At 36.1% G+C, this 121,896-nt stretch overlaps 3 protein-coding genes across 4 annotated transcripts; 1 reads left to right on the top strand and 2 right to left on the bottom strand.

Annotated features, from left to right (window-relative positions):
* Positions 1 to 719: 719 nt before the first annotated feature.
* Positions 720 to 85,193, bottom strand: arhgap10 (Rho GTPase activating protein 10). 2 transcript variants are annotated; one of them, XM_066718451.1, is made up of 24 exons: positions 85,104 to 85,193; positions 84,777 to 84,997; positions 59,000 to 59,095; positions 56,834 to 56,895; positions 53,952 to 54,023; positions 53,415 to 53,516; positions 51,892 to 52,002; positions 51,504 to 51,608; positions 48,014 to 48,143; positions 47,623 to 47,729; positions 43,313 to 43,407; positions 42,860 to 42,941; positions 42,476 to 42,515; positions 41,553 to 41,621; positions 40,341 to 40,415; positions 31,726 to 31,813; positions 26,278 to 26,336; positions 21,593 to 21,698; positions 20,313 to 20,472; positions 18,276 to 18,414; positions 13,001 to 13,160; positions 6,110 to 6,208; positions 4,931 to 5,022; positions 720 to 1,905 (listed from the first exon to the last, which is right to left on the bottom strand). In XM_066718451.1, the coding sequence occupies exons 2-24, from the start codon at positions 84,928 to 84,930 to the stop codon at positions 1,817 to 1,819; spliced, it is 2,292 nt and encodes a 763-aa protein (XP_066574548.1). In that variant the 5' UTR covers positions 84,931 to 84,997; positions 85,104 to 85,193; the 3' UTR covers positions 720 to 1,816. The 2 variants fall into 2 exon arrangements, with proteins under 2 accessions (XP_066574548.1, XP_066574546.1); XM_066718449.1 differs by having other exon boundaries at positions 84,777 to 85,170.
* An 842-nt stretch (positions 85,194 to 86,035) lies between these two features.
* On the top strand, positions 86,036 to 98,622 carry prmt9 (protein arginine methyltransferase 9). Its single transcript, XM_066718447.1, has 13 exons — positions 86,036 to 86,266; positions 86,897 to 87,096; positions 87,521 to 87,669; positions 88,384 to 88,620; positions 90,682 to 90,849; positions 91,551 to 91,653; positions 92,903 to 93,012; positions 93,200 to 93,392; positions 93,695 to 93,878; positions 94,809 to 95,520; positions 96,010 to 96,163; positions 97,032 to 97,154; positions 97,426 to 98,622. Exons 1-13 carry the CDS (start codon positions 86,179 to 86,181, stop codon positions 97,672 to 97,674), a joined length of 2,670 nt encoding a protein of 889 aa, XP_066574544.1. The 5' UTR covers positions 86,036 to 86,178; the 3' UTR covers positions 97,675 to 98,622.
* Positions 98,570 to 109,052, bottom strand: tmem184c (transmembrane protein 184C). Its single transcript, XM_066718448.1, has 10 exons — positions 108,538 to 109,052; positions 107,984 to 108,114; positions 107,581 to 107,617; positions 104,261 to 104,466; positions 103,427 to 103,501; positions 103,165 to 103,258; positions 102,579 to 102,691; positions 102,186 to 102,285; positions 101,564 to 101,735; positions 98,570 to 100,591 (listed from the first exon to the last, which is right to left on the bottom strand). The coding sequence occupies exons 1-10, from the start codon at positions 108,652 to 108,654 to the stop codon at positions 100,296 to 100,298; spliced, it is 1,341 nt and encodes a 446-aa protein (XP_066574545.1). The 5' UTR covers positions 108,655 to 109,052; the 3' UTR covers positions 98,570 to 100,295.
* Between the last annotated feature and the right edge of the window lie 12,844 nt (positions 109,053 to 121,896).

Raw genomic sequence — 121,896 nt, 5'->3', positions numbered from 1 at the left:
ATAAGTACATTTGAAGATGCTTTTATATTTATTCAATACTGCACAACCCTACTGGCCAATTTCCTCAGTTTTGTTTTCGTTGTTTTGGCTTGTAGTTGTGAAGAGCTTCTAGACAGGTGCGCTCCTAGCAAAACTGATGATATTTCCAAAATAACATTCTGGGGATTTTTATATACGTGTTTATAAGCTGGGTTAATTTTGAAAACAACGTTGTTTTGAGAATTAAAATGGTGTCTGTATGACTTATTTCTTAGCTAATGCACATTTCTGTATTCATTACAAAAATAAACTAATTATAGAAACAATGAAAAACTTAAATGTCTTACGTTTCTTGTGATATATAGGTTTCATATGATCATTATATTTATTTATGTAAAATTAAGTAATTTGCTGTGCTATACCAAGCATTGTGATTTATGTGAGAGCGCTGTAGTCCTGATGCATAGAGCGGTCGCTGTGAGCTTAGTAGGGTTAAGTTAACATTATATTTCATCACAAATATCCACAAATCAAACACTGAAAACATTATTCCAATAAATTAGAATCAGGGAGAATAAAGAAAAAATATAAAAATATATGCAACGATATATCTGTCTTAATCTAGACTTTAATCTATCTGTATAACTTAATAATATCTGTCTTTAATCTAGACTGATTAAACTAAATATTTCAAAGTTTTAAAGTGTGGTACCCAGTTTTAAACAGACACAACTACAGAGTTATTTTAATGTAAGACCTTTATAGATTTCAGAAATCCATATTTTAATTAAACTACATTTCAAAACAAAAACAAAAATTAGGGCACAATAGCTTACACAAATGCTCAAAGTGCATCTTTCATTCTGTGAAATTTAGTGACCCGTGTACATTGACAAATTCAAAATAATGCCAGATGCAAACAGAAGTCTCTTAACACTTAAACAATACGCATTTACATTTATATTTTCAAAGAAAGAATATATCAGTAAGATCCCTTAAAATCATTTATTTTATGGTTATCTAAAAAAAGAACTATAGCTTCAAAAAATATGAACAGATAAAGTAAGAATCCAGAACTTCCTATTCATCTTAGGTGGAAAGTCAGACTAAGCACAATATTGTGTTTCTGCTCTTTGTAGATTTCACATCAAGTTCAGATGAGTACATTGTGGAAGACTGAAACAAACATTTTCTATATAAACTTGCTTTGGAGTTTGAGGTTAATCCCTGAACAATATAAAACTCAACATTTTAATATGTGCAATGAAGAAGATATAGTTTTTTCAGAAATTATATCAATCAACAGTTCTTTAAATTACATATTATAATGGATCTGAGAAACTTTGCCAAAAAAAAACATTAAAAAAGTATTAATCCTAAAAGTTTTTATTAATAAATGCATTTTCATTGTTTACCAAATACATTTGATGCATTATGATCTTTGAAAACATTGCAAGAAAATCAACAAAGTATTGTCATGCATGAATCACAAACTTAAAATTCCTTACCTTATAAAATTAACATTCTCTAACAATAATGTCTTAAATTGAACTAATGTCACATTGTATATAAATATTTAACATTGTATATATATTTCAGTGTCCCTACCTTATCGTCTACTCTTTAAGACTCTACAGATGGCATCTATATTGGACTGTAAGACGACATGGTATTATTTTTGGCAGTTTTCAGGTACTTAAACTGGCAGATAAATATTTATATGACTGTTTGAAAGCATAACAATATATGCAAAAGCAAGTCCAAAAAAAAAAAAAAAAAAGTGATCAATACTGAAGATCATGGATACCATGTATAACTCAATATCTTAAATCTTTAGCTATAGAATCTCAACATAATTTTGTGGGATAAGTCCTCTCTTTCCTTCAAGCTCTCCTTCCAGCCAGCCTGGTTCCCTTGAGGGAGTCACTAAAAAAGAAATAAAAAAACATTATGACTTACATTAAAATCAGAAATCTGACCTTAACATATTTCTTTATTATTATTATTATTATTATTATTATTATTATTATTATTATTATTATTATTATTATGTGTGTGAGTACACCGTCTTCATTCAGGATATGGCTTGCTACTTCATACTTTAAAAGGGAACATGCACATTGTGTTTTTGTGGTTTTTCCTCTATACAAAAAGTTATGTTAAAAGTTAACACATCCACAAACCCTGAAAGAGCATACATTCTGCTATTATTTGGTAGGTTTTAAATGTTAAGTTGCTTATATGGTATAATCAATCTGGAAGAGTGGTATACACCTTACTTATACACTATAACAAGATGCATAAAACCATCATTGTAAGTACTGTTCTTGATACACTTATTAAAACTTGCACAGACATGTAGACAGACATGTAGGACTTGAACCAACTTGAAATTTTGATGCATTTAAATGGAATTCTTCCCCCCTTTGATTTACACAACCTACTGAACACTTTCAATATGGTAAAAAATGTGTGCGTGTGTGTGTGGGGGGGTACAAAAAAATGTAATTTAAAATTAAAACCTGAAAAGTGTTCAGTAGTGTTCAAGTGTTGATATTCATTCCCTTGCTATGACGCTGCTAAATAAGCTCAGGTGTAACCAATTGCCTTAAGAATGTACACAATAAGTTGAATGGAGTCCATCTGTGTGTAAAAAAAGTCCTTCACATAGTTTCAGATTAAATACACCAGTCTCTGTACGGTCCCACAGTTGGGTTGTGCATTCCAACCAAAGATACTATCATGAAAACCAAGGAGCTTTCAAAACAAATGGAACAAAGGCATTGAATATTCCTTGAAACTTGATCAACAGTCAAGTTGATCATTAAGGTCGACGGTATATGGCATAACCTTCTGCTAAGAGTAGGCCGTCTTCCCAAACTGAGCAACCGTGTAAGAAGGGCATTGGTCAGGAAACGACAAGGTCAACTCTTAAAGACCAACAGTGTTTCATAGCTGAGATGGGAGAAACTGTCCATGTGTCAACAATAGCTCAGGTACTCCACATGGCCTGTATGGAAGAGTGGGAAGAGTGGCAAGAGGGGAGCCATTTCTGAAAAAAGACCATGTGAAGTTCCCCTTGGAATTTGCAAAAAGATGTGGAATAAGATTCTGTGCTCCAATGAAAAAAAAAATGAACTATTTGGTCTAAATGTAAAGAGTTATGTCTGGCGCAAACCCAACAATACAGGTAAGACCATCCCTACTGTCAAGCATGATTGTGGCAGTATCATGTTCTGTAGATGATTTGCAGTGGTGGGGACTGGGAAGCTTGCCAAGGTAGAGGGCAATATGGATGGAGCTAAATTCAGGCAAACCCTTGAGGATAACTTGCTTCAGTCTGCAACAAACCTAAGACTGGGACAGAGACTCACCTTTCAGCAGGACAATGACCCCAAGAATACAGGTAGTGACATTGGAGTGGCTTAAAAACTAGAAAGTGAATGTCCTAGAATGGCCCAGTCAAAACCCAGACTTTAATCCAATTGTGATTATCTGACAAGACTTGAAGATTGCTTTCCACCAATGATCCACCAATCCAGATGTGCAAACTTGGTGGAGACTCACAGTTGAGAAAAGGTGATTCTACCAAGTATTGAAATCAAAGAGACAAAACAATCCCATTTAATTGCATCAAAATTCCAGGTGTAACATAACAATTACACCTGGGGGTGAATACTTCCTACATTCATCTACAAGGAGTCAAAGGGCAGACCACACTCTCATAGTAAAAACAGCAACTTTCATTGTGATTTTCATGATGTTTCTAATAACAACAACAAACAACATTTCCCCCTCTGAATTCTGGACAATGATACCACACATACCTGGAGCCAAATAGGTCACAATGGATAAAGGAACATTACTCTAACGTCAAATTACATGGTTCCATAAAGAAGAAAATGCACCCTATTTAATCCTTTTCAGAATATATTTGTGCTTGTGTGTTTTTGTTTTGTTATTTTGTATTATTAACATTACTTTTACACAGATGCCACACAATTATTCTGTGGAGGATTTTTGAAATACATCAGATGCCATCTTGATAATTACAGAAAGAAAAACAAGATTTATCTTTCATTCACTACACTGTGCCTCTGAGGAATTTGCACACCGATGAGACAAATTAGCTGGCACCAAATCAACCTACATTGCTACTCATTCCAACCATATTTTTCAAACGAAGGCCAAAAGACATAAATGTTGATTTTGTTCTCATTTCTCTTCAGAGGATATTTTATTACCCTATTTCTTTGTGTTGTTTTACTATCTGCTATATCTGATTGACTCAGCACCTTTTGCCACTACTATATATTATTTCATGAAATACTATTTTATAGGCCTGCCACTGAATCAACCTGAGCTCAGAGCTGGTAAAAACAGCAGACAAGCTAACTTCTATATTATTAGAACACGTGACACTAAAATGTGTTACAAATATAGTTGTGTTCTGAATAAAGCTTGCTAAAAAACACAACTTTTACAAAAGAGGAGGTGTCAAAGAAAAAAAAAATGCTTTCACATTTTCTCCCATCATTTCATCAACACTTTATTAGATTTGTATCTATGTGGATCCAACCAATTCTAGGTTTCACCGAGGAAAATAAGATCACTTGTGTAACACGGTGACCTAGGCTATAATACATTTTTTCTATAAAACAAAATAAATGTAAATAAGTTTAAATCAAGATAATCCTTTCCATGTACTCAAGTAAAAGTAAAATGTCCTCACAATCTACACAAGTGCAGAAAGTCAACCACTTATAAAGGAAACCACTCATTTCCCTCAGCATAACATTAGCAGTATGTCAAAGCTTGTTCAAGGCTTAAAATTAAATCTGTGGTCCAATTCATTCAGCCCTCTCCTGATTATAGATCTGATTTCCCATTCAGCCACAATCCAATATCCCTGTGGTTCCAATGAGTGACTAGCAATGGTGATAACACTTACCATCTTCAAATATAGCGCCAGCCTGGAATGATAACTCAGAGGCGTGCTCAGCTTCACATGGGTACACTGCTTTGGCTTTCCTGTTTGTGACACTGAAAAATGAAGGTAATCAGTAGTCACAGGCTTTAGAGGATTGCGCTACAGTTCAATTTAGGCTATGTTATGCCTGAAATGGCATGAGATTAGAAATAACAAATGTGAGCAGTACAACATCCCAACTAACTCAATCAAGCTCTGTATGGCCATATCTCTCCTTGTTCCTATGGTGCTTTATTTAATATATTTCTACCAGCATATAAGCCAAAATAACTGAATTTTAAATCGGACAAATGCCTAGATTGTGGAGAGAGGTTGTTGCTATCGCTGCTTAGGATATGTAGGATAATAGGAAAGCCAAACAGACAAACATCCTCCCACCACACATTTGGCAGACCAAAACAAATAAACAAAATGTTTAAGAAATACTGATATGCTTTTATTATTCCACTATATTCCACTACTCATCACAGAATCAAATTAATCCTTTGATTTAACTTTATGGAGATTTTTAGATATGGCAAATTTAAAAATAATAACAACATACACATATCCACTTATTATCAACATTTGAACAACTGCATCTTTAGCAGCCTTAAAAATGAATTAGTTTAAATAGGGCACAGTTATTCTTGCATGAAGAGATAATTTAATAGGTGAGGCTTCTGTCAGTACGATTGGCTCTTCAAATATTTATTTGAGTTTGCAAATTCTCCAGACAGAGACGGTAGCTTCCGGATAACATCCTCTGATAGAACATTAGACCATTTCTCATAGCAATAACATCACATTTTCATTAAATGGAGTGACAATTGTATTGAGATAATGATCAGTGAACTCAAGATCTTAGGTTAGCTTATAGAATTGTCTGTTTCTGTATACATTAGAACAAGTTTTACCCTTCGAAGACCAGAAGTAAATTGGTGTTTATATAGCCAATTGATACTAATGGCAGTACTGCTGAGGTTCTTTCCCAAATGCTTTTCAATAAATCATTTTCAGTAAATCTCTAATCTACTACAACAACAAGACTCTTAGGAAAGAATGAATTTTGAGATCTGTGGGGCTGCCTGAGGTTTCCGTTTATGATCGATTTCAGACCGATATTTGCTTTGGGAAGCATTGCTTGCAAAACTTCCTTACCCATCTTGTTTGTCATCCTGAGCCCCTGAGAGTTTGGATTGGGGGGTGGAGGTCAGAGGTCCTGAATTCATCCATGAAACCATTGATGATCGGGGTGGTCTGAAAAACATGAGAACATGAAAGCATTAATATAATATTGTATATATATATATATATATATATATATATATATATATATATATATATATATATATATATATATATAAGCCTGTTCAGCATTGGTTTGCATAGGTGTTGCTACATGGGTTTATTCACATGCCTCTGTGGCTCTTTGTGTCCAGTGGAAATACTTGCTCATTGCTTACAGTAACCGCAATAAAGGTGTACAATGCACATAACAAATGAGATGCTGCGCCCAACATCCAACTTCCTATTATGTTGATATGAATGTAATTTTACTTTGTTATTGTTCAGCAATGTGTCAGTGTTTGTTTCGGTTCTGTTTTTACTTAGCTTGTTCATTTTACTAATTTGTTTAATTGATTCATTCATTTATCCTACTCTTGCTTTTGTTTGTTGTTCTTAAAACTCTTACGGCTTTTAAATGGATTCCTTCTTAACAGATTTTTCATGGGAGAGCAGTATACAAAGTGGAAGTGATAACTTTATAGTTTCCACTCAACTGTTCTGCACTGTTACATTGACACACACAAGCACAATACATCAAAGCAGGCTCTATGGGCCGTCGCATCAGCACCCAGCAAACACCCCCCCTCCCCCAGGTTTTATCTTGAATAACAAACACAAAATAAGGCACATCATTCATACCTTTTCTATAAATATATTTTTAAGAAGCACATTTGTTCTCAAACAAAAATATTAATCAGAATCAAATGTCACTTTAATGTTTAGGTTATGTAAATGCAGTTTAATTTCAGTGGAAAATTGTTGATCTTTTCTGCTTCCTGCCATTCCTTCCTCCATGCCTCTACTCAGCTGGGTTACAACTGTATACAGGATGCTCCAGCTTGGAAACTGCTTAGCACTGAGCTTGGATAAGGCTGCTATCTTCTTATATACTTGTTTCAAACCTAGTAAAGAGCAAACTTAAATATCTTTTCTTGTACACTGATGTATAGTTTGGTTAAAATTCAAAAATAAAGAAAAAAGGAATAACCCTTGGGAGAGAGAGTCATGAATATGTCCTGTGTTCCTGTAAACATTTTTCTTTTTGGCTTAGAAGACGCAACTGAAAGCAAATGGTTATGTATTTAACAATCAGCCAAAAGTATAAACAGTGTTGTCACCAAGGCTTTAATGGCACACACCTTTAACCCATTATTAAAACAAAATAGATCAATTAAATGGAAAACATGATTTTACAAATAGTGGCACAGTAATCGCATTCAGATATCCCCAACATTTTTCCCCACTTATTGTATTGTTCTAATTAAGAGCAAGAGGTCTACTTTTATATCCATTCGTAAGTCATTGAAATGTGCAATATTCTTTCAGCGCTGCATGCTTATTCCAGTGGAGCTACTAATGCAGAAAATAATCTGTAAATTACTCCCACCAATTGCTCCTATTGGGAAGATAATACGAGCAATTAAACCAAGCAGCTGAGGAAGAGCCGCAGGACATTATAAAAGGTGAACACGCAGTTCTGCTGCCTTCCAGTCGAGTCACATTGGCTGTGATTTATGACTGCAGTCATTCAGCGGTGCTCAGCTGCTTCACATCAGCATGGGGGACAACATGCAGCGGTGCAGCAAATTCACTCATTAACCTCATATTGTCTGGGTGGACCATTGCCAAGTCAGTAACAGCCACCTGGCCACAGTACCAGGCTTCCATTGCTTGTGCCTCTCATGACAGATAATACCATAATTGACCTGTAAACTGTATAAAACTAATATTTATACATTTCATTAACTGTTTTTTTTTTTTACGACCATACATTCATGACATAATGCAGGTATACCACAACAATGTTAATAAAGATCACAGTTGTTTGCTCAGGCTGTACTGGTTTGTGTGTAAATTAAATCACAAAAAATACAATTAAAGAATAAAATTTTGTTATGTGCCACAACCTCCTATACTGCAAACATAGCTTAAGAATGGACAGAATTAGACTTTCTGTGTTATTGTTGAGAACAGCGTACTGCGAGCAATTATGGCGAGTGCTATTAAATCTACCAACATGATAATGCCATATCACAATGCTGGAAGTGTAACAAAGTGGTTCAAGGACAAATGCTTTGAACATTTAATCACCTGATCAGTCAAGCTTCAATCCCACAGAGCAGTTCTGGGATGCAAAACAGGTGGAATTGGAAATTAAGGTGGAAAGGCAAAATCAGGTAAAGTGACCACCTTCTTTCATTGCACTAAAAAATGGTACAGTCTTCTTATAAAAGTGTTTTAGCAGTAATTAAGGTGAGCCTACACTATACTCAATGTAATGTGAACATCTGTTGTTATTTTGTCTGGCATCACAATATAGAACATATAGAACTATAAAGTGACTCATTAAATAATTGATAATTATTGTCAAGATTTATATTCTTATATGACTCAATCTGCTACACAACCTTCCATTCCATTGTTTTCAGTCTGTCACCAATTTAAGTGGTGTATTTTTATGTATTCGTATTTTAAAGCCATAAAACGGTTCTGTTTTGCATTAGTCCTCAGAATTTCCACCGAGAGCCTTTGAAGCCAACATATTTGATATGAACGAACACAGGGAGTAGCGAGCTCTTAGCTCTTGCTCTTTCCATATCTCAACTAAGCAAGCAGGAAGGCATGCCATAATTTTGGGTGGGCAGGAAATTACTGCAGATCCTGCACTGCAAATCCCCATAGCTGGTTGCTTTGAGACAGTGAAAGGCCGCAGAACAAGGCTGTAGAAGGCTACTACCAATTCTCTCACTCCATGTATAACCGTTTTAGTTACAGCAGAAAGGATTCAAAATTCTACAGAACCATCACAAATGTACAAAATAACTGCAAGGAGATCCAAATTCTTTGATGTGTGTAGCTATCGGAAAATTAGGAAAATATAATTTAAAGCATTGGTTAAGTGGATCTGTGCTCTGTTTCTTCTTTCTGTATTTAGTGGTAAAGCATGCAGCATTCAAATATTCCACTACAGACAGAGAAATACTAAATGTAATATGAACTACATAAATGGCAAATTTGAAATGTATAAAAAGAAATAAGTACTATGAATGCAAGCGAGACCAGAAAAAAACAAAAAAAACAAGGGATAGAAGAATGTAAAAACTACCCACATGGTTAACTCCTGCCTGCAACTCCAGCACTTGTCATTGTGGTCTGGAAGGTTATATCTAATGTCAATCAATTCACTGTACACTTCACAAAAGAGGTTATGGCAAAACCTACAGCAAAACTACTAAAAATATATATGTCACTAACACTACCGTATAGCTCAAAACAAAATTACAACCTGTGTGTAAAAGGCAAACAATGAATGTGGCACTCTTAGCATGGAGGCAAAGAAAAACAATTGTTAAATCATACCAAAAGAGTTCTAATAATACATCTAATTTATTTTTAATAGGCTTCAGCAGGAATAACATTTCTCAGATTATGGAATATTTGCATACACTTTAACACCATGAAATCTGAAATAAATTTCAAGGTGATTTTAATTATATAACACACTGCATAATACAATATTATAACTGCATAACAACTATTAACTGCTACATTAGCATTCACAAAACATTAAACTAAGTTAAATTGTGCAGTGGCTCAGAAAAAGTCTCATTCAGAGTTAATTTCTTTAAGTGTTTGTGGTTTTAAAGAGATATAACAAAATAATTATGTTGCTGAATGATTTAAAATGTAAGGAAATTACTTCTGATTTTGTTTATTATTGCTGTAAGCTGCCATTATTGGCATGGGTAATTTGGGAAGTAACACCTCAATATCGTGTGGAATAGTCCACCTTACTTGGAATAATTTCTGATATTTTGTGGAAACCGGACACAGTATATTGTACTGGGTTCATGCACTTATTCTTATGAAAAATTCGAGGACATTTCAAAGACCATCAAGTAGTGCTATAACAATTTTCAAGACTATAATTCAAGGAGTTTAAAAAGTAATTAAAGGCAATGCAGGCAATGCAATTAAAGGTGTATCTTTGAACAAGGCATTTTATTAACACTTCATTAACTATCAAAATCCATTTTGACTTAGATTGGCTAGAAATCTGATTGACTTTAGCCATACACTTTCTACAATTGCTGTGCTATTTCTTCTATAGTTATTGTATTAACCATGTTCACAATATTAATGCTTTGGAGCTGAAATGATTAATTCTACAAACTGTCCTTTAAAATGAATTTAAAGTATTATATTATTTGCCGTTCAGATGTATACATTTTATTCATACATGTAAATACTGTGGGAACAATATGTTGTTCATGCATATAAAATCATGAAAACGTTTAATCTAGGTTTTATACTGTACCCTGCTTTCAGAGTACCTCAGTTACCAACAAGTTGATATTGTAAACTAGGGTTGTCACAATACAATTTTGAACTTCAATATGATACCAGTTCAATTTCACAATACTCGATACCACGCAAAAAAAAAATCTGCACACACAACATACATTAGCATTCCTTTAATAAAAATACAAAATCTTCATTGCAGAGCAGTAAACACAAGTATTATAGTATTAAGAAAACTTTTTCCAGAATTCAGCAACAATTCAAACATTTTCTTCAGAACAATAGAGTGCAGGTAGGTAATAACACTCATGTATATTTTGGCAATTTCTTTGGCCAACATAACACAGAGCATTCTGTGACTGGTTTAATCTGGTTTGTTGTTGTAGTAACAGTCAATAGGCAACATTCATGTTTTACATTTAACTGCATTATTACTGCATAGATGAATAATATATTGAAAATGTGTTCCATATGGGAATTTAATGTAGTTTTATTTTGATACACAGAACATGCATGTAACACACACCAGTCATTATACATACCAAAAAATAATACAGTAAATAACAGGCAAATATATCATCCTGTGCTGTCTCTTGAGACATAGTTGATCCGTTAAACAATTTTAATACTGGGTAGAGTAAAGGTAAGTTAAGTTTTAATAGATGTCAGTTAAGAATCTTAAAGGCAGATAGCTAAAAAATTAAAAATTAAATCGAGCAGCATTACCTAGGCCTATATTATGAACATGCATTTAGATATAGCTGAATCAATAATATTTGTTTTGTAAATACACGTGTTATTTTTAAATTGTTATGAATCAGTGAATACTAGAACCGCATAGGTGCATATTTTGGGCAGCTTTTGCAATACAAACATACATATCTCTGCGTATGTGAATTTATCCCACTCATCTGTTCTTATATGTTACTAAAAATGTGAATTAAATACCTATACGGCGTTTGGCGTAATAAGTTATAAATACTTTCTTCAGTCGCCGGACCGCAGTTTATGCTGTAGGCTTGAAAACAAAGCCAACAATCTGGGCTTTGTAATGAACTCAGTCATTGTGAAATAATTTGTATCATGTTGAGAGCTGAAACACGTAAATGTCTACACATATACTCATATATTATTATAATTATTTATTTTATTAGCAGATGACACAATACACACAATTGAAGAATCACACCTGATCTAGCTCTCATGATTGATGACTGCTTATAGATGAAAAAGTTTGTATTGATTAAGAAGGGTAGTGGTGTAGATCTATGGGTCTCTAACAAACCACCAGATCCAACTGTTTTCCTGTTTATTTATTGGGCACAGTTTAAAACTAATTTTCAACCTCTCCTGGACATCTCAGCACTCCTGCTTTTATACACTATCTTATTGAAATATTATGCTCTCTTGGTGCTCCTGATTGCTTTAGTATTCTAGCACTTTTAACCATTTTACTGTACCTACTTCAGTGCCTATGCCTAACCAACCCTTGGCACACACCAGGGATGTTACCTATTATGTTTTGCAGTTGTTTTAGTTCATTAATGGGCTGTATGCTTATCATATTTTGCATTTTGTAATGTTTTGAAAAAGTTTGTGAAAACTATGTCATCCAGGGTAAGGGCATCAGCTAATAAATAATACATTAATCAGCCAAATATCGGACAATAGTTTTCAGAATTATCTGATAAGAAATGTACAGCCCAAATGTTTTAAAAGCAAAAATATAAATGCAATTCTGCATGATAAGTCTGTGATCCAGTAAACAGTCAGTAACTATAACTTGATATATTCAAGTTCTTTTAAACACAATTTTTGCTAGCAGTCTACACTCCATTCAGACCCTTTTAACCGGTCATGGCTGATGGCTAGTTGCTGCTGCGCTGCCTGTGCATGTGCATAACATGTTGAGGCATTGCATTCCTGAGCGCACACAGCCTTTATTAAACAGATGGATAAATGCAGTTCTATGGGAGGAGCCACATTGTTGTGCCACGTGAGTGGGGGAAATGTAACGCATGTCACACAGAATGTGGTGAGCACAATTGATTTATAAAAATACTGTGGGTTTGGTGAAAAGCGAACACTGTTAACCAGTTGCCTCTGCATCAAACATAAAATGGTCAAAGAAAGTAATATTGACAAATTTCCCTTGCTCCAGCTCTGGGCAATAACCTGCTTCTCCACTGCTCCTCGCTACAAAGCTCTGGGTGTAACACGTACAACTGAAGCCAAAATATACATCTGCACCAATTAAAGGACCAGGCTTATTAAGAAAATAAGCAACAAAGTAAGCGTGGTGTGATTTCCCACCCCATGATTGCCTAATATGACTTCTGGGTCACATTTGAGGAACTCAAGTCAAGGCACATTTATCCTACCCTGACTATGTCACTGTTGACCGCCCTCTTTTCTAGTCCCACTTTAGCCAACAAAGAACATCTGTAATAGCTTTCTCACCCAGAGCAGTCCATGAGGTTCCCACCATTAGTACTTAGGTGATTCCTGGCCTTCTCTGGAGGGCTGCCAGAGGTAGATGTGGTAGCATCAGAAGACTGGGAGGAGACAGATTCTGTACTGCCCAATGAAGTGTCATCTTTCACAGAGTTTGAACAATCGGCTAGGGGGACAAACAGAAAATGAAAGAGAATGGTAAGATTTTTTAAATCTACGTTTTCACAACAAGGTATAGCAGAATCAGCACCTAGAAAAAAACAGAAGTAACACTGAGGTTGGAAAACGGTCAGAAAATAATGGACATTTCCTTTCTTTTACAGACAGTAGTAATGATTCACATTATGTCCACCGATTAAAGTTTAAAAGAGATGCATCTTGGCTCAGATGTTGACAATCTCTCTTCTAGAGAAGCATACATCAAAGCCAACTAATTATTCTTGTCTTGTAATATGAAGTGAATGATGTTTAAATGGGTCTTTGGATTCTATTCAAAAGCTCTGTGTTTATTTGCCAAGGGGTCTGAATTCCAGTTAAGTCTGAGCTCAGGCTTCAGGGGCACAAACAATCCTATACCACATGACCGGAGACTCCTGGACCTAATCAGCACAGTGTGGATCAATATCACAGCTAGGACTATGATAGCCATGCAGACCATGAGGCAGAAGCTTTTGTGGCACCCTTGGATTTCATAACCCCACAGCCACCTTCAGGAACGCCTCAGTGTTCCCTACATCAAACCCCATTTCAATTTATTTACTCACTCATGCCTGTTTTCTCATTATTTCAAGTTACCATGGTAATGGCTTACACTCCCAAGTAGCTGTTTTAGGCACAGACTCCTCCACAAAAAACACAGCTCTGTGACCTGAGTAGATACGGTATTCAACTATGCATTTTAGAAGGAAAGACTGGACAGCAGATTTGTTTTCTTTCAAGTACAGGGAATACACAGCAACAACTTTTAAAAATATTTCCCCTCATGTTCAAAGACAGACGAAAACATCACATACATTTCTGGATTAGTATATTTGCTACCCCATGGGATTTTTGCTCCATGTTCAAAATCAACAATTTGAAAAAAAAAAAAGAAAAAAAAAAAGTCTTATTTCTGAGTGAAAACAAATAAGGAGGGAAGTGAAGTCAACGTTCTGGATTCAAGAGCTTTCAGTTGTTCCATTTCTATATTCCCATTTTAGTTTTTCAAAAGTTGCAGTTTCCAGATCCTGGTTATGATAATACAAATTAACACATTTCCCTATCTGATAATAAAACATCATCCCTGATAAATAAAGATCCTCCCCTCCCCAATTCATTCAATTACTACTATAATATAAAAGGGACCAAAATAAATAAATGCTCAAAGATGAATGGAACAATTCACCCTTCTTTGCTTCCTTGCACAGGTCCATAGTGCAAAAGTAAGACTAGATTTAGGTGTCTGAAAATAAAACTGTTTTTTTTTTTTTTTTGTAACAAGACAGCACTATCAACTAGATTATTCATATGCCAATTCTCACTAAGGACTGGTGATTCAAAGAGGTGTGGTGATGTAACAGGGCTCAAGGTCTGTGAAATTATCTTTCCCACTAGACTTGGTAGAGCACTCAAACCTCCCACATCAAGGGCACAGTCTTTTGGTGTAGCACAGTAGGGTTTGTTGCTCTGTTGGGGCTGTGTGTTGATTCGCTACAGTGTTACTTCTCTTGTGAGAAAAGTTTTAGACCATGAGTGATTGTGTGGTTTTCTCAATATAAAGATGTTTTACATTACAGTGATTATTGAACATGAATTATCCAAATGATGACATGGTTTATGTGAAATCTGCAAAATTGTAAAATTCAGAAAATACAGTACCCTAAAAAAGTCTTAGTCATTGTTTCCTTCTGAAGACCTCATTTAAAACCCTGCATTTTTCACAAAAACAAGTCATTGTTGACATTGTAGGCTGGATGCAAAACATGGTTTGCAGTGTTGTCAGTTATGTAAAAATATATTATTAAAAAATACCTTTTCTCATTTCCTTCAAATGCAAAATACAGATTTAAAAATAAACTTTGTGAAAGTGACAGATCAGTGTTTTCAGATTAAACTGGGTTCATTCATTTATACCAGTCACTTTTAGTGAATATTAATATGTTTCTGCTGCTGCTGGCAGTCAATGGTCAGTATGTTAACTATTATACCTTATTATATATCCATCTATCTATTTACTTGTCATCAACCTCGTGTAATAAAATATTCCTAATAGTACACAAAATTATAATCTAGTTAAATATCACACATTACCATATATTAGACAATGTGTGTATGCAAACAGGCAATCAGCTTCCAGATCTAGCAGGCATTATAAAACAATAATGCCCACTGGAAAGGTGAAATGCTCCACTGTATATTAAATAGATTTAAGCAAATAAATAAATATGCACATATACTTGCATGTTGTTTTTTTTGCATTCAAATTACATTGGGAACTGTTTTTCTCAGTGGAAGGTTACTGGACAAAATATTACAATATCAAGGTAAATATAGGTTTTTACGTGTTTAAAATAAACACAGAAAATTGTTTTCTAATAGCAATAGCCAATGTGGTCTCTAACATTTGACCTTGACTTTCATTAGCACCCTAGTAAAATTGTAAATTTGTATTACAAATATTCATGTTAAAGCATATAAGCAGCAGCACTATCCTGGAGTATATCTCAAACACATTTGCACACAGCTGAGAAACTCGCCAAAATCCCCTCCTCACTTCTCCTCTCAGTTACTCTGTGATTAAGCTAGGGTGTTCTGTGATTACTCTGTGATTAAGCTAGGGTGGAAACTAGGGTGTTGTCCTTTTATTATTATTATTTATTTATTAGTAGACGCCCTTGTCCAGGGCGACTTACAAAATAAGAGCAATACAAAGTGCAATAATACAGTGCAATTCAAGGCAGAATAAATTTTACAAATTCCAATTTACACAAGTGTATACAGTGAATACTTATTTCCCTCATTAACATGCAAATCAATTTATAACTTTCTTGAAATGCGTTTTTCTGGATTTTTTCTCTCACAGTTAAAATACACATACCATTAAAATTATAGACTGATCATTTCTTTGTCAGTGGGCAAACGTACAAAATCAGCAGGGGATCAAATACTTTTTCCCCTCACTGTATGAGATATACAGTAAACCATATATAAGGTCTTACATCCTGGATTGTAAAAGCTGATAAGTGCAGACAAGATGTTAAGTCACAGTCAAGGGCCAGGGGAAAGGGAGCATAGGGGAAATCAAAATAAACAATACGAGTACTAGTAAAGCAAAGCAAGAAATACGACAAAACGTTGTATAAAGGCTATCTTACAGGACAGTAAATTACTAAATTACAAGTACTGTCTGAAGGGCGTCCTCTCTCTTTTTGACCACAGGTGTGTATCTTCTCCCTCTAGCACTACACCTCTGTCACAGTACATATGGTCGCATAGAAAGTAATAACCCACATTGAAAAACACTAATTCCCACAGAAAAAAAAATATTTTCAGGGCAATGAGCTTGGAGTTAAAAGATCTTTTAAGAGAAATAAAAGGCCTAATAAAGATTTGAAGAGACATGGGTCTATAACATTATTAATAAATGCTAATATAAAATTGAAATAAAAATAGAATAGTTTGACAAAGGAATTATGCATATCCATGATATTTTTCTGAACAGCGGTGGCAGTTCAACCCCCTGTCCCCATCCTACACCTTACAATGCTGCCAGAATTAGGTAAGGATGAAACATTTCCTTCCCATGACATCATCCGTTTCACATACGTATTTTACATTATGGGGAGGTCTGGGTGATATGCATGGAAATATTGCTTATGCCTTCATTTTTCATAGATCCCATGTTTATTTTCTTTTTTTATTGTTTGTAGTATTAGGCTATGTATAACATTTCGCTACCTCACTGATACAAAAACTAGACCATTACACGCATCCACGTGTTCACAGTAAATAAAAGATTCCCTCCTAAGAAAAAATACACTTAAAACAATACAAGTCAAGCACACGAAAACAAGATCACAGCTGGGATTACACCACCTGCGAATAAAGCCTAATACTTTTCAGGACATCTGTATTTTCCTGCCTGCATTGATTAAACAAGATTTCCAGTGACTGCTCTATGATTTTATATTTCTCAGTTATTAAAAACTTTTTGGGAAATATACAACACCCATGCAACTTGTTTGAGGGTAAATTCAATAGCCACAGAATGGAGCCCGGGATACTTGAATATCAGACTTGATTATACAATTTTACCAATTCCACAGCCTAAACAGAACAAAAAATAATATCCATGTTATATTAATGACATAATTAACATAAACATTAAAATCCATTGTCCCAAAAATGAAACCGAAATAGTGCTTTTCTCATTACCAGTATATCTTTTAATGCAGTGCCAACATATTGTTAACAGATTTGCACTGCACTTTTGGTTGGCAAATTCATTAATCTCCATCTTTGAATAATTTTAAGAAATACAATATCTTTATTATTATTTTTAAACACTGAACTCAGTCTTGAATTATCAAGCGTGAAAATCTGATATTTTTGGCAGGCTGAATTACACTGTCCTTGAAATTAATACCTGCTGGAAAAGTGCATATGTAAAATGTGTTAATATACTTCTCTTTCAAGAAACAAAGATCCATAGTTGTAGTGAGTGGCCACACACTTAATGGCAATCTTTTGGATTCTATGAACTGAAGAAACTTATATTAATCATTCTCCTTGGGCAAGTGAAGTTGAAGGAAAAAGAAAGGATTCAAAATATTGTATCCTAAATTTTATATACTAGCTCATAAAAGTCTGGCATAATACAGAGAGAGAAAATCTGGTAAGCAGATTGAGGTTCTTTTAGTATTCCCGAAAACAGGGAACTGACAAATACTTGGCAGAAGGCATTACAGGGCCAAGCTCCAGATTATTCAGCTCACCTGTCACAATGTTAGGGCAGATTCAGTAAAATATAGACAATCATTTCCCCCCCCCCTCACAAAATCAATAGCAAAGGCAAGAATGAACTAAATTATGCAATACGCTTACAAATATCCAAGCAGCTGCAATTTTTCCCCGAAAAGGAAAGTGAAGTTAGTACTTGACAGACTACAAATAAGTTGTGAAATAACGATAACTATAGAAAACTGCTGATGAGTTACAGTGTAATTTTTGTTCCTCCTCCACTTTGTTCCTGACTCCTCAATCACCTTATGAAGGGTTATTTAGGAGACAGATCACATTTTACCTGCTTGAAGCTCCACAACCTGAGGGTTGTATACAGCAAGCGGCCTGTTTTGGCGATTCTGTTTCTTGGATGCCCTGGTTGGGGCATTGGGAGAAACTATGGCTGTGGGTAGAGATGCATCAGGAGGACCTCTGAAAATCTGCAATTAGATATTAAAGAATCAATAGCAGAGAAGAAACTTGTGGTTGAGGCAACAAGCAGAATTGGTTTTGGAATGTGTTTGAGACCCAAGGGGAGCCAAGACCTTCCTGCATGGTGCTATGGGACTAAGCCACAGTGAAATAAATTAATGTTTTCTGTAAACACCAGCAGTGACTACACATGAACCACTCTGTAATATAAAACAACTGTACATTAAGGTGTTTTGTGGTTAGGAAAATGCAATAAAACACACATAGGTACATTTCAATGTCTATACAAATGTATACAAAGAAACATGCCACCACTAGCATGGCAAAGTACCAGGCACATTCAAAGAGTCATGTTTATTCCTTTGCTCTCTGGGAAACTGAAAAAAACGAGTCTGTTAACTCATTTATTTAAAATAATTATATTTAATGTCTTTAGAGGCATAAAAAAAAAGTTACTCAGGCTGTATATGGGATATTAACAGAGTGAGGGGGGAAATACTTAAATAGAATATATCAATATAGGGCGACGTATATATGCAGGCATGTATTTTTGTATTATTGTAAGTGATAAATCATAAGCAAGAATAGCCTTCAGAATGGTGTTACTGTCATATTCTTTGCATGTTATGTTTCAAGCTACTACATTTATGGAGAAACTACGTTATTACATTGATTCCAAATAATGAATGGCTCTATGTAACAATAATCTTGTGAAACTCAGAGATATCCTATTACAATTTTATTCATGCATTTTATTAGTCTAAAGGCATTACACCAGAAATATACAAAACTGTAGAATATTGCTAAGCGGTGTTCACTATAATTTCACAGTTCATTGATCATAAATAATTAAACTCAATTAAGCCAGTAGTCAGTAAGAATAAATTAAGTAAAAATAATTAACAAAAAAAAAAATATATATATTTTTTCCATCACATATCTACTTGTCTAAAGAAACTATAGGGAATTTCTACAAACTATACCTATACCATTTTGTAACAACAATTACATGTATGTGTCTCTATTTTTAATTTGTAATATTCACAGTATTTTCTTAGACTTCCAAGCTTTAAGTCTAATGCAATAATTTTCATGATATAAGCTTGCATTCTTAAATCTGTGTGTCCCCTCAAGTCTGCTGTCTAGCAAATATTACTGGGAAATGTCTCAAAACTGTGATATGAAACAAGCACCTGTAGTTTCTGCAGCTGCAATTAACATCAGTAACACCACTATGTTCTTTATTAGTATTCAGAATTAACTGTCTACCTTGTGTTCATTCTTTCATATTCTATCAAACATAATTTACTGAATATTAGTATAATAAATTGGCGCCCTCTCCTGGACAAGAACATTTTAGATTTAAATCACTGATTTATGTCCCCATTAGAATCACTGTGAATAATGAATTCTAAAAATCCAGTTTTTGTCTCTGAAGGCACACTTCAAAGTTTGGGCAGAAAAGCACATGTGTTAATTGCCTTTCCAGACAAAAAACAGTGATCCTATGTGTGTTTAATGTACATACTAAAGTTAAGAATTAAAAGTATATTGTGTATCAAGATAAAGCACAAGCTAGACTTCTTTTGAGGATTCTTTAAAAAATCCAAGAAGAACTATGAAGAAAATTGAGAAATGAATAGAACATGATGTCACCAAAAAACTTGGAGGGATTCTGCCTCAAAAGCTTTTAGCTTTAAAAGAGAACAAATTGAATTAAAACAGACATATCAAAGCCTTGTTTGTATGTGAAAAAAATCTATTCAGTTATCATTCTTTTTTGAGAGACTTTTCATCATAGTCAGTTTAATGTCCAGTCATTTAAAATTAATGTAAAAAAAAATAGGTTTCATATATCTGTGTGTACAATATTCTGATTATAAACATTTGAATATATTGAATGTACCTTCTCATGTTGTTCTATGAGAATCTCTACCACAATGTTTTGAAACTTGAGGTCCATAATAGCAGCCACCGTCTCCTCCTGAGGTCTCATGAGTGTGGGACCAAACACGACACCCAAGTTTGCCACAGTCATTAGATTCTGTTTGCAGTTATCAGCAACACTGGGAAATAAAAAACAAAACAAAAACATGAAAAGTCTAAGAAAATACAAAAGCACATTCCAGAGAAAATCTTATTAAATTTGAATGTAGATGAATGTAAGGATGTAGTTAAAGCAAACTAACACAATACAGATGCTAGATAGCAAAGAAATACAGTAAAAGTTAAAAACTGATAGCTTGCTAGCTCAGTGATAATCACATTCCCACAATGAGTAGTGTGTGCTTATTGCTGCACTTGGACTGATGTACTGTCTTTGGCTTCTTTGTCATCTGATCTTTGCAAACAATTATGTTGTTGTTGCCTTCTGACACAGGACTTTACTCTTAAAACATTATCCCTGTAATTTTGTTTATTTTTAATTTCCTCTTGTGATCTTGCAGGTCCTGTCCAAACCAAAGTACAGCCTGCGCTTCCAAAATCCCTTAGTCAATGGATGTAAACCACTTAGAATGGGAAAGGGGATTTATTTTAAGAAAATTCCACTTCTGCTCATTCTCCAACTGAAGACATAAATGGCATGTTTTTCAAAAGGGCAAGATTAGAAGTTTATCACAAAGTGATTGTTATAGTATGATTTAACTTACCCAATTACTTCATTTATATTTTTAGAAGGTGCAAAAAGTAAATACGCAAGACATTATATTAATATAATTTGTAATGGGGTTTGTTTGTTAAGTGACACATATAAGGTTTTAGAAATTACTTTATACAAAATGGAAAACCAAATTAATTGTAATTAACCAATTTGTTCTTAAACTACTTAAAACCCTTATCCTGAATATGGTTCCCTAAATCTTGATTCTTCTGAAGTTTGGCAACATTTAGGGAATGTCCCTTCTCAACTTTGTAACTATAATTTTTACAATTTATTTTGCATACACAATAATTTCTTACTTGCAAAAGACATTTCATTACCTGGCCAAATGTTTGTAGATTTCCAACCCAAAGAAAGCCAGTGATTAAATACTATGGATGCATTTATTCAGATATTAGTGCCCAAAAAACAACAGGAAATAAAACCCATACGGGTGTTAGACTCCATTGAGAATCCTGTAAAAATCTCAAACAGCTGTAAAGAGCAAAATGGAGGCACAACAGTACACTATAAAGTACACTTACTTGGCTAAATGTTTCATCAGGATACACAACATCTCACGGTTCTTCTCTGGAAGTTTATAAACCAAATAATGAATTGCATGTGTCCGGGACTCTGGACTTCCACACTCTGTTCAAGAAACATAAATAAAGATGCATAAAATTTCAACAAAAACAAACAAAAGAAATAGAAACACTTTGAGAAAGTAGTGGACCATTTAAAAAGTAATAAGTCATTTGAATTATTTGTATAAAATCTGGGCAACAAACTAGAATTTGTTCCAAAATACAAAGAAGTGATTGGAAATAAGATACATATACTTTTTTTTCCCCTCCACCCAAATCAATTTCATATACATATTTTGTTCCAAAATGTACTAGACTGGGGGGGGGGGTGACTTACTGCTTAACACAATGATACAATTTTCAACAGTTGCAACATTTGATTGATTAAGGAAAGTAACATTACTAATCTATAGATTTGTGATTGATTGTGTGTGTGTATTGGTGCATGGGCATTTACAGTGCATCCGGAAAGTATTCACAGCACTTCACTTTTTCCACATTTTGTTATATTACAGCTTTATTCCAAAATTGATTAAATTCATTATTTTCCCCAAAATTCTACAAACAATACCCCATAATGACAACGTGAAAGAAGTTTGTTTGAAATCTTTGCAAATTTATGAAAAATAAAAAACAAAAAAGCACATGTACATAAGTATTCACAGCCTTTGCCATGACACTCAAAATTTAGCTCAGGTGCATCCTGTTTCCACTGATCATCCTTGAGATGTTTCTACAACTTGATTGGAGTCCACCTGTGGTAAATTCAGTTGATTGGACAGGATCTGGAAAGGCACACACCTGTCTATATAAGGTCCCACAGTTAACAGTGCATGTCAAAGCACAAACCAAGCCATGAAGTCCAAGGAATGTCTGTAGACCTCTGAGACAGGATTGTATCGAGGCACAGATCTGGGGAAGGGTACAGAAACATTTCTGCAGCATTGGAGGTCCCAATGAGCACAGTGGCCTCCATCATCCGTAAATGGAAGATGCTTGGAACCACCAGGACTCTTCCTAGAGCTGGCCGCCCGGCCAAACTGAGCGATCGGGGGAGAAGGGCCTTAGTCAGGGAGGTGACCAAGAACCCGATGGTCACTCTGACAGAGCTCCTGCGCGTCTCTGTGAAGACAGGAGAACCTTCCAGAAGAACAACCATCTCTGCAGCACTCCTCCAATCAGGCCTGTATGGTAGAGTGGCCAGACTGAAGCCACTCCTCAGTAAAAGGCACATGACAGCCCACCTGGAGTTTTTCAAAAGGCACCTGAAGGACTCAGACCATGAGAAACAAAATTCTCTGGTCTGATGAAACAAAGATTGAAACCAGGCACCACTCATCACCTGGCCAATACCATGCCTACACTGAAGCATGGTGGTGGCAGCATCATGCTGTGGGGATGTTTTTCAACGGCAGGAACTGGGAGACTAGTCGGGATCGAAGGAAAGATGAATGCAGCAATGTATAGAGACATCCTCGATGAAAACCTGCTCCAGAGCGCTCTGGACCTCAGACTGGGGCGAAGGTTCATCTTCTAACAGGACAACGACCCTAAGCACACAGCCAAGATAACAAAGGAGTGGCTACAGGACAACTCTGAATGTCCTTGAGTGGCCCAGCCAGAGCCCAGACTTGAACCCGATTGAACATCTCTGGAGAGATCTGAAAATGGCTGTGCACCGACGCTCCCCATCCAACCTGATGGCACTTGAGAGGTCCTGCAAAGAAGAATGGGAGAAACTGCCCAAAAATAGGTGTGCCAAGCTTGTAGCATCATACTCAAAAAGACTTGAGGTTGTAATTGGTGCCAAAGGTGCTTCAACAAAGTATTGAGCAAAGGCTGTGAATACTTATGTACATGTGCTTTTTTTTTTTTTTTAATAAATTTGAAAAGATTTCAAACACACTTCTTTCACGTTGTCATTATGGGGTATTGTTTGTAGAATTTTGAGGAAAATAATGAATTTAATCCATTTTGGAATAAGGCTGTAACATAACAAAATGTGGAAAAAGTGAAGCGCTGTGAATAATTTCCGGATGTTTACTGTGCAGTATGTATGTTAGTGTGACCTGCCATTCCACTCTTTTAGAACATATAGGCTAGGTAACTAACAACATATCAAATAGAATTAATGTCAAAGTGCCCAGTTTTGATTTTCCAGATTTTGAAGGAAATAAAATAAAATTCCCTACAGGGTTTCTAAATGGTTCATGTTACAACTGTCTACAATGAACAGACAGCAGCATTAAAATGTTTAGTTACAACTGCACCAAAAGCTTTATTAAATTTATGCGGAATGACCTTTCCAGCTTCCTCACATACTTCTGTCCCTGATTTACACCCACCCACACACCTTCAGTTCATGAATGATGGGCATGGATTAGCATAGGCACAACAGACATTTTGTGATTGTCAAATACATTTTACTTATTGTGAAATAATTAAAATGTATGATCAATATCCTGTTCATAAATATAATCTGAGTGAATAATAATAGTAGCAATACTGTACACTTCTGGTATCATCTGAAGTTATTGATTATCTAATTAATATTTGCCAACAGTTTCGTTGTGTATTACATTTTTATTATTACCACCCCCAACTTTAAAAACATTTAAATTTCTCAAACTTTCCATTCCAGACTGCACACATTAATTATACATTTTAAACCTAGGCTGTAGAATCGTCTAGATCTCAAAATGATCATTAATGAAGTGCACATAGTGTTGTAAAAGGAATACTTTCAGTGAGCATATGACAGAGAAGTGTGCCAGTTTCAGACTGTACTGCCCTCGGGGTTAGCCTTACGGAGATACAAAAAAAATATATATATATATTATTTAGCTACATGGAAGTGTCCCCGTCTCAGGCTTCAGACAGGACAGAGATCCAGATTTTATAAGTATGATGCAGCATGCAAAGAAGCACGCAGCAGCACCTGCAGCAGTCTTCAAAGACTCTGAATGAGCTCCAGTTCCCAGTTCTTCAATGTTCAGCGATTTTAACTCAGACAAATGCTTAATTTTTAAGATATTTTTAAGAAATGTATATTTCGTTCAATCTTTAACAAGAACACATTCTGTATTCTGTAAAACTCAATGAAATACCTGCCAATTAACCAAGAGTCTTGCTTATTTTGTGTACTACTCCAGGATAACTTCTGCTATTTTCTCAATTTAAAATGCTGCAAACCTAATTTTCTATTCAAAGTTCACTGTTTATGACATGATAAAGACTTGTTTGGCTTTAACTTGTAAAGTACACAAAAAAAAATCTGTTTACAAACTCTGCCGTTTTGAACCTCAGCTATTCACTACAGCCTCTTATTTTGAAAGCTCTTTGTTGATATTATATGCTTTCCTTCAAGAATGACCTGAAATGTACTGTGATTAAATGAAAGGTGAATCTTAAGTCTTAGAAAAATGATTTAAAAATACAGCGGTTTTAAATCAATCCACATTTTGCACAGCTGCAATGTATTCTGTAAAACTCAAGCTGCAATCTGGGTGCATACAGGGTATAAAAATGGGCCTATTTATTGTACAAATATTATTTATAGCAGCATACTTAAAGCAGAAACTGGCCATGAGCTACTTTAATTATATTTTTCCCCTTTGAGCCAAGTCCACAGACCAGTACTGTTACAATTCATTCCAACATGAATGTAGATCAAGGAAACCTTGCAAAGTTCAAAGCAGTTTTCTATTATTGCCAAAGAATGTAAGCCATCTGAGAAATTTCGGATATACACCAAAGAGGGAAAACACATTTAAAAATAATTACTGAAATACTTGTATCATGTTTTTGTTTGTTTTGTTCTGTGTTTTGTTACACAGTTAATATCTTCAATTTACTAAAATAAATCTGGCTGGCTGGTGGCTTTGTCTCTTTTCCAACAGAATGGATCAAATACAAGGGGGGGGGACAGCTCTGCTTATGTAACAGCATTAAACTTTACATTAACTGAACTCTCCTACACTGATGCAAAACTATAATCCAAGGGAAAGGTTATTTATTACCTGCAGGATTTCAGAGCATAATGAATGCACCATTTCACTGAACACACGTGCAACTCTAAAACAATTCTGGCACAGTGCTGGGCAAGAAAAGGCCACCCTAAATGGCACTACATCCCCCAGAAGCTTTGGAGGATGATTCACTTTAGGGAAGCACCTGACTTAAAAAGCTTCCTTTATTGGCCTGGCTCCGGTATATAAGCAGGAACCGGCACTCCTTGTTGGTTGGAGGCAGGGAGGAGTGCCAGAGGAGTTGGAGAGTGAAACAAACAAACAAACAGAAGAACCAAAGAATACTGGTGATTTAAGCTTTGCTTTGGACTTTGGAACTTGGATTGTGATTTGGACTGGTTGCTGTGTGTTTGTCTGTTTTTACTGCATGTTTACAGAGGCCCTTTATTTTTGTACATCTGTTTCTTGTGACTGCACCAGTACTTTAAGAAATAAATCACATCTCTTGCACCATATTCCCTGCCTTTGTGTGACGCTTTACCTAGACCCCACCTATTCACCGAGCCCAGCACGGTGTTCATCCCCCCGTGGTGCCACACAATATGCAATTAATTTGTTCTCTACTGTGACTAGCAGCATTTCAGGCAGTGCATGAAGGAAGAGATGAACACTCACTTGCAGGTACAATGAACTCTTTGTAAAGCCCATAGGTCATCAGTGGCTCAGGAAGGCTCCTTCAAAACACAGTTAAAAAAAGCAGTTGTCATTTTAAGCATCTACACAACACTATTACCAAAGCAACAAAAATATGAAATGATATTGCACATACTGTTAGGATAGGATGGAGGGAGGGTTGTATAGCATTTGATGCGGATCAGAAATGGCAGTGTAAAAGTGCCTATTAACATCTAGCCCACAGAGAACAAGGGTATGCATTGACAAGGTCTCTATGAAAAATTAACCTAAAAGATTTACAGATGAAGCACAAAAAATAAAATGACTCTTATTTGTAATTATATTTGGAAATACAAAATACTTTACAATGAATACTGAAAGATAATATTCTGTGTAGGTTATATATTTTTTGATTTTCTATTATAATTTAATATAAATTAATTTAAATTCTTAAATCGCTTCACAGGGAGAGAAACATTAAATGCTAGTCTGTTAATCTGTGCAGTATCAAGGTGCTATTTTACTGAAGTTGTTAATAATTCTCTAATGTATGGCTCATTAAAATAAATTAGCTTCTTGCTAATCTCTCTAATACATTTTTTAAAGCTTATACAAAACTTTATTCCTGTTAATGCAATATTTTTTAAAACACTGTTGCCTTTATTCATACCCTTAATAAAGGGTAAGTGAAAGTTAATCTAGCAAATTAAAAGAAAGTGTACTTTCAGTATTAGCATGAAGAAATATGACTATGTATCACATTTATCAATAGCATAACTCAAAAACAGACACATAATGTACAAATTTAGTTGCCCCATGGTACTCGATGTTTTGAGAAACTCTGAGAAAGTACTTCCTCTAGCCTCTTACTAGGTGCAGGTACTTCTCAGGAAGGACTATTGATCAATCCTCCATGTAGTACCTCTCCAGCACTTCCAGCAGGTATTGCTTGCACTCAAATGTTCCATTTCAGGTCAGGAAATTGTTATTGTCAATCAATATCATTCATTTTATGCTCCCTTAACTATCTGGATGTGCAGTACAAATAGTATTGCAAGAACGTCCACTTCTGATCAAGTGTGAAGCTCTTGAAAGAGGTTGCCAGGTTCTTGCCTAAAATGTCTTGCTACATGTTGGAATGAATTCTTCCCTAAATTCTAACAAGGGCACTAGCACCAGAAGATGCTAAGAGCCAATGTGGAATGGTAGTGTATTTTCAATAATATTCATCTTTAAACTCTTTATCAAAAAAGGTCTATTGTTGAGTGATACGAGTACACCAACAATAACAAATAAACTGAAAAGGGAAGAACTCTCGTTTTAGTGTATACTTACAAAACAAAAGTAATCCTACAGCTGTGCACTATGAACTGCCATAGAAAGGTTTAATTGCATGTTAGAAAACTATCTATAAATCAAGGCTTACTTCTGTTAAAATTTTTGGATCTCCTGGTCGAATGAACACCAAATGACAAAATTATGAAGCTATAATTATTCTTAAATCAGTCCTAAAGTTGTATTCCAACAATATAAAACTCCCTGCCATATACCACATTCTAGCAAGGGATACCCATTTAAAATTTAAATCTTACTGAATACATGTTCAGGTCGGCCACAAGCAGAAGGAAACAGAGGTATTCTCCAAAGGTCAGAAAACTGAAGAATGGAACATTAACTGGCAGTACAAACACCAAACAACTTGTCAACATAATGTGCTCATATTAAAAGATATGGAAGTCTTAGCAAATATTTAACCTGGTTTTCACTTTCAATAAGAGTATCTGTGAAAAGGTTCCAATTCAATTATGTCAACCAGTAAACAAAATGTTGTATTGTGTTGAATTTCACTTATTTTAACATTGCATGAATGGATAATGTCCAAACAATAGAAGGGGGATAAGGCTGTATAGAAAATGTAATAATTTGTGAGATTTAAGCTTGACCTAAAAAAAAGAATGATCTGAAGTTCATTCAAAAGTTACATTGCCGGTCATTTCAGTGAAAATGTCTGCTGCCTCCATTTATAGGCTAGACATTTTGTTATGTGGTAAAATAATACAATAATGACAAATTAAGTCATAAGGCCAGAAAAACAAACAAACAAAAAACGATGTAAAGCATATGGGACAGCAGACCGATTATAAGCAGATGTCAGTACAGTGATGTCACCACTGGCATCCCCTAGCTCAAATTAAACATGCCTTATGCAGAGAATTCTGTGCTTTGGGTGTGAATGTACCTTCAGCTGAGAGGATTACTTTAAACCCATACTATTATTACTGCAACTATTAAAAATCACACAAAGAAAACACAAATTCCAGTAAACACTAAGTAATGATAACTTTTGGCAAAATAGTGCCTGGAGCAGTACTATAAACCATACCTTTGTTATGTCATACATCACTGATTATAGTGATTCTGATCTATCTTATGTGTTTTAAGATTCAACTGAATTTACTTTTTATATTGTACTACACTACATTTAATCTGTAATCCCGCTGCTACTTCACAGCGTGTTAGAAGTACCCTGGTTCAGAGATGTGCATTTGCATGTTTATAAATAATTAAAAACTGAGGAAATAACATACACAAGAACATGGAATCTTAACTATTCTAAGATAACTAAATGCTAATGATTAGTTGTCATAAAATCTTCTTTATTCATCTTCCACTCCGGGTTAAATTCAAAATGATTGAGAGGACGACTAAAAATATGTACTTACAGTGCATCCGGAAAGTATTCACAGCGCTTCACTTTTTCCACATTTTGTTATGTTACAACCTTATTCCAAAATCTTCTTCTGGAAGGTTCTCCTCTCTCCACAGAGACACGCCGGAGCTCTGTCAGAGTGACCATTGGGTTCTTGGTCATCTCCCTGACTAAGGCCCTTCTCCCCCGATCGCTTAGTTTGGCCGGGCGGCCAGCTCTAGGAAGAGTCTTGGTGGTTCCAAACATCTTCCATTTACGGATGATGGAGGCCACTGTGCTCATTGGGACCTTCAATGCTGCAGACATTTTTCTGTACCCTTCCCCAGATCTGTGCCTCGATACAATCCTGTCTCGGTGGTCTACAGACAATTCCTTGGACTTCATGGCTTGGTTTGTGCTCTGACATGCACTGTTAACTGTGGGACCTTATATAGACAGGTGTGTGCCTTTCCAAATCATGTCCAATCAACTGAATTTACCACAGGTGGACTCCAATCAAGTTGTAGAAACATCTCAAGGATGATCAGTGGAAACAGGATGCACCTGAGCTAAATTTTGAGTGTCATGGCAAAGGCTGTGAATACTTATGTACATGTGCTTTTTTTGTTTTTTATTTTTCATAAATTTGCAAAGATTTCAAACAAAATTCTTTCACGTTGTCATTATGGGGTATTGTTTGTAGAATTTTTAGGAAAATAATTAATTTAATCCGTTTTGGAATAAGGCTGTAACATAACAAAATGTGGAAAAAGTGAAGCGCTGTGAATACTTTCCGGATGCACTGTAAGATCACAGCTTCTGTGGAAGACCTAGTTCTATAGGCCTTTACACTATCTGTTGGCATTTGGAAATCTACAGTAGTCAGGTTGGGATCAATTTTACCATTTGAATCTATTGCACAGTACTCACCATAACATCTCAAGAAACAATTATGGAACATTTTGAAATTTCTGCACCCTAAAAATTACTTCATTTCTGGAAAGTAGCCACCCTCCAGTCTGGCAGGCAGTAAGTCAAGGTTTTATGTGTATAGTTGGCACTCACATTTTCAACTGTTACTTCAAAATTAATTAATTGTCAAGAACCCAAAAATTAGAGAGCCATGAAATTTGCATTTGTTGGCAAAAGTTTCATGGTACCAACATGGTATGAGATCCTCAGTAAAGAATAAAGATTATTCAATCAATAAATCTTTAATCTAAATCCACAATGTTTTTTTTAAAGGGCACCACAGACTATTCCATAATCGGAATGTCGCTGGACAAAGTCCTTCGTCTTTGACCTTGACAAGTCTGTTCACCTGCAGAGGAGGTTACCATTAGGTTTTGGATGCCTTAAGATTTATTTTCTATCCTAGGGGTTTTCATTTGTCTCTCCACTGTGCTAAATGGTCCACACATCAGCTGCACTTCAAGCATACATCGAGTTGTACTTCATGTATATTGTTATGTACTTCATGTACATGTGCATACATTGTTTCTGTAAAACACTAATGCAGCTCCTTTTGCAAAGGGGTATTAAATAAAGAATTATTGATATTAATATTCCAGTGGCAAGAATTATATTTAGTTATTTTTCTAGCCAGCATAAGTACTAGAAACATTTATTTGTTTGGTATATATTCCAAGCACAAGCCTTTTCACCAGTTTATGACATAGTTCCTGAGACAACAAGCTGCACCAACAAGTAGTACCAGTTAGAAAATATTGCTGCAAAGAAAGAGCCAGACAATACAAGGCCACACCACCAGCAGTTAAAGTGTGTTTTCTGTGACTTTTTTTCCCCCCTAATTGTATTAAATTGCTATGCCCTAAATGTCCCTGCAGTTTATAGTAACTGAATTCAATATTTATAAAATTAAGAATTTGCACTTTGACTAATTACAACAAATAAAAATAAATATGATTAGTATAAATGGTAGAAGGGAACATATACCCTAAATTGCTGGAGATGAAAATTGTACAACTGGTAAAGATGTCTGCCAGTGTACCTGTAGTTACTGATGATGTTCAAAGGTTCTCCAGAGACTACTGAATACCTCTAAAGTGAAAGTAATATGATCTGCAATCTTTTATACCAGGCATTGATTTCGTAGTTTAAGTTATTTATCTTCAGTACTTCATAATATTGAAAATATTACACAAACTACAAGGCACTAACAATTGCAGGACGTTGTATAACATTACAAACATGATCAGAAATGCCTAAATGCAGCCAACATTCAGCTACATCAGTATTTCCACACAGGTGCCCGCTCCATGTAAGGACATGTATAGTTATTATTATTTGTAATATATATATTACAGATTTGATGTTATAAATTCAATATTATATATAACTTACTCCAGGAATCAGTGCTGTATACCCTTTTGTTGACAGATTATATATATGTTTCTACTGTAAATAACAATATTTAAATTTTTAAAGGTCCATTTAAATACATTTTCATAGCTGCTGCAACTTAGCTCAACTAATTTAGATGATTCAAGTAATTGTAAAATGATTAAGCAATTATATGGCCACCTTGCACGGGGAGGAATGAAGTGCACTTAGAAAGCCGGTTGCATAAAACCCAAGGGTGCTATGTTACAGGTATCTGAAAAAAAGAATATTCTTCACTGGTATCCTTCCTCCACATTCTGAAGCTCAGTTGTGAATTATGTATAAAGCTGCAAAACCTATTATTAAAATTGTTAATTATATGAATAAAATATAGAAAGCACTTAGATTTAAATTACCTTAAATACAGCTTAAGTGCACTTGTTATGGTTTTAATGTCCCAGTCCTCAGAGGCAGAAAGATCCACTTCAGTGCAAGTCTTCAGATCTAAATAAAATAAAGTAAAATAATAAACTGTAGTGAGGAGGCATACAAGTCTTTGCAATAATCCTTTGTAGTTAACGACAAATAAGCAAAATACGTCATGCATATAACACAGTCGAGATTATTGCAATGCTGTGACTGAAATAAGACTGCATGTATGAAACATAATAGTGCTGTATTATACAAATCTTATACAAGATTTCTGCATTTCTGCAAAGAATAAAAGGAGTCGGTGAAAGGCAGTGTCATAATTTAAAGTTCAGAAATCAATGTTAAGTGGTTTCGTAATTTGTTCCAGAGCTGTATATATACATATACACACACGCACGCACGCACGTGCCGCTATCATTATGAGGACTCTCCATAGACATAATGACTTTTATACTGTAGAAACTATAGATTCTATCCCCTAACCCTAAACCTAACCCCCATTAAAAAACTTTCTGCATTTTTACATTTTCAAAAAAACATCATTTAGTATGTTTTTTTAAGCGTTTTGAATTATGGGGACTTAAGGGCAATGTCCTCATAAACCACCGTTTTTGCATAATAACCTTGTAATTACCAGTTTGTAAACCAACCCACACACACACACACACACACACACACACACACACACTTCATGAAAGGTTTGAAGGTATTTTTTTTAATTGTAAACTGTGAGGTTCCACTGCATTAATTGCCCAGTATCTGCTAGCTTTTTAACTAAACATTAAAACCTATTCATAGCTCTGCTGACACGGGTCCCTTGTGTGTGGCTTCTATAATAGCCTGTATCCCAGGGCTGTTTTTGCTAGTGAAATCTCAGAGAACCCGTGCACACCCACTTTGCAGAACTACTTAACTGAAATTAGTAACAAATGAAAAAAATATTTGGACTCCATAGAAGGGTATAAGCCATGTTACATCATTGCAACTTTAGATGTTCTGAGGCATGTTTACTCAAAGCAAATTGCTGTGCCTGTCGGGGCACGGTTGCAGTATTACTTTCAATGTAAAGGAGAAATGCTGGCAACATGCAGACCCTGAGCCACCTCACTAAAGCAGTATTTTTCTCAGCCTACACTGCACTATTACCAACCTTTTCACATTTCATTGTAGAAATCAACTGTCCTTTCATAGTGCAATGCATTTTACAAGCATTCTTGCATATTTTATTTCAGAATGATCATCAGCACCATACTTTTATTATTATTATTATTATTTGTTTCTTAGAATTTGTTTTATTTTTTCCCCAACTCCATGTCACTTTACTTAAATTGCCTATTATTTATGTTAATCTGTTTGTATCCATTCATTGCTATACTACTACCAAAATATTACTGAACAATTACAGAAATGTTTTAAGAAAAGAATATCTTCATTCTGTATAAATGGAGATATGCCACCATAAGAACAAGAAAATGGCATCCCATACATTATCTGTGTTAATCTGTGCAACATCCATACTGGACACGAGCGATACAAGAGATGGCAAAATGTCAATCCACACCAGAGGCGGCAAGAAGATTGGAATAAATACATAACCCTGCCCATGCATTCCTATTCCTATTTTAGAACATGTTTATAATATTTATGATTATTAACAGTGGTAGTGTTGTCATCTTAATATGAATCCACACTGTTAGAATGTTGAAAAGGTTATTTGTAGGACCTCAATTATATACGTTTGTTTTGTTCCCATTCAAATCACTACAAAACCTCATTTTATGCAAATGTAAAGACAAGAAAACTCAACATATTACAGCATCTGTTCCTCGAAATGTTTAGTCAACCTCTGTTTACCCAACTGGTGGATAATTGGACAATTTACTATAACTCCAAACACCACATGCAGCTGCTTATAGTATTACTTCAATATTAATGAGACATGGAAAATTACATCTCATTCAGCAAACTATAAGTACTTCTCAGATAATTGGCTTTAAACCTCTAGTTATTCTGGATGGTGAAAACAAGACTATGCTTAGCACTGCTATTCTGGTAGGGGTCCTCGTTAGCAGGACTAGAATTTGTGCTTGCAAGACAAACATTTTAAGGTTTGATTTCTATAAGACACTGCAATTTGTAATCCTGGCCAACTGGGATAGTTTATTACAGTTTTGCACCCTGGGTTAAATACTATGCAAGCTCATTAGATAATCTTTATAAAGTAGCTCGTTAAGGTACTGTAATAGTGAAAGCTCTTACTTATAGAAGTATATAATGTGTAGAAGTCAATGTACTATTAAGAGGCCCTCCAGCAAGGAATACAAAAACATGTATATAATTATATTATAATTATCTTTTATCAACTAAAAAAAACAAAATCAGTACACCACAAAGAACTGTATATCCATTATTATTTGTATTACACATCACTTCGCATTTTAATGGGCATTAGTTATAAAACAAACACACCAAATAAAACAGACTAATTTCCGCACATACAGATAATTATACTAATGACACACAGCTAACACTATATTCAATACTGTTACAAAATCCTGCAAGCAGTTTTTAAAACGACCATATTTGTTATTCAATGCACATTGTGGATGGTGCGGTTTTGTCGGCTAGAGTTTGGGAAGGAGGAGTATTGCAATGTGATTTCCTACACTCGGCTAGCAAGCCAAGTGTCACCCACAAGGACGGGACCTGGCCAGACCTTTCAAACAGAGGAGAGTGACAGGTGGGAGCCTAGCAGAATACCAATTCATTTGTTAGATGCAGACACCTGTTGTCTCGGGCAGTATTCAGACCTGCAAGAGGCCAGTGAGGACTGCTTTGTATTACCTAAACATGTGTATGCTCACATCTTCCAGGGTACACTTAATGCTCTGCAGGTTTCTGCTGCCAAAAAACCCAAATGGATGTAGAAATGGCAACAACAACAAACAAATAGGAAAATCTGAGCGATGAGGTACATGGAGATATGTCTAGCACCAACTGTTTGTGAATAACTACTAATATGTGGTACTAGGAGGGATCCAACAAAATGTATTAGCTGTATAATACTGTTGTCTCTAGATTTAAGAGAAAAAATTAGGCACACTTATAAATTCAATGTATCAAGCTCTAATAATGCTTCAAAGCTATACTAATGGGATGGGTATCACAATTATTTTTAAAGGAAATGGCCAATTATCTTACCTTCATAAGAGACAAAATGTTTTGTTTTTTTTAATCCTTTGATTGTTTAACTTTCTTATTTGTCAATCTCAAATCTCAATCTTATTATTTTCTTCCTGACAAACACAATGCACTGGTAACTAAATATGACTGGCTCTTCATACCTCAATTTAAAATAACTCTTCAGTAAGTGGTATGTACTTTACAAAAATATAAATAAAATGTAGATTACCGAGAATATATATTATTGTATATATTATTCAGAATATTGCATACATACATATATACATATGTTTGATATATATATACACACACACACACACACACTACACACTACACACTACAAGGGCTGTACAGTGTGAGCGGTTTACTCGCATTTGTGAGTAAAAATAATGTTGTTGCAAATGTGAAATACAATTTGGGTGCCCAGTGCGAATACAATATTTGAACTCTATAAGGAAATACTACATTGACATGATTATGATAATAACGATATTTTACATGAATCGTTATTATGGTCAAAAATGTGGGAAATGTACTTCGGTTGTGGACTATCGCAATTAACCGAGAAGGAAACGAAAACTACAAGTCCTGTGAATTATGTTCATGACCCAGTGTTGCAGCGGCTCATTAGGCATGATTTCCAATCACCTACTAGCTGGCATTAGCCGCCTCGTCATTAAAACACACTTACAGATACAATACAGTACTCAGCGACAGCAGGGCAGCAAAGACTTAGCGATAACGTTGGTTATTAAAATCTACTAGAATCTTAAAATGAATGAATGAATCGTCGATTAGTTGGGTCTACCTGGGGCGCAGATACTAAAACAAAACCTTGAGAGATGGCGGAGGCCATTTCTCCCCCCGAAGTGCCCTATATGACCTGATTGCCTTCCGGACTGCATTTCGCTAGAATTGCCCCTTTTGTGGTTTGAGCCACTGCCCCCTGCGAGGCTCCACTGTACAGCACTGTATTTAAATGTCTTGCACATTGTTACATTTTTTTTTCATTGTAGCATTAAATATGAAGCATTTATGATGATGTGCCACTAATTGTTTTTTTATTTAGTTTGTTTTTTCAGTGTGCCCCTAAATTTTGGACTGTGCCCCTATTTTTTGTTCAATTCAGGGGCACAGTGCTCCTAAGGAAAAAATTAAGCGTAGAGCCCTGACTACTGTTCAAAAGCTTGGGGTCACTTAGAAATGTCCTTGTTTTCAAAAGAAAAGCAATTTTTTGGTCCATTAAAATAACATGAAATTGACCAGAAATACAGTGTAGACATTGTTAATGTTGTAAATGACATTTTAAAAGGCTAACTGATCATTAGAAAACCCTTTTGCAATTATGTTAGCACGGCTGAAAACTGTTGTGCTGATTAAAGTAGCAATAAAACTGGCCTTCTTTAGACTAGTATCTGGAGTATCTGGAGCATCAGCAATTGTAGAATTACGATTACAGGCTCAAAATGGCCAGAAACAGATAACTTTCTTCTGAAACTTGTCAGTCTATTCTTGTTCTGAGAAATGAAGGCTATTCCATGTGAGAAATTGTCAAGAAACTGAAGATCTCATACAATGCTGTGTACTACTCCCTTCACAGAACAGCACAAACTGACTCTAACCAGAATAGAAAGAGGAGTTGGATGCCCCGGTGCACAACTGAGCAAGAAAAAAAAAATAGATTACAGTGATAGTTTGAGAAACAAACACCTCACAGGTCCTCAACTGGCAGCTTAATTAAATAGTACCCGCAAAACACCTCAACGTCTCAACGTCAACAGTGAAGAGGTGACTCCGGGATGCTGGCCTTCTAGGCAGAGTTGCAAAGAAAAAGCCATATCTCAGACTGGCCAATAAAAAGTGTCTGAGAAAATCTGCAGGTTGTTGGAATTATGGAGGGGATGGAGGAGGGGGTAATAGAGAGATTTGCTCCTTGGCTGCAGGACCACGAAAGGATAAGGCTTTTAATTTTGAGGGAGCAACAATTTCAGTGTAAAGAGTGGCTTCTGCAATTGTCGAGGGAGAAAGGTCAGCTCACTTTCTGAGGACAGCATCTTTATTTTCCCTGACTTTAGTGCCAAGCTGGTTAAGTGCAAAGTTGCTTTTAATAGTATTGCAATCCAGCTTATCTTAAGATATCTGTAAATGACATCTTAAATTGTATTTCGAGATATCTCTGATTGACAATTTGGCTGGTCATATTAATAGTGCCTATTTTTTGTAACTATATATGTTTTACATATTTTATACTATTTCATTCATCTTTCTGTTTTGTTGATTTTGGACGCCCTCTGTCAATGCCACCTGGCCAAACAAATGTTCTCACTCCGCCCTACGCTCTTGTTCAACACCCCCTGAAAATCACCAAATGTCTACAGTCCTTGTGTAAATAAATACTCGCATACTCATTTATATTGCCACTAGATATCATTGATTCAATTTGGCACAATTTCTATACCTTTGGCTACTTCAGCGTATACATAGGCAAGTGTTCTGCAGATTACCTGATTGTCTGAATGCAGGTAGAATGTGACTAATATATTAATCATGTTGATTCTGAATTATTTAAAGAAAAAGACAGAGACCCTCACAGTTGTGGAGTCTGCTAGACTCTCTCTGGAAACAGCAATAACAGTGAAACGGCAAGTGGTAGAGGAATATGATAAAATCACTTCACAAACCGTAGACTAACCTACTATGGGTCGTATTTATTTTGTACGTGTGCTTCATAATGTTTTATTGTGTGGTGCTAATTATTTGGGTTTATGTTATAGGCTACTGCTTTTAGTATTCTTCAAATCCTGATATAAATGTCTGGACTCACCGTGGCTGCATATAAGCAAGGTTAGCTGGTGTGGAATTAGGCCTTGGTACTTAGCATCCATCAGCACTGCACAATTTTATTTTATTTTGCGCATACAGTATCTAGTTTCAAGGGTTGTTCACATTTAAACGGTCTTGTTCTGGAGCTGGTGCTGTAAAGTACAGCAGTGAAAATACATTGGTAAGGTTTAAGGCCAAATTGGGGAACCAAACTGGGGCAATTCTCTCTCATTTCCCATCCATTATTATTTATATATTTCTGTTTTCTTTTGTGTTATTCTAATTTCAGGGAGGGCATCTGGGGTTAGGATGCCACAAGAGGAGTTTTACATTTCTGGTATCTCAAATGACATCCCTTAATCTTTATGGCTGTAACAGCTGGCACTAACACTGTACTGCTGGGTGCCAGGTTAATTTTAAAAGCTGGAATGTCAAGGGGTTTAATCACTCAACTTAAAATGGCCATTGCTTTACTACAAGAAACACATCTTCGATATTCAGATCACTTTCACTTTAATGCTAGGTGGGGCAGCAGCTTCATTTCAAATTTCATGGCAAGGCTTAGGGTAGCAGCGATTTTAGTGCACACACACCACCTTTTACTTCAGGAGGGCATGAACTGCACTCTTGAATCTTGGATCTTAAGTCTAGCACCCACTTCAAAATCATCTTTGATTATTCATTACTTTCTGGACACGTATGAGGCTTCTGACCTAACTGCCTGGCATTACTTTTTTTTCCTCTTCTGTCCATCAAACTTTACTTTCTTGTACATATCACAAGTAACAGTACAGTCATATCAGATCATGCATTTCTTCGTTTTGGAGCTTGTTTTCCCCAAGCAGATGTCTTGGATATACAACTCCCTATTACTATCTGATGAAGTCTTTGTTCAGTTTATTTCCTGCCAAATGGACCTCTTTCTGGATAGCTAATAAACTCCTGGGATGTCCTCAAATACTCTATGGGAAACCTAAAGGCATATTTACACAGAAAAGTCATTTCTTAAAGTGCTCAGCTCAACAGACTCCGAGCAGGGTGGCTCTCAGAATTAACTGAACTTATTTTGCAGTTATATCAGCAACATGCTAATACACCCAATCCAGAACTCTATGAAAATGATTGTCCCTGCAAACTGAACTCGACCTGCCCTCAACTAAACACGCAGAGCAATTATTGATTAGATCACGGCATGCAATATATGAACACTGAGACAAGACTAGCAAATGCTTGCTCATCAACAGCATCAGATGTATTCTATACTCACACTTGTGTACTCTCTTAAATTGGATTAAAAGAAGTTAAAATTGAGGGGATCCAATGCAAAAATTTTATAAACCATAGCAACCCTTCCTCTCCTGTGTTGACAAGCTCAGTTTGACATCCCTTCCATAATTTTCCTTTATTTAAAAATGAATTATACAAATAAATTTAAAAGCAAAAAGTCTGACTCTTCCCCTCTCTCTAGTGTGCCTTGTCTCCTCTTTTTTAAACTTTTTCAATATGATTTTAAATCAGTTTTGTTGTATTAGGTTTTATTGTTTCGATTCTATAAAAAACAATAAACATTGTATTTTTAAATGTGCTTTGTGTGTGTCACAATATTGCCAAAAAAAGTTTTACATTTCTTAGTTTGTTCATTTGTCGGTTTGTTTGTTTTAACCTTGGAACCTCGAAATGCCTGGAAGTATTTTTCTATGTTTCCAACTTTTTTGAAAAATATTTTAATAATTCATACATTCATGTATTTACAATAGTACTTGAAAAGTAAATAATGGGTTTCATGTAAATAATTTGAACTTTATGATGACAAAGAAGACAAAGACAACCAGGAACAAGGTTGGAAGACCTGGAGTCTGACTAATATCAAGTAACGGAAGTTTTGAATGTTTCCGATCCTCTTACTGGCATCTGTTTCTTAAGGTTCTCTCCCTGAGTGAATAGATACGAAACTGAGTTAAGGACTAATCTAGTTAAGGCTAATTACATTCTCAGATTAAATTACATTAAACTGCTTTCTGTAATTATGCAGTATTGCGAATATAGTCTAAAAGAAAGTACGTTTAATATGATAAAGTATTATATTTTATGCAAGACTCATTACCTCTCCTACATGCCTTCTACCTCTCCCTCTTCTGCCCTTTCTTGCTCAGTTCCCCTGGTTCCCACCACTCTTACCACATCCTCCTCCACCAAAAACCTTAGTGTGACCCCCCTTGAACCCTCACTTTCCTACTCTCCGCTGATAAACTGTTGCAATTTCTTTTAGCTCTGGCACTTATCAAAACTGGGCTATCACCACTCTTCTCTGGTTGGCATGTGCCATTACTTCCATTCACCACCTTCATCTTCTTCAGTATTCGGCTGCTTGCCTAAAACTCTCTCTGCCATAATTCCCTCATGCTGTTCCTCCATTTCATACTCTACAATGGCTGCCAAACAATGCCTATATTAAAATCCAGCCCCTAATCCTTACACGCCACTTTCTTCAACAAAATGTTTCTTCCTACCTCCAGTCATTCATCTCTCCCTATAGCCCTTCTCAGCTTACTGCAATAAGTTAGTTATTAAGAAAGGGAATAAAAAAGCTTACCCATCATAAGACTCAAAAGTTTCTGCACTTTGGAGCTGACTCCCACCACTCTGTACAAACCCTGGTCTTTTATCCCTGTTAAAAGGAAGAGTGTCAGTCTGGATTTATCTAAAAGGTTATTTAAATCTTAGACATAATTATTGATCAAATAGGATACATAACAACAGGCATCTTAAGACATTTTCTGTCACATTTTCTTGATAATTGAATCATTGTACTTGTTACAATATGAGCAACAATGTAATTTTGTCATGTAATCAAATTATGTGACAGAGAAGGATACCTGTGAGATAAGAACTTGCATGCTTTATCTATCCTAAAAGGATAAAACTTGGACACAAAATACAGGCATTTGTTTCCCCAGAGCATTGTTTATCCTAAATGAGAACACCATTACAGATTAATGCTGTGTAATCTAATATAATGAGTGAAAAGAAATTAGTTGTAAATGTGATTAAAATACATTTCTTTAAAATATGAAGTACCAAAAAGCATAGATCTTACTGCATATATATCTTACTGAACCAGTGAAACAAGTTTCCCTGCAATTAATTTTAAGCACCTTCTGCCCTCTTATGGTGAAAAAGCAACAGTGCAGTTCTTGTTAATTTTGCCAGTATCTTTAATTTTTTCCCTTATTCAAAGCAATATTGATGTTTGAATATTTAAGCAGGTGGATCTTCTTTGTTTACATTGTTTTACATGCCCTATATATGCCTTCAGTATAGCTTTTAGCATACCAGGAGATACAATTTTAGGAGGGAGAACCCAAACAAGTTATTCACATTGCATAAGTATGTGCTGGGGATATGATAAGCAAATGCTCTACTATCCAAAGATCCAAACATGTGCGCAAAGAATGGCAATAGAGATACTTAATAACTGATTTACAATTGAGCTGATGTATAAAATCACGAAAGGCTCTGTGTGTCTGATTGAGAATACACTCAAGCAAACTGAACCTTTGTTTTATACCTGTTAAAACAGGTCACTTGAGTTATTAAGGGACAGTGAGGCAAAACAAAGGTATGAATTGGGAGTTTCCTGGTAGCAATGACCTTTTTTGTTTAAATCAATGAAGCTGCCATTAGATAAAAAAGTATTTACTCCCAGTTTTACAGTTAACTAGGAAGAATATTACATCTAAAAGTATGTCTTTATAGGTGTATGTTCATAAGCATACCATACTGAAAAAAACATTTTGATAGTCACCTCTACTCTCAATTGCATTGATGGAATTCTGTATGAAGGAGAATCCAATGTCATCAAGTTGTGCTTCAACTGTAAAAGAATGCATTTGACACAATATTCATACAAAAAATAGTACTTTTAATAACACCTTTCTCTGTAGAATAAGCATAAGAATTGCAGTAGCAGAATTAAGATTATAAATTATTAGTCATACTGGGATTCAGCAGGCACAGAGAATCCTTCTCTAGACATTTCACACATTTGGATTTGACAAAAGGCAAACTGTCAAAAGTCCAAACACATTTTCATATCTGAAGGTGTGAACTGGGCACAGAACAGAGGCCTGGAACTACAATGTGGCAACAGGCAAAGACTCGAGAATCAGGACATTGCTTTATATATACGGGATGATCTTCTACTTAAAAAAGTCCCTGTAATGTGTTTATGTTAATGTTTAATTGGGTCTACATTATGTAACTCATGGTGAACATTGCAGGGATATGTGCCTGCTGGCAGGGGGGTTGGACCTGCACCATAATCATGTGATAGTTAGGGAAAGGGATTTAAGGGGGAGAGGAGGCAAACAATGACTGAATGCAACCATGTGGAGCTAGCTCCCCTGTAACTGCTCTTTGTGTACCATGCTGGTCTTATGTTGGTTGGCGACTAATATAAAAAGTAGTAAAAATAAAAATGACAGTATTGTAATTAAGGAAATAGTCTTGTTATTCAAGAACTGGATAGTCACAATAGTTGATAGTATTATATAAGCATTAATGAAAGTATTTTGCATTGAAAATATAGTAGCCTGTGCAAAATGTTGTTGACTGCTCTCAGCTATTATTCTTCCTAAAATATATTTAACAATGTTTAAGAATTTAAAGATTTTCAAAAAATTCAGAATACATGAAATACATCAACATTGAATATAAACTATACTTTACCTTCTTCTCTTTTTGAAGAAATTTTGTCCAAGAATGGCACCTATAAATATGGAAAAAGTAAGTACATAAGGATTGTATCATAATAATAATAATAATAATAATTATTATTATTATTATTATTAATAAAAATACATTATATGGTAATTAACATTAAATACATGACAATTATTAATTATGAAGTTCTGCAACAGCAATGACTACAAGCAGAATTTCACAGATTAGCAAGACAAATAAGTGAGCATTTTATCTTGGCATGTTGCTGGTGTGAAGTACTCATCGCCAAGATCAAAGAGTTTGCAAATGTTTCAGTGAATGTGGCTATGAAGACAAAAGACTTTGGACATGGGGGAAAAACACATCATAGTATATGCACAGTTTACTCACCCGTTCTTTCCCACCCATTGCCTGCATCCAGAGTTTACGGTCATCCTCTGATAAGGCCTGAACAACGATGGCAACACCTGGTCTGAGAAACAACACAACATGAATTTAAAAAAGCATCAATAAAAAAAGTAAAAAATAAATAAAAAATCCTGGCATACTGCAGATTATCTTACATTCAGATTTGTCTTTATTCATCCAAATGCAATAAAACATTATCAATGAACCAGATACATTTTATTTGGTACCACCAGTGCAGCATAAATTATGCATTATTTTTTTTGTTGTGTTTGGCCACTCCACCATAACATTATCCATAACTTCATTTCCAAAAAGCTCAACAGAAAATCCACACTGAGATATAAATCATAATGAAATTAATTACATGTTAATTAAATGTAAAATAAGTAATGCACATTTGGAAAAAAATCATTAAATAATGAAATAGCATCTTACCGGTCTGCTACTTCAATTTCTAAGCAAAATCGCCTGTCGATCATATCTGTGGTTTTCCTTGTGCAGGACTTGAGGGTGACAGACTCTGGTTCTCCCTGTGGAAACAATTCTGGTAATCTTTAAAAGGAAACTTTATATAACTGCCTCATTCTGAATGGTGACAGAAAGATTATAATACAATAGTACTGAATCGCCAAATTTATAACAAAAATTGTTGTGTCATGTAGTCCTTTCTACCATTTTATCCTTTAAGCAATCTCTTCTCTCAATGTCAAATGTGTGGTACCAATGCAATTCAATCTATTTTCAGTTTTATAATTTGGCATAAATGATAACATCTCAATAAATCACAGTGGTTTACATCCTGATTGTGTTACCATTCATTGTCTTCTGAGTAGTACAAGGAAGTGGCAATTGTAAGATAAGCCGTTACTAGTATCCTGTTAAACACAGAACAACTATACAATCCAGTTGTAATTGCAAACACAAGTGAGTTCCCCCTTCCCTAATCCCTAAATAAACACTTTGCCTATTGCTGAAGGCTGGACCCCTTCAAGCTAATGTATCCACAAAATGGCAGTAACTGATCAAATATTAAACCACTTATAGCATATGTAAGTGTTGCTTAATGAAGTAAAAGGTCTTATGGTTACTTTTCCAAGAAATGTTTAATCTGATTACTCTGAAATCTAATAGAAAATGTAGGTTATCCATGTTCCTATGCACTTTTGTACATTATGAACAAAGTGTATGATGAGTTATAAATGTGCATTCCCATGTCGCAAAGTGGTTTCTTCCAGTACTAGCCAGATTACATCACTGATATTTCTGGCTCGCACAAATAACCGCTATTAGAAATACTAAGGCTAGTCCTCCCTTGATAATAAACTGAAACTAAAACAGATGCATAGTAATTGAACTCATGCAGTAGATGTCAATAACACACATTGCTATGTAGCAGCAGAAATCCTAAATCCTAAACTGCATTTACTTGTTAGCTTCTTGTAAGTGACATTATCCAACAGCAGAAAGGGAAACATGCATTTACATACAGTGAGGGAAAAAAGTATTTGATCCCCTGCTGATTTTGTACGTTTGCCCACTGATAAAGAAATTATCAGTCTATAGTTTTAATGGTAGGTATATTTTAACAGTGAGAGACAGAATAACAACAACAAAATCCAGAAAAACGCATTTCAAAAAAGTTATAAATTGATTTGCATGTTAATGAGGGAAATAAGTATTTGATCCCCTATCAATCAGCAAGATTTCTGGCTCCCAGGTGTCTTTTATGCAGGTAACGAGCTGAGATTAGGAGCACTCGAGCACAAGACCATCGCCAAGCAGCTTGGTGAGAAGGTGACAACAGTTGGTGCGATTATTCGCAAATGGAAGAAACACAAAATAACTGTCAGTCTCCCTCGGTCTGGGGCTCCATGCAAGATCTCACCTCGTGGAGTTTCAATGATCATGAGAACGGTGAGGAATCAGCCCAGAACTACACGGGAGGATCTTGTTAATGATCTCAAGGCAGCTGGGACCATAGTCACCAAGAAAACTACGCCATGAAGGACTGAAATCCTGCAGCGCCCGCAAGGTCCCCCTGCTCAAGAAAGCACATGTACAGGCCCGTCTGAAGTTTGCCAATGAACATCTGAATGATTCAGAGGAGAACTGGGTGAAAGTGTTGTGCTCAGATGAGACCAAAATCGAGCTCTTTGGCATCAACTCAACTCGCCGTGTTTGGAGGAGGAGGAATGACCCCAAGAACACCATCCCCACCGTCAAACATGGAGGTGGAAACAATATGCTTTGGGGGTGTTTTTCTGCTAAGGGGACAGGACAACTGCACCGCATCAAAGGGACGATGGACGGGGCCATGTACCGTCAAATCTTGGGTGAGAACCTCCTTCCCTCAGCCAGGGCATTGAAAATGGGTCGTGGATGGGTATTCCAGCATGACAATGACCCAAAACACACAGCCAAGGCAACAAAGGAGTGGCTCAAGAAGAAGCACATTAAGGTCCTGGAGTGGCCTAGCCAGTCTCCAGACCTTAATCCCATAGAAAATCTGTGGAGGGAGCTGAAGGTTCGAGTTGCCAAACGTCAGCCTCGAAACCTTAATGACTTGGAGAGGATCTGCAAAGAGGAGTGGGACAAAATCCCTCCTGAGATGTGTGCAAACCTGGTGGCCAAATACAAGAAACGTCTGACCTCTGTGATTGCCAACAAGGATCTTGCCACCAAGTACTAAGTTGAAGGGGTCAAATACTTATTTCCCTCATTAACATGCAAATCAATTTATAACTTTTTTTAAATGCGTTTTTCTGGATTTTTATGAAACTGATCATTTCTTTGTCAGTAGGCAAACGTACAAAATCAGCAGGGGATCAAATACTTTTTTCCCTCACTGTATAAACCCTCTAAATGTGACCTGGAACTACAATGGTAAAAAGTAAAAGGGAACACATCCTTGATCTTTGACAATGGATAGATACATCAGTGACCATGCCCTTCATGTGACAATGTCTGCTGTTTTTAATCCTCATAGCTCCAAGAAATTTTCACTTTATTGAACAAACTACACAGCTATTGAAACATTGTCTTAACTTTTATATATAACTTAACTTTTTATATATAATGCTATATTGTTCAGAATGTTAGTTGGAACAATTAATTGCTATTCGTACTTACTGAAGTAGCCTTATAGCGGTACAGTGGATTGCATAAGTATTCACCACAGTATTCAAGCACTATTTAAATTTTCTTTTATATTGAATGAAAATGGATTTAATTGGGATTAATTATCTCTTTGATTAACACCACATGCACAACACCCTGAAGGTGCAAAACAAAAGTTAATTAAACAAAAAAAATACTTTACTAAAATTGCTTTGACAGCAATTACAGCTATGAGTCTTTTTGGGTAAGTCTGCAGCTTCCTGATCCCTGTAATTTTGGCCCATTCGTCTTGGCAAAAACGCTCAAGCTCTCTCAAGTTGGATGGACAATGTTGGTTAACACTCAAATATTTCCACAGATTCTCAATTGCACTGAGGTCTGGGCTTTGACTGTACCATTCTAGGACACTGAGCTTTTTGTTTGAATCCACTCCAGTGTAGCCTTGGCTGTGTGGAGACTGAAACAGGTTTTTCTTTAGGATTTTCCTATATTTGTGCTCCATCCATCTTGACCTCAATCCTATGAAATTTCCCAGTCCCCACCACTGAAAAGCATCTCCATAACATGATGCTGCCACCACCATGCTTTATAATGGGGATGGTGTTCTCAGGAGATGAGCAGTGTTTGTTGGCTTTGTTTCACACAATTAGACCAAAAAGTTAAATTTTGGTCTCATCTGACCAGAGATGTTTTCTTGTGTCTTCCACATGCCTTATGGCAAAATGCAAACTGAATTTGATGCGACAGATTTTCAGTAATCTCAGTGGCTTTCTCCACACCATTCTGCACCCGGGTAATAGATGAGATATGGACAGTTTCTCCCACCCTGGCCATGGAACTCTGTAGCTCCTTCAGTTACAACTGGCCTCTAGGTGGCTTCTCTGACCACCAACCTCCTTGCCTGGTTGCTCAGTTTCAGTTGGTGTTGGTGTTGTTCCATATTCTTTAAAGAAGTGTATACTGGATTTAACTGTGTTCCGGGGGATGTTCAAAGTTTGGGATATTTTTTTTTAGTCCAACCCTGACTGGTGCTTTTCCATAACTTTCTCTCTGACTCTGACTGTTCTAAAAGCTCTGACATACTCCAGGTGTATTTAACGTGAGATCATGAGACACTTTAATTACACACAGGCAATGGACTGCACCACAGCTTATTTAAGTGTCATAGCAAAGTGGCAAGACTTTTCAGTTATTTTATTAGTAGTTAATTAAAAAAGGTAATAGACGTTCTTTCCAACATTATGTAATACTTTATGTAGGTCAGTGACAGAACATCCCAATTAAATCCATTTAATTCCAGATTGTAACACTACAAAACGTCTGTATTGAAGTCTTTGAGGGGTGAATACTTATGCAATCCACTGTACATTTGACTAGTTTGCCATTACATTTTCAGGCAACTGTGAAATTAATATTTTATTTAAAGGAGTGACCACCAGAATCTCTTAATGTATGATGGACTGAGAATTCCTGTTTTTACCTATTTAATTCAATGAGTCTTTAAAGGAACTGTGGAAATAGTACATAAAAAAATATGAATAAATAAATAAAAATAAATAAATAAATAAAAAGCAAAAGCATGTACACTAGCATGTCTAATTACTGTTTCTTAAAAAAAAAAGACTTACAGTTCTCCCTCCAGATCTGTGATCAAATGTAATCATGTTAAATAGCTTCTGCTCTTTCATGTAAGTACAATATCTCTTCACCCAGCTGTAGCCAAAGGGAGGCGGCCCTAAAAAAATTTAAAAATAAAATTACCTCATAGTGGGTATTAAGCCATCTGTTATAAAGTAGTTAATTTCAAGCAATGTACATTTTGTTTACATCTATATTGTTAAAATGATCATCCAGACAATGCAAACACATCTTCCATTTTAAGACATTGAATTTTGCTAACAAATCAAACAAGGAAATGCAATAGTGGCAAAAAAACATTTGAATTATCTGAAACCTAAATTAAAATACCACCATTTCACCTATTGCAGATGTTTAATGTTTAAGTACAACACAACTTACTTTTCTCCTGGGCATACAGGTAGCCCTCAATGCTAAGTTGACTCATCTGTCTGTGTTCCTCTGGATTTAGTTTTATTTTGTTCATCAAGTCCAGCACCTCTGACCTGGTACCTTCAAAACGATTTCTAGTCTATAAGACAAAATAGTGCAAAAGGGAGAAAATTGCCTTAGAGCTTCGAAACCTTATGTCAAATTTAAATGCACCTGAAATAAATAACTTTAGGATTTTTTTGCATTATTAATCAGACTAACATTTTTTTCTTAATGTAACTTAAGAAAATGCTTTAAAGTGGAAAACAAGTGTTCTTTCTTTGTCTTTGACATTATAATCTTCATGGCTGAAAAAAAAAATTGAAATTCAAGGTAGCAGAATATATTTTTGAGATAATATTGTGTCTAACAAATTAACCAATAGATCACACATTGTAGAGTGAAAACAAAACAAAACAAAAAAAAATGCTAAATTAAATTAATGTATGAACATGGAAAAACAGTTGATTTGAAAACTATAGAATTAAAGCAAGAACAAATGAACACTGAAGACAGCAAATTGGATATTTGCAGTCAAAGCTAAAAGGCTGTAGCTTACCAATAAATAAAATCTGTAATGATCCTAAGAACTAGCTCTCACATGCTTGTCATGTGAGTAACCTAGAGCTACTGCGGATTGCTGTCACGCTTGAACAACTGAGATGACACGATGCCAAAGTGATGACAGGTGACACAGAAGTTCTTGATCTTTTATTATTTGCAATTATACTTACTTGGCAATCAATAGAACACCCAGCAAACCTCACGAATCAAGACAAATAAATTACAAGATATTACAGAGAAATATAGATTCCTTAATTAACTTAGTTATAGTGATAAGATAAGGAAATTATATATAAAATTATATATATTTAAGACTTGTTACTTGTTGTAATGTTTTGTACAAAATTTTCCCCAGGTTGTGAAACTCCGCTTTAACCCACATGTGACTGAAAGAACTGATGAGCCATAATACTTGTACTGTCATCACTAAGCCACTCACAGAATCTTATTGTGGGATGATGCTAAGCAACAGAGACCGAGAGGAAATGGCTCAGACTGCCTGGTCTCTGCCTAACCTCGTATAACACACCTGCTCCGCTGAGGTGAGCTCAACCTTCCTTTCTTGGCTATTTGGAAGACAGATGGAAAAGTGGGCTACCCCTTTGGGAACCTCAAGCCAAACTTAGCTATATGAAGAGCACTTGAATCTCAGTCAGTTGGTTTTCCCCCCGTGTGCCATGCAAGCTGCAGTTTTAGGAAAGACAGCTACTGAGGACTCACACAACAAAATACTGGTATGAATATTATGGGGATGTTTAGATATGTAATGTGGAGGAAAACAGAAATCATTTGGTGCTTCTGTGCTTTGTGTGCTCTGACCCTGGAGGTTTCTGGCAAGTAACTATTAATTTGCCTGCATTCTTTCCAATGAATTATGAGAACCTGTTATTTTCTAACTTCTCAGTTACTCCTTTTTAGTTTATCAGCAACTTGCATTCTCTACTTGTTTCTTATTAAAGCTTAATTGTTTCAAACCTAATCTTTGTTATCGGCAAATGACCTTCTAGATGTAGCTGGCAATTTAGAGGATAATTATTATCATTCATGAGTAATAATTGTAATAATATTGATGAGATGGGTAGGCTTATTTTAGAATGCCAATGAAATTACTATCATAGTTATTTAGATGACCAATCAGACACTGCTTGTAAAATGTCAAACCCCTTGAAGGTATGCCCCAACATGGTAATAAAAGCTATGCACTTCCTTGAACTCTTTGGAAAAAGAGCATTATACTTGTTTAATACTTTCTGTTGCTGTGTTCTGCTGTTTTTCCCCGTGCACGTAATAAATTCTGATTAGAACTTCCAACTCCAAATCTTATTTCCATAACAGTAACTATAACTGTTAAATTGTTTAAAGGGTTCATTTTCATGTTCTCATATTACTTATATTAATGGAGATTTAATTAAATACAGGATGTCAGAAAATAAAATAACATTGAAGGTTAATGTATTGGATTCATACAGCACTCAGTTTCAGGGAGTGGGTTATATAGAGTTTTACATACACACTTATGTTGTAAGTCGCCCTGGATAAGGGCGTCTGCCAAGAAATAAAAATAATAATAATAATAATAGATTTTAGTGTAAGATAACTTGGATGCATTGCATTGTAGTTGGGGTCGACTGAAGGAATATGTAAGCTCTCTGTCAAATACAAATGTCAATTAGCCTTGCTAACCAAGTTCTTCAGACATTTTAGAACCGTATAAATACATAACTGTGTATAATAATCATTTATGACAAAGGAACAGTAGATGGCACTGCAAAAGTCTTATCATCACAAACAGCTTAACTAAATGAAAATGTACCCACAGTTGCATAGATGCAGTCGTCTCTCTCATCTTAATTTACTAACATCCTTCTAATACTATTATGGAGGTACGCTTAGATACATGGATCTCAAAGTAGTGGAAGAAGAAACTGAGATGAGAGAATGCGGCACAACAAGGGTGGAGTGCACAACTGTTAGATGGATTATTTCTTGTTTGGATTGGTTTTCACAATAGTGGACTTAAATCTGGGATGAGACATGCATAAAAGGGAAAAAAGAGGAAGTGTATAAAATAAAATACAAACATATTCAAAAGTTTTGCCAGTTTGTAATCTAAGACTGGTATGTAAATACTACTTCAAATTTGAATAATAACTTTTGGCATTAAAAATATTATCAAACCTGACAACATAATTTGTGTGCTCTCGATAGGAAGAATGTTAGTATATTACAAGTATGCATTACTAATAAATAAAATGGATGCACAGTAATTCAAATTGAAATATTTCTGATACCATCACTCCACTGGTTCTGTTTTATTTGTCTAGAATGTATTCTTTCATTACATTTATAAGGCTCTGAAAAGGGATCGTATAATGAAAGTAAATAAATGAATGAATAAGAGTAACTGACAGAAAAGACAAAGATTTAGTCACAAGAAGTGAACTTTAGATGTAATTCATTAAAGAAAATTACAAAATTGACAACAAAAATACATCCAGCGTCTCGCATTGTGTATTTAGGTGTGATGATGGTGCATTTCAGCTAGACACAGTAATTATGTTAATGTGGGAATGCATGAGCACTGCCAAATGTAGTGACTCACAAAGTAGTTTGTGCCTACGTGTCTGTAAATGTGTAAGTAATTTCAATTTCAAAATAACATTCATCATCTTGCATCTTCAAATGTATTTAGAAAGTCCAATAGCTATATAAATAACTACGAATATCAATATAAAAAAAAGGAAGCCCAGAAGGAAAAATGCCAATTTAGTCAAATCATTCAGAAAATACAATTAATCTCTGTATACTTTAACTGACAATAAAATCATGTCCGAAAATGTAAATGCAAGGTAAAGCATAAAAACAAAAATTGTGGAATGCACTTTAAATAGCTCACATTCTGAATATTAATCTGCAGTTCAGTTTTGTAATGGTTGAAGTCCTTTGCCAGCTCATATCCCTGATGATAGAATGTGAAAACTGTCTGGAAGAAAGCCAGCATCTAGAGAAGAGAACATATACATCAAGACTTGATTTAAAGAAATATTATTTTTGTCGCTTACAAATGGTTAAACAAATATAACTGTACAAACATGTTGTATGGTTTACTGCTAGTAATTACTACTTTTCATTTTGTATAAATGAGTGATTTTAATTGCTCTATATACAGAAAAAATATTCCAGGAAAAGTTCATAAATCATGGTTTTAGAACCTTGCTCCACAGCAACTTGTAAACTTGTATCTTTATCTAACTACTTGTTCTAATTAACAGCCTTGCACTTACAGGTTCCACACATTCAAATTTCTTTCTCTCCTGGATCTCTTGCAGTTTGTAAACATACTGCAGTGACTCTTCATGAAAATGTAGTCTCATCTGCTCCACTTGCAGGTCTGCCTGGAAAATACATCACTTTAAGAAAACATAAATGCAGCTAAAAATATAGTTTACCTCACTCAAGTTAGTTTTTCGTATTGTAAATGTTGATGTGAAGGTTTTCCCAGTACAAAAAAACAAAACAAACAAAGTTATACCGGTATCAAACGGGCACATTTTCACTTGAAAATCAGCAATGTTGAAATCTTTCTCTGGGAAAGTAAGGGGATTTATTTCACATTGCTTAACTAAGGGCCAGATTAAATCAAAACTACAAAGCTGTACAGCATAGCAGTTACATTTCTAATTAGCAGAAAGTGACATCTTACAAAAAATTATTGCGCTAATTTCTATTAGCGGGTCGGTCAAAGTTTTGATTTAATCCCAGCCTAAATCAACTAAACTTCAGCAATAATAAAAATCACAAGTCTTTTGCAAATTATAAAAAGAGAAGCTGTTTAAATAGATTAATAATTAATGATAAAACAATAAAAACCTCATGACCATCCTGATTATATCACCGGTATTGTTGTTATTGTTGTAGTAGTAATTTAGGCATATGTGCTCACAGCTCATCTGCCAAGCACTTGTTCAGTGTAAAAACACAACAGAAATGGTCAAAATTCTTGACGATCTGTTGGCCCCAAGTTGTTTTAGGTCACAGTGTTACTGTTTGTGTAAACACCGACTGTAAAATGGAGGATGTCCCAGGCCTTAGCGGCACAGCTACAGAAGGTTCTACAGCCAACAATGCTTTGGCTTTTAAATCATAATGCAAAACTTCAAAGGGTGCAAATACACAGATGTTGGTAAAATAAGTGCTTGTCTAAGGATTATCCAACTGAAAAAGTCTTAATTTGAATTTCAAACAAGGTTAGGTTTTAAAAATAAATGTATTAATGTTCAAGATTTATTTCCCTTTTAAGTTAAAATGTCATAGCTGAAGAGAAACATCAGAGGCAAGAGCATCTAGATTTGCTAGTTTGACCTTTGCTGAGGTACGAAAACATTCTCATGCCTTTCCTTTTCTGACTAGCTGCTTTAGCAGGAAACCTCCATCAGGGAACTATATTCCCCAAGAAAGCTAGAACGTGGGAAGCTGTAATACATCTGTGTGCCAAGATTAACAGACGAGTATTCCCATTCTTATGTAAAGAACTTTTTCACAGTTCAATAGATAAACTTGTCAACAGAGATTCAAAACACTTCATGTTAATTGTCCGGCTATTATATTTCTACATAAAAAAACTAGTGTAATAGTATCACTACTTTCTAGATCTTATGCTATATCTACAATTTTCTGGAAATGTCTTTAATACTCTGCATTTATTTACTTCACCGCTCTAAAACGGGCACTCTAGGGAAATGCATAGACTAAAACATGCCTTGTAATTTTTTTTATATAAACACATATTTGTAGTAGGGAAAAGTACCTCTTGTAACTGTTGATCTTTCTTCTTTGCAGACAATGTTAAAAGTTTTTCTAGAGAGCTGTAGTATTTCTCTGTGTCTTTCTCGTACCTTTTTCTTTCCTCCTTGAAATTAGAAGAAATAAGGAGAAATACGGTGTTCAGTAATTTAGCCTAGTGTGAATAAAAAGAGAATACAGCTCTTTACAATACAACAATCTAGCAGGTTTAGAAGAAGTGCCTGTGGTATTTTTATTTTCCATTTCTAAGAAATGAGCAGAGTTTGAAATGATCAGGTTACTGTATTTCAATTACATACTAATTTTCATTTGGTATTAAAGACAAAAAACACTTGGTATTAAAAAAAAATACCAAACACATTTGTAGCTAAATGAATTAATTGTATTTAATTTAAATTTAAAGTAATTGCAATAAAGTACATTTCAATCTATTTTATGCCATGTATTACAAACTGAATGACATTTGCAAGCAAAGCAGTGATCTTGACTAACAACTCAAAGCTCTTGAATAGAAAATAAAAATATTGTTAAACACTGTTACCTTTGCTGAACCCAGCTGTTCTTTACGGAACTTCTCCAAAGGTTTCAGCAGTGTCTCAGTGATGTTCCGCATCTAGCAAAGGGAAACATTGCTACTACACACACAAGCATGGATCTTGACATCAGAAACACACAGAAGCCAAGATATGACCCAGAATAATTTTGGGCTGTCTTCGAAGTTGTATTTATATCCAAACTAAAAAAAAAAAAAAAGAATCTGCTGTTTGGGATGGTTTTTGCTAAGTGCACAGAAGACCCCAGAAAACTTGAATGTAAGCTGTGCAAGAGAAAATTGGTAGATCATGGAGGAACAACCGATCTCCCCAAGATCATTTGACCAATGTAAGATTAAATTATTATGCATGATTTATTAGGCATATTATAATTATTATTGAACAACATAGATTATTATTATTTACAGAAAAATACATAATATCTCAATCTTTAATGTAACTTATGTTGATAATCATTGCATCCTTTTATAGTGTTCTATCATTAGGGGATTTGAAGTGAAACTTCTCTGGCAATTACATTTTTCACATGGAATCTATAAATATGGCAACTTTAATGATTTAACAATATTGAAATACATATATGTTTGATTACCTAAATATTGTAAATATTAAATATTAAAATACTGATCAGGATAAAGGATATTTTATGTTGAAAAGCCCAGAGATTTTGTTTTTCCTCACCTATAGCAAGCAAGTATAATCTTACACATGAATTATTACCCAAACATATAGCACTGTTCATGATATTAATGATGAATGACAAATCTTATTTAAATGTACAACAAAGCATCAATCTTAATTTCTTTGTATACAATTCTGTGATAAATTACTACATTAACTCAGTTACCCTTCAAACTACACTACAATGTTTAAGTTATCAAATAAAGGTATAACATATCTCCCAGGAACTTCTTTAAGTCACTTGTTAAGCTGTATGAAAACATGACAGGACATGCCTTAGTATTACACATCTCCTCTTGCTGGCCATGACATGATATATATAGGACTGACCTACTGAGTGAGCAACTTGGGCAGGGCTGTCTCTCTTCCAAGGAAAATAACAAAGAAGGTGTCTGTTGTTTTAAGTGTTTATAGTAATATGTATTATGATCAAAATGAGTTCTGTTCAAACCAAAACAGTATGTAATGTATATATGTAATCCACTTACCAGTTTTAAAAGGTACTATTGTTCATCTGTAAACAATAAACAAGTCAAAGCACCTCTGTACTAAAGAACCACACAGAATCCATGCAATGTCAATTAAATCTCTTCAGCCCAGACTAGATCAATGTTTTGAAATGCCCAAAAATTACTAACTACAAACTAAACAGTGTATGGTGCCAATGGCTTCTTGCTCCGTATGTCATGTTTACCTAAGTAATGACACAAAAACTACAATTCACAAATAGTCAACAGCACAGTACATATTGCAGATAACATAACTAGTCCCTGATGCACCCTTATCACTAACCAGCACTGCTGATTCTCAGTGGATGGTGAGAAATGTGCAGTCATCATGTAACACTAACATCATGGCAGAAGCTAGTCCCAACTGCTTCCCTGCATAAACTTCACTTTCTTATCTTTCATCTGCTTGCTTTGGTGACATTAACACCTTTTTTTCCAAGCTTGAAGTCTAGGAAAACTGAAGAAAGTATACACTGATCAGCCATAACATTATAACCACCATAATATTGTGTAGTCCCCCTTTTTCCCCCTTTGTCCCCCTTTTGCCACCAAAGCAGCCCTGACCCGTCATGGCATGGACTCCACTTGAGATCTGGGGAATTTGGAGGCCAAGTCAACACCTTGAACTAATGATTTATCAGACCAGGCCACTTTCTTCCATTGCTCCGTGGTCCAGTTCTGATGCTTACGTGCCCATTGTAGGCGCTTTCGGCAGTGGACAGGGGTCAGCATGGGCACCCTGACTGGTCTGTGGCTACGCAGCCCCATACGCAACAAACTGCGATGCGCTGTGTGTTCTGACACCTTTCTATCAGAACCAGCATTAACTTTTTCAGCAATTTGAGCTACAGTAGCTCGACTGTTGGATCGGACCACACGGGCCAGCCTTCGCTCCCCACGTGCATCAGTGAGCCTTGGCCGCCCATGACCCTGTCGCCGGTTCACCGCTTTTCCTTACTTGGAGCACTTTTGATAGGTACTGACCACTGCAGACCGGGAACACCCCACATGAGCTGCAGTTTTGGAGATGCTCTGACCCAGTCGTCTAGCCATCACAATTTGGCCCTTGTCAAAGTCGCTCAGATCCATTTTTCCTGCTTCTAACACATCAAACTTTGAGGACAAAATGTTCACTTGCTGCCTAATATATCCCACCCACTGACAGGTGCCATGATAATGAGATTATCAGTGTTATTCACTTCACCTGTCAGTGGTCATAATGTTATGGCTGATCGGTGTATAATACTATGTATTCCTTGTAACATGTTATAAAATGTATGCAAACATCACTGCAGATATTCAATCTCAGTGACAGTTTATATAAGGGTTAGGATAGGTCTTATAGGATTACGATCTTTGTTTGTTAAAATATGCACGTTTTTACTGAAAAAATACAATATAAAATGGGAAAGAATATCAGATGAAGATGAAGGCTTCAGAGTGTCAGAAGCCCAGATCTGGATATTTAAGAGATTAAGAGAATAAAAAACTGAAATGACTCAGGGACACAACAGTCAAATCTAATTGTTTATTAAAAAAATAGAGTAGTGCTTTTAATTGTGGAATGTAAAATCAATACATACATACTCTACCATTCACACAGGCCTTTACTGTTCTGTTTAGCTCCTGGAAAATGAGTTTACATTTTCATCAGCTGGGCAGTTCATGTCTTTACTCACCATCAGTTCTCTCTGGTCCTCCAAGTTCTTAAGGAAAGCAGAGAACTCCTGTAGTGATTCATCTGAAATATAATGAGACTATTAGAATGAAAACAACCCAAAACTTTAACTTCCACACTAAGGCATTAAACATTGGAGCTAATGATTTGTTAGATTACATGCTATACTGTTTTCTAACTAAAATATTCACATTCAGGCTCTAAAAAGACAACAAATATTTACACCAATATTTGTAGATAATGAAAAACCATCACTAAACCGTAAAGGCTTCCAGTTAATTGTTTAAATGTAGATGGAATTGAAAAATAAAATGGTTTAGGAACAAAATTACCCGGGGGGAGTGGGAGAAGAGATGTTTCTGGGTGGTGTGCACCCTGCATGTGACGTAAAACAATCAGGCAGTGAGAAGTTTTCAGACACACCTGACAGCGCTAAAGAGCTCCAGAATTTGATCAATCACACAAATGCTACATAACCTGCATACTACTAAGGATTTATCGTTTCATATATTTTTTTTATTGTTCTATTGACGTCGGGTAGCCTGAAGAGAAGTATTTAAAATGTATCCAGTTGTCAGGTAGTAAACCAATGAGTGACTGAAACCAACACCAGAAAACAATGCAGCCCTCAAGGAGTTTGAGATTTCTGTATTATAACAATATTTATGTATTGTTGGCACTTCTTTAGTTTTACTGCAACTCCTTCTATTCCTATCCCTCCATTTAGCACATATCATGTCTGCACTTGTTAGCTAGAATGTATGCTTATTAGGGATGCACCAAAATATAATTGGACAGCTATCGGTATCGGACGATACTGGCAAATATGTACACCATTGCGCGATTCCTTTAAAATTGCTGATATTGCTGGCTGATATTTCTGACTGATGGTGCTGCGTCTAAATAAGCATCCATTTTGCTCTACTTGTGGGCCTTCAACAAAATATAAATGACATGCACAAACTGTGATGTGGTTATTAAGTGCCATGCTGCTTTGCTCTTTATATGTGCACTGAATGTGCCTGGTTATGTGAAAATATCAGCAGAATGGCCATTTGTAAAGCACTTGTGAAGTATCAAGAGGAGAAAGCTTGGGAAAGTAATTCAACACATCAATTTCAGTAGCAAAAATTCATTTGTTTTTTCTTATATTATGCATCAATGGTATTAGTATAATTATTGCTCAGTTGTTTCAGTCATGCAATGCACTCGTATGTTTATATATAAAGTATGTTGGAATTTAGTCGTCGGGTGATGTATGCATGAGATGGCTTTTTTTTCTTTTTTTAACATATTTAAGATATTGGACCATTTGACTTGGTAACCTAACTTGAAATGTCGGAGCTTCTAATGTTGAACCCATCCCTGAACCCGACACCCTCAGCAGCCCAAGTATTTGAGAATGGCAGAAAATGAAGTCGGAACAGGGCCAGAGCTAAAGGCATCAATGAGAAAGTAATTTAATTAATTGCTCTAGATAACCAGTCTTCCTCTGTTGTGGAGGACATTGGCTTTCAGAGGCCGACTGAGCATATTGAGCCCTATTACAAACTGCCTAGTCTGGGCTATTTCTCAGATGTGTGTAATGTTTGTTATTATAAAATATAGTTGTATTATTATTATGATTTATTCCCAGTCACAGTTCTGTTAATAAAACACAATTTATATCCAGGGATTGCACAAAGAGATGTTTATTTATCTTAACAATTATCATACATTTTTCTATTCACTGTTTTTGTGATGAAGTCTTTTGATATTCAAAAACATGGAAAAACAAAATGTTTGATATGGAAAAATATTACAGAAATTAACTACTTTGTGGTTGTATAATTAAATGTTTATTAGAAAAGAATAATCAAAAGCAAAATAATAATAATTTTATGCCAGGGTACAAATAGGTAAATACATAAAATAATCGCCATCAGTATCGGCCGATTGTGTCATACGAATATCGACTAAGGGTTTCGGACCAGAATTGTCATATCCTTGCATCCCTAATGCTTATTTAATTTTGTACACATTGTATTACTGCACTTTGTAATTCTTTGAAATGAATCAATATGTAAAGTGTAAGTCACCCTGGATAAGGGCTCTGCAAATAATTAAATGTAAGGGCATTAATGGTCTGTAAAGTCAGAAGTGACACCCCAAAACCACACAGTCTTACCGATGCATTTCTCGTCGTCCGTCTTTGCATCCCCAATATACTCAAATTTAAAATCCCCAAGAGACTGTGCAAACTTGCGCTGGGCCATCCCTAGTTCTGAAACAGAGAATATAAACAAATCAATACATTACAGAAGTGCAAAGTTATACTTCAAGGCCAAATAAAACAGATTATTTTAAATAAATAAATAATACCCAGCAGTAACTATTCAGATACACTATTTGTGTATCACACACACACATATAAACAATGTACTTTTTTCATGTATTTGAGACACAGAACAGAAAAAAAAAATCTGTTTCTCGAAACATTCAGTAGGTAGCAGCACTAAGAAGAAACCATATGAATTGGAAAAAATGAACATGTATCTACAAGGCATATATAATGAATGCATGTAGCCTAAACAGTGATTCAATTGTTATGATTCATAATAATCATAATAGTACTATACATTTCCTTTCATTAAGCTTTTGACGATGATCAGATCTGATGATACATCACTTAGCGATTCGGTTTCATTTTTAGTTTCAGAAAATGTGTATATCTGTTTTGTTGTGTATTGTTTTCAGTTTCATAATCTAAATCAGACTCCATGTAAGCAACAGAAATTATAGCACCATTATTTTAGCAAACGAGCATAATAAAAATGGGGGGGGTGTTCAAGTTGGGGAGAGGTTAGCAGTGGATGCAGGTGGTGGAAGGGTGGGTGAGATTTATCTGTCCAGATGGTTTTTGATTATTTTGTATCAGGGATTGCTGTTTGTTTGGTTGGCATGTAGGACCTGTATAAATGTTTGCATCCCTAATGTATCATTGGCACCCTTTGCACTTTGCGATGCAAGCATACCAGACTTTGGGCACATCAGCAAAAAAAAGGTTCACCATCCCTGATATAGCCTGTGATTTTAAATGTTCCTTTTCATTTTCATTTATTAGTTTATATATATATATATATATATATATATATATATATATATATTTACTAAAGCTAACCCATAGTCTTGTTGTATTTTCACTAAGCACAAACTTCCCTAATGGGAAGTGTCAATGTATAACAGATACTACTGCTGTGCAAAACCACACAAACAGGAAAACAACGGTGTTGATTCTTGCTATATTTTGTCTTTCAAATCCTGCATTCCTTTTTCACCTTGAACTTGTCTTGTCTTGTTTTTGTCATGGTTAATGTTGCGAGAGTATTGGAAAACTATGGAAACATACTAAGCAATCATAGTGCCTCTTACCATAATTTTGCTATATGTCCAACTTATACAATATTTTAAATGTTTAAACTATTTTCTTTAGAAGAAAAGATGATATTAAAAAATATTTTTAAAGTAGTGAGAATAAGTAGTAAAAAGGAAAAAAAAAAACTTTTTTTTAAACACTGCAGCTACAATGAAAGAAATCATACCATCTAATGAGACATTTAGCTTCAAACAACTTGGCTCAAGCCACAATTTAACGAGTTCTGCAAACATCCTGTTCCATATACCTTATTAAGCTGATGCATCCTGTCTTAAATTCACTGCGCTGTGTGAAATAGATTTCTGTTAATGTATATACAGTACAGTTTATGTAAAATCAGTAGTTCATCAGTAAATCAGCAATTCATTTTAATTTGTGATTTCCTGCTTTATTGCTTAATATTATGAACATGAAAATGTGTATTTTACACATGCTCAGCTTGGTTATCCACTGTTATTTGATATGCTAACTGTCCCTGTAACAAACATCTTCATAAAATGATTAAATGTATCCGTTATATTTGAGGATGCATGTGGTAACAGCTATATACATCAGCCTTTGCCTTGGATAACCCTTTAAAGAAGAATAGTAATCTAGTAAGACATATGGAAATGTAAGTTAAAAAACTAAAACATGTGAAAAGCGAAATGTGAGTCAAAGACAAATTATATAAACTAATCCTTAAATGTTGTATTTAGAAATATGAACTTGCCAAGTGAACTTTGTATATTCACAGTGTATTTTAAAATGCTGGGCAAGTGATTCAATTTAATTTGGGTACAGCACAATGTGAACTACTGTCCAGTTTTTGTCTGAGGCCAAATATGTGCTTAAAATAAAAACAGTGAAGTTCAGATTTTTGTATGGTCAATTGCTGAAGAAACCAATTCACGTCAGCAAAATATGTTATAAAATAGTGTACAGGGGCTAAGCAAAATTCACTGTAAAACTGGTGGAAGCCAAGTTCTCTACCAGTAAAAGAGTTAGGCCTACCCGTCAGTTGAAATGTCTAAATGGCTTTTTTTATGTTTTAAACAAGGTAATGTGTTACAGCAAATACAACCCTACTGACAGACAATCCATGTATGAATTCTGAATACTACTAATATTATTAGGTCAGATTTTAGAATGTGAAAATTGCAATATAAAGCTCAACCAAGTAACAAAAGAAACCTGCAAACGTGAATAATGCAAATTATACAGTATGGTGACTTGCAACAGTGTTATAAGGAAAGCCAGAATTTATCAAGTTAAAGTAGCATGACACTAGGTGCAAAGTTTTCCTAAAACATATGGTTTCTGTGGTCAACCAGCCAGTGCATTCTCTGTGACAAACAGATGTGGGCTGAAAGATAAAAATGTTTATGATGAGCCATTCACATTAATGACCTGCTGCAAACATGCAACTGAAGTGCAATCTTGGTTGCAGCATGTGACAAGCAAAGAACAGCTGAACAGTAAAAGACTATCTGTGATATAACTGGCATGCTAAATACATGACATGCTCTGAATGCTGGGGAATGAAGTCAATACAGTGAAGACCTTTCCGTGGACAAACAGTGCTACAGTGTCTCAACAGCCTATAGTTAAACTGTGACTAGATTATTATTAATAACAGTTTAGAGCTCCATTTGTTAGAATAAATAAGATGTGTTTTTAGGTGTCGGTTTTTACAGATTGCATTATTATAATACAAATACAAAATGTACATGTATTGAAATGGTTATTGGATAATTAAATTAACAGTTAATGATAAGTCATAGTGTAAATGAGAATTAAATGTGGAACTGAACACAGATATTTTCACACTCACAACAGGAAGAATGGGCAGAATATGGTTTTAAGACCTAGATTTTCAACAGAAGCAGGCATAACAGGCCTAATTAATGCTCAGGAAGCAAATTACCATGAATTTCAATTTTTTCTGGTTTATTGTCCAACTGTGAGAGTCATATTCAATACCATTAAAGGGGAACTTTAATGACAGAGCTAGCATGTATGGTCTTCCAGGGTTTCAAGATTGTATCATAACTTCATGAATAGAGGGAACACAGAATGCATGTGCAGGTGTGTCACCCCATGGGGAGTAGTATGCAAAGGGCGTTATTTAGTGAAGAAGTGTCTCCCCCTTCTCCCATTCTCAGACCCAGCCGCTATGGAAATACATTGTTCCAGTCACCAGTCGTCCAACCATACCAGCACACCTAAAGGAAGCCACACAGAAACTCAACACACAAAGTGCACAGTACCTTAAGGGAAGTGCAGGAGGGAGTTAGGAGTGCTGTATAGCAATAGCCACTGGAGAAAAAGAGAAACCTGACAACACCCCTACTTTGCACAAGAACCCTGGACTGGATAACAACCGCATTTATAGACAATGACACCCTTTATGACCAAAGACGACGGTCTGACTGAGGAGTGTGTTTATTGCTTCATTGAATAGTGGCCCCAACACAGACTGGGGAAAAGAAGGCAAGTCTAGTCAGAGCTCTACACATGGGACAGGACAACTGTTGTAAAGTCTCTAACTCTGTTCGTATTAGTGATTGGAGACAGTACAAATACTCACCTGGGTCTCTTGACTGATACGTCCCACACCCCTTATCTAAGGTAAATAGTAACTTTTTACTCATGAATGAGCACAAAGTAATTTGTTTTGTATAAAGGGGTTGTTTAAAATTAAATGTCATCCCAACAAAAATATATGTTGTATGACCATAATGATCATGATTATTGTGTGTCAAGTTAAATAATTAAATAATTCCCCTCTAAAGCTACCCAAACAGAAGAATAGCACAGAATAAAAGCTGACCTAGGTACTAATTTTTGGAGAGCACAATCAGCAGCTAAGGAGCACTATCTAAAGCGGTTGTTACACACAGATTTATTTTTATTTGAGAAAAAAATAACACCTTTAATTGTATGTGGACACACACACAAACAAACATCCACACTAAGGTTTATTCTCAATTTGGTATATTTTAGATTGCACTGCATTACATTTGCTCTATAAATAAAAAAAAGTGCCTGACTCTAAGCACAAACAGTCAAGGAAGACCTGAAATACTCAGTAGTCATATTGAAATATAAAAGTGTGGTTATACAAAAATTCTCAGAAGCATCAACTTTATATATGTAAGTTTATATATTTTTATTTTATTGGAGTCAATTGATAAACACTTAAATCTAATATTGACCACCATATGCTTTAGATAAAGTTACTAAAAAGCATTTAATAATCATAACAGATTAAGCCTACATAGACTCTGTGTTCCAGGCACTATAAGTGACTTTGGATGATGGAGCACTGAACCTTTAGCCCATGCCAGCATCCACTTTTGACAAACAAGTAAAAGAGGAGGTAGAAAGAAAGACAAAACATACATTTTGGTATGTAAAATGATCAGGGACATGTCAAGACAAATGTGACTCATATGACCGCTTAGGAAACGGTATGAATAATAAGAAAAGTCTGAGTGATGACAATCATCTCAATTATAAATCATATAAATACATTACAATTAATATTATAACTGAACGGATTGTTTTCATGACCTAAACAGGTTTTTTTTTTTTTTTTTTTTTTTTTTTTTACACAGGGCTGAATTTGGGTGATTGTACATTTTGAAGGGAAATTAAAAATCACAATATTATGATTAGCACTGGTGCTTTGTAGTTTTTCCATTGTGTTTCTGATATCCAGGAAGTTTTGACAAAACATCCTGAAACAGCATGCCAGAGTTTGATATCTGCCAAGTTTTCAATTATAAAAACTTTTAAAAGTCATTTAAATTATGACATTATTAAGTAACTCAATTATGAATTATTTAATTGTCTAATAATGACATGCATCTCTAGTGGAATTAGGAGAAATGCAGTTTCTCTTCAGTTTACTTAAACTGAAGATCACACCATGAAACCATCATATCATTTTACTTTGTACAGTTAGGCCTAAATTGTTTTTAGTTTCTTTCTAATAAAAGCCCCTAAATTTTCTTCATGCCTGGGATTTCCCTGGACAATAAAACTATGACTAAACCGCTCCTGAGTGGAATGTATCTTTAGGGCTATATTGTTTTCCACTGATGTTAGGAATTGCTTCAGGAAAATTAATTAGATTCATTAGAGATTGATCAAGTGAAATGGACATATTTTGTAGGAAAGAAACACATTACGTACATAGGAATTTATTACTTAAAAAGCATTTTACTACTTGTGTGTTTTACACATTTATATTTTACGTACAATGCACAATACTGATTTTTGATGCACAGGATTTGTCTTCCATTCAGCAGTGTCTATGAGTGTATGGCTCCATGTTCACTGGACACTTTGAGACAGGATTTACATTTTTACTCAGGAATGAATAATATCGTTGCCAAACTGAGTCCCACTGCATTTCAATAACTACATTGAATTAAGGCTCATAACTTATTAGTCTTATTTATTTGTTCCTGTTTATCTCCCATTAATAAAATTATAATAAATGATAAAATTAATAACAACAAAAATACATTTGAATGCCCTCCACTCTCATTTGCTACAGCTAAACCCCCGCTCTAAACAATTTGGTAACAGATCGCCTTGCCTAAATGCAAATTTATGTGGGAAACCATGATTGCTGTACATTTATGATAAAATGAGATATAAACCAATAATTTTGGAGAGTGCACTAGTTCTTAAATTTCATGACAGACATGGATCCCAGTCTGACATAAGACAGTGCATAATAATATTAGATTTTACACAATGGTGGGAACAGCTTTAAATCTGTAAGGTGTTTTTGGAAAGGGAAATATTGCTTTCAGTTTTGTAGTCACCCAGCTGTGCCAAGATTTAATATCTCCCTGCCAGAATTTGATCTCCTACTCAACAGCTTCATCTGTGATATTTGAGACCCATGCAATACTCGGTGCATAGCAAGCACACTGGACACTACAGGCTTGCCTCGTGAATAAGTCCGTCTTTAAATAGTGCCTGAGGGGAATCTTAGCTTTTGATTTAAGCCCTAAGACATCAATTGATGTTGTGACATGACTGTACACAAGGCATGACTCGCCAAAACAAAGTTAATACATGTGAATGCCTATGAACCCCAATTATAATTACATGAAATTCTTTAGTAAATATTTTCTTGCACAGCATTACATACTGTAAGGACTCACCGAAAATAAGCGACCTGGCAAGGAGGTTGGTGGTCAGAGAAGCCACCAATAGGCCAATGGTAAGTCTGAAGGAGCTACAGAGTACAGAGCTGCATTGCCAGGATGGGAGAAACTGTCCATATGTCAACCATTATCTGGGTACTACACTAAGCTGGGATATATGGAAGAGTAGCACAGAGAAAACCATTGCTTAAGATGAGGCATAAGGTTCTCTGGTCGGAGAAGACAAATTTTACTTTTTGGCAAAATCAACACTGCTCATCTCCCTAAGAACACTATCCCCACAGTAAAGCATGTTGGGGACAGCATCATGTTATGGGGATGCTTTTCATCTGCAGGGACTGGGAAACATGTCAGGAATGAGGACAAGATGGATGAAGCCAAATATAGGAAAATCCTAGAGGAAAACGTGCTTCAGTCTGCAAGAGACCTTGGACTGGGGCTGAGGTTCACCTTTCAGCAAGACAATGATCCTAAACACAGACAAGACTACACTGGAGGGGTTTAAAACAAGAAGCCGAATGTACTAGAATGGCCAAGTCAAAACCCAGACCTCAATCGAATTGAGAATCTGTGGAAAGATTTGAAAGTTGCCGTTATCAAATTTGAGAGAGCTTGAGTGATTTTGCCAGAAGAATAGGCAAAAATTACAAGAACCAGATGTGGTGGAGACTTTCCCAAAAATACTTGGAGCTGTAATTGCTGCAAAAGTGGTTCTACCAAGTACAACTACCCCATTTCGGTTTTTAATGTTTCATTAACTTTTGTTTCATTAAAATTAAATTAAATTAAATTAAAAATTAATTAATTAAAAATATGTTGTACAGTCAAGTTGTTGTATATAAATACATTTTAATTCCAGATTGTAAAAATAAGAAAATGTGGGGGATAAATAGGCTACTTATGCATCCACTGTATATACAGCTATGAAAAAAATTAAGAGACTACTGCAAAATGATCAGTTTCTCTGGTTTTACTATTTATAGGTATGTGTTTGGGTAAAATTTACATTTTTGTTTTATTCTATAAACTACTGACAACAGTTCTCCCAAATTCCAAATAAAAATATTGTCATTTAGAGCATTTATTTGCAGAAAACGACAACTTGTCAAAATAACAAAAAAGATGCAGTGTTATCAGACCTCGAATAATGCAAAGACAATAAGTTCATATTCATTTTTAAACAACACAATACTAATGTTTTAAGAAGAGTTCAGAAATCAATATTTGGTGGAATAACCCTGATTTTCAATCACAGCTTTCATGCGTCTTGGCATGCACTCCACCAGTATTTCACACTGATGTTGGGTGACTTTATGCCACTCCTGGCACAAAAATTCAAGCAGCTCAGCTTTGTTTGATGGCTTGTGACCATCCATCCTCCTCTTTATCACATTCCAGAGGTTTTCAATGGGGTTCAGGTCTGGAGATTCGTCTGGCCAAGACAGGGTCTTGATCTGGTGTTCCTACATCTACACCTTCATTGACCTTGCTGTGTGTCATGGAGCATTGTGCTGCTGGAAAAACCAATCCTCAGAGTTGGGGAACATTGTCAGAGCAGAAGGAAGCAAGTTTTCTTCCAGGACAACCTTGTACGTGGCTTGATTCATGCATCCTTCACAAAGATAAAACTGCCCGATTCCAGCCTTACTGAAGCACCGATCATCACCGATCCTCCACCAAATTTCACAGTGGGTGCGAGACACTGTGGCTTGTAGGCCTCTCCAGGTCTCTGTCTAACCATTAGACGACCAGGTGTTGGGCAAAGCTGAAAATGTGTCTCATCAGAGAAGATGACCTTACTCCAGTCCTCTATGGTCCAATCCTCATGGTCTTTTGCAAACCTCAGCCTGGCTCTTTGCACGACTTCAGCCCTGCCCATAGGAGCCTGTTTCGAACAGTCCTCACCGTGCACTTCACCCTAGCTGCCGTTTGCCATTCTTTTTGTAGGTCACTTGATGTCATCCTACGGTTGTTGAGTGACATTCGAATGAGTTGGCAGTCATCCCGGTCAGTGGAGAGTCGTTTTCGCTGAAAACTTTCCTTTTCAACTCTTTTGGCAAGGTCAATAGTTATTTTTTGATTCCAATTACTATCGAGGTACTACTAGCACTGTTTTTGCCATCCAGCTGGTCCTACTGCAAGAGGATAGTGATGACTACAGCAGTGGTTTATATACCTTTCCTCGTTAAATAAGATTTGGTTCAGGTGATCACCTAATCAGTACGTGGTAAAAGCCGATATGGGCATTGACCACATCAAACCAGAGGAGCTTTTACAGATCAGCAGGGACACATGCACCCGGGGACACAAATGGAAATTGGGCTACAAGGTATTCAAAACGGAAAACAGGAGACACTTCTTTACACAGAGAGTAGTCACAATCTGAACAAACTCCCCTGCAATGTTGTAGATGCTGAAAATTTGGAACATTAAAAAATAGACTGGTTAGGATCCTTGGATCACTTATTAATGGACACCAAATGATGGGTCGAATGGCCTCCTCTCGTTTGTAAACTTTCTTATGTTCTTATATAGAAATTTTTGCCATATTGGCCTGATTATTGACTATCAATTGGTGCATCCCTAACAAAGTTAAATTGCACATTTATTTGCTGCATACTGACTATGCATATTTCTATGCACTGCTCCAAACCATTACAGATTTACAGAAGTACAAGTTTGTTTTATTCAATATAAAAGGTACATTTCTCCCAACTGTTAAATTATTAGTATTAGCATCATCATCATTTTATAAATAAGTGCTAGTTAACTGCAATGAAATGTAGAATTTCAAATATTCCTCCAGGGTGAAAAGTGGAATTATACTGTATCATAATACATCCGTCACTATCTTAGACTTTGACAAAACCAAGTGAAATAAAAAACGGGATTTATTAGAACACCTATCTTAATTTAGATAAAAAATATGGCAGTTTTCAGTGCTCAGGCTTTAGACTTGCAATACACTGTTTATTAAATGGGGAAACAGTGTATTTCTTAGAAGAACATGTCTGAAATCCCATTTATTGATACTGGAATATTCACCAAGTATTATCCACATCTCAAATACAGCCCATGAATGCCATTATTTACATCTCTACCTGAACCTCCCACCTAGGGCTGGGCGATATGACTTAAAAATAATATCTCGATATTTCTTGTTTTTATCCAATCAAGCCACAAAAAAAGACGAAAGACATTCAAACTACAAATATTTCGTTAATCCTCCAATAAGCAAAACTAACAAATACTACATGCGGGCTGTCATGGTAAATATATGCAGAATGCAACACATTACAGGGCAAGTGTTGTGTGATTACTATTACGTGTGTTGTATGTTGTTATGGGATAAAATAAATTATATATGTATATATATGTGTATATGTATATATATATATATATATATATATATATATGTGTATATGTATATGTATATATATATAAGTTTAAAAATAGCTGGCGTTACAATAGTTTTAATACATCTGAAATGCGGGGTGCCTTATCCCAGGGATTTTATATAGAACAATTATCCGGTCAAGGAAGGAAGGACAGCAGCTCCCATCTAAAAACAGTCCATATTCACCGATGTCTCAAAAATTATTTATTAGAGAAAAAGTGAACATCATAATGCTTACGCGTTTCGACTTATCTTCCTCAGAGCACATATATAAATATACACAGTATGATTTACTGTCACATAACAACAATAACACAAGTCATGTGATCACGCAGCACATGCGCTGTAAAGGTACAGATTCAGTTATATTTACCACAGCCGGGTCTATAGCGGCGCATTAACATCTGCTGGACAGACATTTCTCCTGTGACTGTCGCGTCTCGATTCTACTTACAAATACAGCATGTTGTTAATACAAAATAGTTATAATATTAATAATAATAATAATAATAATAATAATAATAATAATAATAATAATAATAATTGAACTGTTGAACCACTTCACCATCTTAATAAAAATAAAATTATACTTTCTGCATGAGTTTGCATTGCTTTCCAATTCATTAAAATGCAAACAAAGGTTATTATGAATTTTATACAAATGATATCAGTCTAAATTAGCGGGGGTGGGGGTGCTTGCAGATCGAGTTCAGCCGGCGAGGAGAGCGGGCGGACCGTGTGCGCTTGCGCATTACAGTATCTCTGGTTGTGTTGGTTATTGTGTGTCAGGTCTCTCTCCTCCTGTCTGTCTGTGTTTCTGATGCTCATTTCTTGCCGCATCCGACACGTGTGGAAGAACCAGGAAGAACGGAAAGCGTCCTAATGACGAAACATACTGCCGTAAAGATTGCGATTTGCGACAACACGATATAAACGATATAGCATAATATGAAACGATAGACGTTTTTCTATCGTCATACGATATATATCGTCATATAGCACAGACCTACTCCCACCCTAATGCAGACTGAACAATCACTTTCAGTTTGTTTAGGCCACTCTGAATTTCCAGATACAAAAGTTCCATTATTAGGACATTACTCAATATTCATCACTGTGACACTAGTAATCTCTCAGAATTACAATCTGCACCCTGATTATCTTACTTACTGTCCATGTGAATGGACACCACTACTCTTCAGTTCCCAACACCATCTTTTTTCTAGTGGCATTAACTTCAGGTAGTGGCAACCACAATTAAAGGGCAATTGCTAAGACATACAATAATTTATCTTCCCTGTCTAAACTTTAGGCTACATTTTGAATGTACCAGCATTCAAGTAAAAGTGGAAACTACAACAAAAACTAAATAAATTCACTAACACTTTCCCGGCTATGCTCTTTTCAAAGACATTCTGTAGGATTGTAACTGGCCAAGATGCACACATACATATACATATATTATTTGCAGAACATCTGTACAACATCATATACAACCTGATCATGTAGAAATCTGGAAAAAGGTTTAAAATAATTCACAGAACAAAGAGACACCTAACAATAGATCAGAAACAAGGCAGGCATTCAGTTTTGTACAGTATGTGTAATGAATACCATAGGTCATGGACATATTTAGTAATTTCAACACTTATAAAACTACAAGATATACAACTGTATTACAATTGTAATCCCTGCCTCCCCATTTAGTCTTGTAACTGGTAGACCTTTGATTGTAGGAACGTCTAGTAAGAACATGAGCAACAAACCACACAGGAATAACCACAAACATTTAGGAAGTTACAATTTAACATTCTGCACTTCCAATATGTTTTTACAAATAAGCACAAATGCAGATGAGGTTAAATACTTAAATATCAGGTTGCAACGATGATAAACTAGAGCCTGACCGATTTTTTTGGGTACGATACCACTAATAGGGAAGGTATGCAGTGACCGATGGTGTAAATAAAATATGAGAGTGAACGGATTGCAATTCACTTCCCTTTAATCTCAGAACCAGTTCACTGGCAGCACTTTCCTTCCACAGCATGCTAAATTTCCCCAATTACCAATATAATATCTGCCAATACTTAATTTTTTGTGGTTAGCATGCAAAACAGACATTTTCTAGCATGGATCCCTAAAATCTCTCCCTGTCAGAGAGAAATTGTGTCAAATATGCACTGAAGGCAGCGTTTTTTACTAGGGTTTTAACGGTACACCTATCCATACCGTTTGGTACAGGATGTTGGGTTCGGTACGCGTTCGGTACCGAATGAACACAGTCTAGTTTTAACCATGCACGTTACTCATTTGAGACTGCATCATCCACATGTGAATATCACTGGTACAAGGAAAAAACAGAGTGCAGTGCAAACCCTGCCTGGTCGGAATTTTACACATACATGTAAGTACACTTGAAAATTGGACTATAACATGTATTGTAGCTAATTTAGACCTATCTTGCACAGAAATAGAAATGGCCACTTATGAACAACTGAAAGGGGCACCAAAGTTCTAGTGTAGTTCTAATTTTATTAAGTGTATAATATTTGACAATTAATTTAGCCCAACACATAGGCCTACATGCAGGAACCAAGTTTATGGATATCAAGGTAAAATGTATACAAGCAGTGTGTATGTATGTAAGAAAGTCATTAAAATAAATAAAGATACCCAGTGCTTAAGATTAGCATCAAACAACTACACAAAACTATGACAAATTATTTGTATTGCAATGTCTAGACTACCATTAACTATACTGAAATATAGTAAGTAGAAAGTACAATAAATTATGACAATCTTCATAGAAAAAAAAAAAGGCAGCAGCTGCATTACAGCATAATACAGCATATCACCCAGAAACTAAGCAGATGTGAATGAGTTCATTTAAAGCTGTATTCACCATGAACATATCAAGCTTTTGTCTAGAAAGCACTGGATTATTTATTCAGTGTTAGGAAGAAAACCAGCATTTGACCACATGGGAAATTTGACCACTATTTCTTAAAAAGTTAGGGGAAATCCTTTTTCAAGTCTACAGGCTGTGGTCTGAGGAAAATATATTCTCAATTGTCTATCAGTGTCTATATTAAAGAGAGGTTCTCACAGGTTGTGTTTGGGCCAACTTTTATAATGGTTGCTCACATTTGCTATAGGAAAAATGAAAAGGAAAGAGTAAGATCACATTGAATTTTGCATTTCATTCTTTACCTTATCTAGTTTGTCACATATGTTGTAGTGTTTTTACTTCAAGAAGTTAAATTAACGCAGTAAATGAAAAAACAAAACCAAAACAGTCCCTTGTCTAGAGCTTTCCTGTTTCAGGCACGCTGACCTTTCCATTTTAATTCCCCGCATTTCTTCCCACCTCTTCCTCTCCAGGGGCCCTCTCCATTATGTTCCAAGTAAACTTTTTCCAGTTTTAAGCAATACTAATCCATCATGACAGAATCCCTGTTACATCATATTTATCCATAGAGCCTTGTCCTTCTCATGAATAAACCTATGTGATTCCCATCCCTCTTGAAATTGATGCAAAGTCAAACCCGTACAATGGAAAAACCCAAAATACTGAAATATGGAAACATTTAGCATCCAAAAAAAAAAAAAAAAGGTTACAGCCAGAATAACCAAATCAGCTTTCCATAAACACACCATTAGGAAATGGACAAGACATTGAACTACTTTATAATTGATTATACTTAAGCATTTTTAAATTTTAGAAAATGTAATGGTGTATATTTTTTCTTTTGATCCAGCTTTTCCAGAAAGGTTAATACTTACATCATACAATCCTATCAACATAGAACATTACAAGGGTGTAACTGCAAGAAATATTCATAGATTAGTTAAATAAATAAACGTCAATCTTAGGCTGGTATTCAATACAGAAAACTCAGAGGCTATAGGCTACAGAGAAACAAAGACTGAAATTTCATATCCGTGTTTTTTTCCACCAAATTAACCTGGTTTAAATCGGAATAATGGTGCTCGTAGGAGACCGTAAATACATTCCCAACTGAAATACTGATCCTATTCTACTAGCTGAAACCCACATCTCAAAACATCCCTTTTCAAACACAAAAATATAATCTAAATTTTAATATCACAAATTATTTTTAATTTCTGGAAACAAACACAAGTTCACATTGTTTGCATTACTTCAGGTCTCCCAAGAGTTTGACAATCTTTTTGGCAGAAAAGCCTAAATTACCTAATTACAGTGAGTTTGCCAGTACACTAACATTTTCCTAAACAATTCCAAAGCTTTTATATATATTTTATTAGTATTACTGTGGGTGTAAACATGCAATTTAAGACCAAGATGCCTCTGCACACTGCTATAATGAAACCAAACCTAAAAATGCAGAGACGTATAGTCACCAAAAGAGATTTACAATCCAGAAAATTACAGTATAAAAACTGCCAATTAACTTAATGTGGGCACAGCATATATGACAGGACTATAATGCAGTGTTCATATTTAAATACAAATAGCACTGATATGCGACAGCCTTTATTTGTTTATCTAGATTTAGCAAACCTGCAAAACAGAAAATTGCATAAACTGTCAGTCCTTCAGCACAATACAGAGATGGTTAATGTAAATATATAATACGCAAACCCATGCTATTTTAGGGTTTGCTTCATGCATTTACTGTCATATACATTATATTGTAATCCTACATATCTTCTTAGAAATATAAAGACTATAGCCTAATTCATATAGATAGTTAAAGGGGGAAAAAGTTAGTTTCCCCAGTTCATATATATTTTGGTCTTAGACATTATAGTTTTGCTTATTGTGTACATAAAATTAATCATGGTTGGATCGTCTCCCAGTAGTACAGCCGGTACTCCTAGGAGTTCACAATACAATAACCTCTACAATTAGATATCGTGGTGCACTGCTGGTACCAGTACTACCGCCCATCACTAGACTCGTATAATTTTTAGATTTCTTTGCAGTTAGATTAAAGAGGTTTGAGAAAAAACAATGCATCTTTCATGATTTAGCTAACATTAAAGTTAGCTCAGCTCACAAGCTGAGAATCCTGAATACCTAGGAAGACTGGGTGTGTTTTTCAGTCAAGGTGCTGTGTAGAGTATGCTCAGATAATTATGTACAAATAATTCTCAGTGACAAAAACCTTGGTGTGTGATAGACAAATCACATGTTCTGCGCAGAATCTGCTCATCGACTGGATTTAAGAACTCACCCATTGAATCTACCCCAAGATGGGGCGTGAGGAGAGGTGTGGAAAGCTTAAGGTGGACTTGTGTCATTGAAGTTAGTTCAGCGTGAAATAGAATACGAACAACGCAACTCAATCAAGCACTGCAATACAACGAAGTCACAGGGGGATAAAAAACTGTTTGTTGTTGTTCTTACTGACAAAATTCCAGGTGGTCTAGTCATTCATATTTGTCACCCTGCCTTCAAAATACTCGCCAGGGGCGATTGAACAATCTTAATTTCCAGTCCTGCATTTATGCTTTTAAGATTCTCTCACTTATCTCTCAATTTGTTGATGATTAGTTTTGCTGGGCAGAACCAACTTCCAAGATACAGCTATGGTCTAAGGGGTGGTAGGTGGCAAATGAGCAAGTTGTTATGTTTGTATCTTCATGGGCAACAGCCTTCTTCAGACAAGACCAGCAGTGTTTATTACTATGTGGAAGGAAGTGTTTTGGTAAAGAAATATGCCCGATGTTGATTTTCATTGACTTGTTGTCCGACCACCAGCAGTATGTTGCTAAAATTATTCACAGCCCTATATGGGTGACATTAATAGCTGGTGAAAAAATACAAATTACCACTCACTACTTGATTGCATAAATATGCACTTAGAGAGACACACTAGCAGTATATGTCTGGAGATTTTTGGATAGCTCCTGCTTGATTTACAAAGGGGGGACACCAAATTTTCCAGTGACTTTAAAAGACAGCCCCTGGAATAAATGGTATCTCTGTGTTTATTGAGTGACAAAAGTGGCCGAGTATGATGCCATTCAGATGGTAAATAAATAGCCATTATAATCTGCAAGCTCAACGTTTATGTTATTGATTCACCTGTGTGTGTGTGTGTGTGTGTGTGTGTGTGGGGGGGGGGGGGGGGGGGGGAGTATGCATTGTTCAGAAATTAATTTAAATGTGGGAAGACTCTTCAAATTAACTTTCCAATTCTGTTTTATTGTATAGTTATAAAAAAAAGATTACAATAAATTATGTCCAAAAAAGCATCCCATCCTATCATAATACTAAAACAAAACTAGAATAGACTACAACGATTAAAATAAGGTGAATATAATTGGAAGAAATGCCCAAATGTATTTTCCTCTTTAGTAGGCGTTACACTAAGGAGCTACACTAAGGATGGCCCTTTACATGTGGTATATTATTTGTGTAGTAATAATACAATTCATATAAATGAGTGTTTTGACAAGGGAAATCATGTAAGTTACAGGACACCACAATGAGCTCAATTCGCAGCTACTGGACAGCAAATCCACAGGAAAGAGCAACTGGTCCGCAATTTTAACAGCTAACCCACTCCCTGAATGATGCTCTGCCTCCAGCAACAAGTTCCATAGGAATACTACAGGGACTGTTCAGACTGTCATGTTACCAGATGTTCAGATCAACTATAAGAAAGACTAACCACACAATCACAATGCAAGCCCTATATACATATCATTAGACGTTTCAACAACTAAGAGAAATCTCAACTAAATACACAAATCAATCAAACAATAAAGACGAACTGAGGGAATGGAAAATCTCGCCTGTTATCCCCAAATTCAGAGGGCACCAACAGAGAGCCTCACATTGAAGAAGGACAGATGGAAGGGCAATGGCTCCTGCTTCCTTACACCCTGGAGGGCAACGTGGAGGCGCTGGAAGATGAGCAGGAAATCAGATACGCCTAAGAACCACCGTGAACAGGTAGGTGACAGCAGTTAGAGGCAAGAAAAGATTCCATACAGGCAATTTTGTTTAGACGAGGAAAATGTCAGAGTTTTCAGTTTCATTTTCTTAAGTATCCAAACAATTAACAATGATTTTACACCGGCAGAACTGTGGCTCTCAGGGAGCAGGGTTGGGCTCACTGACTAAATGCACTGAACAGCACATCTGCAAAAAAGGGCAGTTACTAAAGTTCAGTATAGTCTGTGAAAGAAAACTTCCTTAACAGTATTCAAAGACATTAATTTTATTGTTCTTTTTTCTGTTGTTGTTGTTGAAGGAAAACAGAGGAGGCATTGAAAATTAGTCAACAGCATACAGACAAAATCAGCCAGTGACTTCACTGTCCAAGACTAAAGGGCAGTCAAGTCCACTCAAAGCTTAATTTTACCAATGGGGTCGGTAGGATTGAGCTAAAGCACATTAAAACTGCCATCACACAAGGATATAGGCCCTGGGGCGGCCTAATGCTCAAGTGTGAACGGGGTCTATGTTTCTCAGTGGAAGGATACTGGACAAAATATCAGAAATAGATGATCTTGACTTCAGCTTGGGATGTATAAGTCCTGTCGCGGTCATCTATCAAACGTTAGAGCCCGCATGGACCAGCTCAATTGCTTAATAAAAAGGTATTGTTTCAACTATATAGTATCAAAGATAATTAAGTTTGTTTAGCTTAATTATCGATTTAATTTTAATTTCCAATTACATAAAGCAGATTGTGTGCTTGAATACTAATATAAAAACAAGAACAAGACCTTAACGAAGCTGAAACTAGAGAACATGGTAATTCACAAAACGTATAGGCCCATATAATGGAATGCAATGTTCTACTAGCTAGGTATGCCCACTAAAACACTACCTTATCAAGAATGGACAAACCTATACGAAATATCATTTTCAGATTACTTAACATTGAGGTTTTAAAGCCCCTGGGACTAGCACCAGCATCTGGTTTTTTTGTTTCAATTTTTGTTTTTAAAAAAAGTGCAGTGCAGCACTGAAATAGTAAGATCCTCTCAGAGATATTAATCATCAGATAAAACACAAACCAAATAATGTGCACACCCAAGGTCAATCTCTAAGCCAGTTTAAAAAGAGGAAGATACAGTATTTCTGCAAACAGGTCAAACAAAGGGCTTAGGATTTAATTAAAATACCCACTAATTGTGAATTACAAAGATTTCATAAATGCAAGATTTTGTTTTCATCAGAGGTTTCTTCCACAAACAAAAACATGTAATTAACTACTGGGTTACAATGTTGATTTAATCCAAGATTAAATGTAAAATCGGAAAAATTACACACTACAGCCACCCAAATCAAGTCTGTGAGAAGAGATTGTGTCTTATTGAAAGTACAGTGATGATCAATTTTAAGGATTTTTAATAGAAAGACACCTCTACAGCAATTTCTTCAATTTGTATTTTATTATTTAAATTGAAAAACAATATAGATTTTTCCATAACAAATCCACAAAAAAGTAAAAAGCTGGTGGTTTTTATGTTTGTTTTTCTTTTGGGGAAAGGTGGTATTTCTATTCTGTATTTCAGTAACAAAACAAAATAACATTTAGAAATGCTGTAATCAGTTTACAGACTTTTACATTTGGCCTATGAACAGATCTAAAATAGGCCAAGCTTTACAAGTTTTGTAATGGTGAGGAAAATGAAAATGTTTATCCAAAAACAGTAATGGGCTACCATAGATTTTCTCATGGCAGCCCATCGGAGTAGCACATATAGTAGCAATTAGTCCACCCCGTATGTACTGTGCTAGAGCAGAGCTAATGATCCATTCCTGTGGAGGTCATATTTCACAAAACCTTAAGGTGTGGCTCCAGCTCAGAGTGTGATGGCATAGAGACCACAGTGTTTAGTTTCAACATGAACAGAGATATCCCTCTGCAATGTGTAAGCTATTATTACTGACACACTGCATTTGGTTCTTACTCAGATCTGAGACATTGTGAGCAAAACTCCTCACTAGCTGAAATTCAGCTGCAGTGAGAAAGAACTTTGTCCTCTTTATCTCCTTGCTAGAACTTGGGATCCATTAGGTGGTAGATTTTACTTTAGCCTCGACATATTATATAGGGCTCCTGTTTCTGTCAGCTTGAGGGATTCCATGAAAAAAAAACACATAAAATCTCTTCATCATCTTGCATGCACTTTCTAACCCGATAACATTCTACAGCAGTATCTAAACCACTCATCTTGTCTGATTAAATTAATTGTTGCATTATCATTATAAGATTATTTTTATTATCAATACAGAATATTATGAGTCATTAATAATAACAGTAATAATGTACTGCCTGTAAGCTTGTTTTTAAAGAACTACAATTTTGTATCATTTATTTATTGGAATTTTTTGTAATATTCAAAAGTTGCAGTACTAATGCAAATTATGTTTAGATAATTCATAATTATCTAAACTGTAAAAAAGTGTTAGAGAAATCTCTGAAAAATGCCTCAGCTCTCTTTAAATATTGTTTCCTGCACTTGCTCAAATTACTACCAAAATAATGCATTGAATTAACTCAAATTACATAATTTTGCTAAGTAAGGTTAAAAAACCAGGAAGCAAGCACGTTATGAAATTCGGTTGCTAACATCCACAAATCCAATTACAAACCTTAACTCTGTGATCCTGGCCGCAATCATGGAAAATCAGGAGCCGTATGTCCCGTTTCAAAGTGTCCATAATGTTACTAGACGCCTAGAACTCTACCCTTGGTACCTGAGAGACACCAGGAATTGGTTTCACCGAACCACCATTCCTCATTCCTCAGTTCTCCTTTGGGGGATTTACAGTAGCCATGATTGTGATGAAAGTTATACTTCTCAATTTTAAATCTTACTAAAATGTATAAAGTATAGCACACTAGGGCAAAATTATTAATATTAATGAGTCAATAAATAAGTCTTTCCAAAAGCATTCTTGGTATTGCTTTGCTGCAGGGCCCTGGTCAGTCTGAAGTCAGTCTCCTTGCCAGGGTATAAGATCATGAAATAAAGGTTATAGTATTGAATCCCTGTTTCCTAGTAATATAAAAGTGAAAAACAGTGGTTAAATTAAACCCTATCTAACTATTTAGATTACATTTGAATTCCTGGCACACTGATTAGCCTACAGTATATTTATGGATTAGCCTTGAGAATTCACTATGTATTATTATTAATTGGTGGAAGAAAGGGGTTCTCCCATTATGAATTAAGTGCAGAGATGGGTGAGTGTTTGCAGGACATTTTCCAAAAAGGAAAACTTGGCATTTTGAGGAAACTGTCTTTAGAAGCCCTGTGTGTTCCTTTTGCTCAAAATTAGCACATCGTGACAAAACATCTGATGAACGTTATGACTGGAGGGCTTTCCAGCTCAATCAGAAACAGTTGTGTTCTTCACTTGATATTTTCCTTCATAGTGCAGACTATAATTGATTTGAAAAATAAACTGCATGCACTGCATACACAACACAAAACATACAAATACATATTGAAAATAATATATTTTATTGGTTCATAAAACACGCTCCTTTTTTACTTTTTATAAACTGTGCAATAGGCATGTATGTTCTTTTTAGCTGCATAGAACTACACCCATATTACACTGTGACTGAAGAGAGCACTCCAATGTCTCTTTTTGGCCCAAGATCAATTACTAAATTATAAGATGACCCAGTACTGACCTAAAAAAGCAATAAGGAAAATAAGATAAAACTGTCTTTTCACTACCACAAATGAGTTTTGCAAAACATTGTATACTAGTTCCTATTTGTGGTTATCAGTAAAGAGAATGTTTTTTGTATTTTCTTTAATCTTTGTGTCAAACACATCAAACAAGAAAAAAAATCTTCAGATACATTTACATTTAAAATCCTGTATACCGAATAAGAGCTACAGTATTTCTGCAGGGATGTCTCAGAGCACAGCACCACCTCTGAGCAAATCCTGGCCAACCCTGGAAACCTCTGAAAAATGACAGGGTGTTCAGAGAGGTAATCTGTATAACAACCTGTATAATGTGTTCATAGCCCTTGTTAGCACCAAATCTGTATATGTCAATATAACTGGGGTCCACTATCTGAAGCATACATACAGTGGGGGAAACAAGTATTTGATCCCCTGCTGATTTTGTACGTTTGCCCACTGACAAAGAAATGATCAGTCTATAATTTTAATGGTAGGTGTATTTTAACAGTGAGAGACAGAATAACAACAAAAAAATCCAGAAAAACGCATTTCAAAAAAGTTATAAATTGATTTGCATGTTAATGAGTGAAATAAGTATTTGACCCCTTCGACTTAGTACTTGGTGGCAAAACCCTTGTTGGCAATCACAGAGGTCATACTTTTCTCGTAGTTGGCCACCAGGTTTGCACACATCTCAGGAGGGATTTTGTCCCACTCCTCTTTGCAGATCCTCTCCAAGTCATTAAGGTTTCGAGGCCGACGTTTGGCAACTCGAACCTTCAGCTCCCTCCACAGATTTTCTATGGGATTAAGGTCTGGAGACTGGCTAGGCCAATCCAGGACCTTAATGTGCTTCTTCTTGAGCCACTCCTTTGTTGCCTTGGCTGTGTGTCTTGGGTCATTGTCATGCTGGATTACCCATCCACGACCCATTTTCAATGCCCTGGCTGAGGGAAGGAGGTTCTCACCCAAGATTTGACGGTACATGGCCCCGTCCATCGTCCCTTTGATGCGGTGCAGTTGTCCTGTCCCCTTAGCAGAAAAACACCCCCAATGCATAATGTTTCCACCTCCATGTTTGACGGTGGGGATTGTGTTCTTGGGGTCATTCCTCCTCCTCCAAACACGGCGAGTTGAGTTGATGCCAAAGAGCTTGATTTTGGTCTCATCTGAGACCACTTTCACCCAGTTCTCCTCTGAATCATTCAGATGTTCATTGGCAACTTCAGACGGGCCTGTACATGTGCTTTCTTGAGCAGGGGGACCTTGCGGGCGCTGCAGGATTTCAGTCCTTCACGGCGTAGTGTGTTACCAATTGTTTTCTTGGTGACTATGGTCCCAGCTGCCTTGAGATCATTAACAAGATCCTCCCGTGTAGTTCTGGGCTGATTCCTCACCGTTCTCATGATCATTGAAACTCCACGAGGTGAGATCTTGCATGGAGCCCCAGACCGAGGGAGACTGACAGTTATTTTGTGTTTCTTCCATTTGCGAATAATCGCACCAACTGTTGTCACCTTCTCACCAAGCTGCTTGGCGATGGTCTTGTAGCCCATTCCAGCCTTGTGTAGGTCTACAATCTTGTCCCTGACATCCTTGGACAGCTCTTTGGTCTTGGCCATGGTGGAGAGTTTGGAATCTGATTGATTGATTGCTTCTGTGGACAGGTGTCTTTTATACAGGTAACGAGCTGAGATTAGGAGAGTCCCTTTAAGAGAGTGCTCCTAATCTCAGCTCGTTACCTGTATAAAAGACACCTGGGAGCCAGAAATCTTGCTGATTGATAGGGGATCAAATACTTATTTCCCTCATTAACATGCAAATCAATTTATAACTTTTTTGAAATGCATTTTTCTGGATTTTTTTGCTGTTATTCTGTCTCTCACTGTTAAAATACACCTACCATTAAAATTATAGACTGATAATTTCTTTGTCAGTGGGCAAACGTACAAAATCAGCAGGGGATCAAATACTTTTTTCCCTCACTGTACAGCGTTAACTGATGGTGCTAGGTAAATGTTGATAGGCTTTGCTGCCCTTGGCGCCATGCCTATCTAAAGGAATACAGAGGGTCCAGACCATGAAACTCTCTCTGTCTTTCACTGTAGGGACTGCTGCTGTGTACATGTAATACTAGCTGCTGAGGATAAGTGCACAGTGTTCAATAAACCAGGCATTTGAGAATTGCAAACAATGGCAACTTCTCATCATTATGACGAAACAAACACTACAGTATTGGAGTTTGCTTTCAAACTAACCAAGACCACTCCTTTCTATTGGTCTTGGTCTGTTTGGTTTGATCCGTAAGAAGTTTAATATATAGGCTTAGATCCAAACAGACAAAACTGCACTTCAATACGCATCAAATTGTAGGTGAGAAACGCCCCTTAAGCTACAGCATTTAAGAAATAATAACCATATAACCATCTCACAAAATGTTTTGTCTTGTTTATATTTTAAGCCTAGTATCTGATTTGTTTCCATGAGTTTTGTGCAACTTAGTCTGTAGGTCCTGAAATACAGTGTAGGAAGCATAATTCAAAAAAGGCATTCCTAATATACCTCAAACACTATGTCAGTACCTTAACTACAGGGTAGGCTACTTTAAAACTTTTGGACAAATATTCTTCCTAGCCTACATTCCACATGCCTAAAGCATTTAAATGTTCCCCAGGCCTTCAGAAATGCAGCATGTTACATAAATGTGCTTAAGGTAGCCTAATTCTTAAACATTAGCCCTGGACCTATTCGTCGTTTGAGTGCACTGTGCACATCTCATGCAAATCCTAATTACACATTCTGTTTTTTCCTTCATTGACAATTTAAATGGCAACCATTCTAACAAACAGCTAGTTCATAATGACAATGTATCATGTGTATGACAATAAGAGGACTAGCCTATATGAGCTGAAACTGCATCTGTCTGGAAGCTACATTTCTAGAGCCCAACAAAGATTAATGCCATGATCGCAAATTTTACAATTCAGTTCCGAGACACCCAAATGCTTCACAAAGCCACACCTATGTCAAGCTTGCCTATCTGGTGTTTTCTGTATTTGTATAACTTTTGGGGGGTTTATTTACTATGCAAACAAATACGACAAACATTACATTTACATTATCAAACATTACCAATTGCAGAAAAATAACTCCTTTAAGAATCCAAAGCTCAGATATTTGTCACACGTATCACTATTGTTCCGTAATTCTTAAACAGTTATTACAGTAGGTGTAGATTTTCCTATTATTCCAAACTAAACTCGTTTTACTTTCAGACTGCTCCTCCACTATACAATTTAAACATGCTGCTGTAAATCTTTTTTCTGTCTAAGCAGCTGTTTGAATATTGTTTTTGAAATCAAATGTGCATTCATTAAAATACAAAGACTTAAAATGCCTAATTGTACAGTATTGTTCAAGAATGTCTTTTTGCACCTATGTAAGTGAAAATACATGATGCATGATACATGCAGACTAATGTTTGAATTAATGCTTAGCTCTTCCTTAAGAGTCTTATTTGAGTTTTTCCTCCCCCAATCTAAAGTGCTGAACACACATCTTGAGGATAGCCCATACAAGTCACATGTTCACATTTTTAGCTATTTTTGTTTTCTACTGCTGTTCACAACTTTCAAACTTTGGCTTGTATCTTTATAACACAGTGTAAACCCTGCAAATATGTGAGGAAGTCAGCATAGAGGGAGTTCCAACAATTAACACAATCTAATGTCTAGGCTGTTTAAAGTATTTCAGTGACATCACACCTTTGCTATTTCACTTGTGCACATTCCACAGTCCATGCATTTAGAAGTACAAGAGTCCACTATTTACACATCACAGGAAACTTTAAAGTAGAGCATTAAAAAAGTATGGGATGTTTGTTTCAGGAGCTACGGTATACAAAGGCACAAGCGGGGAAAAAATAAGTGACATAAGCTTGTTAGCAAATTGCACATACACCCAATTGCTCATACAACTTATCTAACATTCAGATGTGGAACCAAATATTGCCTAATACATATTCAGCTGACTAATAGCTTATAGCTTTTTGTAACCTGGTTCTGGATTTATCTGGGCAGTAGGTATTTTAGGCATGTTCTTGCCATTTAATATCTTCCTGCCGTTAATCTATTTCTGTATCAGTGTCAGTGCACATTGCAGTTTGCCACAGTGAAGTGTTTGTATTGCTCAAGCGTGCAACTGTTCTGGTTTTAGAGACAGAAAGCTATTGCATCGTCAATGTAACCTACATCTGTGTTTTTATTATTATTATTATTATTATTATTATTACATGCTATGATGTGGTGTGTCATCCCGGGAGTACCCTTTTTTTGTAACCCTGCACTGAATAATGTTGTTGTTCAATAAAATGATTATTTCAGAGAAAAATAATTGTTTAATTATAATTAAACTACTACAGAAACTAATCATTTTATATTGTAGGTTTGTAAGTCACATTACAAACACATTGATGATCTCCAGTTGGGAGAGCCGTACTTCAGAAAACTAATACGAGGGCAAAGTTCAGCAATAATTGACATGTTTTATTTGCAATACAAACACTATACTCCACTGTCAAGAGATACACAAAGTGCTCACAAGTCAAAGTACACAGGATCACCTTGGGAAAAGCCATACGTGTGGACAACCCATGACAGTACGGTTTTAATCATTAGACAATGCAGGTAGTCATCAATTAAACCTCGCAACGTTAAACTGAAGTAATAAGAGCCCTTCTTCCCCAAGGCTAGCGATGATGCACAACTCAGACATTAAACAAACATATTTCATAATGTACTGTAACTTAGTTGACACAACACACAACAGTTATGGGCGTCACTTCTGTATCTCCTTGAACAGCGACTGTAACGCCGCAGGAAACATCGCCTTCCTGTGACATTTCTTAAAACCAGATCACATTTTGACATAACAGATCTGCAAAAGACCTATCCGTGTCGGTGGGGTTTACTAATATGTATTTATTTGGCTGACGCCTTTATCCATTGCTCAAGTTCAACAAGACAAGTGCATATATGGTATGGCAGTACTTGCAGTGGCTGAATACACGAAACACAAGACTGCATTTTCCCCTTATTAATCTAGTCAATTCTGGCAACATCGGAGATATATAAATCTGAAAACATGCCCAGTCAGCAGCAAGTACCTCGGTTAGCTGCTATAAATATAATTAGATATAAACGTTTGTGCGAAAGAGTCAGTTAACGAGGACTGTTGAAACAATGTACAGCACCCATCTATACAATAACCCCATTAACCCATTAAATAACCAGCAGTAACTTACGTTTAGTGGCATTGATCAGGTTTTTCCCATCCTTGTGCAGTTCTTTGATGAATTTGTTAGTTTTATCCAACTCGGCTTCGTGGGCTTTTATCCTCTCTCTGAAGGAGGGACTGTCCAGATAGCACTCGCTGAACTCCAGCGGCTGCAGTCCCATGGCTGTGCGGATCACAGGACCCAAACCTGAGCAAAAGCGCGCTTAATCAGCCCAGGCACAGGGGACTCTGGTGGAAAAGTTACCAGGATTAAACAGCATCCGTGAGATGTCTAGAAACTAGTTCACCGTCGACGAAACCTATGAATGTGTATTTTTAAATCCACTGCACCCACCTTACGGAGATGCAAACACACTGGCCGCGACTGTGACACCCCGCTTAACTATTTTCATGCACTTATTGCATGCGGAGGATTGAATTGAACTGCAGATTGAAGTCCCGCCTACGCCTAGGCTTGGCGTTTCTGATTGGACAGAGCATCAGGCCCTGTATCTGTTATTGGTTAATCACCTGCCAATCATGTCATTTGCTCCGCCTTGCTACTACTTGGTAAAAAGTTGGAATTCTTTTTTTGGGATGCCTCATTGTCATTTATTATTTGGGGAAATTCCTTCGGTAATCTTGATTAATTCAAGATATCTCTCTATATATAACATTACTATTGCGACCTTAATTAACTCATTAAATCTACTTGAACAATAATAGCTATCTCTGAATATTAGTGGCTTGCACTTTGTGAGGTTTTTAAGACCCATGGAAATATATCGCACACCCTCTATATGTGGTATAAATCAATTAAAATAAACAATGTATATCAACAGTTGTATTATAGATAGCCTATAACTTATATAGCTGCCCGCTGACACTTCGAATTACGTCACACATTTGTGTATGTTCGTCTATTTGTTATTCCAATTCCATTTGCTATTTCTATTATCTTACATGCAATTGCTTTACCAAATCATGCGTATATATAAAATACGTACACATATACATATTCATCATATACACAGTACCTATGCTACAGGCAGCATTCACCCTCCTTGGATGTATTCACATTTTGATGTTACATTACAACATTTGTATGCATTTAAATTTGATTTTTTTTTCTTTTGATTTACAATTAAATTATATCACCCATGTTTAATTACAGGATGTCTTTGTGGTATCCGGTACACACCTGTGACACCTAGCAGCTTTAGAGTAATACAAATTGCTATTCCTCATAAGACCCTGTCAATTGCACAGCGGATCAGCGGACACGGAACGATGATAGAAAGTCTTGTTTCCACCCGGACTTATTTATACGACGGCGTCTCCCGTATGTGTAGGTCGAGCGAAATGTGCATAATTTGTTTAATGTAATGAGGGTGTGTTATTGACTTTTGTGTATCAACTATCATGATTGCATGATTTTGTACAAAGAGCGAGAAATAACAAAATGCGACGTGCAGCAACCAGGGTGGCATAATCATCGTGCATCCACATCTGCTATCAGTGAGTGAAATCGACAGCGTGTTTATAATCTATTTATACTAGTGTTCAATGGGATTCAATTGTAATATGGGATGTTAATAGATTATGTTCAAAGTCAACGGGTGGGTAAACGTTTTGGGGAACTGTTTTCTAAATATTGTATTGTGTATTAATTTAATTACATTAAAACATCTGGCAGTTTTGACACAATACTGTGTACATCGTGTGTATGTATTTTATAAGTTTAATACAAATCTTTGCCACATCAACAAAATCCCAACCTTTGCAATCAGATTTATAACCGAAATGCTATTGGTTGATAGGGAAACCACAATGCATGATCATTTTTACATTAGTAATACATCCTGTTTTGCATAACTATATTATCTCGTAGCAGCTCTCATTAAGACAACATTAAGTGCTGTCTAAAAGGAAATATAATATACAACAATATAAATGTTAATGTTAAATGTGTACATCTGAATGAATGCAAATGTAATCCTTGAATGGTCAGACAAATAGGCAAGAGGTTTCACACATTATTTCATGAAACATATCCAAATGCCATCTTCTCTTAAATGTGGTTCTCAGTGCTACCCAATAGTTCTAATGCTTTTAAATTAAATTATTTTCATTATTTTGTGATTGCAGCAATGCCCAATCCTAGCACTCGTCCCAAGCCTGTGAGACGCAGTTGCCGGCTGTCAAGGGGAAATGGAGCTAGGAATGAGCTGGTGTCTAGGTCTCTGGAGAGCGCACAGCAGTGCCTAGTGAATCAAGATTATGGAACTGCTTTTGTCCATTATCTCTTAGTGATTAACCTGGCCCCTGCACTGAAGGATTTTGCCAGGGTGAGTTTTACACATCTGAGGGAATTTGTCAGAAATTGAATCTGCCATCTCAAGAATTTAACCTTTAAGAATTAATCTTCTAAGGGACAAGAAATAAATCTGGAGGGGGACATTTTTTTTTTCTCTTTTTATATACTTTTCACATGTCTCTAATCCTGGGACGGGAGACCTGAAGATCCTCTTGTCCACTAGAGACCACTGATTTAAATGATCTTAAATCACACAGTGTAAGGTTCTTCCTGTTCGTCAAACTAAAACATGATTTAGAACATATTCTTATGTCCTCAATCTGCATGTCTATGCTAGTGGAGTTTGAAGGGTAATATTGTTGATTGTCAGTAGATACATGTATATGTATGTATCTCAAAATCACAATTTCATACATATATGCTTTTATTTTCCTATTATGATATTTCTTGTGTAGGAATCCTTCAGATTTACTCTTTTCAAATGGGCAGAGGAGCTGGATTCCCTAGGCCGCATCCAGGATTTGTTCAACAGTTATGAGCAGGCACTGGAGCTATACCCAGATGATGAAGTCATTGTGAACAGTATGGGAGAGCACCTTTTCAGGTATCTCTGTCTGCATTCTGCAGCTTATATTGAATAGCAGGATTTTCTGCACCTGTAGACCTATTGATAAATCTCTCAGTTGTGCAGCTTGAACAAGGATATCAACACTATAGCACTCCACTACTTTATACTGCCTATGGATTTTGAAGATATTTCACTGTTATCCCTGTGTTTGTTCCTATTATACTGAAGTGATTTCCTGTTCCTAGATTCTGAGGTTTAGCTACTGAACAATGTTGAAAGCAATACACTTTCAGGTGTCTAGAAGTGTAAAGCTCTTTCTGCAAAGTGAGTGAAGTAATCCATTTTCCTTCCACAGGACCTTATCTTGCTTTATTTGGAAATACATATCTTATGTAAACATTTTGTACTGTATCTTTTCATTTGACCATTCAAGTTCTTTTAGAGTTCTGTCACTTTTTAGGGTGTCTTTTTCTTTTTGTCTATATTGTTATAAATCCAGTTATTTCCTGGTTTTATTTTATTTTTTATTCTATTTTTTTCTTACTTCTGTACATTTCATCCTGGATTGAACAGACTTCGTACAGGTATTTTTTTGTTTGTTTTGTTTTGAGCAAATCTTGCATTTTTGTTAACACAGCTAGTATAATTGAAATGTATTAGGATGGAGTGAAGCAATAAACATGCATCTTAAAACTATAATGAATGAATTAAGTATTCAGATTCATTGATCAGTTTTCCACCTTTCCCCAGAATGGGGTTTCGAGATGAAGCTGCTGGCCACTTCCACAAAGCTTTAAAGCTGAAGCCCGACTTTGCTGATGCAAAAGAGAATTTCTACAGAGTTGCCAACTGGCTAGTGGAACGCTGGCATTTCCTCATGCTTAATGACAGCAGGAGGAACACTAAGTATCAGCAAGCCATCCAGAAAGCTGTGAAATCTGGGTACAATGTTGTGCTCGATATTGGCACTGGCACAGGTATTCTTGGGTAAGTACAGTTCATTGCAAAGTAATCACATGAACATGTTCACATTTGTATTACCCAAGGGTGTACAGTGAGGGGAAAAAAGTTTTTGATCCCCTCCTGATTTTGTACGTTTGCCCACTAACAAAGAAATGATCAGTCTATAATTTTAATGGTAGGTGTATTTTAACAACGAGCGACAGAATAACAACAAAAAAATCCAGAAAAATGCATTTCAAAAAAGTTATACATTGATTTGCATGTTAATGAGGGAAATAAGTATTTGACCCCTTCGACTTAGTACTTGGTGGCAAAACCCTTGTTGGCAATCACAGAGGTCAGACGTTTCTTGTAGTTGGCCACCAGGTTTGCACACATCTCAGGAGGGATTTTGTCCCACTCCTCTTTGCAGATCCTCTCCAAGTCATTAAGGTTTCGAGGCTGACGTTTGGCAACTCGAACCTTCAGCTCCCCTTTCTATGGGATTAAGGTCTGGAGACTGGCTAGGCCACTCCAGGACCTTAATGTGCTTCTTCTTGAGCCACTCCTTTGTTGCCTTGGCTGTGTGTTTTGGGTCATTGTCATGCTGGAATACCCATCCACGACCCATTTTCAATGCCCTGGCTGAGGGAAGGAGGTTCTCACCCAAGATTTGACGGTACATGGCCTCGTCCATCGTCCCTTTGATGCGGTGCAGTTGTCCTGTCCCCTTAGCAGAAAAACACCCCCAAAGCATAATGTTTCCACCTCCATGTTTGACGGTGGGGATGGTGTTCTTGGGGTCATGGGCAGCATTCCTCCTCCTCCAAACACGGCGATGGTCTTGTAGCCCATTCCAGCCTTGTGTAGGTCTACAATCTTGTCCCTGACATCCTTGGACAGCTCTTTGGTCTTGGCCATGGTGGAGAGTTTGGAATCTGATTGATTGATTTGCTTTAAGAGAGTGCTCCTACTCTCAGCTCGTTACCTGTATAAAAGACACCTGGGATCCAGAAATCTTGCTGATTGATAGGGGATCAAATACTTATTTCCCTCATTAACATGCAAATCAATGTATAACTTTTTTGAAATGCATTTTTCTGGATTTTGTTGTTGTTATTCTGTCTCTCACTGTTAAAATACACCTACCATTAAAATTATAGACTGATCGTTTCGTTGTCAGTGGGCAAACGTACAAAATCAGCAGGGGATCAAATATTTTTTTTCCCTCACTGTAGCTTTAATGGAAAACTCATTGTTGTTGTGATAACCCTTTGCCATAAACACTGAAATGTTATACCTTTGAAAAAGAGGAAGTAAAAATGTTGGAAAATGTAAGAATGACAAGGGCCCCAACTAACAAGAAAAGCATGGCGCTGCTATAAGTTGTGCCATACTTACTTTCAGGCCTTCATTATTAAAGGAAAATACAATTCTTTATACATATGAATGTCATTTGATATACTATGCTAAAAATTTGTATTTAAAATCAATAGCAGTTTTTAAAGACCCATTCTCTCTTGACCTGCAGTTCTATGAGCAGAGAATGAGCTGCCTATGAACAATACAATAGCAGCATCTCTTACAATTGTTTTTTTATTCATAATGTATATATTAATGACTTACTTTTACACTGATGTGTAGATTATTTTATATAGTAATGTGTTTTTCTTTGTAAATAGTATATACAGAAGATTGTATCTTACTGATTGTCACCTTGAATAAATGACATGACAATGAGCTGTACATTCTTAGTAAAACATTTCCTCATTTAAAGTTTACAAAATAGCCACCCACATTGCCAACCATAATGGTGATGAAATGCTGCAGTTTAAATGTGAATATGAAAATTTTTCTTGTTGAAAGTGTAGATGCAAATAGTTTTTTGTGATAGGAATTTACAAAATATTTAACTAGGCACAATTGTTTCAGATGTCAGCTTTCCGTTATAGTGATGATGTTCTATACAACATATAACCATTATATTATCTTTTGTTGTTGTTGTGAAATGCAGTTATTCAAAGTGAATCCAATAACATAAAATTAGTTCAAATTGAAAGTGCAAACCAGTGCTCCAAAAGTAATCCAGAGATTGTTTTCTGCCAGTATGTGTGCTAAGACTGCAGGGGCTGCTGAAGTTTATGCCTGTGAGCTTTCTAAGACCATGTATGAGCTTGCCTGTGAAGTAGTTTCTGCCAATGGAATGAATGGAGAGATTAAGATTCTGCACATGAAATCTCTGGAAATGGAAATCCCTAAAGACATCCCTAATAGGTGAGATGCAGTGAAATGAAGTATATATCTGCAACCATATTTGTGTATGTATACATTGCCTTGTAAAGATGTATAATGTATAATATAAACAGTTTTAACAATATATCATGTACTTGCATTGCCGTAAAGATATGAAGCTGGCAAATGTACAGAATTTAGGCCTACTGATGGGTGAAATGTTTGATATGTCCTAACATTGCACTCCAAGGTAATCAATGTGCCTCATAATGTTCAGGACCATTGCACTTGAAATATTGAGGTTGTCAGGTGTAATGGCTGCTTCAGTGTCTACGTTTGAATCTGAACTATTGCCTCTGATCCATTGCTCTTACAATAAACCTCATACATAATATTATTGCGTAATGATCAAAGGAATAATCTGTAAATGTTAGGCTTTCCACTAGGATTTAAAAGAGCATTGACGTACCCTGTCATTTAGTGTCAGCTGTTTTCACCATACAGTTTTTTAAAGCACTAAATTCATGTAGTTATTTTTTCTCTTCTGTAAACATGAATCCAGTGTTACACATTTTAAAGCATCTCAAGCACAGTGTGATAAATAACTGTACCTTTTCAGTTTTACAGTGCCATTTTTTTCCGTCTGGACAGAAATGTATATTCATTATTAATGATCTCTTTGCATATGTTAATGTGTGACAGTAAGTGTGTGACATATTGATTTATGTTATTTTTCTTTACAGGGTTTCACTTGTGGTAACTGAAACTGTGGATGCAGGATTGTTTGGTGAAGGTATTATAGAAAGCTTGATTCATGCTTGGAACCATTTACTCCTGCCCCCTCAGGTAAGAAAAGCACAAAATAACTTTTGCGTATCAGGCGCTGGCATGTTTTTAAACTGCATATCTATCGCTCAACTGTTCAACTTTGTACAACCTCACAGAACAACCTATTTTAAAAGAAAGACAGAAAACAAGAGCTAATACTTTTCATTTTTACTTTAATGGTTAAATGAAAAATAATGAATTTTAGTCCATATATATAAATCAGATGTTTGCCTGTTGCCACCCAAAAGTATACTCTTCTCAATGTTGAGCATTATGCTAAACGTAATGATCATATAATTAGTATTACTTGTGTGTGTATGTGTGTGTGTATATATATATATATATATATATATATATAATAATACTTGTTACATTTACTAGCATAATAAAGCAATTTAAAATAAAAAGAGGAATAACAAGTAAAATAATAATTACACATTTTAAGATTTGTAATTAAAGTTATATAAATAATCCTCTTAATAATTAAAAGATAAACTGGAGATTTTCATTTCTTTAGTTATTTTAAGTTTAGCTGTAATATTTGCCCAGAAGTGACATCTAGTGTTACAGGTAGTCATTGCAATTCTGATCGAAGTCTGAATATTTTGCATTGATAATGAGAGAGGAATCAAACAAATCATTGGATCTGATATATTTTAAACTGTGAAAATACTTAATAATAAAAACTAGCCTCTTTCCTACTACTAGCCCTGCCCCTTTTAGTGCACCCCACACATATTCTGAAGTGAGTATTTCTAAATATACCACACATCTCAGAATAATTTTGAGATTTGCATGTATTATTGTTTTATTCCCATTAGATTAAAACTCTGAACATAGTTTCAGCCTAAACCTAACCCTTACACTGTCCTTAATCTTAATCTTAACCTGAAAGCTAAACTTAACTCTAACCATACCATGTGGTTCCACTGTTACCCTAGCCTTAACTTTTCCATGTACCTTAACCATGACCGTAATCATAAAAATAAACCATTGACTCTTACCCTAGCAAGATTATGCCAAACCCTGTTCCAGATCAGCCCAGACTTGATTTTAATATTAACCTTAACCTCAACCCTAATGTGTATTCCTAAATTTAAGCCCAAATTGAGTCCATGAAGCATTTAATTTTTAGATTTTCTTTACTAAACTAATATTTATCAGCATTGCTACAGGATTACCAAAGTTGAATTGACCAGTTGCACTCCTGACCCTCTTTTATAGTGCTTTGCTTCACTTTTTTTTTTTTCTATGTTTGTGTGCTCAGATTTCCGCCAAGCCGTCAAGCAACCCTGCGAAAACAGGACGAGTCATCCCTGCCGGTGCCACCGTGTTTGGCATGGCAGTGCAGTGTCCAGAGATACGGCGCCATCACAGGTAACACTCGCCCATCATTCTAGTGCAGCAGACCACTTATCAGACCCACAGCTCTTTGTTTTAGGACTTCTTAGAAACTTTGCAAATGTAAACAAAGTGTGATGGCATCTTTGCATTTTTCTTGGTGTGTATCCACCGTGTGTTGGTGAGGTGAGCTTTGAGATGTCTGTTCTGTTCCTGTGTGCAGGGTGTGTGTGACTGCAGTTGGGGGCCTGTGTTTATCAGGAGTTGGGGAACTCCATAGCCCTGTGAGCTACTCCAAGGATGCCGATGACTCTACAGAGCCCTACACCACTGAGCGGCTGAGCCAGATCCAGGGAGGATATACTCCTCTGACTGAACCCTTCCAGGCTCTCGCTATTGATTTCAACAACCCACAGGTGCTGAAATTGTATTGTACAGAGCCTGTTTTTTGTATTCTTTAAACAAATCTATTTACCACACTAATTGGAGTAACTAATTATACATAAAAAGTGAATGATCTAACTGATTCAACACATTTTAATTGATTAATAACAATCTGACTTCACTTCCAACCGACTGCTTTAGAAATAGACCTAATGATGTTGATGTCTCTTTCCTGCCGAGCCCAGTAGCCTAGTTCAGACAACAGCAGCAGCAGTGTCAGTGCAGTTTGTTCTGCCGTCGTGGGTATTTGAATGTTGTGGTATGTGTCTGGCAGGAGCTGGAGGGCCTGTGCTCTCGGAAGGCCTCTCAGATCAGCTTGCCGATTACCCAGGAAGGTGTCTTGGATGCCATTGCTGTCTGGTTTGTGCTCCATCTCGATGAGGAAAATAGCCTTTCCACAGGGCCCCAGGAAGAGACCTGTTGGGAGCAGGCCATCTATCCTGTCCAGAATCTCTTCAGTAAGTACTCAAATCAGCGTCCTTTCACTTTTTATAGATGCCTTTTTTAAACAAAATGCTAGGCAAGACATTTGTTGGGATTAGGGGACAGAATGGGCTTTTAGTAACAATGATTAAATCACTTGTATTAAATATTCTTACAATTACAATAACTGTCTGCACCCTACTTTACTTCTGCTGAAGTGTAAGCCTTGTGTACATAATGACAGTACACCAGTACTTTTGATATAGTGAGATACTGGTAGTTAAGTACTGAATAATTTATGTTGGGCAATTTACAGAAATAACTTAATTATCACTTTCTCATTCACTTAAAGAACTTGCTGATTTCCTTAGGTTAAGCATACGTGTACTATTGAATCCACAAATCAATACAGAGCATGGAAATTCCCACCTTTCTATATAGAATTGCTTGTTCTGTGGAGATGAATTACAGCTCAGTTTTCAGTTACTGAAAGGAGCACTAGAAAGATTCACTGCAGACAGGGCTGAGGGGCAGGCTAGCAGCAAGGGAGCAGACACCTTTGATATTGATCACTGACATCCATTTCACACCACAAGAACATCTGCACTGTGATCATCTGTGACACGCTTTTGTGTTATAAGTTATAAATATGTATTTTCCTGAAAGCTTTTGACGGCAATCTCTGATGCAAGGGCATAAACAGATGTTACTTGTAAACAAAATGTTCTTTATGGTGCTGAATTTGATTTGCAATGCACTTTCCTTTTGTTAATGGTTAAGCTACTGTTCTGTGTTGGGTTATGCTGCTGCTAGGGTAACTTGAGGTATGTGATCCCCTTACTAAGTGTTTTCTTTACATATGGAGAACTTAATCTAAGTTGAATGGAATAATATATTGCAAATATAACCATTAAAATCTTTGAAATCTTAGATTACAAGCATTGATTTAAATATTTGTCATACAGATTGCACGGTTAAGCCTGGTGATAGCCTATTGCTGGAAGTTTCATGTCAGGATGCATACTTGAGGATCTGCAGTTTGGACTTGGTTACAACTGAGAAAATGGCTGTCGTAGAAGAGGCATCTCAAAGATTGGAGACCAACTCTACCTCCAGTGCTGAAGCTGAGCTCTGCACTGCTTTAGCCTGCCTTCAAACAAGCCAGGGAAGTGGTCAGCGGAAGTTTATGTTGGAATGCTCTGAAATAGCCCTGCTGAACAATTCCCAATATCATGACAGTTTTAAAAGAGCCTTTTGCAAACTTCTGTCAGCTTTAAAAACAGGCAATAAATCTGAAGCTGTTGAGGATCCTGTGTGCATCACTGACTGTGGGAAAATATGTACTCGAGAACATGCACACTCTGCCCCCGACCCCTTGTACGTACTAGATGTCTCTGAGGGCTTCTCAGTCTTGTCGCTGATCGCAGCCAAGCTCGGCTCGGTAAAGGCCTTTAGCTCTGTGGAAAAGGAACAGCACCAAGCGGTGTTAAAACGTTTGGCAGAGGTTAACGGGGTTTGTGAGCAGGCTCTGGAGTTTTGGCTCAATCATGTGGAGGATGACTCCTCTGTTCTGCAGAGGCCATCGACAGAAAAGCTTTGGAGTGCCATTGTCCTGGACTGCGTGGAGACCTGTGGGCTTGTGCGGCAGGAGCTGATGGAGAAAGCTAATCTTGCCAGGTTTGATGGAATGGATGGGATGTTTTTTTTTTTTTGTAGCAATAACTTTCTGGCAGTTAAAAGTATTTAACCAATGCAGACTCTATAGAACTGTCCAACAAATTGACTCTGCAAAACATGTCAGTGCCCACATCCCTATTTATCCTCTAGTTACCAATTGAATCTGATACCCTGATACCCTACTGTCCTAGTTTGCACTGTAAATATATATATATATTTTTTTTTAATTACTTCACTACATTCCTGGTTAATGACTTTAACGACTTTTGATGACTTTTAATTACTTTTTTCTACTTCAATCTTTTAATATCCTTTTCCAGCAGTCAGTGTACATTACGAAATATTCAGCACATTTATTATTATAGTTTGGTGCCTTAGACTAGGTTGTATTACAGGCTTATTTATCTGTATTGATGCATATTTGTACATTCTTAAGATTAGTTGTTTTGATTTCAATAAGTTAACTTATTAAATGTGTGTGTTGTTTAGGTGCCTTCTGGAGGACAGGGGGCGAATATTTCCTGAGCGTATTGTGATGTACGGGATGCTGGTTGAATCTGACACATTGCTTTTGGAGAGTGCTGTCCAGGGCACAGAGCCAACTCTTGGATTCAATATTGCACCATTTATCAACCAGTTTACAGTATGAGCAACACTTCCTAGTATTTTTTCCTTAAACTGCTTTCTTAGGCCTTTATGGATCTGCACTACCATGGTAAAATGGTTTAGCAATACTGTTAAGATGTTGTGAAAGGGAGACAAGGTTTTGGAATCTCCTGAATATAAATAGTTTGATCTAGTAATTTTTTGTAGATGTCTACCGATCTGACAAGCCGAGTCCTTTTTTACTCGGGTTTTCAACCCAGTTCTGCCTTTTAGTTCTGCCCGGCAGTTGTTTTAACAGATGTTGTCTTTGAAGTTACTGCTCAATTTGAGGTCATTTTATAGCACAACTGTCAACTGAGAAAGCAAAGCTTGACACAGGACATATTTTGTTAATACATTCCAGTATATATTCTATCAATAACTTCAAACCCTCAGCCATAAACCCAGGCCCTCCAGGATAATGTGATTATGTGATGCATATTTTTGTATTATACAAACTGGAACAGCATTTTTTTAAACAGTTTAGGGTTGGCAACATTTTCCATTGATGTTTGGTTCATTTTTTTATATAGGAACAGTGTACATTGCACAGAAATGGTATGAAAACAATTTCAGTCAATAAATAAAGCTGACATCCTCACTTCAGTGGAAGGGAACAAGATTTCATAACAAGAATAATAAAATTAACAATTTGAATATGTGGGTTTGTGATTTGCTTCAGTTTTGATCCCATTTCAATATACACTTTTAATATGTGCAGACGTTGGATTCACACGCTTAGAAAATCAGAATAAAAGCAAGTCAAGCAAATTTAAAAAATAATAATTTGGAAGTAAGACCAGATTCTCGTTATTTCGCATGAATATAAGGCATGTATCATTGAGAAGAGGTTGTTACTTTTCCAGGTGCCTGTCCATGTGTTTCTGGATCTCTCTACCCTTCCTTGCAAACACCTGAGCCAGCCAGTCGAACTCTTCACACTAGACCTCATGAACTCCAGGGCAAATTACACAAGCCGAGAGGTTAAGGTGAGGTTTAAGAGCAGTATTGTGCTGAAGGAATATATTTTATAGTACACCATCTCTGTGATTAAATGTTACCCAATGGAGAAAACAGCTTGTGGCGAACACAGTGCAGGATTATATGAAAACAAGATGTGTTATTGTGTTTTTGGGAATGTTTTTTCTACAAGTCGACAAGTTGAAAATCAACTGGATCTTATAAATAAATGAATAAATAGAAAGGTACAGGAATCCTGTATGTTTGTGTCCGTTACCTTCTTATTTGCCTCTTCCTCAGGTGGAGGCCTGCGCTACAGGCAGAGTGACAGCAGTGCCGTTCTGGTACCAGGTCCACCTGGATGATGAGATCAGCCTGAGCACCTTCAGTAAGGACTCCCACTGGAAACAGGCTGCTGTGGTTCTCCATCAGCCCATAGAGGTTTGTACAGGGGACCAGCTTGTACTCCGCATTCAGCAGCACAAGAGCAGCATCTCCATCACTGCGCGCCGAGAGGACCCACAAGCAGCCACCGCCTCTGCCAACTGACAACACTGACTCTTTTCTAGGATTTTTAGTAGTTAAGAAAATGTTGGGTACTACCCTGTCATAAGTGTTCTGAAGTTATGTATCATTTTTAGGTTCACAAATCATAAAAAATATAATGTGCAGTGATTTACTTTGCATTCAATTGTTGTAAAGGCAAGTGGTCAATGTATCGTAATGTTTGGCAGGACAGTGCCATGCATATAAAGATTTACTACATCCCTACAAGGCACAGATGTGATTTGTAACAATGCATGGGGTCATGAGGAGTGAGCAGACTAAAGATCACCAGTTCTCAGGCGGGTTTAGGACACATAGATGTCATGATTAAGGTAGGAAACTATTTTCAACATTTAAGAATAGTATAAACCCTTCTTGGATTGTATTTTATTTAATTGATCCTCTCTTGATGTAATGGAATTGTGTGATTTTACCAATTGCCTAGTCTCATATAGGCAGCTCTTGGCAGCCTTTTATGGATGTGTCATTGGATGTCTCTTAATCAAAGCCAAACCTTCTAAAGGAAGGGTATGAAGAGACAAACAAGGATTAAGGATTACAGGGTGGAAAGTGTGAGATCTTGAATAGAAGTGATCCAGCTGCTTCATATTATTGGCTGAGAGCACAAAGTATCACAATCGTAAACTGAATGGTTTAGATTGTGTACTTGAAGGTCATGACACAAATTTGAAAATAAATGTTCTCCTGGGTATCCCGTTCCGCTTTCCACCCCCACTAAAAACTAACAAAAACTGAGTGTTTGAATTGGATTTGTTTATTCAATAAAATATTTTGTAGAATATTTACACCAAAGGCCATTAGATAATTATGCTATTATCCAGACATGTTACAAACAATATCTGAGTTTGTGCTACAGTCACAACACTGTACACTGAAAGACATCTCTCCACGTAGCATTTTTTTATTTCCATTCTGCAGCTTAATGAATCATGGTGTACAGTATGTAAGGCAAAACAGTACAGTTGCACAGACACAGCTGAAGTTCTTGTACTCTTCTTATTCTGGACATTAATAGAGCATGTTAAATACATAGTTGTATATTTAACTATGTTGAAGTCTCTATTCATTTAAAAACTTCCAATAAAAACTGCAGGAATTGGACCTGCTATGGCATTTAGCAACAATTTCAATAGGGTTTGCACCTGCAAATTAGTCAGTGTCAATTAAAATAGTATTTAAATATTCATTGTTTATTTAGATTATCCCCTTTACATCCCCATGCTGTTTTCCATGCATTTCTAATAGTGCAAGTGTTTTATGCAAACCCTAATCTCAACATTTGGCTGATTATTTTTTATTCTTTCATTCATACTGATATTGACAAAGCATCAGCTGGCTGCCACTAGCGTAGCACTGCACTCCTGGACCAGCAGGAAAGTCTGTCATTTCACAAAAATCTGACAAACTCAGAAACTGGTCAGGTTATGTCTGATACTTAAAAATCAGGAAGATAAAACATTTTAACTATAAAGAATTCAATGCTAGAACAAGAGTTTTGGGGAAGATATTGTTTTTGAATGGTTAGATCCTAATTTTGTACTAGTTTATGGTGTTTCAAAGTTTGAAGAGCTGTAAAGAACACTTTTCATACTGTATATTTTGGCAGAAGTCTACTACCAAGGGAGCAATAAGAAAACTGTCAAACTATTATTAGTGTGTTTTGAGAGAACAAACAAGAATACAATAAAAAAATATCATAAATATTCGGACAAAATATTTTTAACGGAAAAAAAAAATGCATCAGCTAAATGGTTGTACACTGACAGAGCTTTTGATGGATTTAAAAGCCCTTTGAAAGCTGAGCAATATCTGAACTGAGGTCACTGATATGCAAAGAGAATGGCCTAGGGAGCCATTCATTATTTGGTTAAGACTACATACAGGAATGTGATGTTACCATTTTAAATTTGTTTTTTTATGATTATAAAAAACCCTCTCACTTGCTGCCAAAGGTCAATGCCCAGCTTGTAAATTCTTTCCAGCTTGTGGCAGTACCAAAGGTTCTAATGACTATTTAAACTATTTTGACAATTTTAAAAGCCATTCAATATACAGCTACTACTTTATAATTTTAAATGAATAAAGGCCAATGTTGGATGCTTCAGCTTGTGAATGCCATTATGAAATAGATGTGTGACAATCCTTTGACTAGAATCGCAGCCCTCACAATTTGAAGCGACGATTAATAGCAGGGCTACTCCGTCAAAACAGCAAGTCGGCAAAATAGCAATAAAACCAAAAAGCACAAGACCAATAGGAGGTGCAGGCCATGGTTAGGTATGCAAGACCAAACTCAACATTCACAAAGCTGACATCAACACCTTAAAGATGACAGATATCAGCTTAGGTCCCTCTGAAAAATATTGACCCATTATGAAAACCTAGTTTAACATTGCTCTACAAAAACCCAAACTGTGCTTTTTTCTAATGTTTTTATCTGGTCATGTAACAATGTTAGAAAAACAAACGGCCATAATACATATGGGTAAAGCAAGAGGGCATACCTCGTTTCTGTGCAAGATACACATTTTTTGTTAACTTTTTGCTGTATTTTATTTTTTAAAAGGACCCAACTACTGCTGTAGATATAATGGAGGGCAAAGTTAAAGAATTGTGCCATTATCTGGATTTGGAAGGTTTTTAGTGTCCTGAGGCAGGGAAGTGGGGGGGTTGTCATCCTCCTCCTGCATGGCAGAGCTCAGCCCTGCTGGTGCAGATAAAGAGTGGGGAGTAATCGTGGTCTGCCCAAACCCTTTATAGCGGCCTGTAGGTGAGGGCGGCATGGAGGAGGCATCTGTGACAGGCTCCTGCGTTCCTCCAGAGAGCAGACTGGTGTGCTCGTTGTGCTCCTGTTCTTCCCCAAAGTACATCTTTCTTGGGCGTCCTAAAACCGTTCTCCCTGAAGATTGAAATAATAACATTTATTAGTTTGTGGTTTGAAATAAACAAGGAAAAAAATACTGTTGGTCTCTGCACAGGCCGGTATTAATGCAACGTCAAAGAACCAGCTTGTTTGAAGCACTTATTTACCCACGGTAATACAAGATATAACATGTCAGCACTGGTTTAATAAATTGGCTGAGGTGCACAATCCACTACTAATACCCTGAAAGGCCTGTTTCAACATATTAAGGTGAGTATAAAATATTAATTAATGGAATACAAAAATGACATTAAGGGTACTGAAGGGCAACTAAAATGGGGTTGTTCATATATATATATATATAAAAAAAAAAAAAAAAACGTAACGGGTACATATTCAGATTACAGTTAGATTATTGTTGTTCATAAACTGAAGATCACTACCCATCTAGAGAAAAATAATTCCAGACGCCATCCTTGAATGAGCCATAAACATTAAATAAACATATGTACAACACTTTGTATCTTCAGCAGTACAACAACCATTTCCTGAAATCCCCAGTACTTGGCAGCACTATGAACAATCGCAAAAGAATTAGAAAACTAAATATAATAATAATAATAATAATAATAAACTATTTCCATTCATTATATGGCTTTTGAAAATGATCAGACCTAATCATACATAGCTTAGTGGCTAGTTTCTGTTCATGGCAATTTACATTATGCATACATTATTGTACCCAGCCTAGGCTATACCTTTACACACGAAAGACAAGTAATATTTGATTTTGGGTTGTACACTATTGTTTTCTGCCTGGGTTTTATTATAAGTTTTGTGTAGTCATACCCTAGTTGTAATCCTGTTACCAAACAACATTATTGTATTTAATTAACATTAAAACACATATCCCATACACCCATGATATTTACAGTGTGCCATGTAGAAGAATTTAACAATTAAATAAAAAGGAATTTGTTGGAGGAATAGGCCGAGACAAGAACATACCAACATTGCGCACTTGTTCGGATATGTCAGCTCTGATGTCTGAGATGTCCCACATAGCAAGGAAAGAGTCAAAGCACGAGCCCTCCTCGGCTTCCTGAATGTAAGGCTTATAAGTGAAGCTGTAGTGATGAGCAATTGCAGCAAGAAACATCTCCACACAGATGATAAAGTCCTGAATAGAAGGACATGGAATGTCATAATTAGATCACTGGCATAAGCTTTCAAAACTGAGAATGTCTATATGTTAGATGGTTACATTCATTGCTAAAAAGAGAAAGAATAAAATAAGACTAATCATTCCTTTTTAAGAAACACACAAAAAACATATGTATGCAAGAAATGCATATCTGAAGCAAAACAAAATAAACATTTTGACCTTTTCACATCCTTACAATTGTCACTAAACTACATTGAAAATCGTTTTTATTTTCAAATTCCTATTTTATTATGTCAAGACAAAACTACTTTTTAATACATTTTAGAATGTATCTTAAGATGAGGATGGAGGAAGTTCTACACTTAACTAATCCCTAAATCACTTAGTGGGACAATTAGACATTGCAGGACTTCGCTGACCTTTGTACTATTGTGAATTGAGGGACCAATCAGCAGTGAATTATACCTGTAAACCCGTAGCCACAGCTTCTACACTGTCCCAGTCCCACGTGTGAGAGTCGGAAATCACACCCACTTTGACCAGAAAGGCAATGAACGCTGCTTGCCTTAAGAAACAAATGTGAAATTATTAACAGATTACTCACACCATTGTATTTTCATATTTGCATGCATGTCACACAAACTTAGAAGAGGAAATAACTGAATACCATGGAGAGCAAAAATATACTAATACATAAAATACAATTGCAGTGACTTCTATATACAGAGTTAGTAAGCACAATTCACCTTTGAAAGTCCCTATAAAAAGACAGTATGATAAAAGTATACCAGCACAGATTACATCTGTAATATTGTTATTATTTTGTTTAAGAAGGAAATGTCCCTCTGCAGCAGTTACCAGAAAGACACAAACACCACCAGTTTCACACAAAGGAATTTCCCAACTGGACGGATTGGGTTGAGCTCCTCTCTCAGGGCCTTATAAAACAACACGAGGCAGTACATTGCAAACTGGAAAGGAAAGAAAAGGAAAGAGATAGTGTCAGCATCTGTGTGTTTGTCGAGATGGTTTACATTGAAAATGCTGCATTAACAGGGTAACCAGTATCTCTATGCATTCAGATTCGGAAGTGCATGGGATCAGTTCTGAGAGGAATAAGCAAATCTGTTATGGCCACTTGGCAAATTTTATGCTTCACAGCTTGTATTCTTCCTTTTTGAGAACTGACGCAGTACCAATTTGTCAGGCTGCAAATAAGCAAGAAGACCCTCAGCATAATGATGGGCAGAATCAATCAAACCTCACACACAATTACTGTAGGGGTGATCATGTGGATTTCCAATTAACCAAAGCACATACTTGTTTGGTTTATTATTTGTAATATTAATTTCCGAGAATAACAATGTACATATACATGTGAACAAAATCACAAAACAAAAATAATTATAATTTGACTATGAAACCACAGAAAGTTTGTTCATACCAGTTGTGATAAATTGTTGACAATCACCAGGTAGGTCCACGCATTTTTTGAACTGAAGTTTCCTTCATCATACACACCACACAGCTGACAAATTCTTGAAGGAGAAAAAAATAAATAATAATTTATTTCATGGGTAGGAGCATAAAGACAATGCATTACTTGCTAAACTAATAATTCAAAAAGGAATCATTGATACACATGAAACTCAATTTTGTTCAGTTTGAAAATATAATCATATTGGTCAAATGCATTTTATACTTACAGTGCTATAACTGTGGTAAATGGTCTCACAACAGTATACTGTAAAACTCCAAGCTTGCACCTGAATAACAGCACCCTGCAAGAAACAAGGATAATACATTATTTAAAAAGCAAAATATAGTCGTCAGGAAAGGGATCAATAGTTTCCTTACAATGCTAAAGTGTGAAAAGAAAGTATTATTTATTTAATGTACCATGCTGGGGTAATTCAGGAAGGTCTGATAAAACACTCTCCAGTAATTAGGCACTGATATTTATAACTAAAGATCAACACAATAGCTAGGGATTTTTTTTTTAAGAACAATTTGAAAAGCATGCAAATGAACCCATGACTGTAACTTGTTCTACCAGACATATTGGATTGCACTTTACAGAAGATAGACGATTTGCATGCGAGTTGTAATTATGTTTCATATATTGTTTTAATTAAGCTGGAAAGACATTTCCCAATATTCTTCACAGAACTAGACCAGGCAAAACAAATTTAACAGAATCTAACAGAATTCTATTTTAATAAATCTAATTCTATAAAACAGAACATTCATTCAAACAGAAAATACTATCAGGAAACTCAAACTTAAAAAATACAAAGAATGGACAGAAGGCAGTAACTGTGGCCTATACTTAAGGGCAAAGGACATAAACAAAACCTTCCTAACAATCTATAATTTGCAGGGGTTACCTGAAGCATGTGGCTATTGTCCAAACTTTCCCCTGTTGTACATAATTATAATAAAAAATACTGAAATAAGAATATCTTCCATCATATAATCTAAACAGGTGATGCTTTATAACTTCATTTGCCAAATCTGAAGCTTTACAGACAAGTACTCACTCTCCCATAGGCCATGGTGGACAGCAGCACAAAGGAGGTAGATGTCTCTGCTGTTCTTTCACTTCCAGCATTAACACCAGACTAGGGTACTGGTTGCTCAGGTAATTCAGCAGAAAAATCATGAAGTTATAGATGACATATGCTTCGTAACATTCTCTGCAGGTGTCCACATAGATAGCAATGCCTGGGTACTTCAGAGCAATCCACTGGAAGACAGAACACACAAAAAAAATGTATTATGTTAAACTCAGGAATTTTCACACCAAAAGGTGAATTCGATTTGTCAAGCAATATTACAAATAAAATAGTGGAATTCATGGCACATTTTCTCACAACAATCTTCTGATTCTTTTTTTTAAACCACATTCTGTTCTGTGTCCTATTGTGTATTATATAATCTTGTAACTAACAGTCATATAACATTTAATTTAATCTGTGTCATTAACTCATTATTGTTGTCTTATGCCACACAAGAAATCCACTACTCATGGTCAGAAAAACTGCATCACTGACATGGAGCTCAATAAAATAATTATAGCCAAACTGATTTCCTTGATATTGAACTGTTATCACAGATAATTCACATTTATGTTCATACTATAATATTGTAAAATATTTCTTAGATGGTAAATATTTGAATACACAAATGCAGTGGTACAGTACACATTTTACACATCTGAAAAACAGAAATGGTGTTTCTTCTAGACAGCTCAATGTTGAAGATTCTAGTGACCTCCATCTAACTAACTGTACCCCAGGTTTATACGAGACTTTCTTCACATTGCTTAAATAATATATTATCAAGTAAAACCACATATGGAGATAAAAACACAGTTTGCTTTGTCAGCAAATACATCATCATTTACAGAATGTTATGTCAGTTTCACATTTCAAGAATACACTGTAGTACATATTACACGTTTAGTAACGATATATATATATATATATATATATATATATAGGGCTCCAGACTGCGACCGTGCAAGTATTTACTCGCACATGTGCGACCGGCAATTTTTTTTTTTTTTTTTTTTTTTTTAATTTCATGTTGAAAAACGAGGAGGGAGCGAGTCTGACAGAGTTGGCCTATGTTAAGCACTTTTCCACCTACAAGGAGCCGGTGCCTGATCTGGAACCGTTCTGCGCTTTTCCACTATTTGAGTATGTATATGATCAGTTGTAAAAATATCCTAAATACATTTTTCCCCTAAATGGCCTTTAAGCCTTGTGTTGTACACCACTACATTACATTTACTCACATGATTGTGGTATTTGAGATTAAGCCTTCATCACTTATGTGCGTGACCTTGGTTACTTGTGCGAAGAGAAACATTGTGCACACATTGCTTCAGAATAGATTGCTTTCTGAAAAGACAACCTGCTCCGAGTTAGCAACCAAGTGAAATAAACAGCGTCAAGGACAGTTCAAGCATCTCTGGCAAAAACAGTCTAGTCTGTGATCAGAAGGTATGACACAAAGATAAATGTGGTTTTAGGATTGTAGGCTCTAGCAATTAACCTAAATCACAGTGCCTCATTCGTTCAGAAATACAAGCAAATAAATCAATGAAGCCATTAAAACTACAGCAACATTTTAATATGAGACATCCTCATTTGACTCATAAGCCAGTGAGGAAACAAAACTTTAAAAGCTTTAAAAGCATCCTACCTTGTATCATTGAGAATAGCAAAAAATCAAGGAAGCCCAATCAAATGGAGAGCAACTTTATGCGTTAGGTTGTTTAGTATCGAGTAAGCGTGAAAATTAAAAACCATCCATCTATCAGACAACACTGTACAAAGAAGAACTGAACATATGGCTTCTGATGTTAAAACACATCTTATCAAGAGAATTAAAGCTAGTGGTTCATACAGTCTGCAATTAGATTAATCAATGGACTGAACAAAACCATTTCGTCGCATTTGTTTGATTCACTTGGGGAGGACACTTTCACAAAGAAATGCATTTTTGCAAAGAAATTCCAAGTCACACAACAGGGAAGGAACTTGTAGAAGCTTGAAGATGAATTCATAAAGGGCAATGATATAGACTGGGAAAAATGCGTAGGCATCTGTACGGACAGATCAGCAACCATGGCGGGGAAATACAGTGGCATTATAAAAATAATCAAACAGGTTTCACTGAAGGCCAAGGCTGTACACTGTGTAATTAATTGTGAAACACTGGCATTAGAACAGATGGATGCAGAATCGCATGATATTCTTAATAACATAATTAAAATAGTAAATGTTGTAAAAGCAAGACCACTGAATGTACATTTATTTCCTAATTTACTTTCTGAGATGGTTGCAAATCACCACAGTCTTACTTGGTTCACTTGCTCACATTTGGTAACATTTTAGAATGAGTTTTTCAACTTAGGAAAGAAATGCAGCAGTTTCTAACTGGCCTGAACTCTGCCATCGTAGATTACTGAAAAGGTGTCTTATCTCATGTAGTGAATTCACTTCATTTGTCTTGAAAGGCACTCACACAATTATGCTTATTTTGCTTTAAATTGAAAGCGTTTCACAGGAAGCTTGATGTTTGAAAAACTTGTGTGAAGAATGGAGTCAGAGGCATGTTTCCACTTCTGTCCGAGTACCTAGATAGCACTGATGTTTGTTCGATTTTAAATAAATTCAAACGATACATGGACAATGCTTCAATGCTTCATGACGACATTTGCCCGTTTCTTCTCAGAATTGGATTTTGAATGTAATGACTGGATTTTCAAACTGTTTACCATGGATCAGGAAAAGCAGCTTACTCTGGACAGTAAGGACAGTAAGAGCTGATTGAAAAAATTTGTCAGTTCTCTGAAAGTGATCACCTTCCCTGCATACATTTTGAGTGCCCAGTCTTGTCAGACAAAGCCTGAACAGTGCTTTTTCCATTTTGTACAACCTACCTGTGTGAGACCAGCTTTTCAACAATGATCTCAACAAAACAAATTGGACATGATCTCAGACCGTCTCTCTCAAAAACTGCACCAAGAATCAAACTATCACAGCCTTCTCAGTGATGGCCACTCGGAAATCAGGTATTCTTTTATTTTGTGTATGAAAGCTTTTAGAGGTGATATTACAGTAATAATCAGCAATGTAAACATTCAGAACTATGGTAACACATTCCTGGGATTTATAAATGACAGTATAATAATAGAGTTAGTGGGTTGCCTTAAAACAAAAGTTTAGGAACCACTGATATTCATTTATGAAGCTTGTCAGGTATCGTCAGAAAACAACACAGGCACTTCCAGTTTTACAACATGTTAACTAACAACATGCTTCTCACTCGATTAAAAATAAGTACTTACACTGTCTAAGCTGTATATTGGCACCATCCACAGGATCCTGTAGGTGTGAAAGAAGGCAATATATATATATATATCATGTGTTTATGTAAAAGTCCACTTTGCTAAAAGAAGGTATAGAATAACTATAACACACCATTCACAAAACAAATATCAACTGGCACATATATATCCTACTTCAAATAAGAATATTAGTTAATTTAGTTATAACATATGAAATGGTTAGAAAGCTACACAGAATCAACATTTAAGTTAATCAAGGAATCAACCATTACATAACCACAGACTATAGTGTACAGATTTTATACACATTTAACATTCACATGCTCTGTTACACCTTGGCTTTTAACCTTTTTGACGTGAATCTTGCCCCTTGACCAACTGATGAAAAATGGGGAGGATTTACCTTATAATTGGCTTCTGCAACTCAGGTTGAGTATAGTGCACAAGATGCTGTAAGATCCCCCAGAGAGATATTGGTATAGTCATGAACACAAAGATCCCTGCAATGAACCATGCTTTATTGTGTGTACCAACCTGAGAGAGAGAGAGAGAGAGAGAGAGAGAGAGAGAGAGAGAGAGAGAGAGAGAGAGAGAGAGAGAGAGAGAGAGAGAGAGAGAGAGAGAGAGAGAGATTGTTATATTGTAATGTTGCAGCATACATATTCGTTTAAAATGGTAGATATTATCCTCTTCAGTGCATGAACAGCTAAGGTCATGGCAAATATTCACCGCCCTTACACACATATATAAGTATACATACAAATAGGGGTGTATGTATTTGTTTACACATAACTGCATACGTACTCGATATAATTCAGTTGCCACCAATTTCCGGTGTTGTGTATTTATTTAGTGACGACAACAACACGCAATTGAATATCCTGCCCATGAGTCACTGGCTCCATTACTGTATAAAACACCCAAAGACACAGACACGAAGACTGATTGCAAACTCACCTCTGATTTCTGCAGCTCCCAGATGCAGAAAGGCAGGACTACTAGCAATAACAATATGTATAAAAATACCACCAATGGCCGAATCCACCTCCTCCAGTTCCCACAAGTGCAAGGCATCTCTTATTGTCTTATGTGTACATTCAATTTAGGTCCAAAGTGCAAATAGTGTGCTAACACTACCGGTACAAAACACAGTGGCTCCTCGATCTTAAAGCATGTTTTGGATTTATAAGTGTAGCCACGATGGTGGCAACCATAATGTGGAAGTCGCAAGTCTACTTATGTCATAACTGGAAATAATAAGCACTGAGTATTAACCTATCAAGTTTCTATAACCTAACAGATACAATCACAGTGACCAAAGGCACGTATCATCGTTTGTTAACCGAGAAATGCGAAGATCGCATGAAAAGTTTAAAAATTCTTTGAAAAGAGCTAAAATAATGATAATAATAACTCCCCCCACACAAACAATGCATGTGTGTGTTTTTCCTGCTGTCATTCCCACACCGCAGCCAAACTTGAGTCCCGAAGTCCCGCCCCCTTGTTCGACTGTGATTGGACTTGAGGTCTGACGCAATCAACCATCTCTGTACTTATTAGACAGTTTCTACATCAATCTAACGCCTTTTAAGTTTGGATGGCCTAGTCGCACCCTCTGCTTGCATAAAATGTAAATATTTTCTTCATCATAAATTAAGTTGAATCGTTTAATAGGCTCGGTATACACTGCATATATCCATGTTTGAACACACCGAAATCATGAGAATCTTAAGGACGTATTAGGCTATGTTAGATTTGTTTTGGTGGAAACTTTACAAACTTAATGCAATGGTTTTTAAAACATAAAATGCTCCCAAATACAATGTAGCTTGAAAATGTATTTTATTAGTTGCATGTATTTTCAGTTTGCCATTCATGTGTGATAAAGTAATAATATACAATGATAAATGCATCCCCCTTCAAGTAAGTAATACTTATCACCTGCTACTTAGCCTATTAAACAGGGAATGTATGATCATTATGTTTTATACATTTGACCAGGGATTTTAATTCCACATTAGGACAATTCAATCATTTAACGGAGAAATAAAACGCGGAACCAGCAAAAAACTATACATTAGTCAAAATGAAATACTTTTCAATTTAGTAGAAAAGTTTAAAACCAGGAATTATATAGCTAGATGCCAATTCTATATCATGTAGTTGAGTTTTGAAATAAAATGTGTCTTCCATCCAACATATTGCAATGTTCATAGCATTGTAGCAGTCATTTATCAGGTCAGTGTTAGGTCAATTGGAGACACAATTAGAAAAGTTTGTCAATTGTAACATGCCTATGTTTTTATTTTTATTTTTTTTAATACTTTTTCAGATAGTTAAACTATTTGACACTTGTAGCTACTTGTAGCAAAAGTAACACTATTTGGCAATATTGTGTGATAATTGATTGATTGAGTGGTGACTGAGGTTCCATCTGCAGGGCAGCCCCAGTCCCCTCAAAAACACAATAATACAAAAAATGATATAATATAACCACAGCATCTCTAAGGAGATCAATTGGGATATTTACTACTACACGTTTGGGATGAATCACAGTTCAGTAAATGTAAAAACTATATATTAAATAAATAAGTATAGCTTAATAAACAACAAATTGATATTGAATTGAATAAGTCTCCCATCTAATGTCATTACTGCTAAAAGCATTCAGGCTGTTATTTGTATGATGTTGATAATACCATACTCTTCCATTCCTCAGTCATTGTGTTTATAGCTCTGCCACAGTTTTGTAGCTTTATGTTTGTTTTTTTAATCTCATGTTTTCCAGAGATATGTAAGAGGGCTATAGAGGCCATGTAAACCATTTCTCACTAGCACTCGTTTAATAGCAAAGATTGAGAATTATCATCTAGGAAAATTGGATTAGAAGGAAAAAGTTGAGTACAATGTATTTGCTTAGACATTAGAATGAACTGATCTTCACTCAGAAATAACTACCAACCCCTGCTGATGATGACATCACAACACAAGACCACAGTGCTTACAATACTAGTACCAAAATTGAAAGCTGGCCTTATTAACATCAGAATAAGATTAATCACAAACAATAATATACCTTGCTCCTAAAAAAGAAAAATGAATACATTAATGTATCCAGTAATCATCTCTTGATCACTTAATCATCTCTTGATCCTTTATCATGCCAGCTCAATTTAGTCTTATATGTCTTGAAAAATTATTTAATTAAACCTTAAAAAAATGTAGTTCCCGATAATGGTCCTGGGGAACCAGGGTCCTGCTAGATTTTGTTCTAACACAGATTTCAATTCCTTAATTGAACTAATAATTGGTCTAATCAGAGCTTATGAATAATGTTAACCTTTGGAGATGTCATCAGAAATATTAAAGTATATAAGTTAAACCAAGTTGAATGAATCAAATTATAATTAATGTTTCAATTAATTAATTGAGAGTGTAGTTGGATCAAAAAGCACCACTGGTGTATAAATGTATGGGATTTAACCTTGCTGGTACTGTCTTATTCGCTTGTGCAAATTATTTATATATGTTTATGTTTGGCATTTCAAATATTCCATTGAAAAACACAATAACATCCATTCCCTGTTAATGATTATTATATGAAAGTTTTTCTACAACAGTATCAAATTACACACCTGTGTATATAGAAATATAAAGAACAGTTGAAATTCTGGGTAATATGCAGGCATAGTGCTTGTGTGCTTTTTAACAAATAAAAGGACCCCAGGGTTAGGAGAAGCTTTAATTGTTCTAGACGACCATTTAACATATAAGGAAAGTTTGTTACAAACATCTCAGAGAGATTAAAGTAGTCTGCTAAATATTCTCATGGTTCAGCCACTGTGCTGTTTATTGTTCTTCAAATTTCCATTTAATAGAAAAATGTAGCAAGTCATATACAGAATGTGGTTAAATTGGAGATGTCTACTGTTTGACCTACTTAAGGGGGTAAAATATTTCCTTTCTATTTCAGTTGTCACCACTAGAGGTCCTTATAAATCAATAATTCACAGAACGTTTATCCTTGCACAATTGGTTGGGTTTGCACATTTTTTGTGCAATTAACATGTATTTATTTCTTTATTTTTTAGGAAAAGTAATTCAGAACATAGCATTATACACAACATGAAGAGGTCATATTTAAATCTAGTCCTAAATTTTGACCTTTAAGACCGTATTATAATTATAAACATAATAATCATTATAAACACAAAAATAACCTATTTTTGCTACAGATTTATGACCGAGAGTCTTTAAAGACTCAAAAAATATCTAATCTCAATGTGTATAATAAAGAAAGCCTTTACTGCATTGCACATTGCTTGATGTACATAGAACATTAGCAAACAACAATTATGCAGTACCCTGGTATTCATACAGCCATTGATACTTGTTTTTAAGGCTCTTTAGAGTAGCAGAATGATTGGTATTATTTCTGGGTCATATTAAGTGCAATTTCATCTGAGGAAAGTCTCTGGACCAAGCAGTTACCCATCACTATGGTGATTCAGTTAAAGTCCATACAAAGTGAACCTACCTTTCCACCATTCCACATTTCATTTTTATTACACTGACCAGTGGTGCCACACAACTGGCTATTGAAGGAGGACCCTGTCAATGTAAATGGTATCTGTAGTTCAGATGGGACCCATATCCAGGTGGATACAGATTTCCCAATAAAGGAGTAGGTAAAAAGTGTAAACAGAAATATAGTGTTTGGATATCTGTTTTCCCTTTTAAGATTACATTTTAAGCAGTATTACTCAATAGTTAAGACTTTCATTAAAAGAGAGAGTCTCACAGAGGAAAACAGTACACATTTAATTCCTTGTCAAGAGCAGAGGATGTGAGATACATCTGAGAAATAATTGTCTGAAGTATTTGTGTATAATTGGTTTAATGTTTATTGAACAAGGATAACAACACAGAACTACCTAATATGCTTTGTTCAAACAACTCCACTGGGCATAAATATAGTAGGTCTATTCTCCAGTTATTAAACTAAATTAAAATACCTTATTAATTATAGAGGGTGTTTTGTAATTTAATTACAGAACTGCTGTGAGTGCTTCCAGTAAAAACAGTCCAAACTTTACTAACAGGAAAGAGGCTGGCTTCACAGAGTGACCCTTGTATGTCTTGTATGTCAAAAAGAAAGATTTTAAATCAATGCTGTGCATTAAAGGCAGAAACAATTATAGTTTGCTGACAGAGTCTGGTATGTATCATTAAAGGCTTGCTAAGATCTTTCTTTTTGCAATGACTAAAAAGACTCATGATCCAAGAATCCTTGTGAACACAATGCTGATGCAGTTTATTACCCCCTTAAGGTCTATTTCAATTAACTTTTTAGCTGTGAAGGAAAAGAAAAATAAGGTTTCAGAGAAATAATTTTTGAGTGTGAGCCATTCAATTTCCAGTACTGTTCAATGCTGATACACTCTGAAAAAATGAGTTATCATCAGTCAATGTTCCTATTATGTTATATTCAGTAAATGTAAGAGCAAATACTCTGACTCCATTAGGTCAAGAAAATTGTTGTTACTACAGGACTAAAGTGTAAGAAATCTAGAGACTTTCATGGATGTCATTTATTGATGTTGCTTTTGATATACATCCAATAGCATTTTTATGCAATGCTGCCGAATCCAAATATAAACTCTTTTAAAATATTTAATTTCCAATTGTTTTGGATCCACAATCAAATATTCAAAAGTAGAATGAAGGGGGCAGAGAGGAGTAAGGGGCTGTGCAAATGGAAGAAGGAGAATGGTATGATTGTTGGTGCCAGATGTGGTGGTTCCAGCATTTCAATAACAGCTGACCTCCTGGGATTTTTATGCACTACAGTCTCTAGAGTTTACAGAGACTGGTGCGATAAACAAAAAACTTCCAGTGAGCAGCAGTTCTGTGGGCAAAAACACCTTGTTACTGAGAGAGGTCAGAGGAAAATGGCCAGACTCTTTCAAGCTGACAGAAAGGCCACAAGTACTGAAATAGCCACTCTTTACATCAGTGGTGTGCAGAAGGGCATGTCTGAAAGCACAACGCATCGAACCTTGAAGCAGATGGGCTACAGCAGCAGCAGAAGACCACGCCAGCTTCCACTCCTGTCAGCTAAGAACAGGAAGATGAGGCTACAGTGGGCATGTAATCACCAAAACTGGATGACTGAAAATTGGAAAAAACGTCACCTGATCTGACGAATCTCGATTTCTGCTGTTACATGCAGATGTTAGGGTCAGGAATATGACATAAATTGTGCCTTGTGTCAACAGTGTTGTTGGTTGTGGTGTGATGGTGTGGGGAATATTTTCTTGGCACACAGTGGGCCCCTTAATCCCAATTGAGCGTCAGTTGTATACCACATCATACCTAAGCATTGTTGCTGACCACGTGCATCCCACGTGCATCCCTTATTGGCCACACCCGTTTTCAAATGGATACTTCCAGCAAGATAATGCGCCATGTCACAAAGCACGCATCATCCAGTTTACTCCAATGGCCTGCACAGTCCCCAGATCTCAATCCAATAGAGCACCTTTGGGATGAGCTGGAACAGGAGGTTCACAGCATGAATGTGTGGCTAAAAAATCTGCAGGAACTGACTGCATGATGTTATCGAGTCAGCATGGACCAACATCCCTAAGGAATGTTTCCAGCACCTTGTTGAATCCATGCCATGAAGAATTCAGGCTGTTCTGGAGACAAAAGTGTGTCTTACCCAGTACTAGATAGGTTTACCTAATAAAGTGGCTACTGAGTGTATGTATATATACGCTATTAGCAAATTGTACCACCAATCTTTAAGAAATTTGTAATTACTCAGTAAATAAAGTAATATAAAATGATGTCAAGGATAATTTATTTTGTTAATCTGTTAGCAATCTGTTTTCAGTAATCTGTTGAATATATCTTTAAACTCCACAATGCACATTGGAGCAGATATAATATCTGTATAACCTTTTATACAAACACTCTCATAAATACATTTGATAGCCATTCAAATCCATTCTGAAATAAAGAAAATGTCTAAAATAATCCCAGTACTACTTATTCTTTGTATTTTGCAGTGACATCATTTTAATTTTTCAAGTTCAGATTGCACAGTAGTGTAGACAAAGTACACCAACAAATCATTTTTACTTGTTTGTGTGGTTATTTACTACCTTTCAGTTTTTCAGTGGTTGTAGTACAGATTGTTCATGAATATTAATTAGATCCGTATGGCTTTTATGAATTAGAAATGGTCTTGCCACAGTCATGCAAAGTTGTTTCCTTCAATCGGTTTCTTCTTATAGCAAGCGATATACAATAGTTTAAGTTATTACATTTCAGGTTTTACATTATGAAGTAATCTAATATAAAAGCAGTAATCAGAAAAGGAAGAGCTCTAATCTTAAAAAAACAACAACAACAACAACAATAGTTTTTGTCATCTCAGCCTTCGATCACTCAGACTGATGGAGCAGAGAGGTGTAAAGTGTGAGGCTCCTAAGTGTTACTCAAAAATTCTGCCTTAGTATGCCCATCATATTACATATTAGGAGAAAGCGTTCAACACTAAACAAAGCACAATTTATAATTCCAATGAGGCAGTGGAGCAATGGGTGTTCAATCTGCACAGAAACTGTTCAAGCTGCACTGTGGAATTTTATAATTAAAACAGGAGGACATATCAAACATTCACATTGAGGACTGTATTTCCTATATGCACTGGTACTTCTGGTCAAGAAATAATAAGGTATGTACTGATTGTTTCACCTTGTTGGCCAATCTCACCATGTTCTGTCTTGGTTTAAATAATCTGGCAAACAGATTCATGAAAACGGATCACATTTAACTGAGGTTAAGTACAGAGTACCATAGGGATCAGTCCTCTGACCTATACTTTTTTCATTAGACATGCTCCCTTTAGGTTATATCATTCAATGACATAATGTTAACTTTCACAGCTACGTAAACGACACACAATTATATTTGTCAATAAATCCGAACAATCCCACAGCCTTACAAACACTAACCTGCTGTCTGTCAGAGATCAAAACTTGGATGACAAGTAATTTCCTTATGTTTAACTCTGAAAGAGATGGCGAGGCACCTGGGTGTCATCTGCCACCATAATCTATCCTTTGAATCACACATTCACAATGTGTCGAGATCTTCCTTCCTTCTGTTCAGAAACATTGCAAAATTAAGACACTCCCTCCCATTACATGACACACATCTAGATTGGATTACTGTAATGCCATTCTGTCAGGCAGCACAGGCAGAGCTATTTCTGCACTTCGGATACAAGATATATTTCAAAGTCCTTTTATTAGCATTGAAAGCACTAAAGGGACTGGTACCTCCCTATTTAAAATATCTTCTTATCAAATACACTCAAATGGAACCAACTCCATATGAATGTCCATGATTTTGGAACGAGATGTTTGACGAGTAGGTGTTCATATACTTTAGGCCATGTAGTGTATCTCTTTTATATATTTTTTGTTTAGAGGTAATGATTTATAATGAAATTAATGTAATAAGACTACAAAATAAGAATTACCATAGTTTGTGTGAACTAATTAGTGATCACTATCAAACACTGGGTAATGTTGTAGTCCAAAAGTCTGGTATGGGAGCGCTGAAAGGTAAAGGGTTGCAGGATTCCAACCACTAGCCCTACTGCTACTAGGGGAGAGAGAGAGAGAAGAGGTTAAATAAGGTTGGGAGCAGCTGATGTAACTACCCTGCCCACACATGCTGCCGTTATAACAGACAGTGTCATATCCCCATCCTGATTTCACCACCAGAGGTCACACTCTCTCCAGGTTTGCTCCATTATCCTCTGGCTTGCTGCTCTCTTTAGACAAGGTTCATTCTAGCCAATTATTCTATCAATCAGCTCACCTGTCCCCAGTTCCCCCGGTTATTCACCTCATTATAGAAACCTCTTTGTTCTCCCAGATCACTGCGAAGTCTTGTTCACTTCCTAGTAACATTACACAACATTACTTTGTCTTATCTGTCTTTTAACCAGTATTCCCATGACCTTATGCCTGTTTTACTGACCTCGATGCTTTGTTCCAGTAAGTGGCTCTTGACCGCTTGCTCGTCTGACTATCTATTTACTGCCCATACTGGAGTCCTATACCTTTGACTACTGATCCCCATTACAGACAGCCTGTTACACTCATATTAATCCCTGTTATCTGATTACATTATCAATCATTTAGAGGCCATTTTACAATGTGCACTCAATAAAAACATTTCTAGGTGCTCATTTACATACTTTTTGATCCTATTGTTTGCCTTTTACCTACCCCTGGACTTCCAGCAATTAACCTGAGTTTATGCAATATAGATATGTTTACATCTCTGGCTTGAATACTTCAATGATACCAATTTAAGAAAGACAAATCCGCTATTTAGCAATAGTGTAATGTGACAATTTAATTAGATTTTCCAGTGAGGTTGGACTGAATTTTCACTATTAATTAATAGTAACACCAATTTACAGCATTGTTTCCCCAGATTTTTTTCTTTCTCTCAATCCATAATTATTGGAAAGACCTTGTGATCTGTACACTGTTTATTTATAGAAACCATTTTTAGATAGATTTTTTTCTTTAATGGCACTATGCCATGCAAATAAACAGAATAGTTTGAACAACAACACAAGTGGTATCAGTCAGGGGCGGTTCTGAGGTTTTGAGGGGGGCCCCTGTAACTAGCACTGCAGATAAAACACCCTCAGCACAACACCCCCCCCCGCTATCACCGCGGACAAAACACTGTCAGCTTCCCCCCTGCTAACATAGCAGACAAACACCCCCCTACTCTAGCACCACAGAGAAATTGATGGCCCCCCCCAATATTACAACTGGCCCCAGCCAGGCCCCCCCAGCTGAAATGGTCTAGAACCACCACTGGTATAAGTTGCATGAAACAAGCAAGATTAAGTAAATTGTAAATATATTATTGAGCATATAACTCCCATTTGAGTAGGTTTTAAAAATCATCAGTAGTGTTTAACCTAAGAAATGTGAAAGGAATACACACAACTTATCAAATTTAAACATTTATATTTTATACATTGTTTAAAACTTGTAATTCATGACACATATTATCATGCAGCAGACAATATTACATTTTACATTATTTTACATATTATATATTAAATACAATAATAATAATAATAATAATAATAATAATAATAATAATAATAATAATAATAATAATAATAATAATACTCATCTTTTTTAAGAACTGTTGTACTCAACAAATGCTTTGGTCTGTTGTATTTAATAGACAACACCATGTATAATTATGTTTGCTTCTCTTTACTCAGTGACTGGCCTTTAACATATTTAGAAACAGGAAGACCTTGGCTCTGAAAGGCATGTTCTATATAAAGGGATTCCTTGCCTTGTTTGTGTCCCTCTGTTATTTGCCTGAGAGCTTTACTTGATTCTGTGCTGGCAAGAAATTATTTTCCCACCGAATTCCTATGAACTAAAACGATCATCTCTCCCTATAGGCAACAACTTGTCCCATAAACTTTGACAAAAGAACAAGACTTTTTCATAGTACAGCAAGTCATTTTTTTTTCATAAAAGCAGGAGAGTTGTTCTGGCAGGAAAGAGTGCCATGCTACTTTAAGAGACTGACTGCCACTCATAGAGACTTAATTGATTGATTGGCCAGCATGAGAATACAACACATTGCTGCCTCATGTATGGTTGACCAATCAGTCAGTTATTCCCTTGGCCAGCAAAACACCCTTTTTACAGGGAGTAGTGTGGGTGGTAGGGAAACTGCAGGTGAGCTGTAAAGAGTAGAAGCCAGTGAAGGTGCTGCCTAGCCTTAGTCCATCACAATACTCTGGTTTGTATTAGAGGTTGACCGACAGTGGATTTTCAAAACCGATAACAATTATTAGGGTGGAGAAAAAGCCAATTTCTGATTAATTGGCTGTTTTTTCCCCCCTTTTCCTTTTTTTTTAATGATTAAAATCAATAGATTGTATAAAAAAAACACTCAATGTAAAATTGGCTCAGTTTGAACTTCATTATCAAATCCAATTAATAACTGTATGAACTATGTAATAGTATAAGATAAATAATAAATGACTTGGGTTTGAGAATATATATAATTATTTTGATTTCTTTGCAGACGCCCTTATCCAGGGTGACTTACAACATAAGTGCAAAACAATGTGCTAAAATACAGTTTGGTAAAGGCATCAATCATTACAAATTCAATTTACATAAAACATAGCAATTCAAAATATAATACATTTTACAACTTCCAATTTACAATTTACACAGGCAAGTACAGTAAGTGAGGTCATACATCCTGGACGGTAAAAGCTAAGTGCTGTGAAGATGTGGGGTCACAGTCAAGGACTACGGGAAAGGGAGCAAGGAGGAAACAATCAAAAACGCAAGAAGCATAATAAAACTCTGTGAAGTGCTATCTAACGGGGGTTAAAAGGACTAATATTATAAGTACAGTCTGAAAAGATGTGTCTTGAATAAGAGCTGGAAGGAGGTCAGAGACTCTGCTGTTTTGACTTCAGTGGGAAGGTCGTTCCACCATTTAGTGGCCAGGGATGAGAAGGAGCGGCTCTGGAGGAAGGAAAGTGGAGAGGAGGCAGAGTTAGTCTTCTGGCACTGGAGGAGCGCAGTGGTCTGGAGTTGATGTATGGGGAGACAAGGGACTGAAGGTAGCTTGGTGCAGTGTGGTCGAGACAGCCGTAGGTGAGGGTCAATGTCTTGAACTGAATGCGTGCCGGTATCGGGAGCCAGTGGAGGGAGCGGAGCAGTGGAGTAGCGTGTGCGAATCGGGGCAGAGAGACACCAGACGAGCCGCAGAGTTCTGGATGAGCTGGAGTGCGGGTAGTATTTGCAGGCCGGCCAGGAGGGAGTTGCAGTAGTCCAGGCGGGAGAGGACCGGTGACTGTATATATATATATATATTTTTTTTAATCAAATTTTCATCCAGTTTCTTAAAAGTGGCTAGTACTTCAGGAACAAATGTCAGATCCAAAACATTTGTTTGAATGTTTATCAATCAGGTTTGAGACAATATCATACTGTGCAGCAGACAAACCGTTTGAAGTGGCCATGTTCACCTGCATACACATTCAGTGGTCACCTCTGCTCATACATTCTCTGCAGCATATGTAGTGCTGAATTCCAGTGGGGTTGGACTGCTTGGACGATGCTAAGCATGGGGACACCCAGCTCCTCCTAAATGGCCCTCAGTCTGTTTGTCCAGTACAGAGTGGCTAAAGTCAGTGGCACAGCTCTTCAAAGTGGCAATAAGTCAGGAAGCTCAGCCAGTCTCATGGCTTTTATCATGTTTTCTTTACCATCTCTGAGGACAGACACTACACAGTCTGTGGTGATTTCCCAATTCTCTAACATGGTCAAGAAAGTCTCTCAAGGTAGTCAGCTGTGTGTGATCCAGTCATGTTCCTGATGTTCAGCACCGCTTGGTTTCCGGTCCAGTCCTTGGCAATTAAATGCCCTGTTAGGCTCATCAGGGACTCTGCAGTTCCTGACCAGCAGTCAGTTGTGAAGGCCATGTTTGGAGCCTCCTCTTGTGTCACCAGACTCTTCACTTTTGTCCAACCATTTCATGAGTTTCATCAAGCATTTTTGTGGGGTAGAATTTGTTGTCTTTTATCTGGTACCTGGGTTCAGGAAGAACCATAAACCATGTGAATCCAATATCTGAAACCACTGAAAATGGATGGTTGTCAGTGGCAATAATTTCTATAATGGCTTTATCAATCTTCTTGGACCTCGAGTCTGCATCCATCAATTTTGTTTTCTTATCAAAAACTTGAGACACTGTCAGAAGATCTCTATTCCCCTTTTTTGAGCTTCATCATGGACTTTTGGATGCATGTGTTTGAGGTGACTCGACATGTTGGTTGTATTTTTACACTTCAATGTTGATGCACTCATGGTGATGATTTTGTCAAAAACATGAAATCTAGCTCTCCCTGGTGCTACTTCATCAAAGTAGTCCCACACTGGCACCTTCAAAGCATCTAAAATGGATGAAACTGTCAATTAATATATTACAGGCCAGGGAAAATGTGTTTTGTTGTCAAGCAATAGCCTATAGAAATGTGGGAGGCAGGCGGCTTAGCCTAATAATCATACTTCAGCAATACTGTTGGACTGATACTTACATAAAAGTAAACATTTTGTGAACCTAAATGTAGGCTACAGCATGGATACAATTGTATGTTGTTGATGTGCATTGCAACTGCAACTACAGCATAGTGTTCATTCAATTGTTAGGTGATTTTATGTCTTAGGCTATACAGGGTGTAGAACCCGTCTCGGAAATAAGTGGAGAAGTCGTCGAGATAAAGCAAATAGAACTTTAATCAAGCCGCTCAGAAGCCCCATGTCAGGAAATTCCTTCAGTGAGGACTTAATGTTTACAAACATGAGTGCAGCTTTATAGGAAAGTGACGTGAAATCTTATGGTCGTTCATCCAATCAGAAGGTACAAGTCCGGGTCTGTTTATGATCTGTCTTCCCGTGAAGAGGCGATGGATCAAAAAAGCAGATGTCTGTCTTTGATGTGCACTAGGAAGATGTGATCCCACGGTTGTCATTTACCTACTGTCAATCGCTCATTAACAGAAACAGTTCCTGCCTATCTGGAGAAACAATTAAGTCACAAACGGATTTTCAACAAAACAGCTGTAGGCTTTTTCGGCACTGTGTGATCTTTTATTACTGACAGGAGTTTCTAACAAATAAACCTTGTTGACCTTTTGCTTAGCCTGCATACAAGCTACTTCTAATGCTAGTATTAATATACAACATTATATAATTATCACAAAACACTTGCTTCAACTTTCCTATACAGAGTCTTCACAGGGTCCAAGGGGAATTGTCTATGTGCCCTAAACGTAAGCATTCACCCTGCTTGACAAAATTGTCTTTGACGTTCCATCTCATTCTGCCACGGTGTAACTCAGATAAATGTGTTTCCATATTCCCGCATTTCTCTCAGCTCTCTCTCACTTCACTTTAGCCCACCTTTAATGATGCAACTTAGCTTGCCAAAAAATATGCATTATGTCACTAGCTTGATAGTAGCCTAATATGTCATGCACATAGCCTAACAAGCATAACATAAGTGTTTTGACACATTGTTCTTACTAACTCAGGTTTTGTCACATTGTTCTGACAGACTACAAGGATGGTATTCCCATACGAACCACTATCATTAGCTTGCTCTCGAGCTAGCTAGATAGCATACTGCAATTTTCTAGGGCAGTAAACAGTCATAAAC

The sequence above is a fragment of the Amia ocellicauda genome, chromosome 12, assembly GCF_036373705.1.
Source record: "Amia ocellicauda isolate fAmiCal2 chromosome 12, fAmiCal2.hap1, whole genome shotgun sequence".
In the NCBI taxonomy this organism is placed as follows: domain Eukaryota; kingdom Metazoa; phylum Chordata; class Actinopteri; order Amiiformes; family Amiidae; genus Amia; species Amia ocellicauda.
Note: the sequence above shows the minus strand (reverse complement) of the source record. Positions and strands in the feature narration are given on the sequence as shown.

Coding starts and splice junctions, on each gene's coding strand:
- arhgap10 (XM_066718451.1), bottom strand. CDS start 84,930: ATGGGACTGCAGCCGCTGGAGTTCAGCGAGTGCTATCTGGACAGTCCC. Junction 43,408..47,622: donor ACAGATCTGGAGGGAGAACT/GTAAGTCTTTTT, acceptor TTGTTTCCACAG/GGAGAACCAGAGTCTGTCAC. Junction 13,161..18,275: donor GGTTGTGGAGCTTCAAGCAG/GTAAAATGTGAT, acceptor TTGTCCCCCTAG/CCGATTGTTCAAACTCTGTG.
- prmt9 (XM_066718447.1), top strand. CDS start 86,179: ATGATTTTGTACAAAGAGCGAGAAATAACAAAATGCGACGTGCAGCAA. Junction 87,670..88,383: donor ATGGGAGAGCACCTTTTCAG/GTATCTCTGTCT, acceptor ACCTTTCCCCAG/AATGGGGTTTCGAGATGAAG. Junction 91,654..92,902: donor ATTTACTCCTGCCCCCTCAG/GTAAGAAAAGCA, acceptor TTGTGTGCTCAG/ATTTCCGCCAAGCCGTCAAG.
- tmem184c (XM_066718448.1), bottom strand. CDS start 108,654: ATGCCTTGCACTTGTGGGAACTGGAGGAGGTGGATTCGGCCATTGGTG. Junction 101,736..102,185: donor CTGTGGCTACGGGTTTACAG/GTATAATTCACT, acceptor CCTTCTATTCAG/GACTTTATCATCTGTGTGGA. Junction 100,592..101,563: donor CGAACAAGTGCGCAATGTTG/GTATGTTCTTGT, acceptor TTCAATCTTCAG/GGAGAACGGTTTTAGGACGC.